We start from the raw sequence: 144179 nt of genomic DNA, 5'->3' as shown, positions 1-144179 counted from the left end.
AAGCTAACTCAAAGAAGGTTGATCTACTTGCAAAAAGAAACTGGAAAGCTGAAAGGAAACGTAAACCCTAACAAACCCTAATTTTACCAGCTATCCCTACCGATCCAAGAAAGAGGATGCAAGCTACTGAAAGAAATGCCATTGACTTCTAGAAAGGTAAATAAATGTATCTAAGCTACTTCTATAGTAACATCTGGAAAAAAAAAAAAAAAAAAATTTAAAAAAAAATAAAATAAAAAAAATTAATAAAAAAATAAAAATATATATATATATATATATATATAAATAAAAAATAAAAAATAAAAAATCTTTTTGTATTTTTGAATAAGTTGCCAGAATTATCAGGCAAGCGATTTGACTTTTTTGACTGTGCAGAGGTGGATTGGCAAGAGGAAATTCTTGGAGGAGGTCGGGAAGGTTCAGAGAGGGCCTAAGGGGTCCCTAACACCCTTCCAGAGAGTTTGACAGAGTTTGTCTATCAAGAAACCTCATTCGTGAGCTTCTACAGAAAGTCTGCAGGGGTTCTACAGGATGTCTGTGATTTTCTACAGGATGTCTGTAATTTTTCTACAGGATGTTTAGAAATGGGATTTTGGAGGATGAATGGAGGAAGAAAGATGAAGGAGTGGGTATGGAGGTAGGATAAGGGTTGGATTTGTTCAAGGAGGACTGAAGCAATGATGCACAAAAACTAGGGTTATGTGAGCAAATGGCAAACATAAGGCAAGAAGCTGAGTTGAGGGATGGAGCAGATGGGTTTGATGGAGTATGGGCAGGTAGAGAAGTGGTACAGGTGCTCTGCAAGTTGTTTTTCCAACTGAACCAACGAAGACTTGTAAAATCAAAGACCTAGTTACGTTGACCTAATCTGATCTAGCTGACAGTAAAGAGAATGAACAGGAGTTTGAACTGCAATGAAACCATGTATACTAACTTATGCAACTAAGCAAGCAAAAATCTGAACACGTAATCAACTTCTACAAATGAAAAACACTAGTGATTGCATGGCAAAGCAAAGTCAGTGTTTTTGTGGGCAGCAAGGTCACCTTGATCCCAGCTCCTGATCCCACTGAGGGAGAGGTGAAATTAGAGGTGTTTGATGGCCCTTTTTTTAAGCTTTTCCCTGTTAACAACCTATCAACTCAATCTGAACATCAAAATCCTTTTTAATCATCAAAAGTAACCTAAACAAAAGAACAAGATTTAAATCTAAATAGCAGATCTTATTTTGAGAATGCAGCAAAAACACATAAAGGTAAACAAAGGAGGTACTGGGCACTTGAGATGGGCCCAACCCCAAGAGATACAACCTCCTAAGAGAGATTTAGAGCTGGTGCAAAGCTGGATTCATCTTTATTGATCAAAAGAATAGTTACATTCCAAAAACTGTCCACAAGGAAAACTTGAAAATGTGTTGAAATGCAGAGCTAACCTACTGCCTAAAAAATGACTAAAATCGAACTACAAACTAGCTAACTTCTGCCTACAAAGTGACTAACTGAAATGAGGCCCTAAGCCCTCTTATTTATACAAATTTAGGACCCCAACAGCCCTCCTAAACTTTAGGAACTTGGCTGCCAAAACTTGTAGTTAACAGCACTTTTACTAGCACTTGCTCAGCTGCCCTTGTGATAATTGATTTGGTGGCCCTTGAACTCCGAGTTGATGGTGGAGAATTCGAGGTAAGGGCCCATAAATGAAGGGGACAACTTCCTACAAATCCTCTCCCTTGTTCTTCCACGAATTTGGCTACCAAGTGCTCATTAAAACCTTTGATTTTGTCTCAAAATTGACTAAAAATCTGCACAAAGCACCCATTAGACTTGTTGGCATAATGACTAACCCAATTCACTCTATTAGCATAAATATAATCAAAAACATGCAATAAACTAATGAGAATGGTGGATTAAGTCGAATTAGGAGGTTGAATGAGCCCATATAATTATTCATTTTTGGGGCTCATCAGTTATATCGGTTGCATTTCCTTAAGGTCACCAAGGAAGTTGAATCCCTTATAGTGACCTCTCACGTCGCATGTTTACCCCAGCTGGTTGGTTGCTTGGGTAGACCTAGGAGGAGGGGATGTTATAATGGTCTTGTTAAATTCAATGATTTTCCCTTATTTTTAATGATCCGAACTCAAATAGGAACGCAACAAATTATAGATATAACAATAAATATAGAGATGCATAAAAAATAACACTTTATTTCATTAATATCAAAATACTGAAATATGGTTACAAACAGAATGGAAATAACCTAGCTCGGGTGACGGTAGTTTATCTCTGAGAAAAGATGTGGTGGCTACATGCATCTGAACTATGTTACAATCAGGATCAAGGACCTATTTATTACTGAACAACAAGGGAAAACCCTAAACAACCAAAAATGTAACCTGAGGAGATGGAACACGCCCCATTGGGGTTAGTTGGATAGTTAATTTCCCAAGGTCATAACTTGGTCATCTTATCTCTGTTTGGCACGTACGATACCTTGTTGGAAAGGTATCTTTGAGTACTGCAAGATTTGTAGTAGGCCTTTTCCTATGGCAATGGGCCTACTACAGACCTAAAAAAATGTCATTTATGGGTTCAAAATTGCTCCAAAAGTTCAGGACCCGAAATACTGCTAAAAATAGTAAATCTTGAAATAAACAAGGAAACAAATGAAATCGACTGGAGGTCTAGGTGGAATAGGTGTGTTGACACCAATATCCACCTAGACTATTCCTCCCTCCTCAGGAAGCATTGGTCCCCATTGTGTGCAGAGCCTCTATGAGGTTAAGAAATTTATGTTGAACCTGGTCCCTGGTGAACTACTTACCCTAGTGAAGGAATTGGCCTACTTTGACAACTCAATATAGTTAGATCCTCTGTTGCCAAGTGTTGTTGATATGTGTGTCCATTATCTGATCAGTTGTGGCTTGTTCCATGCAGTATGGGTTCAACTCTGTTGGTGTGAGTTGTTCTGCAATGTTGGATGTGTCTAGCAATGGTGGAAAGTATGGCTGAAGGCAGTCTACATTGAACACTGGGTGAAAAGCAAGGAATAGTGGATTTTTGAGCTTGACGGCATTGTCCCCAAAACCCTTGGTGAGAGTGTACGTCCCATATCAGAGCGGGCAAAGCTTGCAGTAGGGTCCAGTGAGGTGCTCCTTCTGCAAATGTAGCCAAACTTTGTCACCCACTTGGAACTTGTGCGGAACACAATGTTGATCATGGTGTTGCTTGTACTTAGCATTGGATATGTCCAATATATCATGGACCTGATCGCAGATGTGTTGAATGCGCTCAATGAAGTTGTTAGCCCTGTCAACTTTAGATTGGACATGAGCCCAATCTGCTTGAGTAGCTACAAATGGTATGGCCAAATCAATGGGACAATGGTTGAAATCTCAGCTCTACCTAAAAGGGGTTATGGCCCGTTGAGCTATGGAGAGATCTATTGTAGCTCTGCTGGACATAAGGGAGGCTTTCATCCCATGTGGGTGGATGCTTTGAGTTGTGCATGTGTAGAATGTGTACGATCATCCTGTTGACGACTTCTGTTTGGCCATTAGTTTGGGGATGGAAAACCATGGACTTACTAAGTTTCAGATCCAACATCATCCAGAGACTTGACCAAAATGCATTCAGGAATATTTTGTCCTGATTTAAGATAATGGAGTATGGGATCCTAAACTGTACCCATACCTGCTCAAAGAAGAGTTTAGCGGTGGCCTCTGTTGTGATACTCTTATTGTAGGGTGCCATAATGGCCATCTTAGAGAATTTGTCGACGACCATGAAAACACAGCCATTGTTGCGCTTAGAAGAAGGAAGGCCCGACATGTAATCCATGGAGATGGATTCCCAAGGTCGACTAGGAGTAGGAAGAGGAGTATATAGGCCTTGCTTCATAGTTATTGGTTTGGAAATGGCATAGGCAGTGTAGGATATAATGTACCTCCCAACATCTTGATGAAGGTTCAGCCAATAAAAATACTTCTGTAGGATTGCCATTGTTTTCTCTACCCCGAAATGTCCAGCGACTCGATTGTAGTGCACCTCCCAAATCATGTTGGCATGCTCGCTTGGAGGAACACAAATGTGTCCTAGGTGGCATAATAGTACATCCTGGAGGTGAAAATTTGGAAGTTTCTTATCTTCGAGGAGTGTCTGGTATGTTCTACCGAATTCTGGATTTCTCTTGTAATTACGTGGCCATCCCAATTCTCGTGCCCACTAGAGTCGAGCACAATGATCAACACCATGACTGGTGGTCAGCTGAGGTAGTCTGCAACATTATTGGTTCTTCCCTTCTTGTACTTAATGTTTATATGGAATTATTTCAAGTATGTGTACCATTTCTGATGGTGATCATTCTACAACTTCCCTTATGTCTGTATGAACTACAGGCTTCGGTGGTGTGTGTGGATGATAGTTTCCTTCCCCAAAATGTAATGCTTCCATTGACGCTAGGCCTACACAATGGAATACATTTCTTTGTCATCAGTGGGATACTTTTGGACTGTGTCTGAAAGTGTCTCACTGTGGTAAGCCACTGGATGCCCCTGCTGAGTAAGAATTGCACCAATAACATAGTTGGAGGTGTCTGTCTCAATCTTAAATGGTTGTTGCAGGTCTAGTAATGTGAGCACTAGTGTAGAGAAGAGGTGAGGCTTCAACTTGGTAAACAACTTTTGTTGGGTTTCATAGCAAAAAAAAATTTCTTTTGATTCACCCTTGGTGACTTGACTTAAAGGCCAAGTGACATGAGAGATCCCCAACATGAACCTGCGGTAGAAATTGGCAAGACCTAAAAAGTTGTGGAGCTCTGTTGGAGTGGTTGGGGCTAGGCAATCCCAAATGACTTTTATTTTGGTTAGGTCCACATGCACACCCCGCTCATCAATGATATACCCTAGATATTGAACCTAGGTCATGCAAAAAGTGCATTTCTCCAAATTAGCCCACAACTTGTGTTGTCGCAGGGTTTGAAGGACTTTTCAAATATGGTGGAGGTTCTCTTCCCAACTCTAGTTGAAGATCAAGATATCAAATAAATACACCACCATGAATGCATTGGTGAAGGGTCACAAGATGTAGTCCATCAATCTTATGGAGCTTGCAGGGGAATTCATCAACCTGAAAGGCATGACCAACCATTTGAAAAGGCCCTCCTTGGATTTCAAGGTAGTCTTCCACACATCAGAGGGTTCAATAGGAACTTGGTGATAATCAAACTTCAATTCAATCTTGCTGAAATATTTGGCCCCCTTAAGCTGGTCCAGAAGGTCATTAATCCATGGGATTGGGTACCTATTCTGAATAGTGATCCTGTTTAGCACCTGATAGTCAATAAAAAGTGTCTAGGTTCCATCCTTCTTCTATACCAATACAATTGGGCTCCCACGGGGTGATAAGCTTGGCCTGATTTTTCCTTTCTGCAACAACTCATGAATCTACCTCTTGATCTCATTGTTCTCTAGAATAGAGTGTCAATAGATTGGTCCATTGTGTAGTGGCATGCCCGGGGCCAGATCAATGGAGTGCTTAACCTAACAATGTAGAGGTACCCATGTAGGTGACATGAAAATGTCACTATACTCCTCTATGACCTTTTCTATATGCTACTGTTGTGCGAAGGAGTCATGTCTAGAAGTCGTGGCCATAACCTTCTTCTTTCCCTAAGGACGAATGATCATGAAAATAAAATTCTTGGTTTGGGAAATGATCTTACTATATTTATTTGCAATGATAAAAGAGATAGCAGCAAGCGAAGCTACCTCCAGTATCCTATACAACTTATTTCCCAAAGTAATAATCACATAGATAGGTCTAGACTCATATACAACATGTCGCTTCCATAGGTATGGTTGTCCTAATAATACATCAAAAACTTTAAGAGGAGAAACATCACACAGTACCTCATCCATGAAGGACTTGATGCTATAGGGAAGGTGACATTTTTGGCTGATGCGGAGATATAATCCTTAATGAAGCCACCCAATGGTGTATAGATGCAAATTTGTTGTTGTCAGTAGGCCCAGCCTCTTCACGAACTCTTCTGAAATGAGGTTCTTTTGGCTCCTGCTGTCGACAATGAACTACAATGGAGAACCATTCACCCATATCTGTGAGTGGAAGAGGTTTTCCCACTCCTCTACATCTTCAGGCTCATTCTTCTAGATCTTGGTGGTGGCCATAGTGACACTGGGTTCCATGTTAATGATATGCCTCCCTTTGTCATTCCCCTTCTCAGGTTTTGACTCAGAGTCGAAACATGCGTCTGATTCAAAAGCCTTCATCTTGGCCACCAGTGAATGCTTACCCGACAATCACTTGTGTTGTGAGTGAAACTATTATGGAACTCACACCATTTTCCCATGTCCTTCTTTGACTTCGGGGTGTTTTTCTTTGCTTACGGCTTCAACAGGTTGTCCTACGTCACCCTGCCTTGGCTTTGGCCTTTTCTCTGTGGTTTGGGGATGTATTTTCCTTGCTTCGAATTTGCAGATCCAAAGTCTCGCTTCTTCTATTTAAACTTCTTCTTAATCTTGACATTGTATTGGTATGTCATGCCGAGCAAGGAGATGTCCAGGAACTCCATCTCATGACCTCGCCAAGTGACATGAGAGAACCCCAACATGATCCTGCAATAGAAATTGGCAAGACCTAAAAAGTTTCAGAGCTCTCTTAGACTGGTTGGGGCTGGGCAATCCCGAATGACTTGTATCTTAGCTAGGCCCACATGCACACCCCGCTCATCAATGATATACCCTAGATATTGAACCTGGGTCATGCAAAAAGTGCATTTCTCCAAATTAGCCCACAGCTTGTGTTGTCACATGGGTTTGAAGGACTTGTCAAATATGGTGGAGGTTCTCTTCCCAACTCTAGTTGAAGATCAAGATATCATATAAACACACCACCATGAATGCATTGGTGAAGGGTCACAAGATGTAGTCCATCAATCTTATGGAGCTTGCAGGGGCATTTGTCAACCTAAAAGGCATGACCAACCATTTGAAAAGGCCCTCCTTGGATTTCAAGGTAGTCATCCACACATCGGAGGGATCAATAGGCACTTGGTTATAATCGGACTTCAAGTTAATCTTGCTAAAATATTTGGCCCCCTTGAGTTGGTCTAGAAGGTCATTAATCCGTGGGATTGGGTACCTATTCTGAATAGTGATCCTGTTCAGCACCTGATAGTCAATAAAAAGTCTCCAGGTCCTATCCTTCTTCTGTACCAATACAATCGAGCTTCCACAGGGTGATAAGCTTGGCCTGATTTTCCCTTTCTACAACAAATCCTGAATCTGCCTCTTGATCTCATCGTTCTCTAGAATATAGCCTCAATAGATTGGTCCATTGTGTAGCAGCGCACCCGGGGCCAGATCAATGGAGTGCTTAAACTGACAATGCAGAGGTACCCATGTAGGTGAAACGAAAATGTCCCCATACTCCTCCATGACCTTTTCCATATGCTACTGTTATGCGGAGGAGTCATGTCTGCAAGTCGTGGCCATAACCTTCTTCTTTCCCTGAGGACGAATGGTCAAGAAAATAAAATTCTTGGTTTGGGAAATGATCTTACTATATTTCTTTGCAATGATCAAAGACATAGCGGCAAGCAAAGCTACCTCTAGAGTCCTATACAACTTATTTCCCAAAGTAATAATCACATGGAGAGGTCTAGACTCATATACAACATGTCGCTTCCACAGGTATGGTTTTCCTAATAATACATCAAAAACTTTAAGAGGAGCAATATCACATGGTACCTCATCCGTGAAGGGCTTGATGCTATAGGGAAGGCGACATTTTTGGCTAATGCGAAGATATAATCCTTAATGAAGCCACCTAATGGTGTATGGATATAGATTTGTTGTCATCGATAGGCTCAACCTCTTCAAAAACTCTTCTGAAATGAGGTTATTTTGGCTACTTCTGTCGACAATGAATTGCAATGGAGAGCCATTCACCCACATTTGTGAGTGGAAGAGGTGTTTCCCCACCTCTACATCTTCAGGCTCATTCTTCTAGATCTTGATAGTGGCCACAGTGACGCTGGTTTTCATGTCAATGATATGATTCCCTTTGTCATTCCCTTCTTAGGTTTTGACTCAAAGTCGGAACATACATCTAATTCCGAAGCCTTCATATTGGCCACCAGTGAATGCTTGGCCCGACACTCACCTGTATTGTGAGTGGAAATATTATGGAACCCACACCATTTTCCCATGTCCTTCTTTGACTTCGGGGTGATTTTTTTCTTACGGCTTTGACAGGTTGTCCTAGGTCACCCCGCCTTGGCTTTGGCCTTTTCTCTGTGGTTTGGGGATGTATTTTCCTTACTTCAAATTTGCAGATCCAAAGTCTCGCTTCTTCTATTTAAACTTCTTCTTAATCTTGACAGCGTATCGGTATGTCGTGCCAAGCGAGGAGATGTCCAAGAACTCCATCTCATCTTAAATGTTCTTTTGGAGGTAGCCACGGTGCTGAGTACCAAACACCGCTGAGAATCGTTGATACCTAATGTTGTGCAGAGGATATGGAAAACATTTGTGAACTTCAGCACATCCTAGTCCCTTCTCTCTCGTAGCATGGTCCACTTTATGTATTTATCTTCATAGCTCTTGACAGGGTTATATTGTTCCTTGATGGTGCTTCAAAAAGAATCCCAAGTGGGTGCGGCTGAAATAAGTGAGGATTCCCTCTCGTCCTTTTTCATAGTATGTTTCCCACCAATCCTTGACATGTGGGGTGGCTTGGAGAAGTGAAAAAGTAATCTCTTCCTGATTAGAAAATTCATGAACTAAAAAATATCCTCCCAGTAGATTCAACAATTTATCTACGACATCTGCATCTATCTGGCCCTCAAATATGGGAATGTCGAAGTTAACTTGTACCTTAAAAGGAGTGGTGCCTCGAAAGTGAACACTGGATGAAGATGTGTCACACATGGGTAGACGTCGAAGGATATGGGCAAATTTATCCATCATCATGTTCTTTTGTCACTTGAGGGCTTCCTCAAGCAATATTTTGATAGGATCTCCTACCCCCTCATCTTTATTTTCTTCCACCATAGGAGGTCATCAGGGTTTGCGAGGCTAACCTTGCAAAAATTCAACCGAATTGATCCCTAACTCCTTACACTTGGACCCCAAAGAAAACAGAGAAAGAGCATACCACTCTAATACCACTGATCTAAAATTAAACAGGAACACAACAAATTATAGATATAACCATAAGTACATAGATGCAACAGAAATAATACTTTATTTCATTAATATCAGAATAATGAAATATGCTTACAAACATAATGGAAATAACCTAGCTCGGGCAATGGTAGCTTATCTTTGAGAAGAAATGTGGCAGCTACATGTCTCTGAACTATGCTATAATGAGGCTCAAGGGCCTATTTATTATTGACCAACAAGGGAAAACGATAAAAAACCAAGACCCTAACCCTATGAGATGGAATGCCAAGAGTTTGTGCGCCTCGTTGGGGTTAGTTGGGCAACAAACTTCTGGGGGTAGTAACTTGGTCATATTATCTCGCTTTCGTGCATACGATACCTTGTTGTAAAGATCTCTCTGAGTACTATAGGATTTGTGGCAGGCCCCTACTTGTGGCATCGGGCTTGCTGCGGACCTCAAAAAAACGTCATTTAGGGGGTCAAAACTGCTCCGGAAGTTCAGGACCTGAAATACTGCTAAAAATAGTAAATGCTAAAATCAAAAAGGAAACATATGAAACTAACTGGAGGTCTAGGTGGAATAGGCAGGTGGCCACTAATATCCAACTGGATCATTTAATGAGTTATTTAAGCTCGAGATTTCATTTTCTAATGTTAGTATCAGATATTGTAACATTAGTCAAAATCTTGTAACCTAAATCATTAGTTGTTATATATATGCACCCCCGCGGTGAAATATGCCACATTATTTTCATTTCTAGGTGGCTCTATATGGATTAGTTTTGGTTGGATTTCTCCTACGTTAGACAAGGAAGGCACCAGCTCACGATCAATGCTTAAGTCAAACATAGAATGGCAATGCATACGACACAACAAAAGTTGAATAGTTAATAAATTTCAAAGTTTTGGAAAGTGGCATGGATATTTTCATGCATGCCAGGTCATGAAAATATCCTATTCCAACATATAAGAAGTTACCCATGTCAACAAATGTTGTATATGTTAATGGAATTACCCCCTACTATATTTTTGTGACGTAAATCGTTCACAAGACAGGATATACTCAGGAGTTATTTATGGTTCAATACACCCTCTAATATATTATATAACATCTATAAAATGTGAAGGTTGAAGATCGATGCTTGTAATAGTAAAGGATTGATCAAGAAAGCAATCAATTTGTGTATTGAAAAGTTTTTCAAATGGTCCAATTTGAAGGCCATATGTTGGTGTATATTGTACTTTGATGACCAAGTATATGTGGATACATATTGATTATATACAGATTGTCTTTATAATTGTATTGTGAACTTGTGAATTCCTCTTTTAACATAAATGACATTATTCTGACTTTTGTTTCATAACAAAGTACTTATACTATAGTTTTCCTTTGTAGCACAAGTTAGCAGGTAGCCCCCTACCTAGTTTGTGCTGCAAATTACTGAAATTAGCTAATTAGATATATTTTTAGTTATATTTTTATTTTGTAGATTGATATTTTAAACCATTGTCATTTTAATTCTTGAACTTTCATATGTCCTTCATTGCAAAAGTGTGGATTGCCTATAGAGGTTAGGCATTGAAGGTTGAAGAACGAACATGATTTTAAGGAATTGAAAAAACATTTGATGCTTTTAATGAAAACTAAAGTATTGTGATCAAAGCTCATAAAATGTTCATGTAAACATAATCCTAGTGATGCAATAAACTTGTAGCATGTTATTTTCTTCTTGATTGAATTTTATGTTTAAGTGTAAACTGTAGATTCCCCCTACAGACATTAGGCACTGAAGGTTGAAGAACGAAAGTGTTTCTTAAGGAATCATAGAACCATTTAATGCTCCTGATTCCAAACAAAGGACTATGACTGGAATTTGCAAAGTGTTCTTGAAAACATAAGCTAAGTGACCCAGAAAGTAGCCCTTTAATTTTCATTCTGATAGAATTTTGTTGCTAGTGCATCTCTTAGAGCATGAGATTGTAAAATTTATTCCATAGCTTGAGAATCATTTATGTACTAGTTTGACACATACAATGTTGGTGTTTATAAATTTATGACCACATATTGACAACTGAATGAAATGAAATTTAAGTAATTATATTGTCTGACAGGCGCTATCTCAAACTAAAGGAGGTCATATTCAATCAATTTTGAGCAACCTCCTCAAATCAAAAGAGGTTTACTATAATTTAAGGTTCCTCAAATTTCATGTGGATAAACTCTTGGAAATCTAGGAACCCTCTCCAAATTTAAGAATAAGAGGTGACACAAAATCTATTTTAAATAACCTTCTCAAACTAATCCAAGTTTTATATAATTACTTTTCAACAACCTCCTCAAATCAAATTTAAGGTTCCTCGGATTTTATGTGGATAAACTTTTGAAAATCTAGAAACACCTTGAAAATTAAGGATAAAATCTTCATAGGAGTTATGTGGCTCATAATAAACACATTCTAATTGAAAATGGTTACAAAATGACTCATTTTTCCTAGATATTTCAAAATATCTCATCAAATTTAAGTATTCTTAAATTTGATCAAATTTAAATATTCTTAAATTTCAAGAAAGTTTTTGTAGTATACCCAGGGTATATTATAAAAAATATTATCATAATTGTTCTATAACTAATCAATATTATATATTAAAGATTTTATTACAAAATAATTATCATATGGTTATTTTCACATAATACTTATTTATTACATTATGATCATTTATATATTAATTATATTATATTTAATTTATATAATAAAATTAGTTAATGTTTAAGGACATGTATTTTTTAGAAATTTAAAGGTTCAAATTTAAAAGGAGTTTTCCCATATTCAAATTTATTTTAGAGTAGAACAAAAATGATTGAAATATTTTATTTATAATCCAAATTTTTATTTTTTATTAATAATTTTTAAATGTCACATATTAATTTTAAATTAAGAATTTAACGAATTACACACCTCCTTTTTATAATTCTTATTAGGAATTCTTGTTAGGAAATAATTGGGTTTTTTTTACTTCCAATATAAGTATAAAAAGTTTAAATTTTGCATACTCAAAACTTGGAATATATTAATTTTCTATACATTTAATTATTTTATTTTTAAATTGATATAAAATTTTATTATTTTACATTAGCATTTAAATATTTTATCTATGTTTGAGAGTGAAAGTAAAACATGTTTACATCTTTTGAGTTGTAATATCAACAACTCTCAATGAGAGGAAGAGGTGGCTCTAAACAGCCACGTAAGTATGTTAAGTGAATCTGCAATCGGGATAAGGATGGCCAATTATTAATAATGTAGTTATCAGCATTGATCTCAGCAAAAAAAATCTCTTACCCGTTTCAATTCTAGTTTCTTTTGAATTTATTAGGAGGTCACATGTGGGTGCTTGTTAATTCACTGCATTCAACGCTCTTTTGGGAGAAAAATACGCAATTAACAAAAATGTCAAGCAATGGAATTTAAAATTACTAATTTTTCGTATTTAATTGCCACCAAATTTGAAAAATTTAACTACTACGAATCTTCTTCAGAACACATAATTGAAAAATATTGCACTTGCAATATCCCATGTGAGAAAAAATGCTCTTAAGTCAAGGTTCACGGACTCCCTCAATACACTTAGGCTTCTGGAGGGCAATGGCAGTTTCAGGTTCGATCTCGCGACTTTCTTCATCACAGCAAGCTTCGAGTTCGAAGTGGGACCTTCTTCATCACTGACAGCGTTGGGTTCGATCTGGTGACCCTTCTTATCACGGCCTAACTTGCATTATAGTCAAAACTCATTAAAATTTAACCTTCAGCAAAACTGATTATAATGGGAACGCTTTGCGTTAACGTCTCAAAGTCAAGAATATTACTAATTTTCCAAAACATCCAAAAACATGTTTCGATGTAAGCATCCACAATACTCAGGGTCTCTATTTAAGATATTCCATCAATTTTTTCAAGTGATCAGTATACCACTGTCGAAACCCCCTTCCTTTCCATCTTTCTTCCTCCATTGTGCATAGAACTGTGAATGTTTTTATGTATTTTCCGCCATTTTCAGTTCTCTTTTACAAAGTAGTAGCATAGTCGAACTGTCGTCTTTTGGTTTGAAAGTGTCGCAAGTGTCGTTTTCAGTCAAAGAAAAGAATTATATTGTTCTTGATGGTCGATTATACAGTTACTCTTGTATTTGATTTGAATTAGTAGTTTTTCAAGTGTCTAAAGCAGTTTTCAATTCAAAATAGTAAAGTGTCGTCATTATCTTCCTTTCGTTTTTGAAGAGAATTTTGTTAGTACTGTCGCTTTAAAAAGATAATTCAGATTTGTACTTAGCATTCTTCTTGTCATTCACACATTAAGAAAGCTGAAAACAAATACATGCATGTGCATTTTCATTTAGACTGGTTGTTGGTATGATTTAGGACAGTGCACCTAGTGTGTGCTCTCTGCTATATGTTGAAAGAATACCGTCTCTCTTTCTTTAGTAGCTAGGATTTTCATTGCAAAAAGAAGATTAAACGATTGTTTATCATCTTAGATTGCATTTTAGGAATTTTATATCTACATCACGCGGTGAACCTGAAAGGAAAATTTCTTAAGAAATATCAACTGCAAAATAAATGTAATGAACCTAAAAACACTTTGGAACCTAACGCACAACATCTAGAAGTCTACGCTAGAGACATATTCCGGCGTCGTAAAGCCTGGTAACTATCCCTTTCACTGTTGGTTGGGTGATTCCTCCTCTTTGAAATGACAAGTGCTAGTATGGACTTGTTCTCCCACGTACCGTCGAGTATATATTGGGAGACCACAATAGGCTATATCCTTTATCCATAGGAAGTCATGTCTGCCGCCCTATCGGTCACAATGCACTGAACACAGCATTCGGGAAGATTGACTGCCGTACCGTAAAAAGTATTATGCAGTTTTGCAATTGGTTTGGTAATCCCTCTATCTAGATTTCCAGAGTAGTCTCTTTTGTTCCTTTTCAGAGTCCTTAAAGGAAAAGGTCCATCTGAGCACTTGTCACTTCAGGCTTATTAAAAATCGAAGGCGACTAGAGTCATCTTTTGTTTTCTCTCGACTCTTAAAAATTGAAAAAACAAGTTGTGTCAAAGCATCTAAAATTCATTTAATTCAGAAACATTTTCCCCTTTATTTTTAGTTGATCGAGTAATCCGCAATCGTGGAAGAAAGTCAATTGAAACCTCGTCATTCACGGAGGCTTACGAGTCAACTGTCTTTGTCTCTAGAATCAAAACTATTCCGGACAAAGCGAACTCGTTTAACCGGCTCAATGTCCCCTGGTTGGGTTGGAACAAGTGTTCCGACACCCTTGGAGACTCTGGTTACTCCAAACATTTCTGGTACCCCTACCTTTACAGAATAAGTTCTGCTGCCACGAGAGGACAATACAACTGATCCTAGTGTGGGGGTAAACACTTCTATACCTGAACCGGCTCCATCCATAGCTGATTCGGAAGGTGTTGTTCCCCAAACATCAGTCGCTGTAGAATCTATACCTTCTTTGGCACCGGAAATATTTTACGGACCTGACAGTCTTCCACCCGGTTTGATTGCAATAGAAGAGATTGTGGAGGATCCACCATCTGGTACTCCATCGCAATTTGGAGTAGGGGTCACTCTATATCCTTCTTCATCAGAAATTAGTCTACCGTTATCAGAAGTTCCTGTAGAATCGCTAGGAAACCTTTTGGATAGACTAGATATGTCTGAACAACCGTCGACATCTAGGACTGTGTCATCTGACACAGCAGTGGCAGAACTTCCTGCTGCTACTCCGACAATGTTCGCCGGCATACCATCTGTCGCAACTAGCTCTCAATCACTGGATGGGATCCATCCAGGGGTTGTTTCGACGATATGGTTTGTTCCCGTTTGTTCATCCGGAATAATATCTGGAATCTCTTATGTTGAGTCTCAGGGAATTGATCCTTCGCAATGTCAACTTGGGTAGTCCGGTCCTCAAAGGCAAATAATTCCCTTAAGCACCTAATTACCGCCATATGGAGGGCAATATGCCCTTTCATTGTCACCTCCAGGAGGTCAAACATACAAGAGTTCACAACAGAATTCAGGTTATGCTAGAATTACATCCAGTGGTTGGATACCAATACTGCCTCAACAACCAAGAGTTGTATACTCAATGCAACAAAGTATGCCTATGTCAAATGTCCCCACTACACCGACTATTGTGATGGTGTCGCAAGTACAAGCATTACCTGCTGTATGCCAACCTCAAGTCTCTCAGGTCGCAATCCAACAGCCCCTTGTCCCTGCGACGCCACCACAATCATCGGTTAGTGGCTCCTTAACTGGAGTGACCCAGGCTCAAACGGGTACCATTACCCCTCATCTCGGTCAAACAGCCAGTATTGGGCAACAACACATGGTCTCACAACCATGGCTAGTGTAATATCTACAACCACAATTCCAACAAGTTTACCAAGGATCTGAGCACCAAGTCTTTGCAAGTAATGGGCAGCCGTATATTCAAAACGGACAACATCAACCATTTCATAATGGTTATGCCCATCAACCTTATCAAAGTTATCAGCATCAAATGCACTATGATGGTATGCAAAGACCCACTGCTCAGGCAATCCCATCTTATCCTGGGTACGCTTCGCTGAACCAGAATCAACAGTTGCCCTTCATGGCAACTTTAGAGTTACCAGATCTAAATCGGCTAACAAATGATCCAATCGCTTACGCCCCTTGGTGGCCAACGATTCCTTATAAACTTCCATAAGACATTCCTAAATTTAATGGAAATCCGGGTGAATACCCGTCGAATCATGTGATGATCTTTCACCTGTGGTGTTCATCTAACACTCTAAATGATGATTCGATCAAGCTTCCCCTTTTTCAGCGAACATTAACTGGTCTGGCAGCAAAATGGTATATCGAATTGCCTAGAGCTTCATTTTATAACTTCAGTACCCTAGCCACAACCTTTTTAACCCATTTTTAGTTACCCATAAGGTAGGAAACGGGAGCAGAGCTTCTTGCGAATTTCAAGCAAACGATGGCCTCTCACATATCTGATCATATTCATGAGTGGCAACGTCGTCATAGAATGGTGAAAACGTATGTTCCTGATCAGTTGTTGGCTGAATGGTTTATTAAGTCATTGTTACCTTCTATTATAGAAGATGTGGCAATGGGAGGAGTAATCATTGAAGAGCAAGTAATTGCTCGTGCGCAATATTTAGACTTAATTTATGCTCAGTCTGGCACGCTCTACAATAAAATCCCTGATGCTCCTAGACCGAAATTTTTCGTTCCTCCCTCTCCTAAATCAAACAAAGACTCTCATGCTGGGGACGGCGTGATAGGAACAACCAACACGAAAACTGTAAAGGCTAAGTCAAAGAAAGCCCATACGGTTTCAGGTCAAAATGCGAATGAAGAACTTCTCGCCTCGGAAGTAAATTTCGTATCGACTGACAAAGGCAAAGAAACCAAGCAACCAGGAGGCAAGAAGAAAAAGAAAGGTAAGAAGAAAAAATAGGAGGAGTCGTTCCCTGAGAAATTTTCTGCAAACCCTTCTGGAGAAAGGAAACCAAATCGTCCATGCCTAATATGTGATGAGGATCATTGGACAAGAGAGTGTCTGTATAAAGTTAAGCTTAGAAAATTCTTCAAGAATTCAAAAACCTCGGCAGTATTGACTGATCCGTTTCCAAATCCAGGAATAAATCTAGTTGCTAGTGACAATGATTCCCCGTCCCAAGTGCTAATGTTGTCGGTTTCAAAGCAGCAAAATGATGCTTTGATATCGACAAGGAATAAAGATTACGGGAATCCATAGCTGTCGGACAACAAGGCCAATGATCAACCCAGTAGTTCGACAACAACTTCGACCAAAGTTGTGCCACCCATCATTCCTGAACTAACGATAAAGCTGCCAAAGGGAGTAGTACACAAATCGACATTTAATCCTCGTGCCAGAGCAGCACAACATTATAATATAGTGGAGGATCTGGCCCAATCGCCATCCGCTATGTCGACACTTGAGGTACTGCAAAATTTCTCCTCTCAAAAGCAGGCTTTATTATTAGCAATAGGTGGGATTGACCCAACGAATTCCAATCTTGTGTCCTTTAATCACAAAGAATATGACCCTCAGTTGCCAGCTCAACTAGCTTTCCTCATTCAAGTGAAAGCCCTCAACAAAACTGTTCATCGAACAATTATTGATGAGGGGGCATCTACATGTATTATGTCGATGAGTTACTAGAAAAATTTAGGATCTCCACCCTTGTTGCGATCTTTGAGGACATTAAAATCATTTGATGGACGAACATACACCCCATACAGGATTTTAAGTAACTTGCAAGTCGAACTAGGGGGCAAAACACTAGAAATAGATGTTGAAGTAATTGATGGAAACCTCGATTACAACATGCTACTGGGAAGGCCCTGGATATATGCTATGGCTGCCATTGTGTCGACCTATTTCAGGAAGATTGCATTTCCCTTTCAAGGAGGAATTACAATCGTCGACCAACAAACATTTCTCCACAACAGTTCACAAGTTACGGGAAGCATTCCGATGATCCACGGAAGCCCTCATTCGCTTCAAAATATCGTAGTAGTCCTATTAAAAGACCCTACATTGATGGGGACTTTTTCCCTACCACCTCCAAACAATCTGGCGGAAGCGGCCACGGTGGGAACCTGCAACATGATGTCTTCTAGATTCAGAAGATTCCTAAACATTTTGTCAGCATGGATCATTGCCCTAATAGAAATATTGTAGCAATCAATTTTCTTGGCCTTGGGGGAAAACCCAAATCAACGTTCATCGAGTGTTTGGATAGATAGGTCTAAGGAATATGGCACCTCTTCAGATCCTTGGTCGCATGCACATTATATAGACGAAGGAATTGTTCAGTCAATGATGATTGATGGGGCACCATGGGAAGATGACCACCATCACTCCCATCTTCTGGATTACCACGAAGATTATTCTAGCAACCTTAATCATCCTTCAGTTTTTGATTCTCTATCAAACACTGTAAATACGGTGGATTCTAAGGACAGTTCCTATCTTGTGTCAACCTCTTAAAAAAATAAAACAACTCCCTTTCCAAATCGAGTCTTTGATTACGATCTCGTAAAATCCAAGTCGAGTATTTCAAAGATCTCGAAGGTAAACCTTCATTCCAACCATCGTGTTGAATGCAATGAAGCTTGGGGGGCATGCACCTCGATTTACGTTATTATGTTGGGGGCATGCAAACTTATCATGAGCAGTGTTACCGCAAGGTTAAAGCTCGTTAAAAAATAAACCTGCCACGAGCAGTTTTTATGCGAAGTTCAAGCTCGTTAAAAATTAAACCTTAGCAATGAGCAAACATTCCCGCAAAGTTTAAGCTCATTAAAAAAGAAAAAAATGAACCAATTTCTGGTAAATAACCATTGTGAATGCATTATCATTAGCTTTTTGAGCCCTGGTCGTGTTTTTACCATCACCTCCACTTTGTTTTAGCTGATCATTCACCTCCATTTGATTGTTTACCCCTTTTGAGGAATAGCTGCGAAGAGTGATCCTGTTAGCCATCCTTGTGACACTGCGGTGAATGGAAAATTCCAAACCCTACCTGGAATCAGCCGCTACCTGAAATTATCACTCATTCCTCAAAAGATGAGTCTCCTTTAAGCTCTTTTCATCTGACTCATAAAATATGAAAAGATTGCCGAGCGATTGGCCTCTCCAGCTCGTTAAAGTGACCGGAAGTGCTGTCCCTCCTCTAGATTTTAATATTTTTGGACTTGAGGGATTATTACACAAAAAGATCGAACGCTTGTTTTGTTCGGCTTGTTAAAATTACTGAAAATTCATCCCTTTCATATTATTTTATACTTTTTCAGACTTAAGGGATTATATGATGAAAAAGGATTATTGGAGTTTCCTTTACGTCCCTTTCAAACTCTCTAAAATTGAAAAGGACTGAGTTATCTTTGTTGTTAAACTCGTTAAAACTGAATAGCGACAAACTTGTCCATACAGACAAGAACGAGTTTCACTGTCGCTAGGCTCGTTAAAATATAGTGACGGGTTTGCCCGAAGGGAAAATTATAGAACAAGCATATGTTATCCTCCTCAAGCTTGACAAAAATAAAGAGGTACTGGTCAGCAATGACTGGGGAAAAATTGGGAAGAAAACTTGAAGAAACTTTATTGGTAGAAAGTCGCTCTTGAACATGACACTTTCACTCCGCATCTGAGTCAGGTTGGGCTGTTCCGTTCACTGGTCATATCACCATTGGTCCATCACACCATCCATATTTGGCGTTAACGCTACCAATCCATGTTAGTTTCATCGGTATGTTCAAGAGAAGTCGCTCGGAGAATTCACCTGTGTCTCATCCGCTGCAATACATTCACGCTCCATTCTTTCATGACCGCCACGCTGAACCCTGTATCATTATATTGTTTTCACCTCCAAAATCATTTACTCCGTTCCGTGTCGTAAAATTGGGATTCATTAAGGCCCTCCTACGATGGGTCGCTTCTTGTCGACATCAGCTCATTATCCGAGAAGTCGACTTAGGAACAACCCTTTCAGTACTTTAAAGCTTGCATGCCTTAATGGCAAGTTTCTCACTTCCGGCGACAGGTTTACATCAATGGCCTTCGATCGAAATATTTTACATAGTGTTCGCTGCCAAATCCCTTATTCACACCACGCGAATTATACTGTAGTACCTTGAGGGTCATCATCATTATCGGTGATTCCTCTCGCGCCTGTTAACAGCTTACATCATTGGCTGGTAATCAGGCGATGTCTTTCCATGTTCAACTCCAAAACATATTTCACATGGATCGACTTGTAATCCGAGTGAAGATTGAACGAGTTTGAAGACCCTGGATCTAGTTTCATCCATCCAGGTTGCGATATATTCAGGAAAATAAAGACATCAAATGTACATTGTTGCTGCACAGATGATCATCTAAATCAAAGGATGATGACTCTATCAGAATCATCGGTCTCCCGCACAGACGGTTGTCTGTCTTATGTACATGAAAATGAATTTATAAAGCTAAGTGTGGGAATGCCCGCCTCAGCTAGATCATGAAAAATATTATGAAGATAATTTATTGTATTGTATCTTATTACAGGTCGCCTTCCAGCTCGAAAAAACTTCGGATCCTCATGATAAAGAATTTCACCCAACATCAAAAGATTAACGACCTCATGCTTTAGGGGGCAGCTGTTATAGACATTTTAGGGCACTGAAACCCCAATCAAACATGTCCATAAACCAAGGGCTCCAAAGTCCCTAAAAGTGTTGTTTCATACCCTAAAGGAACAAGGTCAGCTGATTACATCATCTCCCAGAAGTTCTCCTCAGGAAACTGCTCAGAACTGGTCAAAACTGGAACATATAGGTTGCTTAATGCTAAGGGTGCGATGCATCCCACCTGTCGAGTGAAAAGGGTGTGATGCATATTGAAAAGCCCTTTTGTAGGGTGCGATGGGCGGGAGTGGAAAAATGGCAGAGATAGTTTGCGAGGTGGATGATCATGGAATCTTCCAGAAAACTTCTCCTGTGACACTTTCCTCTCTGAATTCGGCCAGGGATGAGTAAGAGATCAATGAAAACTCCAAGTGGAACCAAGAACTATCAGAGAGAGGACACTAATCAAAATCCCAGAAGCTGACTCACTCCCCTGCAAACATCTATATATGGATCCCTCATCACAGAGATCCGAAGGTCAGTGGCTGGAATTTTGTATCTTGTAAGGAAGTGCTGTTGGTTTCTTGTTGGAACATCATAGTGTTGGGTGATCTAAGCTTTTCATGAGGTGAAAGAAGGGCTTTCATGCTGGAGGATGACGCTGGGTCAGAACAATTGGTTGTAATCCTCTTTGCTATTCTTGATATTAATAAAGCTATTCAAGTTTTCCTCCACATTCTTGTATGTTTGATGATATATGCATTTGTGTGGTCAATATACATCTGGTCCTATATTGTTTATGATTGTAGATCTCTGTTCTTCGATAGTATTATGTTGCTTTGATTCCACAGGTGCTCTTTGAAGCTGGGTAGACGAAGGAGAAGCGGCAAGGATCTGTTAGAAGGGAGAGGAACTGAGCAAGGAACCAAGCGCAAGACTGAGGTTGGTGTCCTTCATTCCTCTCTTATCTACTTCTCATAAAGGAAAATGAAAGTGTTTTTAGTTTGTTTGTTTCTAAGATAGCTACCAGTCTTAGTGGGACTAGCAGATCCGAGTGGACACTAGATTTCCCGATAACAAACAACTCCTGAATCTACCTCTTGATCTCATCGTTCTCTAGAATATAGCGTCAATAGATTGGTCCATTGTGTAGCAGCGCACCCGGGGCTAGATCAATGGAGTTCTTAACCTGACAACACAGAAGTACCCATGTAGGTGACACGAAAATGTCCCTATACTCCTCCATGACCTTTTCCATATGCTATTGTTGTGCAGAGGAGTCATGTCTAGAAGTCGTGGCCATAACCTTCTTCTTTCCCTGAGGACGAATGATCAAGAAAATAAAATTCTTGGTTTGGGAAATGATCTTACTATATTTCTTTGCAACGATCAAAGAGATAGCGGCAAGTGAAGCTACCTCCAGAGTCCTATACAACTTATTTCCCAAAGTAATAATCACATGGAGAGGTCTAGACTCATATACAACATGTCGCTTCCGCAGGTATGGTTGTCCTAATAATACATCAAAAACTTTAAGAGGAGCAACATCACACAGTACCTCATCCGTGAAGGGCTTGATGCTATAGGGAAGGCGACATTTTTGGCTAATGCAAAGATATAATCCTTAATGAAGCCACCCAATGGTGTATGGATGCAGATTTGTTGTCATCAGTAGGCCCAGCCTCTTCACGAACTCTGCTGAAATGATGTTCTTTTGGCTACTGTTGTTGACAATGAATTGCAATGGAGAACCATTCACCCACATTTTTTAGTGGAACAGGTGTTCCCCCACCTCTACATCTTCAGGCTCATTCTTCTGGATCTTGATAGTGGCCATAGTGACACTGGTTTTCGTGTCAATGATATGATTCCCTTTGTCATTCCCTTCTCAGGTTTTGACTCAAAGTCGGAACATGCGTCTAATTCAGAAGCCTTCATATTGGGCACCAGTGAATGCTTGGCCCAACGCTCACTTGTATTGTGAGTGGAACTATTATGGAACTCACACCATTTTCCCATCTCCTTCTTTGACTTCGGGGTTTTTTTCTTTGCTTACAGCTTTGACAGGTTGTCCTAGGTCACCCCGCCTTGGCTTTGGCCTTTTCTCTGTGGTTTGGGGATGTATTTTCCTTGCTTCAAATTTGCAGATCCAAAGTCTCGCTTCTTCTATTTAAACTTCTTCTTAATATTGACAGTGTATCGGTATGTCGTGCCGAGTGAGGAGATGTCTAGGAACTCCATCTCATCTTAGATGTACTTTTGGAGGCAGCCGTGGTACTTGAGTACCAAACACCACTGATAATCCTTGATACCTAATGTTGTGTGGAGGGTATGGAAAACATTTGTGAACTTCAGCACATCCTAGTCCCTTCCCTGTCGTAGCATGGTCCACTTTATGTATTTATCTTCATAGCTCCCGACAGGGTTATATTGTTCCTTGATGGTGCCTCAAAAAGAATCCCAAGTAGGTGTGGCTGAAATAAGTGAGGATTCCCTCTCATCCCTTTTTCATAGTAGGTTTCCCACCAATCCTTGACATGTGGGGTGGCTTGGAGAAGTGAAAAAGTAATCTCTTCCCGATTAGAAAATTCATGAACTAAGAAATATCCTCCCAGTAGATTCAACCATTTATCTACGACATCTGCATCTATCTGGCCATCAAATATGGGAATGTCAAAGTTAACTTGTACCTTAAAAGGAGTGGTGCCTCGAAAGTGGCTGCTGGATGAAGATGTGTCACACATGGGTAGATGTCGAAGGATCTGGGAAAATTTATCCATCATCATGTTCTTTTGTCGCTTGAGGGCTTCCTCAAGCAATATTTTGATAGGATCTCCTACCCCCTCATCTTTATTTTCTTCCACCATAGGAGGTCATCGGGGTTTGCGAGGCTAACCTTGCAAAAATTGAATCGAATTGAGCCCTAACTCCTTATACCCGGACCCAAAAGAAATACAGAGAAAGAGCATACCACTCTAATACCACTGATTTGGAATTAAACAGGAACATAACAAATTACAGATATAACCATAAATACATAGATGCAATAGAAATAATACTTTATTTCATTAATATCAGAATAATGAAATATGCTTACAAACATAATGGAAATAACCTAGCTCGGGCAATGGTAGCTTATCTCTGAGAAGAAATGTGGCAGCTACATGTCTCTAAACTGTGCTACAATGAGGCTCAAGGGCCTATTTATTATTGACCAACAAGGGAAAACGATAAAAAACCAAGACCCTAACCCTATGAGATGGAACGCCAAGAGTTTGTGCGCCTCGTTGGGGTTAGTTGGGCAACCAACTTCAGGGGGTACTAACTTGGTAATATTATCTCTATTTGGTGCATATGATACCTTGTTGTAAAGGTCTCTCTGAGTACTATAGGATTTGCGACAGGCCCCTACTTGTGGCCTTGGTCTTGCTACGGACCTCAAAGAAATGTCATTTAGGGGGTCAAAACTACTCCAGAAGTTCAGGACCTAAAATACTGCTAAAAATAGTAAATGCTAAAATAAAAAAGGAAACATATGAAACTAACTGGAGGTCTAGGTGGAATAGGCAGGTGGCCACTAATATCCAATTGGATCATTTAATGAGTTATTTAAGCTAGAGATTTCATTTTCTAATGTCAGTATCAGATCTTGTAACATTAGTGAAAATCTTGTAACCTAAATCATTAGTTGTTATATATATTCACCCCCACGGTGAAATACGCCACATTATTTTCATTTCTAGGTGGCTCGATATGGATTAGTTTTGGTTGGATTTCTCCTAGGTTAGACAAGGAAGGCACCAGCTCACGATCAATGCTTAAGTCAAACATAGAATGGCAATGCATACAACGCAACAAAAGTTGAATAATTAATAAATTTCAAAGTTTTGGAAAGTGGCATGGATATTTTCATGCATGCCAGGTCATGAAAATATCCTATTCCAACATATAAGAAGTTACCCATGTCAGCGAATGTTGTATATGTTAATGGCATTACCCCCTACTCTATTTTTGTGATGTAAATCGTTAACAAGACTTTATATACTCAGGAGTTATTTATGGTTCAATACACCCTCCAATATATTATATAACATCTATAAAATGTGAAGGTTGAAGATCGATGCTTGTAATATTAAAGGATTGATCAAGAAAGCAATCAATCTGTGTATTGAAATGTTTTTCAAATGGTCCAATTTGAAGGCCATATGTTGGTGTATATTGTAGTTTGATGACAAAGTATATGTGGATACATATTGATTATATACAGATTGTCTTTATAATTGTATTGTGAACTTGTGCATTCCTCTTTTAACATAAATGACGTTATTTTGACTTTTATTTCATAACAAAGCACTTATACTATAGTTTTCCTTTGTAGCACAAGTCAGCAGGTAGCCCCCCTACCTGGTTTGCGCTGCAAATTGGTTTATTTCTTACTGAAATTAGCTAATTAGATATATTTTTAGTGCTATTTTTATTCTGTAGATTGATATTTTAAACCACTGTCATTTTAATTCTTGAACTTTCATATGTCCTTCATTGCAAAAGTGTGGACTCCCTATAGAGGTTAGGCATTGAAGGTTGAAGAACGAACATGATTTTAAGGAATTGAAAAAACATTTGATGCTTTTAATGAAAACTAAAGTATTGTGATCAAAGCTCATAAAATGTTCATGTAAACATAATCCTAGTGATGCAATAAACTTGTAACATGTTATTTTCTTCTTAATTGAATTTTATGTATAAGTGTAAAGTGTAGATTCCCCCTACAGAAGTTAGGCACTGAAGGTTGAAGAGCGAAAGTTTTTCTTAAGGAATCATAGAACCATTTAATACTTCTGATTCCAAACAAAGGACTATGACTAGAATTCACAAAGTGTTCTTGAAAACATAAGCTAAGTGACCCAGGAAGTAGCCCTTTAATTTTCATTCTGATAGAATTTTGTTGCCAATGCATCTCTTAGAGCATGAGATTGTAAAATTTCTTCCATAGCTTGAAAATCATTTATGTACTAGTTTGACACATACAATGTTGGTGTTTATAAATTTATGACCACATATTGACAACTGAATGAAATGAAATTTAAGTAATTATATTGTCTGACAACCGCTATCTCAAACTAAAGGAGGTCATATTCAATCAATTTTGAGCAACCTCCTCACATCAAAAGAGGTTTAATATAATTTAAGGTTCCTCAAATTTCATGTGGATAAACTCTTGGAAATCTAGGAACCCTCTCCAAATTTAAGAATAAGAGGTGACACAAAATCTATTTTAAATAACCTTCTCAAACTAATCCAAGTTGTATATAATTACTTTTCAACAACCTCCTCAAATCAAATTTAAGGTTCCTCGAATTTTATGTGGATAAACTTTTGAAAATCTAGAAACACCTTGAAAATTAAGGATAAAATCTTAATAGGAGTTATGTGGCTCATAATAAACACATTCTAATTGAAAATGGTTACAAAATGACTCATTTTCCCTAGCTATTTCAAAATATCTCATCAAATTTAAGTATTCTTAAATTTGATCAAATTTAAATATTCTTAAATTTCAAGAAAGTTTTTGTAGTATACCTAGGGTATATTATAAAAAAGATTATCATAATTGTTCTATAACTAATCAATATTATATATTAAATAATTTATTACAAAATAATTATCATATGGTTATTTTCACATAATACTTATGTATTACATTATGATCATTTATATCTTAATTATATTATATTTAATTTATATAATAAAAATAGTTAATGTTTAAGGACATGTATTTTTTTAGAAATTCAAAGGTTCAAATTTAAAAGGAGTTCTCCCATATTCAAATTTATTTTAGAGTAGAACAAAAATGATTGAAATATTTTATTTATAATCCAAATATTTATTTTTTATTAATAATTTTTAAATGTCATATATTAATTTTATATTAAAAATTTAACGAATTACACACCTCCGTTTTATAATTCTTATGAGGAATTCTTGTTAGGAAATAATTTTTTTATTTTTTTTTTACTTTCAATATATATTCTTACTTTCTTTCTCTTTTATATATATATATATATATATATATATATATATATATATATATATATATATATATAATCTAAATTTTATATTGAAATATTTTTATAAGTATAGAAAGTATAAATTTTCCATACTCAAAATTTAGAATACATTAATTTTTTACACATTTAATTATTTTATTTTTAAATTGATATAAAATTTTAATATTTTACATTAATATTTAAATATTTTATCTATGTTTGAGAGTGAAAGTAAAACATGTTTACATCTTTGAGTTGTTGATCTGAAAGGGAGAGGTGGTCTAAACAGCCACGGAAATATGTTAAGTGAATCTGCAATCGGGATAAGGATTGCCAATTATTAATAGTGTAGTTATCAGCATCGATCTCAGCAAAGAAATTCTCTTACCCGTTTCAATTCTAGTTTCTTTTGAATTTATTAGGAGGTCACATGTGGGTGCTTGTTAATTCAATGCATTCAGCGCTTTTTTGGGAGAAAAATACGCAATTAACAAAAATGTCAAGCAATGGCATTTAAAATTACTAATTTGTCGTATTTAATTGCCACCAAATTTGGAAAATTTAACTGCTACGAATCTTCTTCAGAACACGTAATTGAAAAATATTGCACTTGCACTATCCCATGTGAGCAAAAATGCTCACAAGTCAAGGTTCACGGACTCCCTCAATACACTTAGGCTTCTGGAGGGCAATGGCAGTTTCAGGTTCGATCTCGTGACTTTCTTCATCACAGCAAGCTTCGAGTTCGAAGTGGGACCTTCTTCATCACTGACAGCGTTGGGTTCGATCTGGTGACCCTTCTTATCACGGCCTAACTTGCATTATAGTCAAAACTCGTTAAAATTTAACCTTCAGCAAAACTGATTATAGTGGGAACGCTTTGCGTTAACGTCTCAAAGTCAAGAATATTGCTAATTTTCCAAAAAATCCGAAAACAGGTTTCGATGTAAGCACCCACAATACTCAGGGTCTCTGTTTAAGATATTCCATCAATTTTCTTTTTCATTATTATTTTTATTTAAGAAGAGATATTTTTCATTTTCAAAATTCAATTTTAAAAAGTATTAATTTAATAAGTTGTAATGAATATGTAAGTGTAATTTACATTTTTTTTTCTTTAATATAAAAAAATAGATTAACAGATCAATATTACGTAATGATGAGTTAGTTTACATTTACATGCATTAATAGTTGACAATTGAATGTTATAGTCTAAATTTTGATTTTTTTGAACTATTTTTTGAGGGAAAAAAACTTGACTAAGGAGGAAAATATGCAAAAGGAAGGGAGAAATCCTAGTCTTGCTTAGATAAATATTATTTTTCTTTCATGTGATGATTGTTATTTCCAAAAAACTTCTAGCAAAAGATTGGGAAGAAGGGTCAAGGTGTGATTATAAAAATAAGAAGGAGAAACCATCAAGAGATTCTTGGTTTTTATTTCTCCTTAGTTTTTCTCTCACTCTTTTACTTTAAAAATCAATTTGGCAAGAGAAATGGTGGAAAAACCCATAAAGGTTTAGACCTTGTCACTCGCTAAGAGTTGTGAGTAATAGCCTATGTGATAGAGACTAAGTTTTTCCTATGTGGGAAGAAGAGTGACATTCACTTTTGGTGTTGAATTTGCTCTGAAAATTGTGTGTAAATCTTCCAGTTTAGTTTTCCCTCAAGGCATCGAGATCTCACACGAGGGTAGCCAATGGTCTAAAAGAATATAACATAACTAAGCCTAAAGTGGGAAAAACATGGCTGACCTTACTTCAATTCCAATATTTTATGGTTACGATACCAATTTGTGTGAAAAATTGCAACATAACCCAACCTAAAGTGGGGTAAAACTTGGCTCACACTACTTCAGTTCCAATATTTTTTGGTTACCATATGTGTGCGTGTGTGTGTTCTATTGATATTTCTTGCATGAATGATTTAGTGGTATGCAGGAATTATTGTTGCTATTATATTATTTTATTTATTATCATTATGTTGGTTATGATAGTAAAGTCTAGAGTAGTGGATTTGTATTCACTTCACTGTAGAATTTAAATGAATTGAGAAACATGGGCACACGGGAGCTTTATGGGAGGAGTAATATCATACCACGTGAATTCATATTAGGGATACATATTAACAAAAAAATGACATAATATATTGGGGGATATATAGGTGGTAAAGGGTTTTTATATTGGTGGGTATAAAAAAATCGAGCTCAAAGTTAATGAAAAAATAAGAAGGGGTATAAAAATTGTCAATGAAAAATGGATACATACAACATCCACTGATATAGGGTTTTTTTAAATTATGAAGGTGTGTTGGCTTCATAATGGTAGAGGGTTAAATAATGTAATTTTTAGAGGTATTTTTCAGTATGTGGTCAAACTAAGGGTATTGTTTAGTATGCCACAAATACATGTGATATGTCAGAGGTTCATTAAGTGAATCCCCCATGCATGGGCAATGCACAATAATTTTGAGTATTTGCATGCATTCTTTGTTAATTGCATGTTTTTTGTGTTAACTACATGATTCATTTTCTTTAACTTCCTTTTTACAAACTACAAGTGATTTCATGGAGTTTAATGGTGGAATCCCAAAATGTAATTTATGGGGTAAACAGGTCATCTTGGAATTTTCACTATAATTTTTTTTTTTCCTGATAGGCATTAGGGGCTGACACTTAAACCATGGTGAGGGGAAATCCCACTAATCATTTGGTTCAATTTTCATATCTTGGCTACTCCATGATGGTAGCTCAAATGGAAATTGTTGTGTTATGAACTATTATGTAAACAATGAGATTCAAGGTTCAAATACTCCATGGGTCAAACTAACGAAAACAAAATCTAAATCTTGGTTCGCTATATTTTCAAATATATGATTGGGGAAATCATGTTTTTTAAATGTTTCGTCAAATAGGTCATCTTCGTATTTTTGCTAAAAAAAATCTTCTTGGAAGTTCTGAAGGTTAAACCTTGGACCATAGTGAGGGAAAATATCATTGATCATCTGATTCAATTTTCAGATCTGTGTTCAATATATTTTTGGATTTATGCTCTATGAAAATTGAACTTCCTAAATTCTTTTGAAATAAGGTCAATTTGAGTTTTATGATATAATTTTTCCTCTATATGTTTTCAGAGTCTAAAACTTGGACCATACTTAGGGGAAATCTCGAGGAAAGTGTTGTAGATATTTAAGATCATGGCTTTCTATATTTTCAGAGATATTCTCTCGAGAATTTGAGTCTACTAAATGCTCCTAAAATCATACCTCAAAAAAGGCTAGCTTGGGATTCGAGTCTATAACTTTCTATCTAAGACATTCCATAATGTGAAACTTGTAATAGATAGAGAAAATTTATCAAAATAATTTTGGTAGAAAAATTATATTTTGGCCCTCTGTAATTTCATGGGGGCTTCACAGCGGGAGTAATACCATATCATGTGCGTTCATATTTGGGGAATATCTATATATATATATATATATATATATATATATATATATATATTGAGAAATAATGACATCATATATTGAGCATATAATAGAGGGTAAAGGGTTTTTATTTTGGCAGGTATAAAAAATGGAGCTCAAAGTTAATGAAAAAATATAAAGGGGTATAAAAATTATTAATGAAAAATCGATACCTACAATACCTAGTGAAAGTAGGGGTTTCTTAAATTGGAAAGGCCTATTGGGTTTGTATTGGTAGGAGGCTACATAATGTTATTTTTAGAGGTATTTTCCAATATGTAGTGAAATTAAGTGTATTGTTTAGTATGCCATGAACACACGTCATATGCCAAAGGTTCCTTAAGTGAAGCCTCCTTGTGTAATTTTTCAGATATACTCTGTGGAAGATTCGGGTTTGAGAGAAATAATTAGTGCACACAAACTATTTGATGAAACACAACAAAATGTGGTTTTGTGGATGGTGGTTAGACAATGTTTGGGAACTATTTGATAAAATGATTTAGAGAAAATGTGATGACCCACAACAATAATGAAGGATTAGGGGGTCATGTGTGTTACAAAGTGGTATTAGAGTTGATTTATAAGCTCGTGAAGAAGAAAAAAATTGATAGTTTGTATCCTAAATCGAGCATTAAGGCACCAAGTATGTTACAAAGACCCCCATAGGTATGCTTAGGCCACTCTAATATGGTCCTTGCATAATTACAAAGTTTGTCACTGAAAATGTTTTTAAAATGAGCATCCCTTCTATCCTTGGCTTTCACCCAATATTTAATGTGGATCTTCTTTGGCCATATTTTTCACCTCTATTAGACACATTGAAGGAAAATGAGTTTTTGGTTCCCACAAAACTCAAGATTGCATCAAGAAAGCTATAGTCAATTAGATCATTGAAGTTAAGATGAAAGATACATGCCATCAAAATATACAAATCTATAAGGTTATTAAATCAAGGTAACTTTTTTACCAAGGAAAGTGGCTCACAAGGATCCAAATTCAACAAACCTTTCCCCATCTGGTGGGGCGAATTAATGCAATGAATACAACTACTCCCCTAAGAAGGATAATTTCTCAAGGTATATATTGGTAGTCCCGCACGTCTTCCACCGAGATTTATATGTCTTCTTGTTCTAAGGTTTTAACCATGGATTATTTCCCTTTAGGATATTTTTTAGGGGTCTTAGAAGAATACCTTTTGGAAAACATCATATGGCAAAAGTAAAAATAGAATTTGATGATACAAAACTAGTTTTCCTAATTTACATAGAACGTAACATTTTCAAATGTATTTGAAGAAAATTAATATTTTTCTTTAAAAAAAAAAGGAAATTTTCTTCTAGCATTCAAAATTAGTTTGAAGAGCCCTCGATGGGGTTGTTAATGTTGATCAGATGAAGGTGTTGGGGGCAGTTCCTGCCACCTCCTAGTTGTAAGACAAATTTAAACCATGGAGGGGCATGGCCTTCCCCTACATGTAGTGGCATGCAAATTAACAATTGGTCTTTTCTATTTATTGAGGGCAGTATGAAGTTTTTGGAGCTCTTTGGAGGAAGGTGGAGAGGAGGCAAGGGTTGGACCTCTGCCTTCCCTTGTTGGTTTTGCGTCTTTGCTGAGTTTACGCTCAATTGGATACTCTGGCATGGGAGAATATTTGAGGCAGAAGGTTGGCATGATTATTGGGTGATACGATAGAGCTCTCGAGGTGTCAGGGACTGCACATCACTGTGGGACTTCAAGATCAAAGTTGAGTTAGTGAGGTTACCAAAGGATTTCTTGTGTGTGAATTATCAATCATTTTTCTAGTGTTATTTGTTTTGTTGGTATTTCCAAATCTCGTGGCTTAAATATATCTAATCATTTGGTTCAATTTTTAGATCTTGGTTAGCCCATGGGGTTAGCTCAAATGGAAATTGTTGTGTTATGAATTATTAAGTAAACAATGCGATTCAAGGTTCAAATACTCCAGGGTCAAACCAACAAAAATAAAATTCAAATCTTGGTTCGCTATATTTTCATATATATGATTGAGGAAGTCGTATTTTTCAAATGTTTCCTCAAATAGGTCATCTTGGTATTTTTGATAAAAAAATTCTTATTGGAAGTTCTAAAGGTTGAATGGTGGATCATAGTGAGGGAAATTCCCATTGATCACCTAATTCAACTTTCAAATTTGTATTCGTTATATTTTTGGACTTATGCTCTATGAATATCGAACTTCCTAAATCCTCTTGAACTAAGGTCAATTTGAATTTTATGCTATAACTTTTCCTCTAGGTGGTTTAAGAGGCTAAAGCCTGGACCATACTTTGGGGAAATCTCGATGAAAGTGTGGTAGATATGTAAGATCATGGTTTTCTATATTTTCAGATATATTCTCTAAGGAATTTGAGTCTCCTAAATGTTCCTAAAATCATACCTCAAAACATGTCAGTTGGGGATTATTTCCATAACTTTCTATCTGAGAGATTACATATTGTGAAACTTGGAATAGATAGAGAAAATATATCAAAATAATTTTGGTAAAAAAAAAAATATTTTGGCCCTCTCTAATTTCATGGGGGCTTCACAGCGGGAGTAATACCATACCACATGCGTTCATTGGGGGAATATATATATTGAGAAAAAAATGACATAATATATTGAGCATATAATAGGGGGTAAAGGGTCTTTATATTGGCAAGTATAAAAAATGGAGCTCAAAGTTAATGAAAAAATATAAAGAGGTATAAAAATTGTTAATGAAAAAATGGATACCTACAATACCTAATGAAAGTAGGGGTTTTTTAAATTGGAAAGTTGCATTGGGTTCATATTGGTAGGAGGTTAAATAGTGTTATTTTTAGAGGTATTTTCCAATATGTAGTCAAATTAAGGGTATTGTTTAGTATGAATGCACAGGATATGTCATAGGTTCATTGAGTGAAGCCCCCTTTTGTAATTTTTGAGATATACTCTGGAAGATTGGGGTTTGAGAGAAATAAATAATGCACACAAAATATTTGATGAAACGCCCCAACAAAATGTGGTTTTGTGGATGGTGGTTAGACAATGTGTGGGAGCTATTTGATAAAATTATTTAGAGACCCCACTAGGGTCTATCGATGTTCCATGTTGTGATTGATTATTGTGGGGGTTTGATGATGTTGATTCCTTGCCTGATGTGATGTTCATAATGTCAAGTATGTGATAAATTAATCTGGTTAAGAGAATCATGAAATAGATGGAAGTTTACATCATGGAATTTATGTTGATATACTACAACATTGGTTGTTAATGGTTATGCAACTTACTATTTTTCTATTAAAGTCACTCTATGTACTAATGAACATTCTATCTAATGGTTAATGAGGATCTAGAATAGTGATTTAGATAATTACCCCTGGGTAATTTGTGTTAAAAAAATCTTAACTCCCTGCATTTCCATGTGAGGTTACCAGGGGATGTTACATTTATTGAGGAAAATTATTGAACCAAGCTCCTTCAATCAAGGGAAAATTGTGAAGAAAATGATGAACATTCTATCTAATGGTTAATGAGGATCTGGAATAGTGATTTAGATAATTACTCCTGGGTAATTTGTGTTAAAAAAATCTTAACTCCCCGCATTTCCATGTGAGGTTACCGGGGGATGTTACATTTATTGAGGAAAATTATTGAACCAAGCTCATTCAATAATAAAAATTTGCAAGGGAAAATTGTGAAGAAAATAAGGAACGGAAAAGTCAATGTTCTTTCTTTTGTTTTTTAAATAAGTCAATTTCTATGGCTAGTAAAAGCCCAAAACATAATGGCAACTGTTTTTTGGAAAATAAAATATTATGGGAAGATCTGTAATATTTGGGAAAAAATGCAATAATTAATTTATGAGGACACGTGAAGATTAAATGTTTTTTTATTTTTTATTCTTTCAAACATTTTATAATTCTAAAAAATTGATTTTAAGCATTTTGACCCAAACTGCTCACAATAGACTCTTCCTTCAACAAGTATAATAATATTAATATACTCTTCCTTCAACAAGTATAATAACATTAATTACTAATTAATAACAAAATATCTAAAATATGGCATTTTAAATTAAGATCTAGAAAACATATCACAAATATTGAAAAGAGTACTCTCGCAACATTTTTAGAAAAAACTGGTTGAAATTTTTAGAAATTCAAGTTACACTTGTCAAACTATAAAATTTTAGGTGCCTTAGGGTTTTTGAGAATATTATCTATTACTACTTTTAAAACTGGGATTGTAACACTTCTAGATCAAAATTTCACAAAATAAAAATAAAAATATCTAATAAAAAAATTATTGTCCAAATAAAATTGTATTTTTTTCACAACTTGAAATAAAAAAGTGATAAACACTCTTTAACCGACATAATATTATATCATAAAAAAACTAAAATAAAACTTTTAATTTATTTACCAATTAAATTATATATATAAAAGTTAAAAGCAATTTAATAAAAATGAAAGAGCAAAAGGATTGCTATAATCTTTTTTTGACGAAGACTAATAACATAAATATAGCAAGTCAACTATTTATAAGTTAGTTATCATTTCAATTTTATATTAGCGGAAAAAAATTAAAAATCAAAACTTATTATTATGAGTGGAATAATTCTTTTTTATTTTATTTTTTTGATATTTTAATTGTATATTGATTATGGGTAATTCGAGTGGTTGAGACTCACGATAAAAATTCTATCCATTTTCATTTGAATCTTGGTTAGTATGGTTCAATATCGTATGCAGAGTATTGTATTATACGTGACGAGAGAAGTTTTGCAATATAATGTTTAATATCAGTAATATTTATTTACTATATTTACATATTTGTCTGCGGTTCTGCGGTTATACTTGTTCATTCTTCTGCGGTTCTACGTGATATCAGATCGTCTGCGGTTCATCTGCGGTATCAATGATCGTCTGCGGTTCGTATCTCTTCAGATCTCTTCAGATCTGCGGATTGAGCTGCGCGAACTTCATATCTTTTGATCAGATCTTTTGTTAAGCTGCGCGGAACTTCATATCTCTTGTTGAGCTGGGCGAAACTTCACATCTCTGGATCAGATCTATTGTTGAGCTGGGCAAAACTTCATATCTCTTGATCAGATCTTCTCTTGATCAGATCTATTATGGAGTTAGCTTTCGGTATAGATCTGCGGCATTGAATTGAATCTGCAGTATAGATCTGGTGCAGATCTGTGGTATAGATTTGGGGCCTGCTCTCATTTACAGTTTATTTCACGGCTAGGTTTTAGATCTGAGGCTAGATCTAGGCGGCTAATTTCTGCGGTCAGATCTAGATCTAATCTTATTTTCTGTCTTATTTGTCTGCGGCTGGGTTCTACGAGCAAGTAAAATATGGCTCCGAGCTTCGCAAAAATAACGGGTGGCTCATCCGCCTCTGGAGGGCAATCTCCTGCCCATATCGTGAGTGAAGCCCCAGCTCCCACTATCCAAGTGGTCCAGGACTCACTCGATGAAGCTTTGAAGTTCTCCGAAAGTGCCCTAATTTGCCGGTTCAATGGTTTTTGGCCGCGGCTGATAGCACTCCACAATTAGATCTCGGAGGTATGGAAGCCTATCATTTCTGATGAAATTAATATCTACCCCTGTGCTAGAGGTTTCTTTATAGTAGATTTCGAGAATCCTGAAAGCAGACAATGTATTCTAGATTCCGGCCCTTGGTTTTGGGAAAAATCAGGCCTATTCATGAAGCCATGGAACCCATCATTCGATCCCTCTACAGCAGTGATAACCTCAGCACCAATTTGGGTGAGATTGCCAAGCCTACCCTTGCATCTCTGGAATCTCTCCTCGCTAAAAGCCATCGGAAATGCAATTGGGAAATTTTACTGCAGGTGCCCAGAAACAGAGGAATATGCCAAAACCACCTATGCACGCATCTGTGTGGAAATGGATTTCAGCGCCGGATTCCCAGCTGAAATAAACCTAACAAGTAAAGACTATGTGTGGAACCAGAAGCTTGATTATGAAAGTGTCCTCTTCAGATGCCGATCGTGCTTTGAGACGGGGCATCTAGCCAAAAATTGCCCAAAAGCCTCTGAGAAAAATTTTGCTAGAAAAAACCACCACAGATCTACATGGTGGGAAGGAGCACAAAAAGAACACTACACTGTCATCAAAGAAGAAGAATATTCTAGAGAAAATGAGTCACAAGAAATCAAGGAAGAAGAAAACAACTCTCAAAACAAGCAAGGAGAAAGCCCGCCCCAACAAATCAACAGTTATGAGGATTTGAATACCGCGGAAAATAAATCTTCATTTAACAGCAAAGCAGATCTCCTAAACCAAACTTCTTCTCCGACTATTTTCATAAGAACGAACACAATAGATCGCGAAACTAAGACACCAATGTCCCAAGAACCAGAAGAGATGAAGGAGATGCAAGACAAAGGAAGTTGGAAGACCGTAGAGAAAAGAAAGAAAGCTACAACACCAATCTCGCCAAGAAAGACGAGGAGCCAGACAAGTAAAAATTAAGAAAATTGTAGGTCTGATAGACCAATTTGGTTTCAGTGGACGTTAACCATCATCATCATCATCATCATAAAAATGTTTAATCTTGCTAAAATGTACATTTTTTAAAATAATTTTAATTAATAAATATGAATTTTGAAAAATGATATATTAATTTTTTTGGGTACTAAATAGAATATAATGATATTTCGATATATATTTTCTTTAATATATATAGAGTGATAAAAGATAAATATAAAAATTTATATATATATTAAATATTAAATAATTTTGTGAAGATAAAAATGTATATTTTAAAATAAAGTTTTTAAAATTTTAATTTAATTATCAATAATTATTAAGTGGATGGTTGTGATGACCCCGTGAAATGTAATTATTTAAAGTTTACTACGGTAAAAACTGAATTAGAATGACATTGAAGGACTTATTTTCTTTTAAGAGTATTCTGTTAATTTTAAATGTGCATTAAAATAATGTTTAAAAGAATTACTCATAAAGTATTGGAGCTCCCAAAAGGGAACTGGAAAAGAAAAGAAAGTTAGTTAGCAAAACTGGAAATAACCACCTTCCCTAACTGGAAGGGTCTCCAGGAAAAGGAGAGGTGGGTTAACGGAATTCTGTGCTGTAGAGACAGGCAAAGAGAGAGAAGAGGGAAAAAAAAACCCTGTATGGACTAAGTCTGGTGAGGACCAGATAGTCGAGCACAAGGTGCTGTCTTACTGAGGATAGTGATCCGGTAAGAAGAAGCTCGGGGGGAGACTCAGGTCCCGGAGGACAAGTCTCACGGATGGGTGGTTAACGAGCTTGACACAGGAATCTGCAGGAGGCTTGCTAAAGAATTACACTACCAGCAGTGACCAGGTAAGTAACGGAACCCTAATGCATCTGCAGTTATTTGTGTAAAACTGGTAGAATAGAATAACTGTAGCTATCTGTGTAACATTGGTGGGACAGAGTAACTGTAGTTATCTGTGTAACGTTGGTAAGATAGAGTAACTGTAGCTATCTGAGTAATATTTAGGAATCAGTGCCTTTGTGTTTAACTGTGTAACAGTTGTAAAACAGCATATCTGTAATGACCAATGTAATACGTGTTAGGCAGGGATTCTCGGAAACTACAAGCTTTGTCACTGTGGCATAAATAGGCTTGCAGCAGTTATGGCCTGAACCAAGAAAACTGGGTAACATACGAAGGAAATAGAAACCCGGTAATAGGAACAATACTCTAACCCATAACACTCATGAAAGCAAATACATCCTTTTCTGTGTATTTTATAACCTCAAGAGGAATCTACTCAGATAGCACTCAGGATGCAGAGTTTAAAAGAAGGTAAGGAGTCGAATAGTAAATCCTTAACTCTCGAACCAGGTCGAGTCCGCAGTAGGTGTGGCTCGGGAGGTTGCCTTGCGGCAGGCAGTAGCCTGATCCTCCACTCGCATTATCGGAAAAACAAACAAAGTCGAACACAGGACTTAAACCCTATACACGGTCCTTAAATTATTAACTAAGAAAAAAACTGAACAATTAAGATCGCAAAACAGACTTCCATAGTAACAACCATTCGTACACGGCAGAATTATCTATACAAAAACAGATAGACATGTTGCTAAGCGCCGTAATGGCAAAAGAATAAGCGCCGTAATGAAAATTAAATAATGCACAGCGAACCATGATAAACGCATCAAAAGATTTACAGAACATATATTTATATAGAAGTCGCAGAGTAATGTCCATTAACGGCAACAAAGGAACAAATCATGGCTCATATCCGTAACTGGCATATAGAACTAAATGGTCTCTTACTTGCAAATAACCCAAGCCTGAATCGACCATACATCTATTGAACAAGATGCAGGTGCGATACCTCATGGTATTTTCACAGACCGGTTGGGAAGAAATGAATTCAAACATAAATTAAACCCTTTATAATGCCGTAAACAATACAAATAAGATCCAGAACGAGAAATTTATATTACGAAAGCTGGGTAATGCTTAAACATCGTTCCTCATGGAAAAACTTGATAAAATGCATGATAATAAACAACAGTAAAGATGAACATGGTTCTGTATTAAACAAATGGCCGCCAGTCCATATGGGTCCAGACCCAAAAGCAAATGAGCCGGAAATTCCCAACAAGTGCCTTTAACATAGTCATGAATACAGTTAATCCAAAACAAAATAATGTACAGTTGCTACATTAAACCATGGACGAATAGTACAGCCTCATGAACCAGAGGCTTACACCCCAAAACCGCTGAAAGCGAAGGGGGTTAACCCAGCATTCACAGAACAAACCCCAAAACGCATGGAACCGGAACATGATAATCCGTTCATCGCCATCTGCGCCCAACCGTGAAGGAGTAAGGTTGGGGTCTCAGATTAAGCACAGAGGGTAACCCTCTGGCGAAAGACAAGAAGTATTTCAACCAAGAGTGTTCACCCGGAATGTAAGGGAAGGTTAAACATGTGTACCTGTGGAAACTTCGGCGGACTATCGCCTGGAGGAAGTGCATACCGCCGAAAAAACCCCGGTTGCAGACATCCGCAATCTGTCATTCAATGGAGGAAATCAATTACTCTGCTTTTTCTTAAGTTAAACATAGGTAACATCGAAAACATTTAACAGACAGAGAAACCTTACCAAGCCGGTTCGATGACTTACATCCTTGGAGCAGTAGCGCCGCGGCGAGGTTGCATGTTGATAGAAAATGGCGGAAGTGAATCGGCGCAGAGCTATGGGACAGACTCCCAATCGTGGCGGAATGGTGCGGAGAGCTATGGAGCGCCGAACAGAGCCAGCGAAATCTCGAAGAATCCGGAATATCAAAATTATATATGCTAAGTTCCAGCCATGGAGACGTGGAGCTACCTCCACCCTCGATCTCACCCGGAGCCTTCACGCCGTAGATCAAGGCGGTAATACCAAAGTGCAAAGAGCGGGAAAGTTTCCAACCTGGAAGCCATGCCCCGATCACGTGAACAGGCCGGCGGGGTTTAATGCCTAGGCCAGGTGTCCCGTGGAGGTGGCGCCAGCAAGTAAAGGCGGGTCAGCCTTTATACATTCATAGCAATATAATGAAGTTATCCATGGCATAGTAATACGGTAGAGATGCGCCACTTAGAGTTAGGCAAATTAATCATATAATAAATCAAACCATTGATACATGTTATGGAGATTGATACTGTTATAAACCAACATTTATATATTACATATAGATGGGTGTAGCCGCCGTAATTTTATTTTTTTTTACATACTTTAATATGTGGGTGAGATATGTGACAATTGGTATCAGAGCCCAGGTTGCCCATACTGTGGCCTCTGGGGTGTGAATAATGTGTTTTAAAAGAAAAAAAAATTGAAAGGGTCATTATAGCATTGATATTTTTTTTGGGGTAACAAAATTGTGCCCGGAAGCTCACAATGTTAAATGTTTCATGACTAGACCAGACCAGGCTAGACAAGGGGGAAGAAAGAGAGTAACTAAGGTACTAAATAGTAACAGTTAGCATGCAGAGAGCTGGCAGCGCACCGCACAGGCCCGCAGCCGATCAAGGGCCTGCAACAAATCCGGGAGACAACCCAGAGTTGTGGGTGCAGCTGGGTGAGGAGACCCGTAGTACGAATCTGGCCATATTAGAAACAGTTCAGGAGCTGAAAAATGAAATGGCTCGGTTGCGGGAGGATAATGCACGATTGACGATGGAACAGGAAAGGATTTTAAAAAGCTTGTCTGACAAACAGAACCCGCCACTGGCCAACCCCAGCGCAGAGCAACAGAGAATGACGGAGGAGCAACGTTACCAAGCAGAACCTGAAATTCCAGAAGATGGAGAGGATCAATCTGATAATGCATCAGAACAACAGACCTCAAAGCGACAAAAGGTGGAATTACAGGGAGAATTCCAGAAAATTAAACCCCCACACTACGATGGGGAACAAGAGGAAGTGGCTGAAGCATGGCTAATTAATATGAATAAATATTTCCAGCTATATGAGTATGACCATAACTTGAAGGCACGATTGGCCATTTTTCAGTTGCAAGGGAAAGCAACACTGTGGTGGGAGGAAGTTAAAATCGTAAAAGGGGTAAGCGAACGAACCATAACGTGGGAAAAATTTCAGAAATACTTTAAGGAGAGATATTTGACAGAACGCTTTTATGATGAAAAGGCAAAGGAATTCCACGATCTGCGATTGGGACAACAGACTATGGATGAGTTTATCAATCGTTTCACCTCCTTGCTCCGTTATGTACCCTACCTTAAAGAAGAAAAAGCCAAGGTGCAAAGGTTTGTTAGCAGCTTACCCATGTATATGAGAGAAAGGATTGAATTTGACAATCCCAGAACCATGGACGAAGCTATTCGCAAGGCCAGAATCTGCTACCAGCAGAGCAAACAGAAAGGGGACAGTTCTAACAGAAAATGGAGTGAGAAAAAGAATAGTAAAATTGTGGGAAACAATAGAGGAGGCCGGGGTGGTGGAGTTAAAGGAAGCAGCAAAGGCCAGAACAGTAGAGCAGCACCGAGAGGTTCATTCAGGCCCAAGCCTATCAGTGAAACCAGAATGGGCGAACAATCCGCCAAGTTGGACAGTGAGGGAGTAACCAGACCCCCAGTACAGTGCTGGGGTTGTGGCGGACCGCACTACGTCAAGAACTGTCCGCAACGGAAGGGAACTGATCAGATATCCCAGATTCATGAGGCATCAACCGTGGGCGACGTGGGACGAAGTGTGCCAAAAATTAACGCAGCCTTGGACGACCGCCAGGCAGAATACCAGCCCACCATGGTAGAATTCGAAGGTAAAATTTTAGACCTTTCTATCACTGTTCTAATTGATCCAGGAGCTACTTTAAGTTATATTAGTCCAAAGATAGTTGAACAGTGTAAATTGCAGCCTGAAAAATTCAGGAACCCGTGGCTGGTACAGCTAGCTACAGGGGCTAAAAGACGAGTAATGGCAAAAATCAAAAACTGCCCTATAATGATAGCAGGACAGCCAGTGGTAGCAGATCTGAACATGCTTCCACTTGGATCCTATGACGTCCTAATTGGGATGGATTGGTTAGAAAAGCATTGGGCTTTAGTGAACTGCAAAACGAAGGTCATACGGTACAAGGATGATTCTGGAATGGAGCAGGAAATGCAGGGAATTAAACGACCAGTGCAGGTCCGGCCAATCACTGCATCTCAGCTAGCGAAATGCATCCGGAAAAGATGCCAGGTGTATGCCATTCAGGTGGGTTATGCAGAAACCAAGAATAAGGTGAGTCCGCTAGACCACCTTCCGGTAATAAAAGAATTCGCGGATGTGTTTCCGGAGGAAATTCCTGGATTACCTCCGAAGAGGGATATTGACTTCACCATTGAGTTAATACCAGGAGCTGCCCCAGTTTCGCGGACACCTTATAGAATGAGTGTACCTGAGTTGACTGAGCTGAAAATGCAATTACAAGAATTGCTGGATAAAAATTATATCCGCCCCAGTGTATCTCCATGGGGAGCTCCGGTGCTATTCGTCAGGAAGAAAGACGGAACTCTTCGGATGTGTATCGATTACCGACAGCTGAACAAGCTCACAATTAAAAATAAATACCCCTTACCTCGAATCGATGAGCTTTTTGATCAGGTCAAGGGGGCGACAGTATTCTCCAAAATTGATCTGCGATCTGGTTACCATCAGATCAGAATTAAAGAAGAGGATATTGCTAAAACAGCTTTCAGAACCCGATATGGACACTACGAGTTTGTAGTGCTGCCTTTCGGACTGACTAATGCACCCGCCACATTCATGTGCTTAATGAACAGCGTGTTCCATCGGTTTTTAGACAAATTTGTACTAATATTCATTGATGATATTCTGATTTATTCTCGTTCCAAGGAGGAACACGAGGAGCACCTCCGGATGGTGCTGCAAACCCTGCGAGAGCATCAGCTGTATGCTAAACTCAGCAAATGCGATTTCTATAAAGAGGAGATACAGTATTTAGGCCATGTGATCACCAAAGAAGGGATTGCAGTGGATCCTGAGAAAATAAAAACCATAATGAATTGGCCCGTGCCTAAAGATGTGGCGGATATCAGATCTTTCATGGGGTTAGCAGGGTACTACAGAAGATTTGTGGAAGGCTTTTCGAGAGTGGCATATCCTATCACGTCCTTGCAAAAGAAAGGGAGGACATTCAAATGGAGTTCGGAATGTCAACAAAGTTTTGAACGACTTAAGCACTTACTCACTTCTGCTCCCGTTTTAAGTATAGCTGATCCTGATAAGGATTATGTGGTATGTACCGATGCTAGTCGAGAAGGCGTCGGAGGTGTGTTAATGCAAGAAGGGAGAGTGATCGCCTATGAGTCGAGAAAGTTGAAGGAACATGAGCAGAAGTATTCTGCCTACGACTTGGAGTTGGCAGCCGTCATACATGCACTTAAAATGTGGCGACATTATCTTTTGGGAAGGAAATTTCTGTTGTTGACAGACCATCACAGCTTGACAAACTACTTTAGTCAGCCCACCCTGAATGAAAGGCAAGCCCGTTGGGCAGATTTCTTAAGTGGATTCGATTTCGATATTAAACACCTGAAAGGAAAAGAAAACCGCGTAGCGGACGCCCTAAGTCGAAAGGTACAATGTTTATATGAAGTTACGCTCAGCAAATGGGAAAATTCCTTGCAGGAAAGGATAAAAACAGCAGCAAACCAGGATGCCGAATATCAGCAAATGAAGCGGCAAATGTCACTTTCCAGCAAGGAAAGTCAGCAGGAGTATGAAGTAAGCAGGGATGGGATGCTGCTTTACAAAAAACGATTGTTTGTACCGAACGACAATAGCCTTAAAAATTTAATTCTGAACGAATTTCATACCAGTCACTACGCAGGTCATCCCGGATACCAGAAAATGCTTGCTGCACTTCGGAAGGAATACTACTGGCCGGGAATGAAAAGGCATGTGGCTGAATATTTAGCGCGATGTTTAGAGTGTCAGCAGATCAAGACAGAGCACCAGCATCCGGCTGGGTTATTGCAACCCCTACCAATTCCAGAATGGAAATGGGAAATTATATCTATGGATTTTATAACTGGGCTGCCTAGAACAAAGAGGAACAATGACTCTATTATGGTGGTAGTTGATAAGTTGAGTAAGGCAGCACACTTTATACCAGTGCAATCGACCTACAGGGCAGTACAAATTGCACACATTTTTATGCAGAACGTGTTCAGACTCCATGGGCTTCCAAAGACTATAATATCAGACCGGGATGTAAAGTTTACATCCGCCTTTTGGAAAGCGCTATTTGCAGAATTGGGTACACAGCTGAACTTTAGTACGGCATACCATCCCCAGACTGATGGACAGACGGAGAGAGTAAATCAGATGGTGGAGGACATGTTGAGAGCATGTGTAATGCAAAAACCGACACAGTGGGAAGACTATTTACACTTGGTGGAATTCGCTTACAACAATGGATATCACACATCAATCCAGATGTCTCCATTTGAAGTCTTGTACGGACGCAAATGTCGGACGCCCTCAAATTGGAGTGGCCCGGAGGACAAATTAAGGTTGGGACCAGAAATGCTCAAGGAGATGGAGGACATGGTCAAAAAGGTGCGAGCTAACCTGAAGGCCGCTCAAGATCGGCAAAAGAATTTTGCAGATCGGAAAAGAAGGTTCAAGGAGTATCAGGTGGGCGACCACGTTTACATAAGAATACAAGCCAAGAAGAGTACCCTGCAATGGAGCAGTTGTGCTAAACTTGCGCCTCGTTATTTTGGACCTTTTCAGGTCTTGGCAAGAGTTGGGCCAGTAGCTTATCAGCTAGCTTTACCAAGCCACATTAGAATTCATAATGTCTTCCATGTATCCATGCTTAAAAAGTATATTTATGACCCTAAGCATGTGATCAAGTGGCAAGATATACGGGTAAGAGTTGTTTTCAATTGAACTAATTGGAAATGTATCTGGAGACAAAAGACTGATACTGTTATTGATTGCAGGTCGAACCGGAAGGAGAGGTCTTGGTCGAGCCGCTGAGCATTCTCGACCGGAGAGAAGTACAGCTGCGGAAGCGGGTTATTACCCAAATTAAAGTGCAATGGCAGCACTATGGGCCTGATGAGGCCACTTGGGAAGATGAAGAGCTTTTTAGGAAAGCTTATCCGGAGCTGTTTGGGGACACTAGACATCGGGACGATGTCCAATCTCAGGAGGGGGAGATGTGATGACCCCGTGAAATGTAATTATTTAAAGTTTACTACGGTAAAAACTGAATTAGAATGACATTGAAGGACTTATTTTCTTTTAAGAGTATTCTGTTAATTTTAAATGTGCATTAAAATAATGTTTAAAAGAATTACTCATAAAGTATTGGAGCTCCCAAAAGGGAACTGGAAAAGAAAAGAAAGTTAGTTAGCAAAACTGGAAATAACCACCTTCCCTAACTGGAAGGGTCTCCAGGAAAAAGAGAGGTTGGTTAACGGAATTCTGTGCTGTAGAGACAGGCAGAGAGAGAGAAGAGGGAAAAACCCTGTATGGACTAAGTCTGGTGATGACCAGATAGTCGAGCACAAGGTGTTGTCTTACTGAGGATAGTGATCCGGTAAGAAGAAGCTCGGGGGGAGACTCAGGTCCCGGAGGACAAGTCTCACGGATGGGTGGTTAACGAGCTTGACACAGGAATCTGCAGGAGGCTTGCTAAAGAATTATACCACCAGCAATGACCAGGTAAGTAACGGAACCCTAATGCATCTGCAGTTATTTGTGTAAAACTGGTAGAATAGAATGACTGTATCTATCTGTGTATCATTGGTGGGATAGAGTAATTGTGGTTATCTATGTAATGCTGGTAAGATAGAGTAACTGTAGATATCTAAGTAATATCAGGAATCAGTGCCTTTGTGTTTAATTGTGTAACAGTTGTAAAACAACATATCTATAATAACCGTTAGGCAGGGATTCCCGGAAACTACAAACTTTGTCACTGTGGCATAAATAAACTAGCAGAAGTTATGGCCTGAATAAAGAAATCTGGGTAACATACGAAGGAAAACAGAAACCCGGTAATAGGAACAATACTCTAACCCATAACACTCACAGAAAGCAAATACATCCTTTTCTGTGTATTTTATAACCTCAAGAGGAATCTACTCAGATAGCACTCAGGATGCAGAGTTTAAAAGAAGGTAAGAAGTCGATTAGTAAATCCTTAACCGTCGAATCAGGTCGAGTCCGCAGTAGGTGTGGCTCGGGAGGTTACCTTGCGTCAGGCAGTAGCCTGATCCTCCGCTCGCATTATCGGAAAAACAAACAAAGTCGAACACAGGACTTAAACCCTATACATGGTCCTTAAATTATTAGCTAAGAAAACTGAACAGTTAAGATCGCAAAACAGACTTCCATAGTAACAATCATTAGTACATGGCAGAATTATCTTTACAAAAACAGATAGACATGTTGCTAAGCGCCGTAATGGCAATAGAATAAGCGCCGTAATGGCAAAAGAATAAGCGCCGTAATGGCAATTGAATAACGCACAACGAACCATGATAAACGCATCAAAAGATTTACAGAACATATATCTATATAGAAGTCACAGAGTATTGTCCAAATATTGGCAACGAAGGAACAAATCATAGCTCATATCCGTAACTAGCATTTAGAACCAAATGGTCTCTTACTTGCAAAGAACCCAAGCCCGAATCGACCATACATCTATTGAACAAGATGCAGGTGCGATACCTCACGGTATTTTCACAGACCGGTTGGGAAGAAATGAATTCAAACATAAATTAAACCCTTTATAATGCCGTAAACAATACAAATAAGATCCAGAACGAGAATTTTATATTACGAAAGCTGGGTAATGCTTAACATCGTTCCTCATGGAAAAACTTGATAAAATGCATGATAATAAACAACAGTAAAGATGAACATGGTTCTGTATTAAACAAATGGTCGTTAATCCATATGGGTCCAGAGCCAAAAAAATACATGAGCCGGAAATACCCAACAAGTGCCTTAACACAGTCCTGAATACAGTAATCCAAAACAAAATAATGTGCAGTTGCTACAATGAATTGTGGACGAGTAGTGCAGCCTCAAGAATCAGAGGCTTATACCCCAAAACCGCTGAAGCGAAGGGGGTTAACCCAACATTCACAGAACAAACCCCAAAACGAATGGAACCGGAACATGATAACCTGTTCATCGCCATCTGCGACCAACCGTGAAGGAGTAAGGTTGGGGTCTCAGATTAAGCACATAGGGTAACCCTTTGGCGAAAGACAAGAAGTATTTCAACCAAGAGTGTTCACCCGGAATATAAGGAAAGGTTAAACATGTGTACCTGTGGAAACCTCGGCGGACTATCGCCTGGAGGAAGTGCATACCGCCGAAGAAACCCCGGTTGCAGACATCCGCAATCTGTCATTCAATGGAGGAAATCAATTACTCTGCTGTTTCTTAAGTTAAACATAGGTAACATCGAAAACATTTAACAGACAGATAAACCTTACCAAGCCGGTTCGATGACTTGCATCCTTGGAGCAGTAGCGCCGCGATGAGGTTGCATGTTAATAGAAAATGGCGGAAGTGAATCGGCGCAGAGCTATGGGACAGGCTCCCAATCGTGGCGGAATGGTGCGAAGAGCTGTGGAGCGCCAAACAGAGCCAGCGAAATCTCGAAGAATCCGGAACATCAAAATTATATATGCTAAGTTCCAGCCATGGAGACGTGGAGCTACCTCCACCCTCGATCTCACCCGGAGCCTTCACGCCGTAGATCAAGGCGGTAATACCAAAGTGCAAAGAGCAGGAAGTTTCCCAACCTGGATGCCATGCCCCGATCACGTGAACAGGCCGGCGGGGTTTAATGCCTAAGCCAGGTGTCCCGTGGAGGTGGCGCCAGCAAGTAAAGGCGGGTTAGCCTTTATACATTCAGAGCAATATGAAGAAGTTATCCATGGCATAGTAATACGGTAGTGATGCGCCACTTAGAGTTAGGCAAATTAATCATATAATAAATCAAACCATTGATACATGTTATGGAGATTGATACTGTTATAAACCAACATTTATATATTACATATAGATGGGTGTAGCCGCCGTAATTTTTTTTTTTTTCACATACTTTAATATGTGGGTGAGACATGTGACAATGGTAAAGATTTAATATGGATAAAATATTTTAGAATATTTTTAGTAATGAACAAAAATTAATGATTTTTTTAGTTTTAATAATGTGAGATGTATTATAAAATAAGTGTTTTAATGTTTATTATATGTTGATGCCTATCAATATTTACCAACTATCTAATTTATATAATTTTGTTAATATATTATTAATTAAAAATTTAAATTATATCAAAATAAAAATTTAAGGATTTTTTAAAATTTCTTCATAATAATTTTATTGTTAAATTATAATAACGATGATTAAAATTTACAATAAATAAATTAATATATCTATTCTAATTTAAAAGTTCCAATTAGGAAGATAATTGTGATTATTTAATTTTATATGTTTTTTAATTAATTAATTAATTAATTTTAAAATTTTAAAATACTTGAATGAGTTGTCTTTAGTGACTTTTTGGAAGCTTTTCAGGTGGTCTAATTTCTCTAAAATCTTGTAGGAATTTATTGAAATCACAAGTCTGATGGGTAACCTTTTCTCTAAAATCTTGTAGGAATTTATTGAAATCACAAGTCTGATGGGTAACCTAAGGGTTTTTCGACGGTAAAGACAACTCCATAATTGAATGGCGTTATCTAACTATTTTATATCTTGATTTTCTTCTCTAGAATCTAGGAATATAATTTTTGGCAAAATCATGGATATTTTTTATTTAAAAGGTGTTTTGAAATGAATAATGAATTTAATAGGAAGCATTTGGATTATGCATATTTCATGTTTCAAATCTATAATTGCTTTGCACTCTCGAACCTAGTATGGTAGAGATGTTGTAATGTATTGTTTAACGTTTTGATTAAGTCAAATTACATAAAAATAAATAAAGATTAAATAGAATAAAATTATTAATGTAATGTAATGTAATCATTTTAAATTGGAGTAGTCTTTAAGTGCGACTTTTTGGAGTTTTCTATGGTGAAAATTTCTGGTCAAATCTTGATTTGTATTGTTTAAATTAGAATTTTTTACTGCATTTATAGATTCAACCCCCTCCAAAACCAAGTGTTCAAATCTTGATTTGTATTGCTTAAATCAGGTTTTTTGCACTCTATTGTGAAGAGTTCATCTATCAAATTTGTGATTTCAATGAATCCTTACCCGTAAATAGATTGGAAAATAAATTGGAAAACTTTCCAAAAAGTGGCACTTAAAGACTACTCCTTTCAGATTGGGCAATATAAATAAAAATAAAAATAACACTATAAAATAAAACATGCATCTGAGAGACAAAGACAATTGACACTAAATTGAACCATGGTTACTAGGACAAATATGACGAGTTTATTTATCAAGTAATAATAAAACAATTTTAGTTAGTTAATAAATGTGAATTGAACCACCGTTATGTAAGTAGAACCATATTTCCTATAATAATTAATTAGCCCTCTAAAAATCAGTGAAGGATAGATTTGCACTATTACTAAGACTTATGATGTCTTTGTTCATTTGAACCAGTGACCTATTGTAAGGAGTGCTTTAACACTGTACCCATTCACTGTCAATCCAAAACCTCATGCGCTTTGATCTGTTCATTTTCAGTGAAAGATAGATTTGCACTTTTGCCAAAGACCTGTTAACGAAAATAAACAGATACATGTATATATTCATAAAAATAATTATGATTTATTGAATTGTTTCTTTTTCCAATTGAATTTTGAAAATTAATGTATCACTTATTAAATAAAAATAATAATGGAAATATTTAATAATAATGGAAAAGAAAGTTGTTGGAATATCTTAAATACAGACTTACAATGAATATCTGCAAGTTCTGTTGATGCTTACTTCCAAACCTATTTTCGGATATCTTGGACAATTAATAAATAATAAATATTCTTGACTTTTGAGACGTTAAGGCAAAGCGTTCCCACTCTAATCAGTTTTGCAAAGGTTCCAGTTTGAATGAGTTTTGACTATAATGGCAAGCTTGGCAATGCGTCCCCACTTGTATGGGCTCAGGCTATGCTTATTAGATTACGACAGCTACATCTCCTTTTCTTATTTATTATCGTTTTGTTCATCAATGATTGTAGGCTCAGTCAGGAAGCAGAGCAGTGATAAAAAGATCACGAGATCGAACCCGAAGCTGTCAGTGATGAAGACGGTCCCCAGTTCGAACTCGAAGCTTGCAGTGATGAAGGTAGTCACGAGATCGAACCTGAAGGTGGCAATGCCCTCCAGGAGCCTAAGCGTATTGAGGGAACAGGCCTTGGCGCCCTGGCGCTTCCAGCCCTCTGATGCGGCCAAACTCCTCCCAGGAAATCGTAGCAAGAATGTTCAAGGCGTGCCTGCGTGGATCATTCTGGCCTCCCAGCGAGACATGGAGATCGTGACGAGGGCGCTGGTTACGGAATTGAACTCCCGACCAGACGAAGGAGCCTTCACCAGGACTTCGAGCGAGAGGAATACGGCACCTTTCACAAGCAAGGTAGTGTCATCGTCCACTTCCAGTTGTGACCCGGGCAGCCCTTCCCAGACCACCATCGAACAAAAGGCAAGCGCAAGCGTGGCAGAGTCAAATTCGGTGGCAGCCCAGTTTGAGACTCCTGGGACTCGAACGGAGGCCTTGTCAAAATCATCTAATCATCAGAGATCCACTCCGGCCCTTAATAATTTCATACGCAAACGGCGGTCGCGAAGGGAAACAGAGGTCCGGTCACGATTATGAGGGCAGATCCCACTGATTTGCAAGCAATGGTTCTGCAGATAACGAGTTTCCCAGCAGGGCCGCCCCCTCTCAGTTGAAGCACAGCCAGAGTGGCCCGGCTAAGACCTTACAGAGTCAGATTAACGGTTTCATTCAAATTAGATATTCTATAATTAATTAGCATTTTTTTGGCCAACATCGGCGACTCACAAGTCTTCAAGTTGCGACATGTGGTTATGGACGTGGATTTCTGTAAAGGCTATCCAAGAAGATGGTGGAGTATGCGCCAAGCTTATCTCGATTGCAGATTCGGTAGGTTTGTCGTTGTGGCCAACTGGGCCTCTCTCCGTCTCCATTATTGTTGTCTGTTTACATAACCAAAACAAGGAAACCCATCCTATGCTCACGAAAAAATTGTAATTGAGAATCCCTGTGGCCGTGTGTCCTTTCAGTGTACTTGATAACCCAAAATTTGAAATTGAGAACCCCTCTGGCCGTGTGTCTTTTCAGTGTACTTATAACTTTTGTAGGGTTTGAATTTGAAATGCATTTTAGAACTCACACTAAACAAAAAAATATATAGATAATTTAAATTTATTTTTTTAATAGTTTTTTATCTAAATTTAAGAAATAAATAAATAAATATTTATGTTTGAGTAAACTGAATTACTTATTAATGCTGTAGAATTTGTTATCTTCTTATAAATGCTATACATAATTTTTGGTAAAATTATCAGTTTTATTTATTTATTTAAAATATTTTTTTAAATATATACAAATATTTAGCACCCTGAAATATCTATAAAACATTCTAATTATACAAATTATACATATTACAAAAATAAAACTCAGGATTCCAAAAAACTCTGAAACCTTCACAAAATTGAAAAAAAAGACTATTAGAAAATTATCAATGTTATTTGTTTATTTAAAATATGTTTTTAAATATATAAACAGATTTAACATGGTAAAACACATGTAAAACACTCAAATTATACAAACTACACAAATGAAACTTAGAATTTCAAAAAAGTGAAACAAAATTTTTAAAAATAATAATAATAAAATAAATTGATAGGCTTGTTGGAATTTGGATAAAAAAATGAAATGACTATAACACACAAATGACTTATTGAAACCTGAATCTTGATTTCAGATTGTGTGGAACAGTCATAATAAAATTTCCAGAACTTTGAAATCAATTGTTCTTGACCCAGACATACCATCACATTTGTATTTATGAGATATGACTAAGGAGATCTTATGGGACATCTATATTTATGAGATATGACTAAGGAGATCTTATGGGACAAATAAGATAACCAATAAAGTCAAAATGAAATAGATGATTCATCTAATAGTATTGGTTTATACTTCAAGCTTGGCTTTCAAGATTATTTAGCATATATTCCTACTAAATCATAAGCTTTTGTGTTTTTTGGGATCAATGCACATAGAATTACTCCTCATGAATAAGTTCATTTTTCTAACCTTTGTAAATAAGCCTAGTGAATAAAAAGTGATTCCATGTATTTTACAATAATTTTAATAAACTAAAGGTAGTAGAGATATAATCATTAATATGTTTTTAAGAAAAATCAACTAATTCAAATTTTAAAATTTTATTTATAAATATTATTTGGCTAGATTAATGCAATTGTATTTTGGATTTTCAATATGTATTTTTCATAAAATTTGGGTTTTTTTTACAATTTATTTTAAATAAACAAAGTAATATGTATTTATTGTGATGACCCCGTAAAACATGTAAATATGAAATATTACTGTGGTAAGAAACTAATGTGAATTGTTAATTATTGTTACTAAATGACATTATCTATTTATGGAATGGTATATATATTTTTGAAAATGCTGGCAGCCTCCTGATGGAGGATTTCTAAAGAAAAGGAAACAGTTATGAAACTGAAAAAAAAACTACCCTTTCACACAGGAAAAGTCCTGGGAGGGAAAACCCCTGGGCTGTGGTGACAGACAGGGAAGAGAAATTCCAAGAAAGGAAAAAGAAAGAAAAGAGGGTTAAGTCTGGTAAGGACCAGATAACCCAAGCACGAAGGTGCATGAGTCTTGTTGAGGGCTGCAGGCCTGCAAGACAGCTCGGGGGGAGAATCCAACGTGCTGATGGATCTCAAGGTTGGGTGGATAAGAGCAAGTATGGAAATTGCAGGTGAACTTCTGGAGCGTTAACTCCTGTAACTGGTAGACCAGGTACGAGTTATTCACCAGATTCAGATTACCGTAATCAATATACTGAGTATATAGAAGGAAAAATATAGTTGAATCCAAGTCTCTGTTGATAGCTATATGTAAATAAAATATAACATTAGAAACAGTTCCAATGAATATCTAGAACTGGTTGTTAAGACGAGAAATGACAAAGATTATCTGCTGTATACAATGCATGCTATCTGTATAGAAACCGATGCATGTTATCTGTGTAGAAACCGATGCATGTTTTCTGTGTAGAAACCTATGCATGATGTCTGTATAAAAACCGTACAAGGGTCCTGAAAGACCATAGCAATATGCAAAGTATTTATGTGCTTAGTATAGAGATGCATTGAAAAACCAAAACAACGGAAGGATTCATTGAAAAACTAGAACAGTAGAAAGATTCATTGAAACATCAGAACGACAGAGAGATTTATTGTCATTCTAGAGCAGCCGAGAAACATATTTGAAATATTAGTGCTGTACATAATAAATAGTGAAGCCGTATCGGAACTAGGCGGACCCCTGTACCGAGGGTTTAGATTTCATTACATTTTGAAACAAGTATAAAAGCAATCACTGTGTTATCGCAATGCTCTATGCCAGTATTCATTCGGCTCAGAGCACAGGTGATTAATACCATTAAACATTGATAAGGCGAACATAATGTCGCCTGGAAACAGAACCCAGCTGTGGTAAACGGCCGCGTAACCGCCGTAATACAGCCATGTACTAATAAGCAAACATACGGCTGTTACAATAAAACCCTCAAATAGAACGACTCTGTGAACCAAAGGAATAACAATAAACTTTATAATAAGACGAGCTCAAGACATGTTCTTTGAAGCAAGATCAAGACGCAGGTCCCGGCATGGAATGGCCGACCGCGATTCGTAACCAGGGTTTGGCCGAATGAAGAAACCCTGAGACAATAAAATAAGAGACCGCCATGAGGAACTCCTCAGGCCAAGAAAATCGACACAAGGCAAACCTCATAAGTATAAACCCTCACTCATCAGGTTAAACCGCAGGCTCTGCATCAATTCATGATAGGATAAATACCTGAGAGCGCCTCGGCCGCATAATCGTTCATTGAGCGGTAGGAGGACCGAGGTGCAACCACCTGTACAAGGCAAACGCATTTGAAGTTAGCTCATGAATGAATTAACCCAGAACTATTAAACTCTGCAGTAACAAACGCACTGTATATACATATATCTAAACAACTGAAGGAAGACTAGTAAACGGCGGGCATCAGTCATCAAAATACCTGAGATAGCATTGCAAGACCTGGCAAATGGTGCAGGGAAGGAGCCGCCGAGCTGAGCAGTATTCGGCCTCTTCAACATATCCAAATGAACCCGAATTAAGTGACTCGGTGGTATATAAAACACCTGTTAAATTTGGACAACTAGGTCCAAACTCCACGCTCTGATACCATGTAAAGTTTTGTAGATGTTCTATGCTAAGAGCAATTTCACTTTTCTCACAGCAATCATACAAGTAGATAAGCAAAATGCAGATAGAACATATAAGCAGATCTTACAGAAGACAAATCAGAAACAAGAAAAATGTATGTGTTTGTTTCGGCGGTCAACAGGATGCTTCAACCAGCAAAGTCTCCTTTGGTCAGCCAGCCCAGCATGTGTCACAACAACCCTCCAACCAGTAGATGAGTCAACCCAAGTCAGTTCTACAAAAGTCAACGTTGTCCTGAAAAGTCAACGCAGGGGCAGCAAGCTAAAAGTCAACGCAGCAGCAAAACGGTCAACCCTTTGACCTCGATTTTTGTGCCAGGTAGTATGGCCTTCAAAAATCGAACCTCCCACAAAGACCCTATGATGTGGGTCCTGTTGGACAATGAGCTCTGGGAGCTCTGGGGGGCTTTGGGGATAGCTTCTCGGAGCTATAAGCACTCATAATGCTTCTGCCCCACCCTTGTGATTATTGAGCTGGTTCGCCACTCATTTAATCTGTGCCCCGTATGCATCCTACCCATTGAGTTCAGGGCTCATGGGAAGTACCTCTCATTTGGCCAATGAGGTGTGGAAAAGCTAGAGACTATTAGCAAAGACTGATGGACGCATCAGAGATTGCCGTACTCTCTATCTAGGATGGCATGGTCCAACCACTTGATCTGGGATCAAGATTTGTGAGGTCTGGGACCTCTGGACTGATTATGTCAGTCGGGGAATGATGTCTTTGTGACTGACCCACTTCTGTTCTGAAATAAAGAAGCCAGCAAAGCAAGTTTCGGCGGGATGACTCACGATGTTAATTGCACTAATAGATGGAGTTCTCCCTAGTTGAGAGGGAGTGTTAAATTTGGACAACTAGGTCCAAACTCCATGTTCTAATGCTCAGATTAAGAGGCTAATATTTTTGTTTGATTCCTCTTTCTGAGAGGTGTAAAATCCATATAAAAATAGTCTTAATCCGATGAGCAGAACTTATATTTTGAATTTATTATTCTTAATAAATTATATGTGCAAAGGTCATCCAGTTTTGTAATGTAGGCTCACATGCCCAACAGATGTGTCACACACCCTCATTGATGGATATATATATACAGGAAAAGTTGGAGAGAATTTGATCACAAAAACAACTCACATCTTCCTCTCTCATCCTAAAAGTACGAGCTACCTGGAGGACGAATTTCAGCCACACGTGGGAAGGACGAAGAGGATTTTTCTGCTGCTAGGGTTTCGCAGAAGTTTGACCAGCGTTGACTTTGGTCAACGCTTGGTTCAAACAAGCTGAAAACTTGTGGGAGGTTCGATTTTTGAAGGCCATACTACCTGGCACAAAAATCGAGGTCAAAGGGTTGACCGTTTTGCTGCTGCGTTGACTTTTAGCTTGCTGCCCCTGCGTTGACTTTTCAGGACAACGTTGACTTTTGTAGAACTGACTTGGGTTGACTCATCTACTGGTTGGAGGGTTGTTGTGACACATGCTGGGCTGGCTGACCAAAGGAGACTTTGCTGGTTGAAGCATCCTGTTGACCGCCGAAACAAACACATACATTTTTCTTGTTTCTGATTTGTCTTCTGTAAGATCTGCTTATATGTTCTATCTGCATTTTGCTTATCTACTTGTATGATTGCTGTGAGAAAAGTGAAATTGCTCTTAGCATAGAACATCTACAAAACTTTACAACACCGCTAAACCCTTGGGTGAATTTAAACCCTTAGATCTAAATAAGTAATCCTCACCGTTCATCCGAGTGGGAGATTGGCGCGCAAACCACAGCGTTTCCACCGAGAAATCACATGGCTTCTGCACGGTGTTAGCCACCTGGCAGGGGTAGGTGAAGTCAATTAAAGCTCCGCTCACCACCTGGCGCCGGAGTTGGTCGGAGCAGCGAACCGGTGAACACATTAACCATTGACTTAGCCATTAATTCGTGAAGGTCGCCCAATGGTTCATGTAGTATTAAGTCAAGAGGAAAACCTTATGTTATTAAGGTTGATATATAGATATATATAAACATAGCAGCACGTTCAATATTTAAGAACGATGCTTTATATATATATAATTATTCTATGTTCGAATACATGGATGGGCAAAAGTAATAAGTCTTGTAATTATTTATTTATTTTTTTTATTATTTTGTATATTTGTCGTTGGGTCGTGACAATGTGGTATCAGAGCAGAGGTTTCAAAACTGTGGCCTCTGGAGCAGTAAGATCCAGCTGCATGGAAGATTATCATAATATATATATATGGGGAAGAATTAAGTCAGCTAACTGATTTTCTTGTTTTATTAATTAGGAGATAAATACAGAAACGATAATCAGCTAACAGTCAACAATAAAGATAGAGGAAATGCAGGGAGCTGACAGCATTCTTCGAGAAAATCCAGAGCTGTGGGTACAGCTTGGTGAAGAGACACGCAGTACTAATCTGGCGATACTAGAAACTGTTCAAGAACTGAAAAATGAGATGGCACGTCTGCGAGAAGACAATGCGCGATTGACAGTGGAGCAGGAAAGAATACTGAAGAGTTTGTCGGATAGACAAAATCCACCATTAGCCAATCCCAGTGCAGAACAGCAAAGGGCAACTGAGGAGCGAAATTACCCAACTGCACCTGAAATTTCAGAGGAGAAGGAGGACCATTCTGATAACGTACTGGAACAGCAGACCTCAAAACGACAGAAAATGGAATTACAGGGGGAATTCCGAAAAATTAAACCTCCACATTTCGATGGGGAACAGGAAGAAGCAGCAGAAGCATGGTTGATTAACATGAACAAGTATTTCCAGTTGTATGAGTATGATCAGAATCTGAAGGCACGGCTGGCCATCTTCCAGCTACAAGGCAAGGCAACCCTGTGGTGGGAAGAAACCAAGATTGTAAAAGGAGTGAGTGAGCAGAACATAATATGGGAAAAGTTTCAAAAGTACTTCAAAGAGAGATATCTAACCGAGCGATTCTATGATGAGAAAGCACGGGAATTCCACGATTTACGGCTAGGACAACAGTCTATGGACGAGTTCATTAATCGCTTCACTTCCCTGCTTCGCTATGTGCCATATATTAAGGAGGAAAAGGCCAAGGTGCAGAGATTTGTGAGTAGCCTACCTACCTATATAAGGGAACGAATTGAGTTTGATAATCCCAGAACAATGGATGAGGCGATTCGTAAGGCAAGAATTTGTTACCAGCAGAACAAACAAAAAGGAGACATTTCAAGTAAAAGATGGAATGAAAGAAAGGGCAACAGAATTGCTGGTAATAATAAAGGGAGTCGTGGTAATGGCAGCAAGAGTGCTGGCAAGGGACAGATTAGCAGAAATGTAGCAAGGAGTACCTTTCGGACTAAACCAAGTGAGAGCAGAATCAGTGAACCACCTGCCAGGTCAGACCTTGAAGGGGTGACCAGACCTCCAGTCCAATGTTGGGGTTGTGGAGGACCGCATTATGTTAAGAACTGCCCTCAGCGTAAAGGAGTGGACCAAATATCTCAGATCCAAGAAGCATCAACCGTTGGGGAAGTGGCAAGCAACGTACCAAGAATTAACATAGCCTTGGATGACCGTCAAGCGGAATACCAGCCGACCATGGTGGAGTTTGAAGGTAAAATTTCAAATCTTTCTATAGCTGTTCTTATTGACCCAGGAGCTACTTTAAGTTATGTTAGCCCAAAAATAGTAGAACAGTGTAAGTTACCTTCTGAAAAGTTCAGGAATCCATGGCTGGTACAGCTAGCTACGGGAGCTAAGAGACGAGTCTTAGCCAAAATTAGTAACTGCTCTTTCAGCATAGCTGGACAACCAATTACAGCAGACCTGAATGTACTTCCATTAGGTTCCTACGACATCCTGATTGGTATGGATTGGCTGGAAAAACATTGGTCATTGGTAAACTGCAAGACCAAAACCATCTATTACAAGGATGACTTGGGAAAATAGCAGGAGTTGCAGGGGATTAAACACCCTGTACAGATCCGACCTATTACTGCTTCCCAGCTAGCTAAATGTCTCAGGAAGAAGTGTCAGATTTACGCCATTCAAGTTGGTTATGCAAACCAGAAAGACAAAACATCTGCACTGGATAATATTCCGGTAGTACAGGAATTTGCGGATGTTTTTCCTGAAGAGGTACCAGGACTGCCCCCAAAAAGGGATATAGATTTCACTATAGAGCTAACACCAGGAGCAGCACCGGTGTCACGGGCACCGTACCGAATGAGCATACCAGAGTTAACAGAATTAAAAATGCAACTGCAAGAGCTGCTGGATAAGAATTATATCCGCCCCAGCGTATCACCGTGGGGAGCTCCAGTATTATTTGTTAAAAAGAAAGATGGAACTCTCCGTATGTGTATAGACTATCGTCAGCTGAATAAGCTCACGATCAAAAATAAATACCCCTTGCCTCGGATTGACGAACTCTTTGATCAAGTGAAGGGGGCAAAGGTATTCTCCAAGATCGATTTGCGATCTGGTTATCATCAGATCAGAATTAAAGAAGAGGACATTGCCAAAACCGCCTTCAGAACACGCTATGGGCACTACGAATTTGTGGTGCTGCCCTTTGGTTTGACCAATGCACCTGCCACCTTTATGTGTTTGATGAACAGCGTGTTTCACAGGTTTTTGGACAAATTCGTGCTGATATTTATCGATGATATTCTGATATATTCTCGTTCCCATGAGGAACACGAAGAGCACCTTAGAACGGTGTTGCAAACTCTTCGGGAACATCAGCTATATGCTAAGTTTAGTAAGTGTGACTTTTTCAAGGAGGAAATCCAATATTTGGGCCATGTGATTACTAAAGAAGGAATTGCAGTAGATCCTAAGAAGGTAAAGACTATTATGGAATGGCCCATACCCAAGGATGTAGCTGACATCAGATCCTTTATGGGACTAGCTGGCTATTATCGAAGATTTGTGGAAGGTTTCTCAAGGATAGCCTACCCTATCACTTCCTTGCAGAAAAAGGGGAAGGTGTTTAAGTGGACACCGGAATGTCAGCAGAGCTTTGATCGGTTGAAGCATTTACTCACCACTGCACCCATCTTGAGTATAGCTGATCCTAATAAGGATTACGTAGTGTGTACCGATGCAAGTAAGGAGGGTGTGGGAGGAGTATTAATGCAGGAAGGGAAAGTAATTGCGTATGAATCGAGAAAACTAAAAGACCATGAGCAGAAATACTCTGCTTACGATCTAGAGTTAACAGCTGTTATTCATGCGCTGAAAATGTGGCGACATTACCTCTTGGGGAGGAAATTTCTGTTGTTAACAGATCACCACAGCTTGACCAATTACTTCAGTCAACCTACCTTGAATGCAAGACAGGGTCGTTGGGCAGATTTCCTAAGTGGATTCGATTTCGAGATTAAGCACTTAAAAGGCAAAGAGAACCGGGTGGCTGATGCATTGAGTCGAAAGGTGCAGTGTTTGTGTGAACTTTCAGTCAGCAAGTGGCGGAACTCTCTGTTTGAGCAAATTAAATCAGCAGCAAATCAAGATGCTGAATACCAACAATTAAAACAGCAGGTACAACAATCAGTTAATGAAAAATTACAGCAAGGATATACACTAGACGGTGCTGGCATGTTGTATTTTAATAAAAGATTATATGTACCTGATTCGAATGACCTTAAGAATCTGATTTTGGACGAGTTCCATACCAGCCACTACACTGGCCATCCAGGATACCAAAAGATGGTCACTGCACTTAGGAAGGAATATTACTGGCCCGGAATGAAGAAGCAGGTGGTTGAGTATTTGGCGCGGTGTTTGGAGTGCCAGCAGATTAAGGCAGAACATATGCATCCGGCCGGGCTATTACAACCTTTGCCTATTCCGGAGTGGAAATGGGAAACCATTTCCATGGATTTTATAACCGGTTTGCCCCGGACAAAGAAAAGAAATGATTCTATCATGGTGGTGGTTGACATTTTGAGTAAAGCGGCACACTTCATACCCGTGCAGTCCACTTATAAGGCGGTGCAAATTGCTCACCTTTTTATGTAGAATGTGTTCAGACTGCATGGACTGCCGAAAGTAATCATATCAGACCGGGATGTAAAGTTCACATCCACCTTTTGGAGGACGTTGTTCGCTGAGTTGGGAACACAGCTGAACTTTAGCACAGCCTATCACCCGCAGACCGATGGTCAAACCGAGCGAGTAAATCAAGTGTTGGAAGATATGTTGAGGGCGTATGTGATGCTGAAACCAAATCAATGGGAAGAGTATTTACACCTGGTTGAATTCGCATATAATAATGGATATCATACCTCGACACAGCTAAGCCCCTTTGAGGTCCTGTATGGGCGAAAATGCCGCACACCCTCAAGTTGGGGTGGACCTGAGGATAAGCTGAGTTTGGGTCCGGAAATGCTTAAAGAAATGGAAGACATGGTGAAAAGGGTGTGTGCCAATTTGAAGGCTGCACAGGACAGACAAAAAAGTTTTGCGGACAGGAAAAGAAGATTCAAAGAATATCAGGTTGGTGACCATGTGTTTGTGAGAATCCAAGCCAGAAGAAGCACACTGCAATGGAGCGGATGTGCCAAGCTGGCTCCTCGGTACTTTGGACCTTTTCAGATCTTGGCTAGAGTGGGGCCGGTGGCTTACCAACTCGCCTTGCCAAGTCATATTAAGATTCACAATGTTTTCCACGTTTCTGTTCTAAAGAAATATGTATACGATCCTAAACATGTGATCAAATGGCAAGATGTTCGGGTAAGAATTAATCCGGTTGTTTTGAATATGCAGATATACTCAACAGAAACTGACTGAAGGTATTGATTGTCTGCAGGTCGAACCGGAAGGCGAGGTTCTGGTCGAACCACAGAGCATTCTCGACCGGAGAGAAGTGCGGCTGCGGAAACGGGTTATTACCCAAGTTAAAGTGTTGTGGCAGCACTATGGGCCTGAGGAGGCTACTTGGGAAGACGAGGAGCTTATTAGAAAAGTTTACCCGGACTTATTTAAAGGGAATAGACATCGGGACGATGTCCAATCCCAGGGGGGGAGATGTGATGACCCCGTGAAACATGTAAATATGAAATATTACTGTGGTAAGAAACTAATGTGAATTGTTAATTATTGTTACTAAATGACATTATCTATTTATGGAATGGTATATATATTTTTGAAAATGCTGGCAGCCTCCTGATGGAGGATTTCTAAAGAAAAGGAAACAGTTATGAAACTGAAAAAAAACTACCCTTTCACACAGGAAAAGTCCTGGGAGGGAAAACCCCTGGGCTGTGGTGACAGACAGGGGAAGAGAAATTCCAAGAAAGGAAAAAGAAAGAAAAGAGGGTTAAGTCTGGTAAGGACCAGATAACCCAAGCACGAAGGTGCATGAGTCTTGTTGAGGGCTGCAGGCCTGCAAGACAGCTCGGGGGGAGAATCCAACGTGCTGATGGATCTCAAGGTTGGGTGGATAAGAGCAAGTATGGAAATTGCAGGTGAACTTCTGGAGCGTTAACTCCTGTAACTAGTAGACCAGGTACGAGTTATTCACCAGATTCAGATTACCGTAATCAATATACTGAGTATATAGAAGGAAAAATATAGTTGAATCCAAGTCTCTGTTGATAGCTATATGTAAATAAAATATAACATTAGAAACAGTTCCAATGAATATCTAGAACTGGTTGTTAAGACGAGAAATGACAGAGATTATCTGCTGTATACAATGCATGCTATCTGTATAGAAACCGATGCATGTTATCTGTGTAGAAACCGATGCATGTTTTCTGTGTAGAAACCGATGCATGATGTCTGTATAAAAACCGTACGAGGGTCCTGAAAGACCATAGCAATATGCAAAGTATTTATGTGCATAGTATAGAGATGCATTGAAAAACCAGAACAGCGGAAGGATTCATTGAAAAACTAGAACAGTAGAAAGATTCATTGAAACATCAGAATGGCAGAGAGATTTATTGTCATTCTAGAGCAGCCGAGAAACATATTTGAAATATTAGTGCTGTACATAATAAATAGTGAAGCCGTATCGGAACTAGGCGGACCCCTGTACCGAGGGTTTAGATTTCATTACATTTTGAAACAAGTATAAAAGCAATCACTGTGTTATCGCAATGCTCTATGCCAGTATTCATTCGGCTCAGAGCACAGGTGATTAATACCATTAAACATTGATAAGGCGAACATAATGTCGCCTGGAAACAGAACCCAGCTGTGGTAAACGGCCGCATAACCACCGTAATACAGCCATGTACTAATAAGCAAACATACGGCTATTACAATAAAACCCTCAAATAGAACGACTCTGTGAACCAAAGGAATAACAATAAACTTTATAATAAGACGAGCTCAAGACATGTTCTATCAAGACGCAGGTCCCGGCATGGAATGGCCGACCGCGATTCGTAACCAGGGTTTGGCCGAATGAAGAAACCCTGAGACAATAAAATAAGAGACCGCCATGAGGAACTCCTCAGGCCAAGAAAATCGACACAAGGCAAACCTCATAAGTATAAACCCTCACTCATCAGGTTAAACCGCAGGCTCTGCATCAATTCATGATAGGATAAATACCTGAGAGCGCCTCGACCGCATAATCGTTCATTGAGCGGTAGGAGGACCGAGGTGCAACCACCTGTATAAGGCAAACGCATTTGAAGTTAGCTCATGAATGAATTAACCCAGAACTATTAAACTCTGTAGTAACAGACGCACTGTATATACATATATCTAAACAACTGAAGGAAGACTAGTAAACGGCGGGCATCAGTCATCAAAATACCTGAGATAGCGTTGCAAGACCTGGCAAATGGTGCAGGGAAGGAGCCGCCGAGCTGAGCAGTATTCGGCCTCTTCAACATATGCAAATGAACCCGAATTAAGTGACTCGGTGGTATATAAAACACCGCTAAACCCTTGGGCGAATTTAAACCCTTAGATCTGAATAAGTAATCCTCACCGTTCATCCGAGTGGGAGATTGGCGCGCAAACCACAGCGTTTCCACCGAGAAATCACATGGCTTCTGCACGGTGTTAGCCACCTGGCAGGGGTAGGTGAAGTCAATTAAAGCTCCGCTCACCACCTGGCGCCGGAGTTGGTCGGAGCAGCGAACCGGTGAACACATTAACCATTGACTTAGCCATTAATTCGTGAAGGTCGCCCAATGGTTCATGTAGTATTAAGTCAAGAGGAAAACCTTATGTTATTAAGGTTGATATATAGATATATATAAACATAGCAGCACGTTCAATATTTAAGAACGATGCTTTATATATATATAATTATTCTATGTTCGAATACATGGATGGGCAAAAGTAATAAGTCTTGTAATTTTTTTATTTTTTTTATTTTTATTTTGTATATTTGTCATTGGGTCGTGACATTTATCATGTTTGATTGAGATTAAAATCTAATTAGGTTAGTGAAATTACTTAATTTTAAGTTATTTATAATTTATATAATTATTATATAAAATTATATCAAAAAATTAAAGTTTAAATCCTATATTTTATAAAAGATAAATAAAACAAAATTAATATATATTTAAAATTATTGAAATTGATTTAGTCATATGTATTTTAAATAATAATATAAGTTTAAATGATTTCTAATTAATGATACAAAATTTAAAAATATTTATATTTTTTCAAAATATTTTTATATTGTATTAAAAATTCTTAGTTTTCGTAAATTTTAGATGAAAATGAAATTTAAGGATTTGTCAAATTGTCACTTAATGTTTAGATAATTCCTAAATGAAAGTGGGTGGAGACTACATACAAGTATGTGCATATAAATCGAAATATACAGATGTCAAAATTCTAAAAAATGTTGCATATAAAAAAATATATACATGTGTGTGTAAAAGAAATAATATATGTGTGTGTGTGTAAATTTTGAAAAACAAGAGCTTAAAATTCATACACACATACCACATTTGTGAAAAGTCCCAATGGGTGCATTGGCATTTGAATGCTACAAGATACTTGAACCTTAGAAAATTCCTTGTAATGGCTTCCTCTAGTTTGCTTCTAGCATTTTTACGCTCGCATCCCACTTCTTAACCTTTAAACTTTCTTATGAATGGATCGATACTTTTAATTCTCTTGCTAATTTATGATTTGTAAGTGTTTGGTTGATAATCTACGACAATTTGAGTCCATATGAATGATTTTCATAGTGAACAAGCTTCCCTCTCTGCAAATGTTGGCATCACTGTAGAGCAAGATGGACATTCTGAGGCAAATATCAATGTCAAACACTCGAAACTATAGGCAAGAACAAAACACATTATTTTCTCAAGCAACCAACTATCATATATTCGGGCATTATACGATACTGGTGAGTACCCTATTGTTCCCACACTGCAATTTGTCCTTCTATATTCATTTGTCCGCAAAAAATCCAAAGCCTAACATCAAACACTCGGTAGACCCTAATCTCACTATTATGAACGCAGGACTGCACTCATCGGAAACCATTCCAAATCACCCTCAAGGACCCCGAATCTCAGAGAATCTCGATCTTTTGCTGCTAGAGGTGCCAACAATACTGGAAATTACACCAAGTCTTGATGCTTCCTGGACTATAAAGGTTCCCTAGTGTAAATCACACTCCCTAACTGGAAACTTTTCCTTCGACATCGATAACAGTAACCCTATTCCCCCACAAGTGCTAGAGCCTTTGATATCTATAATTTTGGTATAGGTCATCTTGTGAAGTTTAAAGTCCTTAACTCTAGTAAGGTTGTGGAAGGAGTGAGAGAGGTGTTATAAGGGATGGAGCTAAGGTCAATTCTTAAAGCATGCATCTGAGACACAAAGTTAATCCAATATGCATTAACAGTTAGAAAAGGAAAAATTTGTATTAGATATAGAAAGGACAAGGTTAAAATAGTGCTCAATGTTGATGTAGTATGGATAGGGTCAAAATCTTAATGAACCAACCCTTGATCAACAATATTATTGGAAAATTGGTAAAGGAAGACTCTCTAATACTTTGGTTAGAAGAAATATGGTGAAATATTTGTGGATATTCCCCCCAATATAAGTTGATGGTCATGGTATGGATATACTTTAAGTTCAATAAAGTAAAGGATAATGCTATAATATTTAAAAATGACTAGTTGTAGGGGTCTTCCACTAGTATTGTATAGTTGGAAGCTAGGGTTTTACCCCCATCATGAACTAATGAATATCCAACATGTTTAGATACTTCACCTTCAAATAACACTAGAATTATGTGATGAAGCGGTTTTACAACTAATTGGAGGGAACATTGGGTGTTTCATTATGGTTGAGGAAATATCTAGGACTCCTTTGACAAATGAGTGGAGAAAGTGCTCATCAAAGTTCATATTAAAGATTAGTTGTCAACATAAATTGATTTTTTTGGGGGGAATCATTACTAATTTAATCATTAAACTACTAGAATTGTTTCATCGCTTAATGTGTCATTGGGGAGACCCTTTTGTGGAGAGAATGTAGCATTTGAAGACCTTAATGGTAGACTAAGAATAAGTGATGTATTAGAAAGTAATATGTCCTTAATGATCAGAATCCATTGGATCAAGAAGAACCAAAAGGAAGAATTCCACCCATTCAGGGGGTTGACATCAACCTAGCTCTCCCTAACTAGAGACAAGACTTCTCAACTGAAAAGGGGGAGTCTCATAAGGAGTCAACTTTTGTTGGTGCATATAAAGGTAAGGAGTCTCTTTCTTTGGATTCACAACCTCTACTTTATTTTTAATGAAGAGCCCATATCACCTAAAGGAGAGATTTGGGAGGGGAAGCTTCAAATGGCTTTTATACCTAGTGTTATTTCATTAATGGAAGCTGGAGAATTGTCAATTTTTTAATGTGGTTTCAAATTCCCTTCTGCAGTTGCATTAAGGGCGACCACTCAATAATGTTGAGCAAGTTGTGGATACTTACATAATCAACTTATTTATCTCCTATGTCATTTTTCCTGTAGGAAATATATCTTGGAAGATGAAGGATAAAGGATCAAGGTTGCTTTAGGTTTGATACACTATAAATTGGATCCAATCGGGATAAAATTATATATCTCAAAAAAGAAAATGAAGACCTTAAGGGAGTTAAAAGCCAAAAAATAATTAACCATACAATGGATACTTAGAGTATACAACCCTAGGAAGGTTGCTACATCATGATTTATTTTTCCTTTAACATTAGTAGGTTAGGGAGTTTTCCTACTAAATTTATCACTCATAATGTTTCTTTCTATGTGTAGGTTGGATGTGATTATTTTCCAAGAGATAATGTATGATGGGACTAAAGAAATTGAGTTTCTTACCTGTATCTTGAAGGATAAGATAATTTTTGGTATGGATGCACACGGATTCTTTGATGGTATAGTAATTAGTTAGAATGATATATTTGAGGCTACTAATTTTATTTGTCTCATTTCTAGAATTATGGTTGAAAGAAGTGCCAAGGGCATATATGAGCTATTCAAACTTATGAAGTTGTAGGATCCATATAAAAGCTTGTTATAGTTCTAGCAAAAAAAAATAAAAATTATCAATGAATCTTGAGTTGGGTTAGTGTGATTGTAGGAGTTGACTCAAACCTTACTCTGAATTCAAGATAATACTAGGGTAAGGTTACTAGATCAAATCCACTAGAAAAAAAAAAATCACTCATGGATTTGAAGATCGAATATTGATGGATGTATCAATTAAGATGGTTTCAACTTGGTGAAATTGTGAAAGTGGCAAGGTTTGCGTTTTCAAAGAAATGAATCATTTTCTTGTTTCTAAGAAGACCCTTGAGGAGATTTGTAGATAAAATTCATTTGGTTGGTTTTGATGGGAACCATAGCCATGTATCTACTCTATTTTAATTTGAGGTGGCAAATCAAAGTGCCTCATTTCCATTTAAGTATAATCACTCTTGGCTCGTGGAACTAAGCTTTAGACACTTGATTCTAAGTAATTGGACAACGTATAAAATTTTCGCTGGTGAATCTACAATGCTTCAATTCCCTAACAGCTTGATTGGAGTTAAGAAGGTGGTTGTAGTTTGGGAAAATGCATAAGCAAAAGAATACAAAAAAGACTTGAAGGTTGTGGATGCATTGATATATGAGATTTTTGACCAAAATAACAGTGGTGATTTCAATGATGATGAGGATGAATGGTTAAAATACCTTTAAGGTAAAAAGAAATTCCTTCCAAAGCTGGAAGAAACTAAGTGGAAATTTAAAATCCATCTAATTTGTTTTTTTGAGGAGATAATAATATGAATTTTATTCAAAAATATGTTTCCTATAGAAGGAAATTCAACCATATTTTGGAGTTGATAAGTCTATATGGTTCACAGGTCTCATCCTTTAAGGATATTTCCCATGTAAGTAAACAACACTTCCAATCCTTGTTTAAGGAGAGTGATGTAGCTAATATAGGAGAGATTATGAAGTAGTTATAATTTTTCCTATATTCCTTAACGATGTGATGAATGAATTTACAAAGTTATAGGTAACAATTAGAAGAATTAAAATATGTTCTTCAAAAATTTTATTTGGCCAAAATTCCACACCTTGATGCTTGGATTATTGAATTCTTCTTAGGGTTCTACGACTTCTTAGAGGATAAATTTCTTAGGGTGATTTAGGAAGGAAGAAGAAGTGGAAATATATTAGTGGATTTTATAACATTTATTTCAAAAAATATTGACCTTTCACCTTCGATGATTTCATAACAATATGCCTTTGAAATATTATCTACAATATTTTCTCAAATCCTATTGGAAACAAAATGAAACAAACAATATCTATTTCCATTTTAGAGGAGCACTTTTGATTTATTTTTAATAAGTAAATCCATGGTGTTGTTTGGAAACATAGGAGGGGTTTCACTCGATAAAAACTATAAAACAACCCATAATAGTTATGAAAATTTATCATTCAAACGCACATTAGGAAATGAAAAGGATCTTTGTCATATTAGTTTTTCTTCAAATAGGTTTATCACTTCGATTTATTAATTCTATTATGGGGTGCGTTGAATCTACAAAATTTAAAGTGTCAATAAATGGCTCTCCTTTGCAGTTCTTCATGAAATTTAGGGGTCTCAAGCAAGGATGCCCCTTGTCACCATTTTTGTTCCTCTTCGTAGTATAAATGCTTAGTATACTGATTGTTGAAGCAAAGAAAAATGGATTATTCAGAGATGTACAAGCTAAGGAATCCATTGAGGTAACCCACTTGTCATTTATACATGGCATTTTAATTTTTGGTAGAGGGAATTTGAGGGAAAAATAAGTTACTTAAAAACTATTGTAGGCTTATTGTGTAAAGCAATAAGAATGGAAATCAATATGAACATATCTTATATTTTGGAAAATGGTATAAGTGATGTTTTCATAAGGAGATGAGAGAAACACACACACACACACATATACTAGTGGTATATACATTGAATACATATTATGTTGGTGTACTAATGGTGATCGTCATTGGGAAAACTTGCAAAATGAGTACCGCCAGACAAGAAATGGAATATTTATTCTACAAGTGTAATCGGGACACCATTAGAGGTTTGACATGTTAGTGATTTATATTAGGGCCCTAACCATGGTGTAAGGGAAACAACTAGCATCTTAGGGACAACCACATAACATTTTCTTAATAGATGAATTAATATAATGATTAAAGGATTAAAATATACCAAGTTAAGATGCTTTTACCACCCCAAACTAAAGTATTAATACCTTAATCTATATATGTATTGTGCTTACCTAATGAGGACCACCACTAGTATACCAACACATTATGTATTCAATATATATACTACTACTACATGTATGTGTGTGTGTGTGTGTGTGTGTGTGTGGGTATATATATATGTATATGTATGTATATATATATATATATATATATACATACATATACATATATATATACCCACACACACACACACACACACACACATATGTGTGTGTGTGTGTGTGTGGGTATATATATATGTATATGTATGTATATACATACATACATATATACACACACACACACACACACACACACACACACACACACACACATTTTATTGTATATACCAACACACACACACACATATGTAGATATACTGGCATATTATTCTTATATATTCTAGCTTATATATTGATACTTATACCTAGTATATATACCAACGTGCATATATTGAATACATATTATCTATTTATACTAATGGTTGTCCTTATTCAACAAGTTTGGAAAATGAATATATATCTCACCTTCAAGTGGAATTTGGTTGCTCCTAACATGCCTTGGATTGTAGAAATGAGCATAAAGGCCTTTGTAATGGTCATGTGAGCAAAACAAGGCCCTTAGGCTCTAAATGAAGTTTCGAGGGACCAAGGGACATGAATAAGGCCTCGAACTACAAAACATACCTTGTATAGGATATCATCATTCTTAACATGGGATATGGACATTGATATGGGGTTTTGTTCACCAGGGATAATATGAAGCTTTGTGAACTAGGGATGAGTTTGAGACCATGGTCGAGGAATAAATTGAGGGACACTAACATGAGTTTCTTAAGCTAAAGGGCCATGTTCAGGACCATGAACACAACATGGATTCTTTAAATTTATCTTTGTCATACAAGATTGATATGGACATGATTAGGAGTTTTTCCACAGTAGGGATATGGGTATTTGGGCCTTAAGTAGATAAGGGCCTTATCATCCTTGGGTTCCCACTACAAAATGGTTTTGTTCTATTATGATTTGGTTTAGTTTTTCACTTATTATGTGTAGTGTTCCATAACCCATAGATCTAAAATGTAAATTAGGTTTACAAATATTATAAATGTAATAAACTAGATTAAAGAGACAAGTAAGATGAGATATGTGAAATATACCCTTGTATTATGATAATTAGGGGAGGTGTTGGTAGCATAGTTTTCATCCATTTTGAGGAACCTTTTTGGAATTAGATTTAGTTATTCACCCATGATTGTATAAGGACTTGAAAATTCTCAGATGTAGGGGAGACATTGGGCCTTCATTTTTAGGCCTTTACTATTATCAAAAGTGTAAGGTTTTCCCTTTCTAATCCCTCATATAGCCTATTATCATTCCCCTTTTGTCACAATCATTTGCATTAAGGTCACCAAATGCGGAATGCACTCTCCTTGGGTGAAGGTGCTTTGTCATGCATGCTTTTCAGTTGCAAGTGTGTCTCTTACACTTGCATTCCATGTGCTTGTTGCATTGCATCATGTTGATCATGGTTGTAGTAAGGTTATCATGAGGAACTTGATGTTGATTTTGTGGAATGCATCGTCAGAAGTACATGACTGATTATATCATTATATGTAGCTTGATTACATCCATGTATGTTAGGTTGCATTCTTGGTTGTTTGATTACATGTATTAGTCTTGTAGGTTGATTACAAGAATTGATTGCTTATGATCAATTACATGCGTTTATGCATATGTGTAGTTGATTAGGCATTTCTTATGCATGATGATAGTTGCATGTGGAAATGTGTACAACGGTGTAATGGTTGTTATCATGCATGAGGTCATAACATGCATTGTTGATATGGCCTTGCATTAATGACATGACCTTAACTAGAATGATGTTTATGCGTTGATACACTTATTCGATATATGCCTATATGCTATTATGATTATGTTATATGTGTATCATGTTGATTTGATGATCTTGCAGGCAAGGTATCTTCCCCGAATTGTGCTAAGGTACGTTTTTTCTATTGTGATTTGGTTTAGCCAACATAGTATGCCTTGCAGGAAAGTGATCAGATGGCTAGCAAGGTGGTAGATTACACAGAATGTCCTTATCCATCATATTGGCAACATGGTGTGAGGCACTCTTTTGATTTGGAAAACACATTGAGAAGCCCACATGAAGAAATAATGAGTTTCAAAGAAGACAATCGAAAAATCATGTAGGCACAAGAGAAAGAGGAAGAGGTGAATGCCATACTACTTCAAAGTCTGTCATATTTGCAGCAATAGGACCACTTTATATCAACCATGGACATGAGAACAAAACTAATGGGGAAAGTGGCAGTAGGTCACATAGTAGACATAGGTTGGATAAATATGTCACGATTAAAGATGGAAGGTTGTTAGACACTCTGGATAGGAGAGGTGAGAGACATAGGTATTATTCTAGTTCTGGCTCCGATAGGCATCACGATCATCATCATCATCATCCTTATAGGAGGAGTGATAGGGGATACTTTCCAGATGAGTTCAAGAAAGAAAAGCCACCTACCTTTGATGTAGAGATGAAGAAATCATAGGATGTAGAGGCATGGTTGCTTGGTATGAAGAAATTATTCTGATTTCATGATTATTCAAAAAATATCAAAGAAAAGATAGACACTTTCAGTCTCAAAGGTAAAGTGGATATTTGGTGGGAAGATGTGAAGAATGTGAAAGGTATACATGAGGAAGACTTGACTTGGCATGCATTTGAAAGGTTCTTCAAGAAGAAGTACTTGTCCGAGAGGTGCGATGATGAAAGAGCTAAGGAGTTTTATGAGTTGTAGATGGGTTGTATGATAGATGATGAGTATACTAGCAGATTTTTTGAGCTGTTGAGAGATATTCCTTACCTCAAGGAGGAGAAGGCCAAGGTTCAAAGATTCATTAGTGGACTACCAGTTGCATACAGATACTGGATTGATTTCGATGAGCCTAGATAATTAGAGGAGGCCATCCGAAAGTTGAAGCATTATTATGAGCAGTCCAAGCAAAAAGTTGAGCCTAAGCATGACTTGAAAAGAAATGAGAAAGCTAAAGGAAAATGGCCACAAAAGAGAGGAAGACCTCAAGATGTAAGTGAGAAATAAAATGTAGTTCCTTATAAGAGATTCAATACAGCTGAGCAGGGATGTGAAGAGTAGTAAGCTAGAGGCAGTGGTAGCGAGCCATTGCAATTTTGGATAAGTGGTAAGGATCATCTAAGAGGGATTGTCCGTTGTATCAGAGTGGTAGTAGACCCCAGATCTACAGCGCTGAGGAGGCACATATAGTTGGTGATGTTGGTCATAGCTTTCCTTGGATCCATGAAATTGTGGACAACAGGTAGGCAGATCATCAGGCATCGATCATTGAGATGGACGGTAAGCTTTGTGATCAAGTTGTTTCTATTTTGATTGATCTTGGATAAAACTATAGTTATATTAATCCTGACCTAGTGGATAAGTGTGGTTTGAGAAAAGAAGTGCATGCAGAATATTGATCGGTACAGTTGGCTATAGGTATGAAGAAGAGAGTTCACCATTGGGTGAGACCTTGTGCATTTGAGTTAAATGGTATGCCTATAGTAGCACATTAGAATGTATTGTCATTGGGATCATACAGTATGCTTTTGGGTATGGATTGGTTATACCTTCATAGAACCAAGGTGGATTGATTCGACAAGTCCATTAAATGAGTGGATGATAGCGACAAAAAGAGGACTTTGTAGGAGAAGAATAAGCCTACATCAGTGAGGATTGCTATCGCTATGAAGGTTAAGCGTAGTTGCAGAAAAGGTTGTGTGATGTTTGCAGTGAACAATTCTAATGATAAAGGTAAGGAGGTTGAGGATGAATATGTGTTAAGTAGATACCGAGTTTCAGGTTGTATTTCATGAGGACATTACAGAGTTTCGACCTCACAGGGAGGTAGACTTTTCTATTGAGTTTGTGCCAGGGGTAGCTCCAACACCAAAAGCACCTTATAAGAACCACACCTAATTTGGTTGAGTTAAAGTTGCAGTTGAAGGAAATGTTGGACAAGGGGTACATTAGGCCGAGTGTATCACCTTGGGGTGCACCAATGTTTTTCGTGAAGAAGAAAGATGGCACTCTTAGATTGTGTACTGAATACAAGAAATTGAATGAGGTAACGATCAAGAACAGGTACCCTTTGGCAAAGATTGATGATTTTTTTTATCAGTTCAAGGGAGCAACAATTTTTTCTAAGATCGACTTGAGATCAGGATACCATCAAGCATGCATCAAGGAAGATGATATCTTCAAGATTGCGTTTAGAACTAGGTATGGGCATTATTAGTTTATTATTGTTCCATTCAGTTTGAATAATGCTCCAGATACATTCATGTGTTTGATGAATATTGTGTTGCATCCTTATTTGGATAAGTTTGTTATTGTATTCATTGATGGCATACTGATATATTCTAAAAATGAGGAAGAACATGTCGAGCATTTAGCAACAATGTTGAGATTGCTAAGAGATAATAAATTGTATGGTAAACTTAGCAAATGCAGCTTCTTTCAGACTGAGGTACATTACTTGCGGCATGTTGTCTCCAAGGATGGCATAGCAGTAGATCTAGAAAAGATAAGGGCTATCATGGAGTGGGAAACTCCTAAGAATGTGGATGAAGTGAGATCATTTATGGTATTGGCAAGTTACTACAAGAGGTTCATCAAGAACTTCTCATGAATTTCATATCATATCACATCATTGCAGTGGAAAGGTAAGAAGTTCAAATGGATAGAAGAATGTGAGGCTAGTTTTGAGTAGCTGAAGCAATTGTTGACACATGCACCAGTGCTAAAGATTGTGGATCCAAGACAAGGAGTTTGTAGTGTGTATAGATTCTTGCAAGAGAGTACTGGTGGAGTTCTCATGCAAGAAGGACAGGTAATGTGCTATGAGTCACAGAAACTGAATGAGGACGAGCAAAACTATTGAACGAATGATCTTGAGCTAGCAATGATTATACATGTATTAAAGATGTGGAGGCACTATCTTCTTTACTGGAGGTTTACATTAATCAGCGATCACAATGGGTTGAGGTATTTGTTTGACCAGCTGAATCTGAATGCCAGGAAGGCTAGATGGTGAGCTACCCTTAGTGAGTTCGACTTCAGGATTAGATACATGAAAGGGAAGGAGAATTAGGTTGCAAATTCTCTTAGCATGAAGGTATTGTTAAATCATATAACATCTATGAGCTCTTATGGGACAGAGTTACAGGATAGGATCTTGTAGGAAGGACAACGGGATGAAAAATACATGGAGATTATGCAAAGGTTACAACAAAGCACAGGCACAGGTACAAATGATTAGGATGTAGACTATCGTCTCATGGCAGATGGTTTGGTGAGGTTTAGAGACAGGATCTATGTGTCGAATTGTATTAAGCTCAAGAAGCTTATCCTGAAGGAGTTTCACGTCAAGCCATACTCGGGTCATCCAAGATATCATAAGACATTGAAGGCGATGAAGAAGTTCTACTATTGGCCAAATCTGAAGAAGGAAGTGGCAGAGTTCATGGCTATATGTTTAGACTATCAGTAGGTAAAAGTGGAACATAAGCATCCAAGTGGTTTACAACAACCTATAATGATTCCAGAATGGAAATGGGAGTTCATTTCCATAGATTTCATCATAGGTATTTTGAGGTCAATGAGGCAGTATAATTATATTATGGTTGTGGTTGATAGGTTAAGCAAGGTAGTTCACTTCATTCCAGTGAAGACTACATATTCATCCAATGAGGTAGCATAGGTGTCCATCAGAGAGACAGTGAGACTTCACGGTGTTCTAAAGAAGATTGTGTCGAACAGGGATGCAAAGCTCACTTCCAAGTTTTGGACGGAGCTATTTGCAGGCTTGGGTACAGAGTTGGCCTTCAGTATAGCTTAGCATCTGTAGACAAATGGACAGACATAGAGGGTCAAAAGGATCTTGTAGGATATTTTTAGGATGTACGTGATGCACCAGCAGAGGAAATGAGAGGGGTCTCTTCCATTAATTGAGTCCGTATACAACACTGGTTATCAAGAGTCATTGAGGATGAGCCCTTTTGAGGCATTATATGGGTGGAGTTGTAACACTCCCATCAGCAGGAGTGATCCAGTGAACAGGGTACTTTTTGGACCAGATATTCTGGCGGACATGGAGAAGGAAATGTAGGTTATAAATAAGAATCTAAAGGCATCACAAGACATACATAAGAGTTATGTGGATCAGCATGGGGTGCTCAAGGAGTTTCAAGTTGGGGGGCATGTGTATTTTCACATCAAGCCCAAGAAAATCTCTTTGAGGATTAGTTCATGTGTCAAGTTGGCACCATGGTATTGCAGGCCTTTCGAGATCCTTGAGAGGATTGGACTAGTGGCATATCAACTTGCACTGCCTCCAACAATGAAAGTCCATGATTCTTTCCATATTCATTACTTAAGAAGTATATAATGGATGTTGATCATGTTATTGATTGGTTTGTATTGTAGGTGGAGCAAGAAGGAGAGTTCCAGTCAGAGCCTCATTGTTTGTCGGTTGAGGAAAAGAAATTTTGGTTTGATGTTGGTTTATGTTTGGCATATGTTTTTCTGATGTTTTGGTATATTTATATGTATATGGATGTAAATAACACCATAAGCTAAGTTATAAAGATCCAATAAGTGATATGGGTGTCATGTTATTATGGTTGTTATATTGTCATGCTGTCATGATTTTCTTATTTTGAGAAGGTATTTCATTGTAAATACTGTAACGAGCTAAGTTACAAAGCTCCATAGGCAGTATGTTTTCTTTTTAGTAGTTTTTCTAAGGTCATGGTGTGGTTTAAGACCAAGGAAAATGTTCCCCAAGGGGGAGGGTTTTGTAACAACCCTGATGGAAAAGGTCATGTAATAAAAATTTAATAAAGACAAAATAATAGCACGGTTAAGGGACACTTATTTCAAGTTGAATGTTGGGAAAAGATATCCTAGTGGGCATCACTCAATGTGTGTTTTGGCTAAGGAAAATTGGAAAAGGCTAAGGCAAAGGAAAAGAGGAATTTTTGTCACATTTATTTATGAAAATAAAGGAAATTAGGAGAAAAGTAAGGTGAAAGGTCATAGGTTGCATGCGAGGTGGAAATTGAAGGAAAATAATGGAAAATGAAGAAAATATATGCCTCATTAATAAAAAGGCTTCTAAGGATCAGTTAGTAACCTTTTGTTAGTTCAAGGTTGTATCTCTCTCATTATCCTCTCTCTCTCTCTCACTCTTGGTCACTTAGAGTTTCTTGGAGCACTCTAACATGGGAGCAAGGAAGGAAAATAAAGAAAAGGGGAAGGAAGGAAAGCAAGGATCAAGGAAATGATGGTAGGTTCAAGCAGCTTCAACAAGAATACTTGCACGTAACCTTTTGCATGTGTGATTTCCTAACTAGTTTAGACATGCATGGATTTGCATGTTGGTGTATGGTTCTCTTGCTATCGATGGCATGGTTTTGTCAGGCTATGACAGTGGTTTTCAAGCTAGATTTTCCTTTTTCTAGATGCCATGGTATGTTGGGATGTTTATCCTATTTTTGAGCTTTGGATTTCCAGATGGATTTCAGAATCCAGGGCAGCGGTGGTCTCAAGTTTCATTCCCAAAGGCCTAGGAATTCCTCGACCGATTTTAGTGGGATACACAGTAAAGCCTGAGGGAGAAGTCTCCATTTAGGGCCTAATGATTCAGGTTTGGATTGCAGTAAATCTTGAGAGACTGGTCTCAGTTTAGGGCCTAGTGATCTAGGATTAGATTGCGGTAAAGCCTAAGAGACAAGGAGATGGAAAATTCCTCAAGGATAGTGATGGATTATGGATGGCATTCCAAGTTCGGTTCGATTGTGATCGGCGCATCAGTTTTGGTGTGATCATGGTTTGATTAGGGTGGAGGTGGTTTAGCCTCTGGATTCCCTTGGTTGTTTTTGTATTGGTTTTTCTATGAGATCCCACATTCATGTTTGGAATATGGCACGGGGGTGTCTGGCTGAAAGAGATATTTGGTTCAGCCATGTCTGTGGTCAGGTGGTACGTAGAAGTCCCAAACCTGGTCAGATTTGACTATGATTGATAAAAGCTAAGTTATCTTACTTTTTCACTAGTTTACATGTGGATTTAATGGTTTTCATATCTCTGATATTTATATGGTCTTATGCTGGCTATAAGCATGGTTATATGACTAGTTCATGTTATGGTTATTTCATGTATTTACTTGTAATTGTTAAATGGATGGATGCAAGACCTAATTGATGTTATGTTAGTTAAATGGAGAAGGTGGTGATCCTTCCAGTTATGCTTCATAAGTTCTTTAATTCATTTACGCTCTGTCTTGTATCCTAGACCTATAGGTTGCATTGATGCCAAGTGTTTGACAGAATGTTTGTCCCAGATGGGGATTTTGAAGCCTAGTCTTGAGGTCGATTTTTGAATTTTTTATATTGTCATCATGTCTTTGATGGATTTTGAAGGTTATAAAAAGTTATGGGAAGAGGTCGGGATTATGAGCTAGAAAAGTGGCTCAAATCTCTCAGGACGCTAGCACAAGTCTACTAAAAAGAGTCCAGACATAGGATTTTGAGATCGACTTTTGCTTCTGGACATTGTATTTCCTATACCATGAGAGCAACCAAGGGTTAAAAAGCTTAAAACATCAGTGGGACTCAGGGATAGGATGTATGAGTGGCTGACATGTTTCCGGAGGGTGTTATTGCTGATGTGGATGGGTTTGTTTGATATGTTCCATCAATTCCAATTCCTTAATGTCACTAAGGAAGTTGAATCCCTTATAGTGACCTCTCTCTTCGCACGTTTACTCTGGCTGGTCAGTTGCTTGGGTAGACCTGGGAGGAGGGGGTGTTATAGTGGTGTTGTTATATTAAATGATTTTCCCTTATTTTTAATGGTCCGAAATTAAACAAGAACACAACAAATTATAGATATAACAATAAATATAGAGATGCAGCATAAATAACACTTTATTTCATTAATATCAAAATACTGAAATATGCTTACAAACAGAATGGAAATAACCTAGCTTGGGTGAGGGTCGCTTATCTTTGAGAAGAGATGTGGCATCTACATTCCTCTGAACTATGTTACAATGAAGATCAAGGGCCTATTTATTGTTGAACAATAAGGGAAAACCCTAAACAACCAAAACCCTAATCCGAGGAGATGGAACACACCCCGTTGGGGTTAGTTGGGCAGCCAACTACGCATGGTCGTAACTTGGTCATATTATCTTTGTTTAGCGTGTACGATACCTTGCTGGAAAGGTCTCTTTGAGTAGTATAGGATTTGTGGTAGGCCCTTTCCCATGGCTATGGACCTACTGCGGACCTCAAAAAAACATTGTTTAGGGGGTCAAAACTACTCCAGAAGTTCAAGATCCGAAAAACTGATAAAAAAAGTAAAATCTAAAATAAACAAGGAAAAATATGAAACTAAATTGAGGTCTAGGTGAAATAGGTGGGTGACCACCAATATCCACCTGGATCAGTCCTCCCTCCTTAGGAATCAATGGTCCCCATTATGTGTAGAGGCTTTATGAGGAGAGGAAATTTATGTTGAACCTGGTCCCTGGTGAACCACTTGCCTTGGTGAAGGAGTTGGCCTACTTTGACAACTCGATATAGTTGGATGCTCTGTTGGCGAGTGTTCTTGATATCTGTGTCCATGATCTAATCAGTTGAGGCTTGTTCCATGCAGTTTGGGTTCAACTCTATTGGTGTGAGTTGTTTTGCAATGTCAGATGTGTCCAACAATGGTGGAAAGTATGGCTGATGGCGGTCTACATTGAACACTAGGTGCAGAGCAAGGAATGGTGGAATGATGAGCTCAAAGGCATTGTCTCCCACAACCTTGGTGAGAGTTTATGGCCCATATCAAAGCAGGCGAAGCTTGTGGTGGGGTCCATCGAGGCACTCCTTCTGCAAATGAAGCCAAACTTTGTCACCCATGTGGAACTTGTGCGGAACTCAATGTTGATCATGGCATTGCTTATACTTAGCATTGGCTCTATCCAATATATCATGGACCAGCTGGTGGATGTGTTGAATGCGTTCAATGAAGATTTTAGCCCTATCGACTTCATACTAGACGTGAGCCAAATCTCCCTAAGTAGCTGCAAATGGTATGGCCATATCAATGGGACATAGTGGCTGAAATCCCAGCCCTACCCGAAAGGGGTTGTGGCCCATTGAGTTGTGGAGATCTTTGTTGTACCTGTGTTGGACATAGGGGAGGCTTTCATCCCATGTGCATGGATTCTTTGAGTTGTACATGCACAGAATGTGTACGATCATCCTATTGACGACCTCTACTTGACCCTTAGTTTGGGGATGGAAAGGCATGGACTGAGTAAGTTTGGTATCCAACATCGTCCATATTTGACCAAAATGCATTCAAGAATCTGTTGTCCTCATCTGAGACAATGGACTGTGGAATCCCGAAATGTACCATACTCTCTCAAATAAGAGTTTAGAGGTGGCCTCTATTGTGATACTCTTATTGCAGGGTGCCATAATGGCCATCTTAGAGAATCTGTCAACGACCATGAAAACATAGTATTTGTTGCGCTTAGAAGAAGGAAGGCCATACATGTCATCTGTAACATACCCTGTAACCTCACATGAAAATGCAAGGAGTTAGAGGTTTTTTTACACAAATTACCCACAGGTAATTATTCAAATCACTATTTTAGATTCCTCATTAACCATTAGATAGGATGTTCATTAGTACATAAAGTAACTTTAGTGGAGGAATAGTAAGTTTCATAACCATTAACAACCACTCTTGTAGTATATTAACATAAAATACATGATGTAACCTTGCATCCATTTCATGATTTCTTTAACCACATTATTTAGTCACATACTTGCCATTATCAACATCACATTATGCAAGGAATCAACATCACTAAACTGATAAAACAAGCAATCACATCATTGAACACTGATATATCCTAGAAACCTCGTAGGGTGAAAACCAGCAAACGTTTTATTTTATTATTAAATGCTTGTGAGGGTGTTCACCCCCCACTTAATGGCTTATAATGGATTCCATCCCTTAACCATTGTCACAAAATATTACAATGAAATATCATTAAAATACAACATACCTAGCTAAAAGCTATTACAATGATCATGAAACCATTTACCCACAAATGACCACTCTTGATATGCTTGTGGAATGATTGTTCCATCAGTGGACCATCCTACAGCTCGTACTCATCAGCATGGACCATTAGTTCTTATCTGCCACAATGATAAACATAATTTGTCTTTGACACAAATCACCATCATTTCCTATCATTGTTGTCATCAACAACCTTTGTTAACATGATTAGCTAAAATATTAATGAATCACTAATCAGTTTTTAAAAGTGATCTTTTAACATCTATTCATGTGCATACATGAGATGTAAATATAATGTCACAACATGATTATTATCGTTCTCACACCCGCACACATTCATATCCAAAGGATACCACTGTAACCATTCATTCCATTTAAAGGATACTAGTAAATTATCTTCATTTTTCATGCATGTAATTATATAAAAACTTTTTTAAAGAGAGCTAACCCCTTATCTTCTTCTTTGTGCATGTAACTAAGTAATCTTTCCAATACAATAGATATTATTATAATACATAAAAGTACATGCCTCTTCTAAGGGAAGGCTAACATGATAGACATCATTATCGTGCAAGAAAATGCAAGTCCCTTTTCGAAAAGCATATTTTCCAAGATAGAGATATTTACAAAATCTATTGTATGCACAAAGACATGCGTTGCTCTAAAACAAAACTATTGCATTAGCCATTATTTCTTGCATGCGGATATATGTATCTCACAAATGAAAGCTAGTGCATTTATTGCAAGTAATTACTTGTTTTACTTTCCAAGATCTAACATAATGCTTATTCTTTTCTGCACACAAATCCATGTTTCTCTTTAAAAGATCTAACACGATAGCTCTACAATCCATGAAAATATTTCACCATTACCCTCTTTAATCTATATTCACTTCCAAGAAAATAACTTGGATTTGTTATTATTTCATACACTAGTACGAAATCCCTTTTAAGAAAAGAGAAAGCACCCTATCATTTCTTACATAAAAAGAATATGAAATGTTATATATAGACAAACAAGTTTGCTTGTCTCTTAATGACACAATTATATAATAACAATATTTATCTATATGTAGTAATATATTTTCTTTACTAAGAAAAATATATAATAACAATATTCATCTACATGTAGTAATATATTTTCTTTACCAAGGAAAATATATAATAACAATCTTTATCTACATGCAGTATTATGTTTTCTTTACGAAGAAAAATATATAATCACAATATTTATCTACATGCAGTAATATATTTTCTAAACCAATAAAAACGTACAATCAGAATCTTTATCTACATGGAGTAATATATTTTCTCTACCAAGAAAAATATATAGTAACAATCTTTATCTACATGCATTATTATGTTTTCTTTATCAAGAAAAATATATAATCACAATCTTTATCTACATGCAGTAATATATTTTCTCTACCAAGAAAAATATACAATAAGAATCTTTATCTACATGGAGTAATATATTTTCTCTACCAAGAAAATATATATAATAACAATGTTTATGTACATGTAGTAATATATTTTTTTTTGCCAAGAAAAATATATAATAACAATCTTTATCTATATGCAGTAATATATTTTCTTTACCAAGAAAAATATATGATCACAATCTTTATCTACATGTAGTAATATATTTTCTTTTTTACTGCGCATATATATATATATATATATATATATATATATATATATATATATTTCTTTTCGGAAATCTATCATAATTTCTTAATATTTCCATGCAAGAATGACATATATAACTAAACACAACAACATGATATTTTCCCAAAAATCTCAAAAACAACTTATTCTTCTCAATAAAGAATGCAGTTACTTATCTCTAGTTAAAATATATCTGGATAATCTTTTGTAGACCAGAGAAAAGCACCATGCCTTTCAGTAGTCCATGATTATGATTGGCAACTCTTTCTTGACCCATATGACTGAGGCCAGTGAAGAGTATCAAGGAAAAAGGGAAAATATTAATGGCAACATTCTCCAATTCGAGTCCTTGCCACCATCCCTTGTCGAACTCTATCGTGGTGTCTCCACTGCATCCATGTCCTCAACCAAAGAATAATCGTTGTAAATGAAATTTGATCCAACAGTTCGCCAACTGCAAACTGAAAGGAATATGGCTAAGGTGAATTAGCATGAAATCAACCCAACAAACTGACCCTTCACCACACTAAATCGTGCTACTAATATGAGAAATAAACCGATGTCCAAATGCATAGATACGACCAAGCCTAAGCCTCTCTAAAATGCATGCACAAACCTACGGCCAAAAATAGACCTCCATCCACTCAAAGGAAAAAAATCAAACCATTCCACCTGCTCTCAATCATTTTCTTGGAACCGACAATGGTAGTTACAAGTCATTCCATAACTACTTCTTGATTCCATATGTCAACAAGTTAAATAATAATATTATGTAATTACATGAGTTTCGATAGGGATATTACATCATCCATGGAGATGGATTCCCAAGGTCGAATAGGAGTAGGAAGAGGAGTATATAGGCCTTTCTTCTTAATGATTGGTTTGGCAATGGTGCAAGCAGTGTAGGATTTAATGTACCTCCCAACATCCTCACGAAGGTTCGGCTAATAAAAATACTTCTACAGGACTGTCTTTATTTTATCTACCCTGAAATGTCAAGCGACCCAACCGTACTACGCCTCCAAAATCATCTTGGCACATTCACTTCACGAGGGATTCACTCAGTGAACCTCTGACATATCACGTGCGTTCGTGGCATATTAAACAATACCCTAATTTGACTATGATACAGGTGGATGTTGGTGGCCACCCACCTATCCCATTTGGACCCCCACAACTGTCTCTTTCAGCTTTTTCAGTTTTCTAAATTGTAGCACAACTTACTATTTTTAGCAGTTTTTTCGGGTCCTGAACTTCTGGAGCCGTTTTGAGGCCCTAAACGACGTTTTGTTGGAAATCTAGGGCAACATTGGTCCATGGACCGATGTTGCCTCCCAAAGTGGTAGTGCTCAGATAGATCTTTCTAATGAGCTATTGTACGCGTCAAACGAAGATTGTATGCCAAAGTTACGACCCCGGGAAATTAATGTACCAATTTACCCAAACGGGGCCCACAATTTGGTGTTTCCTCTTCTAGGGTTAGGTTTCGGGATGTGAAAGGTTTTCCATTGTTTCTCAACAATAAATAGGCCTTAGAGCCTCATTGTAACACAGTTTTGAGAACAGTTCAGAGGCATGTAGCCACCACATCTCTTCTCAGAGATAAGCTACCATCACCATAGCTAGTTTATTTCCATTACTGTTTGTAAGCATATTTTAGTATTTTCCATTAATGAAATGAAGTATTATTTCCGCTGCATATCTGTGTTTATGGTTATCTCTGTAATTTGTTGCATTCATGTTTAAGTCCGGATCAGTGGTATCAAAGCGGTCTGTTTTTTCTCTGTTTTTCTTTGCATGTCCCCAACGAGGTCGGGATATAAGGAGTTAGGGCTTGAACTGGTCGAACCTTTGCAAGACCAGACTCACAAATCCTGACGGCCTCCCATGGCGGATGAGAAGAAAGAAGAGGGGGCAGGAGATCCTATCAAAATATTGCTCAAAGAAGCCCTCGAGCGACAATGGAATGCGATGATGGACAACTTTGCCCAGAGCCTTTAGCGACTACCCAGAAGCGACGCATCGACTTCGAGCAGTTACTCTGTAAACGCCACACCCTTTAAGGTACAAGTTAATTTTGAAACCCCCATATTCGAGGGCGATAGACACAGATGCCGTAGATAAATGGTTAAATCTGCTAGAGGGTTATTTTTCTGTTCATGAATTTTCGAGTCGGGAAAAGATTGTTTTCGCTCTTCTCAAAGCAGCCCCCCACGTCAAGGACTGGTGGGAAACCTACTGCGAGCAGAAGGATGAAAGTACAGGCTCACTATTTTCAGCCGCACCCACTTGGAATGACTTCTGGGATGCCATCAAGGAGTAGTACTACCCTGTCAAAAGCTATGAGGACAAATACATCAGATGGACCACACTGCGGCAAGGACGAGACCAAGATGTGCTGGATTTCACAAACATTTTTCATACCCTTCGCACACAGTTGGGTATCAAAGATTCTGAGCTACATCTGGTACTCAAATACCGCAGCTGCCTACACAGATACATCTAGGAAGAGATGGAGTTCTTGAACATCTCCTCACTCGGCATAGCATACCGATACGCTGTCAAAATCGAGCAAAAGTTAAAATAGAAGAAGCGAGACTTTGGATCTGCAAATCCGAAGCCCAAAGGACAAAGCCAAGGTGGGGTGACCCAAGACAACCCCTCGAAGCCGCAAGAAAAGAACAACACCACGAAGCCAAAGAATGACATAGGAAAGTGGTGTGAGTTCCACAAGAGTCCCACTCATAACACAAGTGAGTGTCGGACCAAGCAGTCACTGGTGGCTGAGTTGAAGGCTTCTGAATCAGATGCATGTTCTGACCCTGAGCCAGAACCCGACAAAGGGAACGGTAAAGGGAAGCAGATCATTGATGCGGATCCCAGCGCCACTGTTGCCACCAACAAGATCCAAAAGAATGAACCCGAAGATCCAGAGGAGGGGGAACGTATTTTCCACTCACAGATGTGGGTGAAGGGTTCGCCGCTGCAATTCATTGTCGACAGTGGTAGCCAAAAGAACCTCATTTCAGCAGAGGTTGTGAAGCGGTTGGGCCTACCAACTACACCACACCCAGAGCCGTACAGTATCGGGTGGATTCATGAAGGACGAGATCTCAAAGTTTGCCAGCAGTGCCACCTTCCCTACAACATCAAGCCCTTCACAGATGAGGTATTGTGTGATGTTACACCTCTGGATGTTTGTGATGTTTTATTAGGCCAGCCATACTTGTGGAGGCGACATGCTGTGTATGAGTCAAGGCCTCGCACTGTTATTATTTCTTTGGATAATTCATTATACAGGATACCGGAGGTAGCCCCACCTACCGCCACCTCTTTGATCACTACCAAGAAAGGCAGCAAGCTCATATCACAGACTAGGAAATTTATTTTTTGTCTGGTTCGCTCCCAAAGTAAGGGGAAGATCGTTGCTACATCCATGACCCCCGCAAAGAGTTCCCCCACGCAGCAGCAGCAACAAAGGGATACGGTCATGACAGAACACAGGAACTTCTCCTCACCCACAGGGGTACCAAACAAGTTTCAGGTGGGTGACAAAGTTTGGTTACATCTGCAGAAAGAACGCCTTACAAGAGCCCATCAGAAGGTCCGCCCACTCAAACATGGTCCTTACACCAGTACCAAGGCTACAGGCAAAAATGCTTTGAAGCACAACATTCCTCCATTCCTTCGCTTGCACCGAGTGTTCAATGTGGACCATTGTCAACCATGCTTCCCACCATTTCTGGTCACATCAGAGATTGCAGAACAACTCACCAGAGACCGAGCTCAGCAGAAGCTTCCTCATCTTAGGGAGGAACTCAATGCAATGGGGACCATTGCTTCCTAAGGGGGGAGGAATGATCCAGGTGGATGTTGGTAGCCACCCACCTATCCCATTTGGACCCCCACAATTGTCTCTTTCAGCTTCTTCAGTTTCCTAAATTGTAGCACAACTTACTATTTTTAGCATTTTTTTCGGGTCCTGAACTTCTGGATCCGTTTTGAGGCCCTAAACGACGTTTTTTTGGAAATCTAGGATAACATGGGTCCATAGACCCATGTTGCCTCCCAAAGTGGTAGTGCTTGGATAGATCTTTCTAACGAGCTATTGTACGCGTCAAACAGAGATTGTATGCCAAAGTTACGACCCCAAGAAATTGATGGACCAATTTACCCAAACGGGGCCCACAATTTGGCGTTTCATCTTCTAGGGTTAGGTTTCGGGATGTGAAAGATTTTCCATTGTTTCTAAACAATAAATAGGCCTTCGAGCCTCATTGTAACACAGTTTTGAGAACAGCTCAGAGGCATGTAGCCACCACATCTGTTCTCAGAGATAAGCTACCATCGCCCTAGCTAGTTTATTTCCATTATTGTTTGTAAGCATATTTCAGTATTTTCCATTAATGAAATGAAGTATTATTTCCGCTGCATATCTGTGTTTATGATTTTCTCTGTAATTTGTTGCGTTCTTGTTTAAGTCTGGATCAGACTACATATTGGAAAATCCCTCTCAAAATCACATTATTTAACCCCCTACCAACCCAATACAACTTCCCAATCTAAAAAACCCCTACTTTCACTAGATATTGTAGATATCCATTTTTTCATTAACATTTTTTATACCCCTTTATATTTTCCACTAAATTTAAGCTCCATTTTTTATATTTTCCAATATAAAAAACGTTTACCCCCTATGTATCCCCCAATATATTATGTCATTTTTTCCTCAATATATATCCCCCAATATGAACCCACGTGGTATGATTTTTCTCCCCCAGTGAAACCCCCATGGCTCACTTGTAGGAACACAAATGTGTCCCAGGTGCATTATAGTGCATCCTGGAGGTGAAAATTTGGAAGTTTCTTACCTTCCAGGAGTGTTTGGTATGTGTTCCTAAATTCTAGATTGCTCTGGTAAGGATGTGGCCACCCCGAAGTCTTGTGCCACTAGCGTCGAGCACAGTGATCAATGCCATGACTGGTGGTTAACTGAGATAGTCTGCAACATTATTGATGCTGCACTTCTTGTACTTAATGTTCAAATGGAATTGTTGCAGGTATGTGGACCATTTTTTATGGTGATCATTCTACAACTTCTCTTGTGTTTGTATGAACTGCAGAGGACAGTGGTCTGTGTGGATGATTGTTTCCTTCCCCATAATGTAATTCTTTCATTGATGACAGGCCTACACATTGGAATACATTTCTTTGTCGTAAGTGGGATAATTTTGGATTGTATCTAAAAGTATCTCACTGTGGTAAGCCACTGGATGCCCCTATTGAGTAAGAACTACACCATTAGCATAGTCAGAGGCATCTGTCTCAATCTCAAATTGTTGTTCCAGGTCTGGTAATGTGAGCACTAGTGCAGAGCATAGGTGATGCTTTAACTTGGCAAATGCCTTTTGTATGGTTTAATAGAAAAAAAAATTTCATTCACTTTGCCCTTGTTGACTTGACTTAAAGGCAAAGTGATATGAGAGAACCCCAACATGAACCTTCAGTAGAAATTGGCAAGACCCAGAAATCTGCGGAAATCTGTTAGAGTGATTGGGGTTGGGTAATCTTGAATGACTTGTATCTTGGTTGGGTCCACATGCACACCCCACTCATCAACGAAGTACACTACATATTGAACCTGGTTCATGCCAAAAGTTCATTTCTCCAAATTAGCACACAACTTGGGTTGTCACGGGGTTTGAATGACTTGTCGAATATGGTGGAGGTTCTCTTTCCAACTCTAGCTAAAGATCAAGATATCATCTAAATACACCACCATGAATGCATTGGTGAAGGGTCGCAAGATGTTGTCCATGATTCTCATGAAGGTTGAAGGGGAATTCATTAACCTGAAAGGCATGACCAACCATTCAAAAATGCCATCCTTGGATTTGAAGGAAGTCTTACACACATCAGAGGGTTCAATACGCACCTGGTGATAACCACACTTCAAGTCAATCTTGTTGAAATATTTGGCCCCCTTGAGCTAGTCTAAAAGGTTGTCAATCTGTGGGATTGGGTACCTATTTCGGATATTGATCTTGTTTAGGGCCTGGTAGAAATACAGAGTCTCCAGGTCCCATCCTTCTTCTCTACCAATACAATCGGGCTCCCACAAGGTGATAAGCTTGGCCTGATGTTCCCTTTCTGCAATAACTCCTTAATCTGCCTCTTGATCTCATCATTCTCCAAAGCAGAGCATCGATATATTAGTCCATTGGGTAGCAGCATGCCCGGGGCCAAATCAATGGAGTGCTTGACCTAACAATGCAGGGGTACCCCTGTAGGTGAGGCGAAAATGTCCCTATACTTCTCCACAACCTTTTCCATCTATTAATGTTGTGCAGAGGAGCCATGTATCGAAGTCATGGCCATAACCTTCTTCTTGCCCAGAGGGTGAATCATAAGGAAAACAAAATTCTTGGTCTGGTAAATGATCTTACTGCATTGCTTTGAAGTGATCAAAGAGATAGCGGCAGGTGGGGCTACCTCCAGTATCTTGCACAACCTTATTGACCAAAGTAATAATCATAGATCGAGGTCTAGACTCATATACAACATGTCACTTCCACAGGTATGGTTTTCATAATAATATATCACAAACTTTAAGACAATAAACATCACACAGTACCTCATCTGTGAAGGGCTTGATGCTATAGGGAAGGTTGTACTGCTCGCTGATGCAGAGATCACGTCCTTGATGAAGCCACCAGATAGTGTATGCTGCAGATATGCTTTCATCAGTAGGCCCAACCTCTTCACAAAATCTGCTAAAATGAGGTTCTTTTGGCTCCCACTATCGACAATGAATTGCAGTGGAGAACCCTTCACCCACAACTGTGAGTAGAAGAGGAGTTTCCCCTCCTCTGGATCTTCAGGCTCATTCTTCTAGATCTTGGTGGTGGCCACGGTGACACTAGGTTCCGCGTCAATGATATGCGTCCCTTTCTCATTCCCCTTGTCAGGTTCTGACTCAAAGTCGGAACATGCATCTGAGTTGGAAGCCTTCAACTCAACCACCAGTGACTGCTTGGCCCGACACTCACTTGTGTTGTGAGTGGAACTCTTATGGAACTCACACCACTTTCCCGTGTCCTTCTCTGACTTCAGGGTGTTTTTTTTTGGATTTTAGAGATCTGTGGGTTGAATCTTTTGAATTCATGACCGGAGAGTCCACAGTTTTAAGATTTTTGTATCAACGTTTCGAATCCCAAATGGGATCCATCATCAGGATATGAGAATGATGATGAGCAGAAGAGCAACAAAGAATTGATAAATAGTGATGAGGAAAAATAATTAAAATGACAAACTGTCGGCTGCCATAATTTTGATAATTTTAATTAATCATTAATTTGTTTAATTGGTTTTATTAATTTCATTAATTATTTTATAATTTTAATTAATTTTAATTTTTATAATTTCAATTAATTTTATAATTTTATAATTAATTATTTTATCATTTTATAATTTTAATTAATTTTATTTTTTATAATTTTAATTAATTTTATTAATTTGATTGATTTATTATGTTTATTAATTTAACATTGATTTATTAGAATTATACCTAAATGAAAATAGCACTAACCCTAATAAGAAACTAACCTAAACCTAAAAGAAATTAAAATTAACTCTAAAAAGAAATTAATTAATAAATTGGTGTTTTTTTTTGTTTGCAGCTTTGGCAGGTTGTCCTGGGTCACCCCGCCTTGGCTTTGGCCTTTGCTTTGTGGTTTGGGGGCACATTTTCCTTGCTTCGGATTTGCAGATCCAAAGTCTCGCTTCTTCTGTTTAAACTTCTTCTCAATCTTGATAGGGTATCAGTATGTCATGCCTAGGGAGGAGATGTCCATGAACTCCATCTCATCCTAGATGTACTTTTGCAGGCAACCACGGTACTTGAGTACCAAATGCCGCTCAAAATCCTTGATACCCAATTTTGTGCAGAGGGTATGAAAAGCTATTAAGAAACCAGCTCACAAAAAGATAGAAAAGAGAGATCAATGCCTTCAAAATAAGCCTCTTTGAGGGGGAAACCTCCTTTACATTACACAAGTGAATAATTCTTGGATGATACAAATGACAATACCTCCTTTCTCTATATAGGAGTCTAAGGGGTCATAATATAATCAGAGCCGACATAATAATAATAATGTAAGGGCACAATAATAACAATAGTGGGCTTCTATGGGGCACAATAATAACAATATGGGGACTACATGGGAACAAAAATATAATAAGGGGGGTACACTAATAACAATAAGGGGTTACACTAGTAGTATAAGGACCTAACAAAATCATTTGTGAACTCTGACACATCGTGGTCCCTTCCCTGCTGTAGCGTGGTCCACTTTATGTATTTATCTTCATAGCTCCCGACAGGGTAATATTTTTCCTTGATGGTGTCTCGGAAAGAATCCCAAGTGGGCGCAACTAAAAACAGTGAGGATTTCCTCTCGTCCTTTTGTTCACAGTAGGTTTCCCACCAGTCCTTGATGTGTGGGTTGACTGATAAGTGAAAAAGTAATATTTTCCTGATTGGAAAATTGATATATCCTCCCAATAGACTCAACCATTTATCTACGACATTTGCATCTATCTGGCCCTCAAATATGGGAAGGTCGAAGTTAACTTGTACCTTAAAAGGAGTGGTGCCTCGAGAGTGGCTATTGGATGAAGATGTGTCACATGCGGGTAGTCATCAAAGGATCAGGAAGAAGTCATCCATCATCGCGTTTCTTTGTCGCTCAAGGGCTTCCTCGAGCAATATTTTGATAAGATATCCTACCCCCTCATCTTTCTTTTCTTCCACCATAGGAGGTCATTGGGGTTTACGAGGCTAATCTTGCAAAGGTTCAACCAGATCAAGCCCTCAATCCTTATACCTAGAACTCATTGGGGACATGCAAAGAAAAACTAAGAAAGAGAAGACCGCTCTAGTACTACTAATACAAACTTACATAAGAATGCAACAAATTATTAGATATAACCATAAATACAGAGATGCAGTAGAAATAATACTTTATTTCATTAATACCATAATACTAAAATATGCTTACAAATAGAATGGAAATAACCTAGCTCAGGTGATGGTAGCTTATCTATGAGAGGATATGTGGTGGCTACATTCCTTTGAATTGTGTTACAATGAGGTTTAAGGGCCTATTTATTACTGAACAACAAGGTAAAACCCTAAACAACCAAAAGCCTGACCCCAGGAGATGGAACGCCAAGATTTTGTGGGCCCCATTGGGGTTAGTTGGGCAACCAACTTCCGAGGGTAGTAACTTAGTCATATTATCCTTGTTTGGCGCATACGATACCTTGTTGGAAAGGTCTCTCTAAGTACTATAGGCTTTGAGCCAAGCCCCCATTTGTGTCTATGTGCCTGCTACAGACCTAAAAAAAAATGTCATTTAGGGGGTCAAAACTGCTACGAAAGTTCAGGACCCAAAGTACTGCTAAAAATAGTAAATGATGAAATAAATAAGGTAACAGATCAAACTAACTGGAATTCTAGGTGGAATAGGTAGGTGGCCACCAATATCCACCTGGATGATTTAATGAGTTATTTAAGCTAGACATTTCATTTTCTAATGTCAGTATAAGATCCTGTAACACTAGTCAAAATCTAGTAACCCAAATCATTAGTTTTTATATATATGCACCCCCAAGGTGATATATGCCACATTATTTTCATTTCTAGGTGGCTCGAGATGGATTACTGTTGGTTGGATTGCTCCTCGGTTAGACAAGGAAGGTACCAACTCACAGTTAATGCTCAAGTCAAACATAGAGTGACAATGCATACAACACAACAAAAGTTGAATAGTTAATAAATTTCAAAGTTTTGGAAAGTGGCATGGATATTTTCATGCATGCCATGTCATGCAAATATCCTATTCCAACATATAAGTAGTTACCCATGTCAACTAAATTTGTATATGTTAATGGCATTACTCCCTACTCTATTTTTGGGATGTAAATCGTTAACAAGACTTTATATCCTCAGGAGTTATTGATGGTTCAATACACCCTCCCATATATTATATAACATCTATAAAACATGAAGATTGGAGATCGATGCTGGTAATATTAAATGATTGATCAAGAAAGTAATCAATTTGTGTATTGAAAATTATTTCAAATGGTCCAATTTGAAGGCCATATATTGTGTATATTGTAGTTTGATGACCAAGTATATGTGGATCCATATTGATTATATGTAGATTGTCTTTATAATTGTAATGTGAACTTGTGCATTCCTCTTTTAACATAAATGATGTTATTATGAGTTTTATTTCATAGAAAAGTACTTATACTATATCTTTCCTTTGTAGTGCAAGTCAGCATGTAGCCCCCCCTACCTGGTTTGCACTGCAAATTCATTTATTTCTTAGTTAAATTAGCTAATTAGATATACTTTTAGTTCTATTTTTATTCTGTAGATTGATGTTTTAAACCACTGTCATTTTAATTCTTCAACTTTCATATGTCCTTCATTGCAAAAGTGTGGATTCCCTATAGAGGTTAGGCACTGAAGGTTGAATAATGAACATGATTTTAAGGAATTGAAAAAATATTTGATGCCTTTAATGCAAAATAAAGTAATGTGATCAAATGTCATAAAATTCTCATGTAAACATAATCCTAGTGATCCAATAAAATTGTAGCATTTTACTTTCTTCTTGATTGAATTTTATGTTTTAAGTGAAAAGTGTAGATACCCCTACAGAAGTTAGGCTCTAAATGTTGAAGAACGAAAGTGTTTCTTAATAGGAGTTATGTCGTTGATAGTAAACACATTTTAATTTTTAAAAGTTACTAAAGGACTCATATCTCATCAAATTTAAGTATTCTTAAATTTGAAGAAGGTTTTTGTAGTATACCCAAGGTATATTATAAAAGAATATTATGATAATACAGTAAATAAATATCATGTAATAATTGTTCTATAACTAATCAATATTACATATTAAAGATTTTATTACAAAATAATTGTCATATGATTATTTTCACATAATACTTATTTATTACATTATGATCATAAATATAATAACACATCTTAATTATATTACATTTAATTTATATAATAAAAAAATAGTTAATGGTTAAGGACATGTATTTTTTTTAGAAAGTCAAAGGTTCAAATCTAAAAGGGGTTTTCCCATATTCAAATTTCTTTTAGAGTAGAGTAAAAATGATTGAAATATTTTATTGATAATCTATTTTTTTCCCATATTCAAATTTCTTTTAGAGTAGAGAGAAAATGATTCAAATATTTTATTTATAATCCAATTTTTTATTTATTATTGATAATTTTTAAATGTTATATATTAATTTTATATTAAGAATTTAATGAATTGCACAACTATTTTTTATAATTCTTATTACGAATTTTGGTTAGGAAATATTTTTTTTTTCACTTTTAATGTATATATATATTCAAATAGATTATCTAAATCTTGTATTGAAATAAATATAAAATATAAAAATTATCAAATTTCTGCACACAAAACTTGGAATATATTAATTTTCTATACATTTGATTATTTTATTTATAAATTGATATAAAATTTTATTATTTTATATTAACATTTAAATATTTTATTTTATTATTTTATATTAACATTTAAATATTTTATTTATGTTTGAGAGTGAGGGTAAAACATTTTTACATCTTTTGAGTTGTAATGTCAACAACAAATCGGGAAATCATAATGAGAATAAAATTATTGATATTTTGTAATGCATTTAATTTAAAATAACCAAATAAATATATTCATTTTTGTTTTTAATTATAGTTGATATTTTATTTATTTATTTAGAAAATACTTTTTTTTAATTACTTTTTATTTTTTCTTTTTCTCTTTTTTAAGTTGATATAATTATTTCACATTAACATTCCAATATTTTATTTATGGTTGAGAGTGAGAGTGAAATATTCTTACCACATCTTTCTAATTGTACAAGTACAATGAATGTGAGATTATTAATATTTTAATTAAAACTAATCACTAACCAAATAAGTATATTCACTTTTGTTTTTAATCAAGGTTAACACTATTTTTTATTTAGAAAATATTTATTTTTATTTTTATTTTAAAGAAAAAAAATTATAGATTTCCCTAAATGTATAATGCAGTACTAACAAAAAATTTGAAGAAAAAAAATTCAAATTTTATAAAAAGTAATATTCAAAACAATATTACCTTGATAAATTTTAAACCTATAAAATTATTTAAATAAAATTTCTAAAATAATTATCAATAATAATTACAACATTAATAAAATTTCTAAAATAATTATCAATAATAATTACAACATTAATTAATTAAATTCGTAAAGAATATTACTATTTATAATTTTATTATTATATCTACTTTCATATTAATATAATGATTATTTAAATTTTCAATAGAACATCTAATATTAAAAACAAATTAATTGACTTGACAAGTGCCGTGAGTGAATCAACCCCTTTATCCTATATCCAAATATTTCCTTACCGAATTACAATGCGTTGCCGAACCATTTTGCTGTGCATTTATTCCTTTGCACAGGTTGCCATTAGCCCGGCACTCTAGCGGTGTAGCTTGAATTGAATTCCATTTTTGCATGGAGACAATGACCGATGTCAGACGTAACACGGGCTTCTGGCTGTAAAAGTTTTCCGAGGATAGACCATTCCGATAACGAAGGTAGGTCTAAAGAGCCACGTAAGTATGTTAAGTGAATCTGCAATCTGGATAAGGGTTGCCGATTGTTATCAGCATTGGTGTTTCAATTTTATTTTCTCTTGAATTTATTATGAGCGCATTTAATTCCCACCAAACTTGGAAAATCTATTATAAGGTGAATGTCACATGTGGGTGCTTGTTAGTTCACTGCATTCCCCACTTTTTGGGAGAAAATTACGAAACCAACAAAAATGTCAAGCAATGGCATTTAAAATTACTCGTTTGTCGTATTTTATTGCCACCAAATTTGGAAAAATTCACGTCTAGGACTCTTCTTCGTAACACGTGATTGAAAAATATTGCACTTGCACTATCCCATGTGAGCAAAAATGCTCACAAGTCAAGGTTCGCTTACTCCCTCAATACACTTAGGATTCTGGAGGGCAATGGCAGTTTCAAGTTCGATCTCCTGACCTTCTACATTACAGCACGCTTGGAGTTTGAATTGGGGACCTTCTTCATCGCTGACAGCGTTGGGTTCGATCTGGTGAGCTTTCTTATCACGGCTCTGCTTCCTGGCCAGCAATATAGAATTATTGATGAACGAAATCAAAATAATTAGGAAAGGAGATGTATCTGTCTTAATCTAATAGATTTTTTTTTAATGGGAGAGGCTAGTTTCCAGAAGAAACTTTATTGAGCCCTTTTTTTTTACATATATACATGTCAAACAAGCTGACATCCGCCACATCTCATTACATTCTCATTACAATCTCAATAAAACTTTATATGTTGCTGCACAACAACACAAATCAAGACTCGATCGATTGATGGTAGAGTGTATGACAGCCTGCCCCAACCATTGATAATGCACTCATATGCCAATCTAGTCTAATAGATTAACATAGCCTGAGCCCATACAATTGGGAACCCATTGCCTAACTCGCTTTATAGTCAAAACTCATTAAAATTTATGTATCTGTCGTAATCTAATAAGCATAGCCTGAGCCCATACAATTGGGAACCTATTGCCTAACTCGCATTATAGTCAAACTCATTAAAATTGATGTATCTGTCGTAATCTAATAAGCATAGCCTGAGCCCATCCAATTGGGAACGCATTGCCTAACTTGCATTATAGTCAAAACTCATTAAAATTTAACCCTGTGCAAAACTGATTATAGTGGGAACGCTTTGCGTTAACGTCTCAAAGTCAAGAATATTGTTAATTTTCCAAGATATCTGAAAATATGTTTCGAAGTAAGCATCCACAATGCCGTGCCTCTGTTTAAGATATTCCATCAACTTTCTTTTTCATTATTATTTTTATTTAAGAAGAGTTACTTTTTAATTTTCAAAATTCAAATTTATAAGTATAATTTAATAAGTTGTAATGAATATGTAAATGTAATTGACTTTTTTTTAAATATAAGAAAATAAGTTAAGATATCAATATTACATAGTAATGAGTTAGTTTACATTTATCAATTACCAATGGTTGTAATTATTAATAGTTCAAAATCTTAGTTTTGTCTTGATAAATATTATTTTTCCTTCCTGTGATAGTTGTTATTTTCAAAAAGTTTTTGGAAAAGATTGCGAAGAAAGATCAAGGTGTGATTATAAAAATCAGAAGGAGAAACTATCAAGGGATTCTTGGTTTTTATTTCTCCTTAGTTTACTCTTTTACTTAAAAATTCAATTTGGCAAGAGAAATGGTGGAAAAACCCATAAAATTCACACCTTGTAACTAGATAAGAGTTGTGAGTGATAGCCTATGTGATAGAGACTGATTTTTTCTTATGTGTGAAGAAGAGTGGCATTCACTTTTGGTGTTAAATTTGGTCTGAAAACTATGTGTTAAATCTTTGAGTTTAGTTTTCCCTCAATGCATCAAGATCGAGCACAAGAGTAGTCAATTGTCTGAAAATTTACAACACAACTGAGCCTACAATGGGGTAGAACATGGCTCACCTTATTTCAATTCCAATATTTTATGATTACCATAGCCAATTGTGTGAAAATTTACAACACAACTGAGCCTAAAGTGGGGTAGAATATGGCTCACCCTACTTCAATTCCAATATTTTGTGGTTACCATATCTGTGTGTGTATGTGTTATAAATATTTCTTGCATGAATGATTTACTGATATGCACGAATTATTATTGTTATTATATTATTTTATTTATTATCATTGCCTTGGTTATGATAGTAAAGTCTAGAGTAGTGGATTCATATTCACTTCACTATGGAATTTAAATTAATTGAGAAACATTGGCACATGGGGGGCTTTACTAGGGGAGCAATATCATACCATGTGCTTGCATTCATATTAGTGGACATATATTGAGAAAAAAATGGCATAAGATATTGGGGGATATATAGGGGTAAGAACATTTTTATATTGGTACTTATAAAATATGGAGCTCAAAGTTAATGAAAAAATATGAAGTGGTATAAAAAATGTTAATGAAAAAATGCATATCTAGAACATCTAGTGATGTAGGAAATTTTTTAATTAGGGAGATGTATTGGGTTCGTATTGGTAGGGGGTTAAATAATGTATTTTTTAGAGGTATTTTCCATTATGTAGTCAAATTAGGGGTATTGTTTAGTATGCCACAAACGCACGTGATATCTCAGAGGTTCATTAAAAGAAACCCCTGTGCATGGGAAATGCATGATAATTTTGAGTATTTGCACGCACTCTTTGTTAATTTCACGATTGTTGTGTTAACTACATGACTCATTTTCTTTAACTTCGTTTATACAGGGTGCAAGTGATTTCATGGAGTTTAATGGTGGAATCACAAAATGTAATTTATGGGGTAAACAGGTCATCTTGGAATTTTCACTATAACATTTATTTTTTCCTGATAGGCACTAGGGGCTGAAATGTAGACCATGGCAGGGGCTACAACTTAGACCATGGTGAGGGGAAATCCCACTAATCATTTGGTTCAATTTTCATATTTTGGTTAGCCCTAGGGGTAACTCAAATGGAAATTGTTGTGTTATGAAGTATTATGTAAACAATGAGATTCAAGGTTCAAATACTCCATGGGTCAAACCAACAAAAAAAATTCAAATCTTGGTTCACTATATTTTTAGATATATGATTGAGGAAGTCATGCTTTTTAAATGTTTCCTCAAATAGGTCATCTTGGTATTTTTGTTAAAACTTTTCTTCTTGGAAGTTCTGAATGTTGAATATTGGACCATAGTCAGGGAAAATCTGATTGATCATCTAATTCAATTTTCAGATCTTTATTTGTTATATTTTTGGATTTATTCTTTATGAAAATTGAACTTCCTAAATTCTCTTGAAATAAGGTCAATCTGAATTTTTTGCTATAAATTTTCCTCTAGGTGATTTTAGAGGCTAAAACTTGGACCATACTTAGGGGAAATTCTGAGGAAAGTGTGGTAGATATTTGAGATCGTGGTTTTCTATATTTTCAGAGATATTCTCTGACGAATTTGAGTCTTCTAAATGCTCCTAAAATCATACCTTGAAACAGTTCAGCTTGGGATTCTTTCCATAACTTTCTATTTGATATATTCCATAATGTGAAACTTGGAAGAGATATAAAAAATATCTTTGGTAAAAAAATTATATTTTGACCTTCTGTAATTTCATGGGGGCTTCACAACAGGAATAATACCATACCACGTGTGTTCATATTGGGGGAATCATTATATTGAAAAAAAATTACATATTATATTGAGCATATAATAGGGGGTAAAGGGTTTTTATATTTGCAAGTATTAAAAATGGAGCTCAAAGTTAATGAAAAAATATAATGGGGTACAATACCTAATGAAAGTAGGGGTTTTTTAACTTTGAAAAGTGTATTGGGTTCGTATTGGTAGGGGGTTAAATAATGTTATTTTTAAAGGTATTTTCCAATATGTAGTCAAATTAAGGGTATTGTTTAGTATGCCTTGAACACACGTGATATGTTAGAGGTTCATTTAGTGAATCTCCCATGTGTAATTTTTGAGATATACTATGTGGAAGATTGGGGTTTGAGATAGTGCACACAAACTAGTTGATGAAATGCCCCAACAAAATGTGGTTTTGTATGGTGGTTAGACAATGTGTGGGAACTGTTTGATAAAATGATTTAGAGAAAATGTGATGACCCACAACCCTAATGAAGGATTAGCGGGTCAAGTGTGTTACAAAGCGGTATTAGAGTTGATTGTTAAGCTCGTGAAGAAGAAGAAAATTTTATACTTTGTATCCTTAATTGAGCATTAAGGCGAAAATTATGTTAAAAAGGCCCCCATAGGTCTGTTTAGGCCACTCTAATATGGTCCTTGCAGAATTACAAAGGTTTTCACTGAAAATTCTTTTAAATTGAGCATCCCTTCTTTCCTTGACTTGCACCCAATATTTAATGTGGATCTTCTTTCACTAGTACAAAATGACTAATTAGTTACTAAAAAAACAACTAAAATTTGCATATAAATGACCATTTTTTAGTCGGTAACCAATAGTAGCTAATTTATAGTATCTTATAACGTGACCAACTTTTAGTCATTTTTAGCTTAGTCATCAATTTGTTTCCTCAATTTTACCATATAGTAGTATATTTAGTCATTAATTTTTTATTGGTTTAGTCATTAATTATCGCAATTAATGACTAAATATATAACAAAATATATTGCTATATGAATCCCCAAGAAAACCAAATAATGACCAAAGAAATATGACCAAAACTTTGGTTGTGTTATAAGATACTATAAATTAGCTACTAAATATGCAAATTTTAGTCATAATTTAAAACCAATTAATGACCAAAGAAGTATGACTAAATTTTAGTCGTGTTATAAGATGTTGTAAATTAGCTACTAGTAGTCGTATATATGCAAAATTTAGTCATCATTTAATAATAAAAAATTTATCATTTGAAGTAGTCATTTATCTATTTTTGGTATTTTCATATTCATTATATAAACGAATGATTTAGTAGTTTCGATTCATTTTATTTTATTTCATTCATAATCATTATAAATGACTAATTTAGTCATATATTCATTTTATTCATGTTCATCATTAATTAATATAAATTACTAATTTAGTAGTTTTAGATTTATTTTATGTGTTTATTATTAATCACCATAAATTCATTAGTATGATTTTGCAACTAAATTTTAAGAAAATGTCATACAATGTGCATGTTTATCTAATATGATAACGCAAAGTTACATATGTTAATTACAAGCCTGAAAAATATCAAGTACAAATAAAACTAATTTCAACCATATAAATTTTATTATATAAAATATCAAGCATTACAATATGAATTTCCAACTTAATATGGGTTGGACTACAATTTACACATGAAATATTGTTTCAGCATTTCAAAACATTATCACTATGTTGTCAAAGCATTGCAACTGAATTGACCAACTCTGAAGTCTTGACCATCAGTCTCTATGAGTGTGTCTTATGCAAGATATTGGCTCTAAGGGTATCACTAGACAAATTCTCTTCTCACTCTCATTTTGCATTTGTTGCTCCAATGTTATTGGTCTCCTCTTTCTTCAATTGTTGCTTCTTACCATCAATATTGAGTTCCTCTCCTGAAAATGAAAGAAGATATAATCCAGAGTATAAGACATGAAAGATGATGAATACTTGAATATAAAATAAAGTAGACTATAAAATATTTATATGACATATACCTAAACATTCGATAGTGGTCACTATGTGGCTAAATGACCTATATAAACAAAGTAAATAAAATGTCACCATAGAAAATGGAATTAGTGGGGGATTCATCATGCATGCTAGGATTTTTTGTGTGTGCACACATCATATTCCTCACTTCTAATTTTATAAAAAACAAAGAGTATGCACAATGACATGTAGTGACATGTGGGTGTCTATTTGACTCAATGATATGCTTGATTTTTTAACCCATTCCAATCCTACCACAATGAAATTAAGAGAGACAAGGACACAAGAAGGACTATCAATAAATGAAATTAGAGACTTTAGAATGCAACTCAAATTGTACCTTAATGTAATGATAAGTATTTGAAGCTGCCTAATCACCGATGAGCATCAAATCACACTGTGAAAAATTCCTTGCATTATGAGAATTTGGTTACACCTACACTAATCCTTTGTTGTAGTTCCTTGACTTTCCTATAAATATAATTTTAGAAACAATCCTACTCCTACAAATCTTCCCTATATGGATCATGTTTGTCCCCCCTATTGATAGTTATTTTTCAAGGCAATATAATAGAACTCTCTAATTGCAGCCCCAAGAGTTAGCTCAATCGGTCAAATCAGTGCCTCACCAATTGGGAGGTCACAGGGTCAATTCCCGAAAGCTCTTGGGGTCAGGTCAGTAAATAGGCTGAGGGGTGTTGATCCCCTTTGGGTGGGGTCTACTCAGTGTTAAACCATGGACGTAGCGGCTGCCCAGAAACCATGGGTATCCGTGAACCACATGTAAAAAAAAAAAACTCTCCAATTGCATCATCGCCCTTTCAAAATAATGCTTGAGTATTTCCAGGTGATTGTTGAACCAATCTCTACTCAGCTCCATGAAATCCTTGATTTGTCTCCATCGTAAAAACCTATTTTTGTAATAAAATTATAAATCCCACATCTTCATTCCTCGTCCCTAACATATCAATTCTTTACAGCAGAATACTTTATCATTGTTCCCTGGGTGAAATAGAGATACACTACTGTGGCATGGAGATGATTGGTGTCATAAAATGGTATAGTTCATCCTTCAATATATGTCACAAAACTCCTCTCACCTCACAGAACTCCTCTTACCTACAAAAATAAGAGTCCTCTCAAAATTCCTGGTCTCCATCTCATTCATCCTGAAATAAGTGGATATTTCCATGGGTGACAAAGTGTGCTTGGATATTTAATAGAAGGAGCTATCACTAAAAAAATAAAAATACAATGCAGCATAATAGTTATTAGCAGGAGCAACAACCCTGCCAAGCTACTTCCTAACTAGATAAATATACTCCTCAATTACCTCTTATAACGAACAAAAGATAACCTCAACTACCTATAGAGTCTACCTATGCATGGTAGCAATGAAAACACTGTCAAAAACAAAATCAACAACAACGTTGGTCAATCTCTTATTCTATTCAAGGGCATGCCAAACTTTTGAAAAGTATCAAGCAGGTCAGGGTCCACCTCATCCAGGCTCCTCTTCTTCTTCTACTCTCTCTCTTTAGGTTCAAAATAATCCCAAAGGTCTTCGAAATTGATGGGTGGGTAAAATTTATCAGACCATTGAGTTCTTCCATTTTTAATCATTGCCTGTAAGAATTGAATCTAAATTGAAAAAGCCATTCAGGTTCCTTCTTTTTCGCTGAAATTAACGAGAGTTGTAAGGTTTAATGGATCTATGTATATTTTACTTAAAATATAGTAACATGGTTTGAAACTATAGGCATTAAGATCAGAATCTAAGGATGAAACAAAAATGATTTTATGTTCATGATTACAAGAAATTTTAATTTCATGTAACAAAGTTTGAGGAAGGTCTAGCATTTTCATCCTACTAGAAAATTTTCTTACATCACTTGAGCCCTTTAAATTTGAGCATGGTAGAGTCCATTACAAAAACAATCAACCACTAAAAAAAAGGTGAAAAGAAAAAATAAAATTTCATGCATTCTAACCCTAGAAAAGTTAGGGAGGAGTGAACTGATCTGTACAATAAGGACATGCAAAATTCTTACTTGTCCATTGTCTTTTGATGAATTGTTGGCCGCAATCACGATCTGCATTATCATAATCATTAAACTCTTTGTACAATAAGGACATGCAAAATGATTACTTGTGCATTGTCAATCATGATCATTAAACCCTGTGTACAATAAGGACATGAAAATACTTACTTGTGCATTGTCTTTTGATGAATTATTGGCCGCAATCAAGATCTGCATTATCATAATCATTAAACTCTCGACTCTAGATAAAATTTATGATCTGATCATATAAACCCTCAAAATTATTTACCCATAACAACAAAAAAACTCTTTAGTAAAAAGGAGGAATAGAGTCCAAATTCATAGCCATGTACAAATTACCAAAATATCATAATCATTAAATCCTCAACTCTAGATAAAATTTAAGATTTGATCATATAAACCCTTGAAATTATTTACCCAAAAGAACAAAAATCATCTTTAGTAAAAAGGAAGAACAGAGCCCAAATTCATACCCATGTACATATTACCAAAATATCCACGCCCAATGATCCATCATAGCTAAGTATCCAAGGGATGAGAGCAAGCAAATTGACTAATTATAATAGATTAACTATAGTGCATGCTTTTTTAAAGTTTTTCACTACTTTATTTTCTTTGACATGATTGATCCAAAATATAGGTTTAATATTTTACGACTAATTAAGTTTTCCTAATTTAGATAATTTCTTAAACACAATACAATGTGATCAAATTTAAGAGAGAGTTGGGGAGGGGGTGGAGAGAGGGAGCGAGACTATGAAAAATTTGAAGGATAGAGAGAGAGAAAGAGAGAGTGATGGGGGGGAGAGAGTGAGGTGGGAGAGAGGGAGCGAGACAGTGAAAAAGTTGGAGGATAGAGAGAGAGAAAGAGAGAGTGATGGGGGCGGGAGAGAGAGTGAGGTGGGAGAGAGGGAGCGAGAGGAAGGAAGAGAGAGGAGAGAGAGAGAGAGAGATGGAGTTGGAGTGAGAGAGAGAGGGAGGAAAGAATAAAGACATAGAGAGATAGAGGTGGAGAGAGAGAGGAGTGAGAAGGGAGAGATGGAGAGAGAGTGAGGGAGAGAGGAGAGGAGGGAAGAGAAAGAAGAGGAGAGGATAGAGATAGGGAGATATATGGAGACATAGAGATGGAGAAGGACAGGGAGGGGGGGGGGGGGGGCAGATAGTGATAGAGTTGGACGGAAGAGAGAGAGAGAGAGAAAGGGATAGTGATTTGGGGGGGAGAGATATAGGGAGGAGGGAGATGAGGGATAGAGAGGAAGGAAGATGGAGATGACGAGAGAGAGATGGAATTGGAGGGGGTAGGAGAGGGAGCGAACAAGAAAAACATAGAGGGTGAAAGGTGGAGAGAGAGAGGCAGTTATAAGGGAGTCATGGAGAGAGAGTGAGGGAGAGAGGAGAGCAGGAGGGAATAGAGAGAAGGATATAGATAGAGAGGGAGAGAAGGGGAAGAGAGAGATAGATAGAGAAGGGGAAGAGAGGGAGAGAGAGTGTGTGTATGTTTGGGGGGTGAGATAGAGAGAGGGAATAACAAAGAGACACAAATACAAATATAGATATTATATAGTATTATATAACCAACCTAGATCCATATTAACCCTATAACCGTCAAGTGCTGAGAGGGATCCAATCTCTCGAGGTAAAAACATTTCCTCAAGTTTTGCACTAGAAAAAAAAGTTTGCATCTCGAGAGATTGGACCCCTCTCAACGCTTGATAGATCCGAGGTTAAGATGGATGTAGGTCAGTTAATATGAAATTAAAGTAGTTTTTATTTGATATTATAGTCTTAAAAATTAAAATTTCCCTTCAAATTAATTTCAAATTAGAACTAGATCCAATTAGATTCAATGAATAGATTTTAAAAAAATACATAAAATAATTTTTTTTATTAAAACATATATTCTTAAAATTACAAATTATTAGAGATACATAGTGCAAAGTTGGCTCACATATATACCATGTGAGTATGAAGAAGTGTTTAAGGAAGGATAACCTTTCAACCAATCTTTAACAACCTTTCAATCGCCTATCACTTGTAAGTTTAGATTGCTTGACACAATTAGGATGACTAACAGAAAAAACTAATTCATATTATTGTAGTACTTGTTAGGTAGTTGTATTTTTGTTCTTAGACTAAATTAATCATTCATGTTAACCATTTTTAGTTGTATTACGTATTATCTAGTCACATATTTTAACCCGTGACGAAATTAGTGATTTATGTTAGTCATTTTTAGTTTGGTCACTTAAGATTGCTCATTTTTGGTAGTATTTCACTTGGAAAGGCTGTGGTGACTAACTTTTTTAGTCACTTAGTCACTAATTGCTCATTTTCTACCAGTGTTTGCCCATATTTTCCACCTATATTAGACACATTGAAGGCAAATGAATAGTTGGTTCCCACAAAACTCAATCTTGACTGCATCAAGAAAACTATAGTGAATTAGATCATGGACACCAAATTAAGGATCCCTGCCATAAAAATATACAAATCTGTAAAGTTATTAAAGTAAGGTAACTTCTTTACCAAGGAAAGTGGCTCACAGGGATCCAAATTCAACAAACCTTTCCCCTTATGATGGGGTCAATTAATGCAATAAATACCACTACTCCCTCAGGGAGGAGGATTTCTCAAGGTAGATATTGGTAGTCACCCATCTCTTCCATTGAGATTTCTATGTCTTCTTGTTCTAAGGTTTTAGCCATGGATTATTTCCCCTTAAGATATTTTTTAGGGGTCCTAGAAGAATACATTTTGAAAAACATCATATAATAGAAGTAAAAATAGAATTTGACGATACAAAACTAGTTTTCCTAATTTACATATAACGTAACATTTTCAAATGTATTAGAAGAGAATTAATGTTTTTCTTTAAAAAAGAAAATGGTCTTCTAGCATTCAAAATTAATTTAAAGATCCCCCGATGGGGCTATTAATTTTTATGAGATAGAGGCATTGGGGGCAATGCCTGCCACCTCCTACTTGTAAGACACATTTAAATCATGGAGGGGTATGACCTCCCCCTGCATGCAGTGGCATGCAAATTAATAGTTGGTGTTTTCCATTTATTGAGGGCAGTATGAAGTTTCTGGAGCTCTTTGGAGGAAGGTGGAGAGGAGGCGAGGGCTAGACCTCAGCCTACCCTTGTTAGCTTTGCATCTTTACTGAGTTGACGTTGAATTGGATGCTATGGAATGGGAGCGTATTTGAGGTAGAAGGTTGGCATGAGTATTGGGTGCTACGAAAAATTAGGTGTTAGGGACTACAAATGATTGTGGGACTTCAAAATCAAAATTAGGTTGTTGAGGTTGTTAAAGGATTTCTTATGTGTGAATTATCAGTCATTTTTCCAATGGTATTTGTTTTTTTGGTATTTCCATATCTCGTGGCTTAAGTCTTCTCTGTTAGGGCCAGTGCATTTGTATGGTATATCTTGAGTATTGGTTATTAGAGATCAAAGGTCATTCATTGTTTTCTAGTGTAATTGTCTCTTAGGTATCTATAATTGGGGAGCTATGAAAAAAATTATGTTAGATGTAATGAGAATATGTGGGCTCGTAATCAAGAACAACATTAGCTTTGTGTCAAGTTGCTTGGTATTTAGATGTTGTGGCACCTTGTTTATGCATTATGTCCTAGTTATAGTGTTATGTTGGTGTATATTTTTGTGTCTCCTTGTATTAGGATATGTGATGTTTAGATAGTGAGTCTAATGTCTTTTCTTCTTCATAATCGATAGACACTAGTTATTTGTGTGGGGCTATGTAGATGATGCTATTGGTTTAAGATCAGGTCTATCATCTAGTCTCTTATATTGCTTCTTTGCATGTTGTGAAATGTTCATTAGATTCTCGAGGTTTATCCCCTGTGTCGCCACTATGCCTCCTAGACAAAGAATGTGTTTCCAATGAGAGGGAGGTGGCAGTGCCCCTCAGGGGCAGAAGGGTGCAAGGATTCTTTCCCATGATTTGATAGCCTCTTACTTTAATTCCATTCTGCTAGAGATGAGAAAGGAAATCAAATAGTTAGAGGCTCAAGCAGGGATTGAGTGCCAATCCCATTCCGACTCTAAGCTCATTGAGGATATTTCGAAATGGGTTCTTGACCCTAGTCACACCAGGGGTAGGAAGAAGCAATAGTTGAGTTCAATTGCCCTACACTAGAAAATGAAAACATTTATGGGTCTGGTGTTTAAGGATAAGCAAGTAGAGAGATACAATGTATTCTCCTCCCTGGAAGACATCAAACGCTTGCTCAGAAACCAAAGGTACATGGATGTAAATAACATCATAAGATAAGTTATAAAGATCCAATAAGCGATATGTTGGATGTATCTATACTTGCTTGCAAGTTTTCCGATGGCAAACTACGGTTCCCCGCACTGATTCATAAGCATTTCGTCCCTCACTCTAGTTCGACCTTCACGCTTTAGGGGGCATCTGTTACACAACATTTTATCACTCTCTATGTACTCCCTGTTCCTTGATCCTGGAGGACCTCTACAATGAACCCTACATGCTTACCCTTCATGAATAAGCTCCCATTATGTCCCTCTTCATGAGCAGAACAATTCCCTTTTGCATCATTTCCCCAAAATCTTCTATTTTTCCCAATTTACAAGACCGACGCTAATATTCCTTGTCCTCCTCACGCCGATATGAATGGATTAACACTATCGCTAGCGCTGACCGAAGCGATTGAGCTTTGTTCCAGTCGCGCCGGTCCTCTTATGGAAAGTTTTTTAAATAAATAGCCGAAGCTTCCAGCTCTAGAAGCTTCGTAACGGAAGTCTGGTAAATGGTTTGGTCGGATGGGGTCGAGGATGTTAGTTTGGGATCCTTTCCCCTATAATGATGGAACTACCTCAAGAGATAAGACATTCTACCATGAGAAGAGGATCCATCTCCAATCCATTCATCCTATATAAACCTCCCTCTTTCCCAAGCACAAGCTAGTGTTAATGTTGGTGTGCTAGTGCTAATTAAGTTTTGAGTAAACAGCAAGATATTCATAGTTGTAGCTCTCTAGGTGTCTGAGGGAGAAGTGTGAATTTGGCTTATTGTGAAGCCTAAAGTGAAGAGCCTTAAAACTATTATTATTTAGGCCATCATGGAATGCTAGTAGAAGTGTGTGGGAACCTGGTTTTGTCAGAAGAGAATGGCAACGTCAAGACAATGGTTGTAATATCTTCTTGATTCAATATGTATGCAACTATCGATTGATTTTCTACATAATTTTCCATCTCATATGTTCATGGCTTAATGTTTCTTGACTTGTTAAGTAGGCTGAATTACAATTTGTCTATTATCACGGTTGTTGCTTGATGTTGTTTACTTGTTTCAGGTGTTTGATGAAGGAAGCGAGAGATAGCTAGAGCGAGCAAGCAAGGACATCATCAAATGGGATAAGTGTACTAAGAGGTAGGCCATATTATTTGGTTCTAACCTAAGGAAATCTTCCATAGAATATATCAGTTGTGGCTAGACCCATTATCGGGCTAGAGGAATTGTTTGTGTTTGCACTCATGATTTTTCTTCACCACAAGTACCAGGGTGGAAACTTGTCCATAGAGATATTCAACATCTTAGCTACTCATTGAGGTAGCTAATAAATGTCAATTATGTAAAGCTTCTCAATGATGGTCAAAGGTGGGTAATGGAGATCAAGTGGAAGATCGTGTGGTGGTGAGAAAAAAAAAGCACTGTCTACAAGATTCCAAAGTGAATGTGATTGTTGTTGAAACCATATTAGATTTATATGTAATTTGTGTAATAATGTAAGCGTTAAGGGGGGAACTTGGAATAACGCTTACTTTAGAAAATATGTAAGATTGGTTTGTTGAGTGGATTGGACAATTGAGATATTTTCTCAACAACAATCCCTCATTTTAGAAATGGTTGGATCTCATCAATTCAATAAATACATGATGTAATTGAGTGATTCAATGTAATAGAAAAAAATATTTTTTTTGTGTGTGTGCACATTTCCATTTTCTTTTTGAAATGTGGTGTTAGCACTTTCAATGTTGGGATATAAGTTATAACTATGTGTGATGTACACTAGTTACTATTTTAACGTATTAGAGGTTAGTCATAAAATTGATTACATAAAAGCCCAAAAATAAAGTTATGTGATATTTTTATTTTCACATGTGTGTATAGGTCGATAATTGGATTACAATGTCATTAAAAATTGTGTTTCCTTGATAGGAAAAACATTAAAATTGTAGCTAAAAAGGTTTGTTGGTTGTTTTCAAAATTTTCGATCAATTGTAATATTCCTAGTAGAAATTTTACAATGATAACAAAGACATGCACAAATAAATAACACAGAAAAATTCAGAAATGCATACACATAATCTAGAAATTTCTACAAATCCCCAAACTCGCCAAATTTCATTAATAATATCTACTATGGTAAAAATTAGTTGGATAAATTGCACCCAGGCTTGCACAAGGCAAGCTACAAGCACCAGGTGATGAGTATGAGAAAGCCAAAGGGCTGCAATAATCAACACCTCCAGAGAACTGTGTTGCTGCTCTAAAACTACATTGTTTCCTGACTTTTCCCCCTCGTTTTCCCTCTCTAGATTGCCAGAAAATTCTATAAAATTAGAAGAGTGCTCCTTGCCCAAAACCCATAAAAACCCAGAAAGGGTTTCTCTTAGTTCCAACTTTCGAAATTTGACACTTCACAACGTGGCCCTCCAACAAATTCGAATTCTATTACTGTGGCTACTCCTGTCAATATATTCTCTCCAAACACTAGCAATCCTCCTCAAATTTCCCTCCCAATTATTTCCCAGCACCCCAACTCATAACTCCCCCAGATGATGCTGCCCCAAAAGAGTGTCACCCCAATGACTGTGCAGTCATGGAGGAGATGATGTAGTCATGTGTATAAGTGAGAGTTGCATGTAGGTTGGTACTCTTGGCTGTAGATTCCCTCGACACTCATGAAAATGATCAAAGAAAACTCTTGTAGCTTCTTTGGTCAATTCCCCAACGACCCAACTCCACAAACAACCAGTGAATCCTCCCTCTGTGTAGTGGTGGCTCGCAGACTGCGTGCTCTACTCCAAAAATATGTGGGACCTATAGTTGATGCCTCTTCCAGTCTAAGTGATGAAGGAAAGCCTTCATAGGGCGGCACTCGAAGTCCACTGAAGAAAGGTTGAGCTTGTCTCCTTGGGAAGCTCTTGTGCTAAACAACATAATATTGGCTCAGCTCAACCACTAAGGCAAATTCAATTTTCAAATAGACAAAAGGCCCCCATTGCTCCCTCATTCATTCCTTTTATAATTGTTGGCCATGTATTCCTTGTGGGTCCCTCCACCAATTCGATTTTTCAAGGAATTAAAATCATTTCTTCCCTAAATGTGTACTTTATGTGGGCCCCATATTCCACTATCAATTTAATCTTTCATTTTCTCTAATGTTGGTGGCCTCCATCTCTCCAAATATTAAGTGTGGTCTCCATCCACCCACTTTTCCTAAGTTTACATGCCAAAATATTTCCCAACACCTAATTGAAAAATAGAAATTCATCTTAGCAAAATTAATTTAATTGGGGACATTACAGTCCTCCCCACCAAAAATTTCTTGTCCTCAAGCAATTCTTGAATAAGCACCCTCTCGATCAACTGACCCCAACAGTCTCTGCACACAATATCGGGGACCCAAATGTACCACTCAACCATCCCTGATCTTTGATTGGTTCTGCTAGGATCCCAAGCCATATTTATCAACATGAGGCACCAGACGTCCTTGCATACCACCACTAAGTAGAGAATCATGGTAGTATAAAATCCTAATTATCTCCTCGTGAAACTGCTCTACCAAATAGTATCTCTTGTGCACTTCAGGAATATACCCCTAAAGACATAATATAATCCTTGTGGGATGGAATCCTCACCTGCTAGCGCTTTGTTGGCATTATGACAGAGGTTTGGCACAGGTTTGGCTCGATGGCATAAGTGTTGTCCTTGATGGCAACTCACTCAAAGAGCAGATCACAGTTCAGGCTCTCAGAATAGTAGAAAATGAGATACCTGCAGGTTCCTTTTCACAAAGCCGCGTACATACGCAGGTGCACTGATCAAAAGGTGCATACATATATGCAGGTGTAGCATCAAAAGGTGCATACGTACAGTACATGCACTTTCATGCAGAGAAAAGCGCGCACACGTGGGAAATATTATGGTTGGTCCATGGTATTTAGTCTGACATTGTTGAACCTATGGTTTTGGTCCGTGGTTTTGTATCTAAAGTATTGAACCCAGGTATTGGGTCCCTAGTATTGGATCTCTATGGTTTTGGACCATGGTTTGAGTAAGGCCTAGACTATAAAAAGGAAAGGAGATCATTTGGCTTGGTAGTGACTAATGTGTTGAATATCTTGAGAAGAGCAAGATATGAAATACTGGTGATCGATTGGTGAGTTATAGCTTGATCTGAATCAAGGAGGAACTTGAGCATTACAAGATGGTTAAGATCTACTGATAGGTCGAGATCTCTTTGGTGCATGATTAGATCTATAAATCTGATAATCTAGGTATAATTGAAGTCTGATTAAGAAAAGGGATAAATTATCATTTATAGATCTATACCCGCAGGTCCGACACAGTGGAGGCGCGTATACCCGCAGGTTCGACACAACGAAGGCGTGGATATATGCGGGTTTGACACATCGCAAGCGCGTATTCCGCAGGATCGACACAGCAGAGGTGCAGATACCCGCAAGTTCGACATAGAGGAGGCGCAGATACCCGCAGGTTAAGGAAGTGAATACTGCATATACATGCAGGTTCGCTTTGACATATATGCATATGTACGCAGATTTCTATTGGTGAAGTAGTAGACTTTTCTTGAAATATGTTTTAGCTGCTTTTGTTTATTACTGTAGTGTTCCGAGTTCTGAATTGGTATCTGGTTACTAGTACTATGTTCTGAGAAGTTATTGATTCAGTATTTATATAAGGAAGTTGGTTGATTGCAGATATATTTGATGTTTGATTGATATTCATGGATCCAGTCTAAAAATTTATGAAACGTGGTCCCTGGAAGAAAAGAGAAGTCTTCTGTAGGTCAGCACCTACGTACTAGTACCTTAGCTAGTACAAGAGCTAAGGGGGTTGTAGCTCCCTTCCAGGAGAGTCTGGAGAACGAGAGAAGGTTATAGCCTTCTGTAGGTTGAAGCCTGCGCGCTGGTATAAGACTGCACCAGTACAGAATCATTGTAAAAAGAAGTTTCTCATTGAAAGAAGATAGAGACATATTACAGCAGGTGGTTTTCACCCACATTGGGTTTCCACCTTATATCTTGTGTTCTTTTGTGTGACTGTCTGCTCTACTTTTCTATTCCTGCTTACTGTTATATGGTTCTAACACACAGATTAATGATCAACATCTGAAGAATAAATTAAATTATAAGTCTGGAAGGTATACGCAAGTTTCATTAGTCAAATTTGCAAATCTTTGTATAAATTGAAAAAGAATTTGATAATACTGATTCACCCCCCCCCCCCCCCCTCTCAGTATTATTTTCAACAATTGTTATTAGATCAGGTCCTTCAGGAGAAGCTTGATCGCTTGAAGGAAGATCTATCATCATGAGCAACTACGAAAATGAAGCATCAATCAGGCCACCAATTTTCAATGGGAGCAACTTTGTCTATTGGAAGGTAAGAATCACTGCCTATCTTCAATCTCTTTGTACAAAAGTTTGGGATATTGTGGAAATAGGATACACATTTCCTTCAACAACTCCTATAGATACAGCTGGTAAAAGGCAGTATGAAAGAAATGCAAAGGCTGTCAATACCCTATTAGGGAGTCTATCTCAATCAGAATTCGTCAAGGTTATGCAGCTCAAAACCACAAAACAAATATGGGACAAGATCGTTCTGAGCTATGAAGGAGATGATAAGGTAAAACGAGCAAAACTTCAATCTCTCAGAATTCAGTATGGAAATCTCATAATGTACAATGATGAAAGCGTGGCTAACTATTTCCTTTGCATAGATGAGATTGTTAATTGTATGAAAAACTTGGGTGAAGAAATAAAAGAAGTTGTTTTGGTTGAAAAAGTTCTAAGATCTTTGTCTCCTAAGTTTGATTCAAAAGTTTCTGCCATAGAAGAGAAGCAGAATCTACAGAGCCTTACCATGTCACAGCTGCATGGAATCCTAACTGCTTGCGAAATGAGAAAAGGTGGAACATCAGATACGAGATAAGCTGCGTTCAAAGCCTCCGGAAAAGGAGATTACAATGACTCAGGACATATGTCGGAAGAAGAGGAAGAGTCAAATTTTGTCAAGAACCTTCAACGGGGTTCTAGAAGATTCAAAGGTAAGCTCCCTTTCAAATGTTTTTCTTGTGGAAGAGTCAGTCACTATGCTGCCAAGTGTCCCCATAAAGATAAGCTTGACAAAGGTAAGGAACCAATTAGATGGAACAAAAAATAGAATGTAAGTATGAAAAGTTATTACACACATGAAGACAATGATGGTCTTTCAAATAGCGATGAAGATGAACAAGGTAATGATTATAGACTTTTGATGGCTTTTGAAGATGATGATTTCTTGGATGCTATAGATGAAGAAAGTCTTTATGAAGAAATTTCTAAACTCAAAATTTGCTTAGAAGAGAAAAATATGATTATAGATACTCTGACTTCCCAACTTGCTGAAATGGAGAAACACAATGAAAAGTTAGAATGTGAAATTGTGGGGCTTAGAAAGGACATTGAGAAAATGAAAGCTCTTAATCTTAGATTTGCTAAAGGATCTGAAACTTTAGATGAGATTATCAAAGTGCAGCGTTCTCCTCTAATCAAGACAGGTCTTGGGTATACCAAAGAAACATCTCAAGCACAAAAGCCACCTACTTCCAAAAGTTATCTTGAAGCTGCAAGGAGAAGTGAACAAGTTAACAATCCTCAACAAAATGGAGTAGTGGAAAGGATGAACAGAACAGTTCAACAAATGGCTCGTGCTATTCTTGATGATTATGGAACTCCCGAAACCTTCTGGGGTGAAGCTGCATTTGCTGCAGTTACTATTCTCAACAAGACAAATGTCTGGGTAAACAACACTTAGACTCCTCATGAACTTTGGTATGGTAAGACTCCCACGGTAAAATACTTCAAATTTTTTTGAAGCAAATGCTACATCAAGAAGACTGATGAAAATCTTGGCAAGTTTGAACCTAGAGCAGATGAAGGCATTCTCCTTGGTTACTCTCCCCACAACAAAGCATACAAGTGTTACAATAAAAGACTTGGAAAAATTGTTGAAAGTATTGATGTAGTGGTTGATGAAGAAGGAAACAGTCATAGGCAGGTAAAATTTGAAGATTTCGAAGATGATGAGGACTATCCATCAACATCAAATCAGATTCATGATGAAGAAGAAACCCATGAGGCACCAGAAGAAAAGATAAGGATAGAAAAAAAGACTCCATCCATGTACGTTCAGAAGAATCATCCAGAATCTCAAATTTTGGGGCAAAAAGAGGCAGGTGTACAAACAAGAAGAACCATTTCCGAAGCTTCAAGGTATCTAGCATTGCTCTCCTCCACTGAACCACAAAATGTAAGATAGGCATGCAAAGATGAATGCTGGGTAAAAGCCATGGAGGAAGAACTTTATCAGATCGAAAAGAATAACAGTTGGGAGTTGGTTCCTAGACCAAAAGATAAGAATGTCATAGGAACAAAATGGATATTCAAAAATAAGCTGAATGAAAATGGAGATGTGATTAGAAACAAGGCCAAACTTGTTTGCAAAGGTTATGCTCAATAGGAAGGCATATACTTTGAAGAAACTTTTGCACCAATTGCCATATTAGAGGCCATAAGGATGTTCCTTGCCGTTTCTAGCTTTCAGAAGTTCAAACTATTTCAAATGGACATGAAGTCTACTTTTCTAAATGGAGACTTGGATGAAGAAGTATATATTGAACAACCAGATGGGTTTATTCTTGGAAATGATCCAAAACTTGTATGCAGACTCAAAAAGGCTCTCTATGGCCTTAAACAGGCTCCAAGGGCGTGGTATTATCGGTTGGATAAGTACCTCCATCAGTAAGGTTTTATAAAAGGATCAACTGATAGCAATCTATATATAAAAATTGACAATGATAAGTTGCTAATACTTGTTGTGTATGTTGATGACATCATCTTTGGTAGCAATGAAGAAGACATGAGTCAAAATTTTGCCTTGGTGATGCAAAAAGAGTTTGAAATGTCCATGCTTGGTGAGCTCGAATATTTTCTTGGCTTACAAGTCCAACAAAACAAAGATGGCATTTTTCTATCACAAACCAAGTATCTCAAGCAGATCTTGAAGAAATATGGGATGGAGGATTCGAAACCAGTATGTACCCCTATGGTGACAGGATGCAGCCTCAGTGCAAATGATGAATCAACAGTAGTACATCAACCAACCTATAGATCCATGATTGGTAGTCTGCTCTATCTAACAGGTACCCGACCAGACATTATGCATGCAGTGGGAATAGTTGGAAGGTTTCAGGCAAATCCAAAGGAAACTCATCTTCAGGCAGTTAAGAGGATTTTTAAGCATCTTCAAGGAACTCAAAACTATGGCTTATGGTATCCTAGAGGTACAGATCTCACACTTCATGCATATACAGATGCAGATTGGGCAGGAAGTGTGGATGATAGAAAAAGCACTAGTGGTGGTGCATTCTTCATGGGTCCTAGATTAGTATCTTGGTTTAGCAAGAAACAAAGTTCTATTGCATTATCTATAGCTGAAGCAGAATATGTAGCTGTTGCATCTTGCTACACTCAACTCCTTTGGATGATGCAAATAATGCATGATATGAAAATCACTTGTACTCCACCTATCTCCATTTTATGTGATAATACAAGTGCAATCAATATTTCAAAGAATCGTGTCATGCATTCAAAGACTAAGCACATACCAATCAAGTATCATTTTCTTCGAGAACTAGTGCTTGAACAAAAGGTCAAATTGGAGTATGTTCCCTCTAAGGAACAAGTTGCTGATATTCTCACCAAACCACTACCCAGGGAGAACTTTGAATACCTCAGACAAAAGCTGGGGGTAGTTGATGCATCATCTTGCTGTTGAATCTTGTCTGTTTCATAGATTTTTGGTTGTATGCGAGTTTCATATGGGGTATACACGTACATACACTGGTTTATGTGGGTACAGTCGTGTATATGTTGACTTGAAGAAAAGAAAGGATGAGAAGAGTCTGATATGGGTCTGTTAGAGACCATCTGACACAGGTTCAGGGGGAACATATATTCTTCTAATAATGCATTGTTGGCATTATTGTAGAAGATCTTGGTTCAATTCTTCAGTTGTTTTGATTTCAGGATGTTGGGTCCCTATAATACTAGTGATTACCCCATTACTATTGTAGTTGTACCCCTTATTAATATTTTTGTGCCCCTATTATCCCCATATTGTTATTACTATGCCCCATAGAATCCCTCTATTGTTATTTTTGTGGCTTTATATTATTATTGTTAGGTCAGCTGGGTTATATTGTGACTCCTTAGACTCCTATATATAGAAAGGAGGTTTTGTCATTTGAATCATCCAAGAATTGTTCATTTATGTAATGTAAAGGAGGTTTCCCCCTCGAAGAGGCTGAATTCTAAGGCGTTGATCTATCTTTTATATCTTTTCTTGAGCTGGTTTCATAACATTTGGGTATCAGAGCTTTGGATTTTAGGGTCTCGCTGCTCCAAATAGGTCATCGTGGAAATTTTCGCTATAACTTTTTTCTGCGATGTTTCAGAAGTTGCAAAAAAAACCCATTTGAGAAGAGATCGTGCTGAATCTTGGTTCCGAATTTTAGAGCTGTTCGCGCTATATTTGTGGAGATATGATCTGAGGAAGTTGGTCTTTTTGCAGACTCCTGAATTACATTCCAAACATGTGACCTGGGGAAAAGCGTCATAACTTTCTCTCTGGGGATCGGATTGAAATTTCGTAAGAAGGTGCAGAAAGAGGATGGACTATAGTTTCTTGTATGAATTTTTCAGATTTAGAGGTCGAAACAATGACTCGTGGCACGTCGTACAAGTTCGCTCTACTGAACTAGTCTATAATCAAGTCACTGTGGGAGATTTCGCATAACTCTTCCTTGGAGAATCCAATTTGGGTCAGACTTGTGGCATTGGAAAGAGGACACTGAGGGCTACTGCAGTTCACAAATTTAGAACTAGATGATTGGAAAGTACAGAGATACATCAGAGGCAATATCAAGCTCCTACAAAGTGAAAAAAGGTGTGTAGATTTTCTTAAATTTTTGCTTAAGCTTGGTTTGAAAATTTATTTTGAAGGAATTCAAAGGGCATAGTAGAGCATTATTATCGGTAACTGATGCCCCGAGAAAAGAAAATGCAAAAACCTAGTAAGGAACCTGAAAGCTCTAGCATGACTCATGAAGAAGAGGAAGAAATGCAACATGATATATCAAAATTACAAGACCAAGTGCAACAACTGTCCCTTGCACAAAAAGGAACATAATCTAAGATGGATGGTTTAAAAAAAGGTGTAGAAGCTAAGATGGATTGTTTAAAGAAAGGTGTAGAAGCTAAGATGAATGACGTGGAAGCTAAGATGGATGATTTGAAGGTAGATTTGTAGACAGACATGGAAGAATTGAAGATAAATATGAATAAGTTGCTACAAGAAAGGGTCACTAATGGTGAAAGGGTAGTAAAGGAAACTCATGATGAGAACAAAAGAAATGTTAATCATGATTCCATAGACTCTAATGTTGGATCAAAGACCCACCATATTCCAAAAATCGATATGAGGAAGTTTGATGGCAAGGATCCCGCAACATGGATATTACAGATGGAGCAATTTTTCGATCTCAATAATGTGCAAAACACACAAAAGGTACGTATTGCAACTTTATATTTGGAACCAAATCAGTTTGTATGGTATCAATGGCTTTGCTCTCGTAAACAATTTATCACTTGGGCAATTTTTACGGAAGAATTGATAGCACATTATGAGGATACAAAAAGCAACACTTTTTTTAGCCAATTGATAAGTCTCAAACAAAAGGGTTCAATAATGGAGCACATTGAGGAGTTCCAAAAATTGAACATAAGGGTAAAAGATATTCCAGAGGAGCATAGGATTGATGTGTTCATAGGGTCTTTAAAGGATAATATCCAACATGATGTTCGCCTTTGGGAACCTGATTCATTAGAGAAGGCATTCAGGTTAGCAAGAAAAATGGAAAGCAAAATTATGGCAACCAGGAAGCATACCACTCACAACTATAAAGACGGAAGTGTTGTTTCCACTAGTCTTCCACAACCTATAAGGTTGACACCACAACAATTGGAAGAAAAAAGAGCAAAAGGGCTTTGTTACAGTTGTGATAGCAAATACACTAAAGGTCATAAGTGTGCTGAGAAGAAATTATTCTACATAGATTGTGAAGAGGAAGAAGAAAAGGAGCAAGAAAGGTCAAAAGAAGAGGATATACTCCAGGAACAAAGCCTAGATAAAGAAGAAATGAATCCGACCATATCTTGTAATGCATTGGCGGAATTACCACTCCTCAAACCATCAAGATAGAAGGACAAATCAAGAAGAAAAAGGTAATAGTGTTGATTGATTCAGGAAGTACCCACAATTTTATTCATTGTAAGGTAGCAAAAGAATTGAATTGCTTCTTATATCCAGCACCAGAGTGTCAAGTGATGATTGCAAATGGAGGAACAATAAATTGCTCTGGAAAGTGCCATAATATCAAGCTATCCATGGGAGAATATGTATTGACTAGCCCAATGCTTTCCATTCCAATGGGAGGTGCTGATGTTGTACTAGGAGTCCAATGGCTACAATCCTTGGGTACAATAGCTTTTAATTTTCAAGAACTTTTCATGAAATTTTCTGTGGAAGGAAAGGAAGTTGAATTAAGGGGTATTGCAGGGAAACTGGGAAAGATAATCAGCTCTAATGGTATGACAAAGCTTCTAAAAAAGGAACAAAGAGGTGTAATTGCACAATTATGTTCGCTAGATGTTTCCACATTGGAATCATCTATTTCTCCAGATCTCCAAAAAGTCTTGGACAATCATTCCAAGGTATTTGAGACTCCCAAAGGTCTCCCACCTATTCGTGATCATGATCATGCTATTCATCTGATTCCAGGAAGTGTTCCTCCAAACATCAGGCCGTACAGATATCCCTATGCCCAAAAGAGTGAAATTGAACGTATGGTTGCAGAAATGCTAGAGGCTGGTATAATTCAACCAAGTCAAAGTTCTTTCTCTGCTCCAGTAGTATTGGTGCACAAGAAGGATGGATCATGGCGCATGTGTCCGGATTATAGGGAGCTCAACAAGCTCACTATTAAAGATAAGTTTCCCATTCCTGTCATTGATGAATTACTGGATGAATTGCATGGATCAATTTACTTCACCAAGTTGGATCTTCGTTCAGGATATCATCAAATCAGAATGAAGATTGAAGACATTCCGAAAACAACATTTAGAACTCATGAGGGTCATTATGAATTTTTGGTCATGCCTTTTGGCCTTACCAATGCACCTTCAACATTTCAAGGTTTGATGAATTCAATTTTCAAACCATTCCTTAGAAAATTTGTGTTAGTATTTTTTGATGATATACTAATCTACAGCAAGTCTTGGAAGGATCATGTTGAACATGTTGACAGGGTGCTACAACTATTGGAGGAGAAACAATTATATGCAAAAAGATCCAAATGTTTCTTTGGAGTACAAGAGGTGGAATATCTGGGTCATATTGTATCTCATGAAGGAGTTAAGGTAGACCCTAGCAAAATTAAAGCCATTAAGGAATGGAAAATCCCCACATCCATAAAGCATCTGCGAGGATTTCTCGGGTTGACAGGGTATTATCGCAAGTTTGTTAAGAATTATGGGAGAATAGCAGCACCTCTAACAACATTATTGAAGAAAGATGCATTTTCATGGACTCCAGAAGCAACAAAGGCCTTCGAACATCTTAAAGAGGCAATGTGCCAAGCACCGGTCTTAGCTACACCGGACTTCACAAAAACCTTTATTGTGGAATGTGATGCTTCAGGAAATGGAATTGGTGCTGTTTTAATGCAAGATGAAAGACCCATTGCTTTTGAAAGTCGTCCAATCAAGGGAAAGTTTTTACATAAAGCTATTTATGAGAAGGAAATGTTGGCAATACTCCATGCACTTAAGAAATGGCGACCCTACCTAATGGGAAGACACTTCAAGGTAAAAATGGATCATGATAGCCTTAAATACTTTTTAGAACAAAGATTATCCTCTGAAGAGCAACAAAAGTGGGTCACAAAGATGTTGGGTTATGACTTTGAAATCATCTACAAAAAAGGAAAGCAAAATGTGGTGGCAGATGCACTCTCAAGAAAGGATGAGGATGTGGAAGCATTGTTGTGCGCCATTTCTATTATCCAACCAAATTGGATAAACGAAGCAAGGGAGGAATGGAAGAATGACGAAGAAGTGTGGGCACTTATTCGAAAGTTACAACAAGATTCCAGTATGTCTGATACATTTAGCTGGAAAAATGATTCATTATGGTACAAAGATCGCTTATACCTCTGTAAGAATTCCCAGCTAAAACAAAAGATTCTTATGGAATTGCACACTTCTCCCTTAGGAGGGCACTCAGGATTTTTAAAAACTTACCACAGGGTTAAGAAGGAATTTTTTTGGGATGGCCTTAAATCAGATATTCAAAAGTTTGTGGTGGAATGTTTGGTTTGCCAACAAAATAAAGTTGAAACAATTAAGACACCAGGTCTATTACAACCTTTATCCATTCCAAGCCAACGTTGGGAGGAGGTTTCAATGGATTTTATCACAGGTTTACCCAAGTCTGAGGGAAAGAGTGTCATCATGGTGGTAGTTGACAGACTTACCAAGTATGCACACTTTTGTGCATTATCACATCCATTTAAAGCCAGTACAGTTTCTACTGCATTTATGGAAACAATTCAAAAGCTACATGGAAACCCAAAGATTATTGTAAGTGACAGAGATCCCATTTTCACTGGAAATTTTTGGACATAATTATTTTCTTGTCTTGGTACTCAGTTAGCTCATAGCTCATCTTATCATCCTCAATCTGATGGGAAAATGAGATAGTAAACAAATGTTTGGAAGGATATCTTCTTTGCTTTGTATCTGATAAACAGACACAATGGGTCAAATGGTTGCCTCTGGCTGAATGGTGGTATAACACTTCCTTCCATACAACAACAAAAATGACCCCATTTATGGCACTTTATGGGTATCAGCCACCATCCATCACATCATATTTAAGAGAAAATTCTAAGGTTCAAGCAGTGGAACATCACATCGAACATCAACAACAAGTCCTCCAACTCTTAAAGGATAACCTCGTGTTGGCACAGAATAGAATGAAACAACAGGCAGATCAAAATCGCAGCGAAAGAAGTTTTGATGTAGGTGATTGGGTATTCCTACGGCTACAACCATATAAGAAAATGTCCCTCAAGCAAGCTAAGAAGGATAATAAATTATCACCAAAGTATTATGGTCCATACAAGGTGTTGCAAAAGATTGGTACTATGGCATACAAATTGGAGCTTCCTGCAGCTTCTCGATTGCACCCAGTTTTCCATGTTTCATGTTTAAAGAAGGTTATAGGCGACAAGCTCCCAGTTCAAACAATATTGCCAGAACTTGACGAGGAAGGAAAACTTATATTGGAACCGAAAGCAGTCACAAAAACAAGAAATCGACAGCTACGAAATCGATCAATTTCGGAGTATCTTATCAAGTGGAAGAACTTATCCGCTGAAGATTCCACATGGGAGGATGAGAATTTTATACAGAAGCATCCAGAACTTCTCAAGTGTTGAGGACAACACCTTTTTTGAAGGAGAGGGGCATGTTGGGTCCCTATAATACTAGTGATTACCCCATTACTATTGTAGTTGTACCCCTTATTAATATTGTTGTGCCCCTATTATCCCCATATTGTTATTACTATGCCCCATAGAATCCCTCTATTGTTATTTTTGTGGCTTTATATTATTATTGTTAGGTCGGCTGGGTTATATTGTGACTCCTTAGACTCCTATATATAGAAAGGAGGTTTTGTCATTTGAATCATCCAAGAATTGTTCATTTATGTAATGTAAAGGAGGTTTCCCCCTCGAAGAGGCTGAATTCTAAGGCGTTGATCTATCTTTTCTATCTTTTCTTGAGCTGGTTTCATAACACAGGAGGAGCAAGTACAAAAGGAGAACATGGATACTGATCTGAATAATGATTGACAGATGCTGTTGATGTTAGTCAGAGTCTTGCTGTAGATATTTTGTCTCTATATTTCTTTTGTCAAGGTCATGTAACGACCTATCTTGGTTGCCCCACTATGCCTGGGATGGATAATGTAATGTGCTTATTATATCATGTATCCCCACTTGGTTGGGAGTCATATGTATGAGTCTTTGGTGATAGGAAGGTCAGTTATGATGTATAAAGTCAGATTTCTTTTGTAGAACATCTTCTTGCAGATATTGCCTATATGTCAAGGGGAGCTTGGACAACACAGCAGAGCAGAGATTTCAGCATGTACTCAAGGGGAGCATAACCCTTTGCCCTTGATGCCAAATTGGGAGAAAAGACTTTGAGTGACTTTGGGTTGCCATCAAGTCTAAAGGGGGAGATTGTTCGCATTATGACACAGGTTTGGCACAGGTTTGGCTCGATGACATAAGTGTTGTCCTTGATGGCAACTCACTCAAATAGCAGATCATAGTTCAAGCTCTCAGAATGGTAGAAAATGAGATACTTGTAGGTTCCTTTTCACAAAGTCGCGTACATACGCAGGTGCACCGATCAAAAGGTGCATACATATACGCAGGTGTACTGATCAAAAGGTGCGTACGTACAGTACACGCACTTTCATGCAGAGAAACGCACACACACGTGGGAAATCTTATGGTTGGTCCATGGTATTTAGTCTGACATTGTTGAACCTACGGTTTTGGTCCATGGTTTTGCATCTAAAGCATTGAACCCAGGTATTGGGTCCCTAGTATTGGATCTCTATGGTTTTGGACCATGGTTTGAGTAAGGCCTAGACTATAAAAAGGAAAGGAGATCATTTGGCTTGGTAGTGACTGATGTGTTGAATATCTTGAGAAGAGCAAGATCTAAAATACTGGTGATCGATTGTTGAGTTATAGCTGGATCTGAATCAAGGAGGAACCTGAGCATTACAAGATGGTTAAGATCTACTGATAGGTCGAGACCTCTTTGGTGCATGATTACATCTATAAATCTGATAATCTGGGTATAATTGAAGTCTGATTAAGAAAAGGGATAAATTATCATTTATAGATATATACCCGCAGGTCCGACATAGTGGAGGCGCGTATACCCGCAGGTTCGACACAGCTAAGACGCGGATATACGCGGGTTTGACACATCGTAGGCGCGTATTCCGCAGGATTGACACAACAGAGGCGCAGATACCGGCAGGTTTGACACAGAGGAGGTGCAGATACCGACAGGTTAAGGAAGTGAATACTACGTATACACGCAGGTTCGCTTTGACATATATGCGTATGTAGACAGATTTCTATTAGCGAAGTAGCGAACTTTTCTTGAAATATGTTTTAGATACTTTTGTTTATTACTGTAGTGTTCTGGGTTCTGAATTGGTATCTTCTTACTGGTATTGTGTTCTGAGAAGTTATTGATTCAGTATTTGTACAAGGAAGTTGGTTGATTGCAGATCTATTTGATGTTTGATTGATATTCATGGATCTAGTCTGAAAATTTATGAAACGTGGTCCCTGGAAGAAAAGAGAAGTCTCCTGTAGGTCAGCACCTACGTACTAGTACCTTAGCTAGTACAAGAGCTAAGGGGGTTGTAGCTCCCTTCCAAGAGAGTCTGGAGAACGAGAGAAGGTTGTATCCTTCTGTAGGTTGAAGCCTGCGTGCTAGTATAAGACTGCACCAGTACAGAATCATTGTAAAAAGAAGTTTCTCATTGAAAGAAGATAGAGACATATTGCAGCAGGTGGTTTTCACCCACATTGGGTTTCCACCTTATATCTTGTGTTCATTTGTGTGACTGTCTGCTCTACTTTTCTGTTCTTGCTTACTGTTATATGGTTTTGACACACAAATTAATGATCAACATCTAAAGAATAAATTAGATTATAAGTCTGGAAGGTATACACAAGTTTCATTAGTTAGATCTGCAAATCTTTGTATAAATTGAAAAAGAATTTGATAATACTGATTCACCCCCCCTCTCAGTATTATTTTCAACACGCTTCCCCTGATCTCCTCATGATGATCACCCTACCACACTGGTCAAGTTTGCCACACCACCAACAAGTCACTAAAACCCAATGGAATATATGGATGCCCTTCCCCTATAGAGACCTTCTCACCTCCATTGGTAGTTGAACTGCTAGGCCCTGTTAGGCCAAAATCCCAAGCCAATCCAAAAGGGGTGCCACCATGATGTCACTGCGCCACTTTGATCATGACGGTTAGCCGGTCATGTGTAAGTTGTATCCCCCTCTCCTTGGACCTGATGGAAAAATACCTATGGAGTCCTAATGCATCTAGCCCAAGAATCCCCACGATGTCACGACCTACCCATCCAATGCTCACTAATATTTGTAGCAACAACAAGGAAAACAAGTCTTTCCATGCGAAAAATGCCTCAATGCTCCCTCGCATGTCAAACCAAGTGGGAGTTTAGTCATCCTCTGTCGTGATCCCACTCATCATGAAACAAAGTGTCCAATCAACCAGCCAAATCCCAGGATCCCACAACCAGAATGTCTGTGACATAGTCCTGATAGTTGCTGGTGTCAACCCATACCACATCTCAAGCCCCTGCGTGCAATCGATATATGGACTCCTTACATCACGAACCAATCTGGTGCATACAAATCTTCCTTGCGTTAGCCATACCACGTAGTGGGATCTATCATCCTGCCTCCTGAAAGTGCTCCCCAATACCGCCTGGAGTCTAAACATCTACTTGCATGTAAGGTCCACAAAAGGTTGTGGATGCTCCTGAGACACCTTGGAATGGCTCACCCAAAGGGGGTCATGCCTCTCCCTGAGTGTGGGCTCAAGTGCGGTGCAAGTGTGACCTCTATAGAAGATTGGACTACCCCCAATCCTACATCCACTAACCTGCGCCTTGCCCATATGCAACAACTGGAAAGTCTCTCTCTTGATGCATCGTGACCCATCCAACTATCTCAAGTGAGCCTCATGGGTTATGTTGCTCATAATGAGAGCATCAAGTAATGGTATCAAACTCCCCAACATTAGTGTGCAATGCTCATGAGTGATAAAGGGAAGCTCACGGTCGACCCTATGATCAAATCGCTCTCCAAATTTGAGTGTGCCAAACCCAAAGGATTTGTTGATGCCCTTGTCAGGAGATCTCTCTGGCATAAACACCTCAATAAACTGTTGTGCATCATCATGCTATGCTTCACACAAATACACACCCCAACACTCCACTACATAACCCTGAACTCCCTGGCACAACTTCATGCACCACTGGATATCAACGATCAATGCTATGCCACCATGTACCATAGGCCATCCCATATTTTCCCATGCATCTTCCACTCTACTAGTACACCCACCACGATGTGATCCACACCTCCTCATCTACCCAAGTACACCTATGTGGCTCAACTCCTCACATGTAATCAGGACTAACGCTACCATTCCGAACCTCAGTAGCTCTAGTGCCCAATACATCAATGAGAAAGAATTGTCTCCATATAATGCCTTGTCTGGTGGCCTGACGATGCCAGCTCCTCCTACCAACTCCTGCCAGAGTAGTATAAGCATCCTACAATCCCATGTCAGTCCAACATGCCATGAAAACTCATGAGATCTGCCTGCTCCTCTGCCAATCCATCTTGTCACTAGTGTTGCCAGGAACTCTGAAGGGGACATGAAAAGGTGTGTGCACCCAACTAGCGAGTCCATCACATAACTGCTATCATGACCTACTGACTCCATGATGTGATGGAGAATCCCACTTGGATCCCAACAACAGCCTGGTCCTCGAGCTCCTCTAGTAATCCACAGCCTTCACTAAGCTATGGTCGTTGATGCATCTAACATCCTAGCCAACTCCACTAGGTACCAACTCAATATATCTCTCCATCTAATCCCAAGGGAAGGATCGAGAGCATAAACTCCCATACATGGAACTAACTCTCCATCTAGCCAAGGATGCACCCTGCGCAACTCATGTCACCTCATCTCACCATCCTGGTCAACACATAAAATATGTCGAGATGACTCTACCTCTCCCTCTCCAATGTATAGTGGTAATCTGCTAGTGCTACTAGCCTGTAATGTCTGAGTAGGGTTTCCCCATCGCTCCAATGTGCACTCCAACTGAATGATTAGGGAACCCAACCATTCCCCAATTCGAGTCAGTTTGGCCACTGACTCAGCACAAACCACTCTCATGCCCCCCAACTCCTTTTTCTACTATAGAATGGCCTCTCGCATTGTCGTGGCCTTCTTTCACAACGCTAGAAGGCTAACCTGAAATTGATGAAACTATGGAGGGCAGCTATCCTTTGTAAAATCGGTCACCTCTATAGACCCCTCCATCTCTTCTAGTACCTCCTCAATGACAAGTATGCCTCCAAGCACCTCATCAACCTATTGTGGGCAGCCATCGTCTAGAAACTGGGTCATAACACTGGGTACCTCATCAACTGTTTCCATCTCATCAATAGATGGTCCTCTGAGTGTATGCTCTACTCCCTCAACTGATGTGTCAGCTGGAGCTACCAAAGAGACCTCCAACAATGGTGACTCCTGCACCACACGGGGTATATTGATGTGCCCCTCACCATCCTATGTGTCCTCCTGCTCAACCTCCTCCTTGATCTTCTGACATTTAAAGCCCGGCCTCCACCAGTAGAAATTCCTCTTGGTCTCATCCTCTAGCTTTCCTCATCCTATCCACTCCCTTTGAGGGGGTCTGGTGTCCTTTTGGTCAAATATCTCCACGAGCCTTTGTGTGAACTTTTTGTAGGATGTGATATGTACATGACCCAAAGGGATCATCCCTCGGTACCACCATTCCATAGCATCTCCATCCAAGTGTAAAGTGGCATTTCTAATAGCATCTTCCTCCCTCATGGGGTTTAGCCGGAAATATGTGTCCAATTTTTGTACCCATTTTCTGACAGAGCTCCTAGCTGAACCATCAAAGTGGGTGAGGGTCATTTTTCTCTGAATGATACTCACTCTCCCTTGAGCCATGGGTTTGTCTATAGTTCACCCATCATAGTGCATACATGCCCAAATATTCCATGATCTTGTTGGATACTCCACATCTGGCCAAGATCATGCTCTGATACCATTGTAATATTCCTAGTAGAAATTTTACAATGATAACAAAGACATGCACAAATAAATAACACAGAAAATTTCAGAAATGCATACACATAAACCAGAAATTTCTGCAAATCCCCAAACTAGCCAAATTTTATTAATAATATCTACTGTGGTACAAATTAGTTGGACAAATTTCACCTGGGCTTGCACAAGGCAAGCTACAAGCACCGAGTGATGAGTACAAGAAAGTCAAACGACTGCAATAATCAACACCTCCAAAAAACTATGCTGCTACTCCAAAATTGCACTGTTGCCTGACTTCACCCCCTGATTTTCCCACTCTAGAGTGCCCAAAAAATTCTATAAAATTAGGAGAGTGCTCTTTGCCCAAAACCCTGAAAAACCCCAAAAGAGTTTCCCTTAGTTCCAACTTTTGGAATTTGACCCTTCACAATGTGGCCCTCTGCCAAATTCAAATTTTGTTACTGTGGATACTCCTCTCAATCTCTTCTCTCCAAAATTTAGCAATCCTCCTGAAATTTCCCTCCCAATGATTTCCCAGCACACCAACTCCAAACTCCCCTGGATGATGCTGCCCCAAAAGAGTCTTACTCCAATGACCACATAGTCATGGAGGAGATGATGCAGTCCTGTGTATGATAAAGTGAGAGGTGCATGTAGGTTGGTCCTCTTAACTGTAGCTGCCCTCCACACTCATGAAAATGATCAAAGAACACTCTTGTAGCTTCTTCAGTCAATTCCCAAACAACCTAACTCTACAAACAACTAGTGAATCCTCCCTCTATGTAGTGGTGGCTCCCAGACTGCGTGCTCTACTCCAGAAATATGTGGGACATGTAGTTGATGCCTCTTCCAGTCTCAGTGATGAAGGAAAGCCTTCCTAGGGTGGCACTCGAAGTCCACTGAAGAAAGGTTGAGCTTCTCTCCTTGGGAAGCTCTTGTGCTAAACAACACAATATTGGCTCAACTGAACAACTAAGGCAAATTCGATTTTCAAATAGACAAAAGACCCCTATTTCTCCCTCATTCCTTCCTTTTATAATTGTTGGCCATGCATTCCTTGTGGGTCCCTCCACCAATTCGATTTGCCTCAAGGAATTCAAATTCTTTCTTCCCCAAGTGTGTACTTTATGTGGGCCCCATATTCCACTATCAATTTAATCTTTCATTTTCTCTAATGTTGGTGGCCTCCATCTCTCCAAAAATTAAGTGGGGACTCCCTCCACCCACTTTTCCTAAGTTTACATGCCAAAATATTTCCCAACACCCATTTGAAAAATAGAAATTCATCCTAGCAAAATTAATTTAATTGGGGACATTACATCAATGTAATTGTGAACTTTAGTAAATGCTTCCATGTTGATGAGTGTGCTTAGTTATTTTTTTTCAAATGACTATTTCCAAATCTTTTATTGAATCTCAATGGGTAGGAAAATATAACTCTCACCCCAACAAACTTTTTATATTTTGAGGAAATGTAAAGTTAAAAATCATATTGTTGATTGGAGCAGATTTCAACTTTCCAAGTCTAATTGGTCGAAGATACTCTAAATTTGTTTCCCCAAAACCATTAAGGATGCATTTAACCTCTTGAAAAACGAAAGTGTGGAGGAAATTCCAATAAAATAAGTATGGGAAATTTTAACTTTTCACTCAAGCAAAGTCAATATTTTCCTCCAATAAAAAGTTCAATTTTTTTTTCAATGGAAAAAATTAGTAAAAGGATATTTTGACTCATAAAAAATGGTTTTTCTTTAGGCAACGAGGTTAGGTAAAAAGACAAAAATTTCTCTATGCTTTTTTTTGTTGGCTAGGTTATGTGAGTCTTGAGATGACTTAAACATTGTGATTTGAGTAGCTAAGACCCAGGGATATTTAAACCTCAAAATCACCCGAGGATCGCATCTACTCTCGGCCACACCAACCCTTAGCATGGATCTATTTTTTCCCATAGAGTTTCAAACTAGTAACCTTTATACCATGAAGTTCCTTAATAGGACATTGTTACCATCTGCTCTACACCTCGTAGACAAAATTTATTTATGAAATTTAATTTAAAAAAAAAAAATTAAAAAATTAAAATTTAGAATAAGAAAAATACTAAAATACAAATTAGTGTCCAAATTATGCCAGAGTTGAAGTCTCCACTACTTCCTAACTAACACTTTGAGGTGTGTACACTTTTTATTTTCCTTTTTAAATTTGTGGAAGCATATTCCAAGTAGCACAATAGCTCTTTTCTTTGACATTAGTTTCATAGCTCAATCCTTTTCTTGTGGCAAGATGGGAAGTTAGGACTATCGGATTTCAAATTGATCTCATGATTAACAATGTAGGTTTAGATTAAGTAATTATTTACTTATTTTTTATAAAGAAATTTTCTATTATTACAAATATAATTTTTATAATGTCAATTGGATTTATTTCAAGTGATTGAAAGGAATAATTGTTATCCTCCTCACTTACGTTCAATTTGTGCAAGTAACATTATGAGCTACGTTGTAATGGATTTGAGCTTTCTTTTGGAGTCCAAATATCCCTCAAGGACTTAAACATGTATATTCCTCACATAGAATTTAAGGATATTTCTCAAGAAAAAAAAAATTAAAAAAAAAAAATCTACAAGCATAGTATAAGTATCTTGTAAATGTCATGGAAGATGCCATATCCTATACCTATATCATATACCAAAATGTTGTATTCTCATAATTGAAAACTTGTGTGTATTTAAAATTATTCCATGTGAGAATCATTTCCAAATACCTTTATTAAGGTCTATCTCAACATAGATGTGTGCATATATGCATAAACCTACTATATATCTCTTCATATCTAATTTTGTGCAAGTACCTAAATTCTCAATATCCTCAAAAGCTAAAAAAACTCTAGAAAAAGATCAATTAAGAAGACAAACTTGGAAAACATTATTTTCTCACGTGCATGCACACGCACACACACACACACATATAAAGTGAAATGTACGTTAAAATTATCTCATATTGAATTGTATGATTTTTTTTATAAAAACACTAAAGCCAAAAGTTATGAAAAATGTTGCTTGTTATGTTTTAATAATGATTAATCTAATTTTAAAATCACAATCAGATACTAAATTGATGTATGAGACCCTTACTATTTGACTACTTAAATTACTAATGTGTACATATCCTTACTCCTACATATTTGAATCTATGGTTTTGAAGGAGGAAGTTTGTACAAGTTTTAAACATTTATAATAAAGCAATTCACATATAGATTCTTTATAAAAAAGAAAGTAGACAATAACATTCGCACACATAGAACTTAGAGATTTGACCCTAGAAATCCTTAACTAGGAAAACTTGCAAATGTTTAGAGACGAATTTCTAACTCTTACTATATTAATTTCACCATTTGAAATACAATATATACGATTGTAACATCCAAAACCCTAATCCACTATCTTTGATTAGATTACTTAATAAAAATTAGATTACAATGGGCCAAAATACCAAAAATAGTCCAAAAATAACCCAATTTTGTTCTAAGGAGCAGGGTTCTACCCTAAAATCAAGTGGGAGGGGTAAGGGGCCTACAACGGGCCTACAAATACCCCCATGACCCCCCTAGTGTGATCAACACAATGTATAACTTGTGGGACTAACCATGCAAAGAATATAAAACATGCCCAACAATTCATGTATTGTTAAAAGTTTGACCCACACAGAGTACTAATACTAATTCTTCCAACCACTCTTACAATTTTATATTACTTTTTTGTGTGTGGTTTTTCAACAAATTTTTCATTATTTCCATGAAAGATTGTAAATACATAGAAAACTCACATTAATCATATAATTATGTAGAATTGATGCAGGTTACAATCACCAATACTCAAGATGAACCAATACCATAGTGATGAACTTAGGTACAAGTGTCTAACTTGAAAAATGTGTCTCTTAATTGTAAATTATGAGTAGGGATATTTTTTCTACTATGTCATTGGATTTATTTTGAGGAGAGCACTTTCCCTCATTTTGAGGATGTACCCAATATAAAACATATTCTTTAGGACATAAGACCAAGGCAACAAGTCATAAATAGATCATATTTATAACTCATCAAAAAATCCCTTCACAAAGATAAAAAATGTTAATTTGAAATTAAGTGAATTGGGTACAACTTTTTTACACAACCACTTAAATTACGCCCTAATTAACTAAAAATGTGCGTGAGAGAGAGTGCATGCATAACATTAAAAATAAAATCACTTAAAATGTTTGTATCTCCATAAGAAAATATACTCTCATATAATAAAATACAAACTTATGAAATGAATTTTAACATCATTTAAGTAATGGACTCAATAACATTCTTTTTGGAAAAAAAAAACCCAAATACAACTTAGTGTCCAAAATAAAAGAAATTTCATAATGTAATAAACCCCTATTTTATTGATTATTGGGTATATTTGCTACTCTTTTTTTTTGGTCAAGTAAGAGTGGAGCCTTACATATGGTACACGTCTTTACAAGTGTAAATACCAACAAAAGACAGACCCGTTGATGATTAACAGTCAACATGGTCAAAAAACCCAAAACCTTACATATAAAACCTTCGACCATTTTACAACGTGATAGCCATTCGATAAGAACCCCAATGATCCAATGGTCCTTAAAGAAATCGCATCGGAAACTTACACGATCCTTACCCGCTACACGAAGTCAACAGAGAAAATAAAATAATGGTGTATAAAACTTTGGGTCCGCTCTTGGACTTAACCTCCACCCATTTTGAAACTCGATATGCTTTCGATTAAGAACTCAAATGATTCGACGGTCCGGAATGATATCGCACCAGAAACATGTGCGATTCTTACCCACTTCACGGATTCAATAAGGATTATAAGCCATTGGTTTATAAAAATTTGGGTCCGCTCTAAGACTTAACCTCCGATCACTTTTAAAACCCGATATCCATTCGATCAAGCCCCTTTTGATCTGACAGTCCTCAATGATATCGGATCAGAAACTAGCATGACATTTACACGCTTTACGGAGCCGATAAAGATTATAAACCATTGATCTATAAATATTTGGGTCCGCTTGTAGACTTAACCTCCGATCATTTTCAAACCCGATAGTCATTCGATAACGAAGGCCATCAAAACCTATGGTCTACGACCCTTCAACTAGCACACTGTTTACCAAATACTCATCCCCTGTAGTTAGCTCTGACTTAAGCATTGACTGTGGGATCGACGGTTAGGATTTACTGTGACACTCTCCTACTTCTGCTAGTCTTCCTCCTGCTCATTACTCATGGTCTGGAAGTACTCCATATCTTTGGCTGCCTATTGTTGACAGTCGTCACGTAGTTTACCAGAGGGTGTAGAATCCCAATCATACCGAATATAGCTTTCCTTACATAGCACTCCTTCATTCACCAGACGATCAGCTAACATATTGGCTTTTCTTTGCACATGAATGAAGCTGACAGTTCTCAGGGTTCACAAGTGGGAATGAATACGTTGAAAGACCTGCGATAGCCTCCAATGTTTTGACACTTTTCCAAGTGCTGTTCCATTACACATTTTCTTGGCCGCATTAATTACCAATTCAAAGTCAACTTCAATGATGGCGTTGTGTAAATTTGACTCGATCAGAATTTCTAGGCACTACTCTAAGGCCATGAGCTCTGCCATGTTATTAGTGGCAGTCCCCAAATTACTGTGAAAGATATCCTTTATGTGCCCCCTTCTCATCTCTTATGACACTTCCAAATCCATCCATCCCTGGGTTGCCCTTAGAGGCTCCGTCTATATTGATTTTCAAAAAACCATGAGGAGGAGGTTGCAGATATCTTTATCAACAGTTGTTTTGCTCACACCCTTGTCAGTGCCTTGGGGAACCAGAGAATGGAGACCCAACTACAGCAGTATGTGAGCATCCTGGGGTGAAGGAGGGTTCTCAGGAATTTTCCACATAAGGGCTCCAACTGTATCTTTGAGCTGTCGTAATATTTGGGCAATGATGTTCTGGGTCGAGCCTGTTTTGTTCTTGAAAATCTTGCCATTGCGTTCTTTCCAGACATCCCAAATAATAAAGCCTAGAACCAGAGTCCAAGCTTTGTTAATGATTTCATTGCCTGAGAATTCTTTCCTCCAATTCTTCAAAGTGTTGGTGATGCTGAGTCTGTCCCTGTCAGTTTTCCTGAAGACTGAGGCCGCCCAATCCCACAAGGTAGAGGTGAATGGGCAGAGGTTGAGTAAATGTTCCATCATCTCCTCCTATAAGCCACATAGATGGCATTTGGATGGGCCAACAAATCCCCTTTTCAGAATATTCTCCCATGTGAGAATTTTCTTTTGGTGAACCAACCACATAAACAACTTGATTTTCATCCATTGCGAGTTCTTCCAAAGGTCATTCCAAACCTAATCAGGGTTTTGATAATCAAAACCTAGGGCCATTCGTTTAGCTTCTTTGAGGTTAAAGGTGCCTTTGGTGTTTCGTCCCCATCTCAGTTGGTCAAACGAGGATGACACCAAAATCTTCCTCTGTTCCAAGTCAAGAGCAAGGGAATCCGCCTGGGCCTTCAAAGGACTCTCTTCACTATAACCAAGATCCTTCCACATTCTCCATTTACCATTGTCCCTTACCTGATCCCAGAAGTCACTTACCATAAGTAAACCTTTGTTGTCAGTGTCATTCTTGAGAGCGGTTAGTTCTTCTCTAAACAAATTTGGTTCCTGCTACCAGTTATCCTCCCAAAATCGTGCAAGGTTCCCAGCTCGGATCTCCCAGAAACTATGCTGCTAGACAATGGCTCTATTCTCCCAAGTAAGGTTCCAAATGTGGGAGCCCTTGATGAGCCCTAACATTCAGATATGATCCCTCTCCTACCAATTATTTGCATATTTCTGTTTCCAAAGCTTGGCCCAAGGGGTTGCTGATTCCTTGAGCCACCTCCACCAAAGTTTGGCTCCCGAAACTCTGCTGAGGGTTTCAAGGTCATGAAGCCCCAAACCACCATGGGCCTTAGGTTTGCAGAGCTTGTCCCAAGCTACCAAAGCCAACTTCTTTTTCTCTTCCCCTTTATCCCAAAGAAAATCTCGTTGAATACTCATGATTTGTTGCATAACTCCTTTAGGAGCATGAAGAGCTGAAAACATGAAAATGGGTATAGCCTATAGGACAACCTTTGTAAGCACCAGACGCCCTACCAAAGTCAAAGACCTGCAGGTCCATTTCCTGATCTTGTCTTGAAGTTTGTTAGTTACTGACTCCCACACTCCCTTGCTTAGAGGTTTGTCTGTAAGGGGCATTCCAAGGTACTTGGAAGGTAACAGATCGCTTTGAAACCCGAGAATTCTGGTGAGGTTCCTCTGAATAGAAATGTTAGTGTTAAAAAGGAAAACCTTTGATTTGTCAAGGCTTACCTCTATACTGGTGGCCAAAGTAAAGTCGTTCAAGATTTGTTTGAAAGCTCTGCCTTCCTTGACCCTAGGAATGCCCTACAACATTATGTCATCCACAAATTATTGATGAGTAGAAGCAACAACATCAGGGGTAATTTTTAGACCCTATATTCTTCCTTCAGTATTTTCCATTTTTATCGCTATGCCTAGCCCTTCCATCATGAGAACAAAGAGGGAGTGGGAGAGCAGATCCCCTTGTCTGAGACCCCTAGAAGGCATAAAGGTTCTAGAGGGAGAGCCGTTAAGCAGAATGGAGAAGCTAGCCATGGATACAAGGGCCATAACCCATCTTATCCAGTTGTGGTCAAAGCCATAAGCTCTTAGCACTGCCTTGATGTAAGACCAGCTTAGCTTATCATAAGCTTTCGCTAGGTCAAGCTGCATGATCATACCAGCTTGCTTATTGCTCTTAAGAGAGTGTACCACCTCGTGAGCTTATATGATGTTGTTGAGAATCTGTCTTCCTTCCACAAATCCATTTTTCTCCTCTCAGACGAGAGTAGAAAGAAGGGGCTTGAGTCTGTTAGCGATCACTTTGGAAATAATTTTGTACACCACATTACATAAGGCTATGGGTTTTAATCTGTCTGATGTCATCGCTTTTTCCTGATTTGGAATCAAACCTATGAAAGAGGCATTAAGAGCCTTCAAAATATTCTTGGATCTTCTAGAGTCTTCCACAACATCAAGGATATCTTGTTTGATTGTTTTCCAGCAAGCTTTGAAGAAGTCCACATTGAAACCTTCAGGGCCAGGAGCTTTCCCATTTTGCATCTCATTGATAACTTCATTAACCTCCTCTTTAGACACTGGCCTGTTAAGATGGTGGTTGAATTCCCTGGTTACAAGCTTAGGAATGAACTTTGTGAATTTGTTAATGAACCAAGATCTGTCGATGATAGGATGCTCTGCTATGCTAAGGAAGTGTTGAGCTAGGAAAAATTCCATTTCTTTGTGAGAGACGAGCTCTTTCCATTGAGAATATTTAAGTTTTGAAATTCTATTAGGAGATTTGTGATCCAAGGTTGATATATGAAAAAACTTTGTGTTTCTTTCTCCTCTAATCCATTGCACCCTTGATTTTTATCTCCAGAAAATCTCCTCTTGTATGCACCGATCTTCCCATTCGTTCTGAAGAGAGTTAGCCTGAATTTTCCGTTCCTCAGTAAAACCTTCTATGATGATGATCTGATTAATCCCTTGGAGTTTTTGCTCAACTTCTCTTTTGGCTTTAAAAATATTACCAAACTCTTTTTTGTTCCAATCTTTAAGCCTAGATTTGATGTGTTTAAGTCTCTGTTGTAACATGAACATTTTAGTGCCTTGAACGGGCATATCTTCCATCCACCATTTGTCAATATTGCTGGTGAAGTCAGGGTGAGAGAGCCAGACATTTTCAAACCTAAAAGGTCTGTTCCTCACTGTACCCATAAAATTAGCTTCAAGATGGATAGGCCATTGGTCCGAGCCTTCGAAGGGAAGGATTAAAGCTGACATATCAAGCCCTGTGAGAAGGAGGTCCTCTCAGATTATGAATCTATCTAGTTTAGAGGCCACTTGAGAAGCCCCTCCCCTATTATTGTTCCAAGTAAAAGTTCCATTTACTGTTTCGGTGTCCACTAGCCCCATGTTATTCATGAAGTTCTGGAAGGCAATGGAGTCTCTGCCTAGTTTTTTGGTACCACATTTTTTCTCTGTAAGAGATCTGATCATATTGAAATCCCCTGCTAGAATCTAGGGCATATTAGGATATCTCTCTCTCAGCTCCTCAAGGGAGGTGAGAAGCTTAAGTTTGTCTTCTAGTTTTTGAGGACCATAGACGTTAGTGATCATGTAGATCCCCTTATCACCCAATGGTTGAATCACCAGCGATAGATAGTTCCTAGAAGCTTCAGCATCCACGATTCCAAGTTTTTGAGGATCCCATAGCATAACAATCCCACCCGCCGATTTGTCCACTTTAACGTCTAGATACTCATACTTGATTAACCATTTGCTGTGTATCTCTCTGATCTTGTCCATCAAACAGTTTGTTTCCTGAATAAAAACCATATCTATTTTTTCTTCTTTTATTCTACTGCTAAGATTTCTTTGTTTCCTTTTACTTCCTAGACCCCTAATGTTCCAAGTTGTAAGCTTCATTAAGAAAGGTTTGTAAAGGAGTAACTGGTAAGATCCCTCATTTTACCTGAATTAATCATAAGTTTCCCACATTCGGTCCACAACTCATTCTATTTTTTTCTTCCTCTTTTCCTACCCGGGTTCTTGGAAGAATGCATCGGTGTATCCTCCATGGTTTTCACCCCTCTATTCTCCTAGATATCATGGTTTATTTTGACTCCAGAAGACTTCATTTGTGATCTCCAGAGGAAGAACTGTTGAACCATGTCAAACTCCTCTTTTAGCAGAGAGTCTACCCCTTTTGTGATTCCCTGCTCCAGAAACGTTTCTAGATCTAAATTCTCCCTCTCTAGAATCTCTTGCAGTTCATGGTCTTCCATTCCAGCCTCACTTGGGGTCATCTCATGGTCCCTACTGAGCTCCATAATGCTTGGCATATCATCCTTTTTTTTTTTTTTTTTTTTTTTTTTTTTTTTTTTTTTTTTTTTTTTTTTTTTTTGGTATATCCTCCATATTAGCATCCCTTTCCTTCTTAGTGGGAATATTCTCCGATTCCTAGTTTTTCCCATTGTTTCCAACTTCTTCTTCTAAGATCTTGAAACTATTGTGGCTTGGTTGTCTGTATTCATTAATTTTCGTATTGCTCTCCAGCTTGTTCAATGGGTAGTCCTTGTATAGGTGCCTGTGTTCATGGCACCTACGATACCTAAATGGGAAGTGTTCATAGTCCACCGCCTACACCCATTCCTCATCATACAGTGATTGCTTCCTGAAGTGCCCCAAATAAGTCCATTTCCACACATATCTGAGTGAAGGAAGTGTATTTGCCTCTTAGAGTAGCATTTGAGATCTTTATCAAATGCCCTAGCTTGTTTCCAATAGCCTTTAGAGACTCCGACAACCAATAATCTAAAGGAAGGGAGTAGAGTCTTATCCATACTGGTACCAATGTGAAAGTTTCTCATTCTGGGACAAAGTTCATTACCCATGGTCTCATATAAAGGCCTGCAGAAGCGTAAAAATAAGGTCCTCCCTCGAACACTCTGTCTTTATCCTCTAAGCTTGTGAACACCACCGTGAAGAAGCCCTTGGACCCAAGGTGAAGGTTGATTTCCCCCTTTGGTTTCTAGTGGTTCCTTATCCATGCTTGCAAAGCCTTCTCCGTCGGCCAAATCCCCATAAATTTTCATATAACCGCATATTCCACCATGTGATCACGTGCACCTAATATCGCTGGGTCACTTAAAACAAACTGAGGAATAATGGTTGAATTTGGTTTATAGACCCCTATTGTACTCATAGGACCAACTTTCTGACTGCTAACCTTTGTCCTCTTCTCCTTAATAGCTTCCTCGTGATTCTCTTCCTGTCCATGAGGTATGATATTTTCTGATTTTTCTGTATTTGTAGCCTCTGTTGCCACCTCTGTTGGTTTCTTGAAGCGATGTGATCCAGCTCCCTTGCTTCTGTCCGCAACCACTTGACTGTAGGAGGGAGTTGAACTCCCTCCTTCGCACCTCTCCATGGTGACCCGCGACAAAACCCTAATGCTAAAACCTATTTCCAATCCAAGCCCTTTCACATAAGGAGCCGAATATCTCATGTTCATGGGATTTCCTAATTTAGTAATTTAGAAGGGTATATTAGCTACTCTTAATATAAACAACAATATTTAAATGTTCTTGTGAATTCTCTAAAAACTAATTTTCTATGTAAATTGGCATTAATATGTTAATATATTACATTATACAACTTCTTATCTTCCATATAATTAGTTGTTAATAGGGATATCCTAATATGAAAGAGATGTTGGCATGTTAGATTTTAGATAAAATTATAGTAAAAATAACAAGTATAATAGTTCCAATGCAACATAGTCCCTACCTCTACCGCTAATTAATTGATTAAAGGTTGTGCGAAGTGTGGAGAAAACTCCACACAATGAAATCTCTCTGCAAAAAATTCTCTGCACTACACAATGAAATCTCTCCACACAATGAAATCTCTTCACACAATGAAAACTCTTCATACAATGCAATCTCTTTGCACATAGTTAATATAGAGTTCCACATAAGTTAAAAAGAATTAAGACTCTAGAGAAGTTAATTTATATTAACATATGATATTTTCACTAGGTGAAGAGCAATGTACACTTTATAAAATATTTTAGCCAATGTATTTTACACAAAGGTGCGGAGAACATTTGTTGGTGCGGAGCTCCGCGTAAGCTTCTCTAGTGAGCAATATTATATGTCAATTTATTTGTGTAGAGGAGAATGTATGTGGCAGTGCAAGTTTTTCCATTGTGTAGAGTTCAGAAATTCATATTAAGCATATAATGCGGAATGCTAAGTCTAGAAAATTCATTGTGTGGATTGATACATTGTGCGAAGTGTCAAGATTCATATGAAACAAATACTAAGAAATATTACATATCAATTGTTATTGTTGTGTTCACATTTCGCATTTTGGATTGTGCGCAATGGAAGATGACTCAGCCTAACATCTTTTCACAATTTCTCATCATATATGCTTTCGCATAATTGTGAGAAGTGCGGAGTATCGAGGGATAATCAACCAAGGATAATTTTAGGGGCGAATGTTCGCCCTTTGGCGAAATTAAGGGGTTTTAAATTTTTAGTGGGCGAATATTTTGTATCATAGTGCATTTTTACAAATCACCTCAAATAGCCCACCTTATTTTAAGGGAGAGGGTAAAAAAGGTAAATTTAGCCCTTGAAATTAGGACTTACAACCTTCCATTCGCCCATTTTCAAGAATAGGTTTTATTTAAGTGAATCCATTCGCCCATTTTCAAGAATAGGTTTTATTTAAGTGAATCCTATGGGCCAAATACCATATTTATAAAAGAGGTATGGTAAATTAATAAAAATATAAATAAATGAGAGGTATGGTAAATAAATAAAAAAAATTTATATTTACTCCATAAGTCACCTTATATACATGTAAGGGTGTAAACAAATTAAAATATAGGTAAAGTGGAGGTATGGTAAATAAATAGAACGTCTTTTTATACTTACTCAAAAGGTATGGTAAATAAATAAAAATGTAAATAAATAAAAATATAAATAAACTAGACGTATCGTAAATAAATAAAACCTCTTTTTATATTTAGTCCATAACCCTCGTTCTATTTATGAACGCTCAAGAAAGAGGTTCTATTTAAGTGAATCCTATGGACCAAATACCATATTTGTAAAAGAGGTATGGTAAATAAATAAAAATATAAATAAACGAGAGGTATGGTAAACAAATAAAACATTTTTTTATATTTACTCCATAAGTCACCTTATATTTACGAACACTCAAAAATGGGTTATATTTAGGTGAAACCTATGGCCAAAATACTATGAGACAAATACCATGGACTAGATTGTTATTAATACCATGCAAAAAACCATTATTAACCCTAATATTAGAATTAATAAAAATAAAAATGGCACATGGTATTGACCCATGGTATTCGCCAAAATGGCACATGGTATTGACCCATGGTATTCACCTAGAATGTAGCCTATTTAAATGGGGGAATTAAACCATCATGTAGCCTATGCTAAGATTCACTAGGACTTTACAAAGTTTTATTATTTAGTGAAAGACTCGCCAAGATCTTACAAGATTTTATAATTGAGTAAAATATTCGCCATGCCTAGTGAGAGTTTCGCCAAAAAATTATATATACATATTATATTATTGATAAAATCACCTTCCATTTTTCCTATATACCATGGATATTCACCCATTTATTATAATTATAAATTTAGGGATGGTTCTTAAAATTTTCCCTGTAATCAACATTTAAATTGTGCACAGTGCAAAAGGCCAGTGAGCACTTTATTTGTGCTAAGTGCGGAAGTGGAGTCGAAAACTTTTATTACACATGACACTTATTTGTCTTCACCTATCTCCACACATAGCTCTTGTCAATTGATGGCGAGAAGTTGTAAAGCACATGCATGTGTGGCGAAAGCTCAAAGCAACAACCTAGTTGCAAAAGCATCAAGAAAGAGAAATTATAGGAAATGCTTAGCCACATCAAAGGCTTGAATGTCTTCTTTACATTACATTAAAAGGTGTGTACCATAAGATTTGCATGAATATGAATACATGGCTCATTTGTGTATAAACTTTGTTGAAAAAGGACTATATGATGAATTATATAGTCATGTAAGCTTTGGTTAGTAGGTATGAATGCATGCCCAGAGTAGCATCTTATCTTCTATTAGAGAAATTTTGAGATCTAAATGGGCCTCCTAAGGAAAGTTATAAAATAAAGGTGGAAATAATAAAATAAGATTAGATTACATCATCAAATTTTATAAGGAAAAAAAAGAGACTATTTTTTCATCTCGTATTTTCAACTTATCTCCCTACGGTTTTAATCAAATTTGAGGTGGGAGTACTCGTTGGATGTGGAATTTAATTCCTCATCTAGAGTACCCATGTTGCATAATTTTGATGGACTCTTCTATAAGAAAAAATATAAATACATGAAAAAACATGACTGCATTCATGTTTTTCATGTATTTCTCATTTTTCGTGTAGTAGGGTCCATTGAAAATATGCAACATGGGTACTCCTTGGATGAGAAATTAAATTTTGCACCTAATGAGTGCTCCTACTCGAAATTTTAGTAAAACTATGGGGAGATAAATTGAAAATATGAATTGAAAAATAGGTTTTTTTTATTTAATGTTTTTACTTGTTTACTCCAAAAATGGTGAATCATCCCCCATGGTGTACATCATCATCTTGTATCCTATTGGTTCTTATAAAGTTTATTTTGGTTGTACATTTTTGTTTTGAATCTTATTTTAGACCTTAAAATTTCTCTAATGGTATCTATAGTAAAAGGGATTGTAACTCGACATTTTTTATTTAACCAAGGCTTTGGCATGAATATGTGTTTCACCGATGAGGACTAAAATAACCCACTAAGAAATGAATAAGAAGTGAACAATATCATTATACGATATCCCGGAAAGAGTCTTTCGTATGCTTGAGGGAATACTTGCATTTCTGCAATTTGTCATTTTCTCGTTATTTAAGAATATCTACATTTTCGCAGTTTATCATTATCTATGCATTCACATAAGTGTGAGAAGTGCAGAGTGTTGAGGGACAATAAATATTTCAATTGTATGCAGTGTAGAAGGGCAGGAAACCTTTTGTTTGTGCAGAGTGTGAAAGTCGATTTGAAACTTTGATCGTAAATTTAACTACCTTTTCTTTGCTCTACACATAGCTCTTGTCGAAACCTTTGAATTTGGTACATGTGGTCACCCAACAATGTATCTTAGAATTATAACGGAATACCAAGATTTTTTGATACATTGTATGAAATACAAAGGTGGATTCATACATTATATTGAACATAGTTAATAGTGAAAATGAGATTTTGTTTGATATTAGATACTAAGGCTGCATTGCAGAAGAGAAATGAATGTTTTCTTTGTACAGAGAGTGAAAGTGGAGTCGAACTTGCTTATCTCTACACATAACTCCTATCATCACCTCCACACTTTGCACATGTGGCCCTTCAAAAATGTATCTTAGATACTAAGGCTATCTTTCTTTTTGTGAGACCTTCATTTTCTTGTTATTCGAAAATGCCCGCATTTCTACAATTTTTCATTATTTACATGTCTGCATAAGTGAAGGAAATGCATAATGTTGAAGGGAAGTAAACATTATAATTGCACATAAGAAAAAGGGCAGTGAACATTTTCTTTGTTAGGAGTGTGGAAGTGGATTCAAAACTTTTATTGTATCTAATATAAATATTTTTTATATGTTGTACAAAATGTTAAGGTTTGGATTGATATGTTATACTAAACATAGTTAATAGCTACACATTAAAAGGAGATGCCATTTAATATTAGAGTGGGGCCTGCATTTTCTCGTGTGCAAAGCAAAAGAGTAGTAAACATTTTCTTTGTGTGCAGTGTGGAAGTGAATTTGAAACTTTTATTGTGCAAACTACTCTTTGCTTTTTCTTATTTCCGCACATAACTCTTGTTGTCACCTTTGCACTTCGCACATGTGGTGTCCTAACAATGTGCCTTCGAATTATAGAAAAATATTAAGATTTTTTGATACATTATACGAAATGCAGAGGTGAAAAATCTTTCATTATGTGGAATATGGAGATAGGGGAGAGGCGCAACGCAGAAGAAGAACAAGGGGTGAGAAAAAAATGTGAACTACGAGTGTTAGTGACCATTTTCATTGTGTGGTATGTAGAGGGAAAATAAACGTTTTCATTGTGCGAAATGTGGAGGGGAAGTGAACATTATGCATGTTGCGGAGGAAAAAAACATGATTCCAATGAACAAAATCTCCTACACTCAATTTCTCTGCACACTCTTTGTCCTGCACTTCCTCTACAACCTTTCTTCTTCCACAAATCACAAAATTAGAATTCCTTCACAAATCACAAAATTAGTCCTTTTTGTCCATGCCTCAAACCTACATATTAAATTAGTATTATGTAATATGGAGTAAGAAATCACTTAATTTAATATTGCATAATGATAATAAGTATTTAATGCACAAATGTGAAATCACAAATGCAAGAGAAATAAGCACTACAATTCACTTGAGATAAAAAACTAATGGTTCAAACGAGTTGCACAAGTTCATTGTGTGGATTTTCGAGGGGAATCAAACCTTACATTCTATGGAGTGTAGAGGGGCAATAAGCATTTTAATTGTGCACATTTCATTTTCTTTGGATATACTCCTGTTGCAATTCAATTATGTTCAAGAAAATAAATTTGATTAAATAGGTGAGTCTACAATAATTAGACCATTGCTCTGTTTAAAAAAAAAATTCTGAAGAGATCTTTGGTGCATAGATATATGGATTATTTAAAGAAGATAGATATAAATATTCAAAAGGCAAGAGAGGTGGGGGCGGTGGTTAACAGATATGCAAAGGAAGGAGAGCAGGTGTGAGAAGAGCGTGGCATGTGATGGGACAATCAATGTTTTCATTGTACAGAAGGGGCAATGAGAAATGAAGGGATTTATCACACTTCTAAATTCCACACAAATTAAAAGGATTAAAGCTTCTTACATTTTTTGAAATGCGTGAACGAATGCATAAATAGTTTATTTAGTTAGCTTAAATCAATTTAAATAATAGAAATGAGATAAACACTGTGATTTTTTTTTGGAATAATAACGCTTCATTTTCTAAGAACTTATTATTGTGCTTAAGATCAAAACATTTTATATCAAGCAAATGTACACCTGAAAATCGAAATTGCACAAAATCAATATATCAATTTAATTTCGAAATACAGAAAAAGCTTTCAATATGCACAATAGTGAGATACTTGGAAAGCTCAATAAAATCCTTTCATGTACTGTCCACTCTGAAAAAATTTAAATTATTAAAACAATGAACATTATTCCAAGTCCATAGCAAATAGAACTACTAAAATTAGAAAAACTCTTAACTATATTTATATTACGTATTCTTGGAAAATGTATGCATGATGTAATATAGGAGGTCAAAGCATAAGTCTCAAACATTAAGCAACACAATCACAATAACATGAACTCTATTGAGATTCAAATTTCAGTTATCATAGTTATGATTAAAAGAAATACAATACATGAAACATATATCTAAAATCTAATTCTCGACCATTCATTCTCACTATGACCAGTAACAAAAGATTAGATATAATATATAAGTTAAAATCATATCCTCAAAAAATTATGTTCTATTAATTTTTTTGAGTAATGTCATAGAATTTAGATGCATACAAGATCTTATGCAAAACAATAAGAACTCTAATTTTCAAAGGAATTCCCTTATATCAGTAATGAAAAATCTCACCATCTCAGCTCATGAGCTCGTTCACTATGTTATTTTGGCATCTTCTCTTTAACTATCTGCTCCTAGATTCCAGGGGAAGTGATTAAACAAAATAAATCATAATTTATCTCTAAAACAAATATATCTGGTAAAATTAAACCACATGCAGATGGAAGAGATTATGTAACTAAACCTACATTTATGTTTGATGTCTAAATAAACTATCAAATCATTTTACCTAATTTTCAAAGTAAATGTGTTCGTCCCAATGGGGATTAGGATTGGGCTCCCATGGACCATAGTATGAAAAAAGGAAACTGCAAAAGAAAACAAGGAACTGCATTGGAAATTAGAC

This window comes from Pinus tabuliformis, chromosome 7 (genome assembly GCF_031772625.1).
Source record: "Pinus tabuliformis cultivar Carrire ecotype Pingquan chromosome 7, CPIR1, whole genome shotgun sequence".
NCBI classification, from domain to species: Eukaryota; Viridiplantae; Streptophyta; class Pinopsida; order Pinales; family Pinaceae; genus Pinus; species Pinus tabuliformis.
This window is presented reverse-complemented; position numbering follows the sequence as displayed.